This window comes from Ochotona curzoniae, unplaced genomic scaffold (genome assembly GCF_017591425.1).
Source record: "Ochotona curzoniae isolate NIBS_2020 unplaced genomic scaffold, NIBS_Ocur_1.0 contig_523, whole genome shotgun sequence".
Classification (NCBI taxonomy): domain Eukaryota; kingdom Metazoa; phylum Chordata; class Mammalia; order Lagomorpha; family Ochotonidae; genus Ochotona; species Ochotona curzoniae.
In genome coordinates, this window is record NW_024466459.1 from 4,629,476 (window position 1) to 4,732,702 (window position 103,227).

At 38.8% G+C, this 103,227-nt stretch overlaps 1 protein-coding gene and 1 non-coding gene across 2 annotated transcripts; one reads left to right on the forward strand and one right to left on the reverse strand.

The window, feature by feature from the left end:
* Nucleotides 1-1,914: 1,914 nt before the first annotated feature.
* ABCA5 (ATP binding cassette subfamily A member 5) lies at nucleotides 1,915-67,427 on the reverse strand. Its single transcript, XM_040989571.1, has 39 exons — nucleotides 67,333-67,427; nucleotides 60,926-61,041; nucleotides 59,591-59,795; nucleotides 57,049-57,210; nucleotides 56,185-56,273; nucleotides 55,209-55,438; nucleotides 53,920-54,061; nucleotides 52,525-52,713; nucleotides 50,893-51,040; nucleotides 50,137-50,305; nucleotides 49,097-49,155; nucleotides 45,938-46,048; nucleotides 44,596-44,771; nucleotides 43,933-44,052; nucleotides 42,610-42,748; nucleotides 41,589-41,679; nucleotides 41,263-41,402; nucleotides 38,906-39,025; nucleotides 36,527-36,728; nucleotides 34,140-34,309; nucleotides 31,346-31,473; nucleotides 30,786-30,923; nucleotides 26,122-26,235; nucleotides 23,371-23,541; nucleotides 21,326-21,439; nucleotides 19,252-19,386; nucleotides 18,476-18,550; nucleotides 18,019-18,110; nucleotides 16,219-16,345; nucleotides 15,871-15,988; nucleotides 15,679-15,770; nucleotides 14,768-14,940; nucleotides 13,587-13,662; nucleotides 13,368-13,462; nucleotides 8,941-9,060; nucleotides 7,724-7,873; nucleotides 7,230-7,309; nucleotides 5,856-5,911; nucleotides 1,915-5,257 (listed from the first exon to the last, which is right to left on the reverse strand). Exons 2-39 carry the CDS (start codon nucleotides 61,025-61,027, stop codon nucleotides 5,150-5,152), a joined length of 4,926 nt encoding a protein of 1,641 aa, XP_040845505.1. The 5' UTR covers nucleotides 61,028-61,041; nucleotides 67,333-67,427; the 3' UTR covers nucleotides 1,915-5,149.
* Nucleotides 19,605-19,729, forward strand: LOC121162694. The gene has a single exon (XR_005884831.1). It is a non-coding gene; the product is annotated as a small nucleolar RNA ACA64 (small nucleolar RNA).
* Nucleotides 67,428-103,227: the final 35,800 nt, after the last annotated feature.

A 103,227-nucleotide genomic window follows, 5' to 3' on the forward strand; every position in this document is an offset into this window, starting at 1 on the left:
CCTCCTCCTTTCTGCGTATCTGACTTTGCAATAAAAAAAAAAAAATCTTAAAAAAAAAGGTAAGGTGTTCCAAAACAATAATGATGTCATCTCATTAGTAAAATGAACACAGCACTGTGGTTCATGATACTTACAAAAATGACAAAGTAGAAAGGCAAATAAACTCATACAGGTGAGGGATTCAGTTACCTAGTCTTTCAGATGGTTACACTGTAGTTATAACACAGACTGTAAAGTTCTATAATCATGAGCTTAGACAAAATGCAACAGGACAGCTTACCTGATGTATTGATTTAGGGGAAAAATCGAGGGTGCAAAAACCTGAAACTTATATAATAAAGTCTCAGCTAAAAGCTGAATATAAAACAAGGCCAGCCTTAAGAGTTGCCAGCCTAGTCTTGGCAAGTGGAGAACAGCTCTATGCTCATTTTTAGTATTCTTAACAGGTTGCACTTCATTCGTCTCCATCATTAATCCTAATTATTGACAATCTACTTAGTCCTCTCTTGCTCTGAAGTTTTCAAAGGGGTAAACTTTTTTTTGGCTCCAGATAGCGCTTTACTAGCAATTGTGGAAAGTTTAGAAGGTGTTGTTTGTATGCATAATGAAAAAATTACTTCGAATTATTTTACTGGATTGCTTTTATAATAGGAATCTTGCATTCTTGGAAATATGGTAGCAAGTTTTGCATCTAGCTAGTTTTGTGTATGCTATTTTTTCAAAATCATTTATTACTGATTTTCATTTTATTTGAAAGACAGACAGCCAGACTAAGTGTTCCACCTGCTGATTTTCACTGCTCAGACGTCGGCAGCCACCAGGGCTGGGCTACTGCAAAGCCAAGAACCTGGAATTCAATCTGGCTGTCCTCCTTGGCAGGCAGGAACCCAAGTAAGATGATCCATCACCTTGCCACCTCCTGCGTGAGCAATGGGAACCTGCATTGAAAGAGGAGCTGCCAGAACCCCAAACACATGCCCCATACGGGCTAGGGGAATTCTAACAAGTTATTTAACTACCCCTGTTTGTTTACGTTTAAGACGCTTTAAATTTTTGATGATTAAAAAAAGATGTTCAATTTATATTTGAAAGTTAGAGTTACAGAGAGAGGGAAAGACAGAGGTTTTCTATCTGCTGGGTCATTCCTCAAATGGCTGCAACACCAGGAGATCTCCCACACGACTTCAGGGACCCAAGCCCTTGGGCACACCTTCCGCTACTTTCCTAGGCACATTCTCAGGGTGCTGGACCAAAAGTGGAGCAGCCGGGCCTTAAACACATACCCATAGGATGCCAGCCAGCATGGAGGCAGTGCCCAAACTCTCTGCTTCACAATGTGAACCTCTAACTTCTTGATAACTTGAATCACTTAATTTAAAAAAGAAATTTAAGGACCTGGCACTGTAGCCTAGTGGCTAAAATCCTTGCCCTGAACGTGCCAGGATCCCATATGGGCACTGATTCTAATCCTGGCAGACCTGCTTCCCATCCAGCTCCCTGTTTATGGCCTGGGAAAGCAGTCGAGGATGACCCAAAGCCTTGGGATCCTGCACCCACATGAGACCCGGAAGAAGCTCCTGGCTCCTGGCTTCAGATCAGGGCAGCTCCAGCCATCGTGGCCGCTTGGGGCGTGAATCATCAGACAGAAGATCTTCCTCTCTGCCTCTCCTCCACTCTTTATATATCTGACTTTGCAATAAAAATAAATAAATCTTAACTCAAGAGCAGACTTCTAACTGACTCACTTCTTGACAGCACAGAATGCTGGCGGTGGTGCTGGCTGAGCTCACTGGGCCCCTGCTCCCCATGCGGAAGCCCTGGCTGCACTGCAGGCCTGCCCTTGACCTGACCTGGATCCCAGCCATGACGAGCACTCGGACAGTCCATCAGCAGAGGGGAATTCTCTCTTCCTTTGTGCGTCAAATGAATGTATAAAATAACAAGAGAGAATTTATCTGGTTTGCAAGGGTTATTCAGGTGCTTGAAAAGAATATGTTTACTACATTTAAAATATGCTATAGGAGGAAAGGTCAATTTGTTTTTAAAAATTTAAAAGGAAATTAACAAATATGCAGAGTTAAATATCTGGAGATAATTTATTAAAATGTAATAAAGTATAAATAAAATGTTTCATATTTGCATGAAATACACTGGAGAGAGGATAAATAAACCTAGTTTAAAATGTGAACATGAATGAACACAGTAATTGCCAGTGTTCCTTCTACACTTGAAAACTCTGACACTGAAAAAATTATCAATCACTTCCAAGCTGTTTTTGTTTCAATATTAATATGAGACATTACTTAATTACCAACACTGAGTAACACAGAACCCAATTCAGCGTACAACATTGTTTTAAATTTTCAGCTCCCAAGGATCATCATTCATAACAATCACTTATTTTTCTTAAGCGCTCTCATTGCGAAGTACATATAACACATTAGGAATTAAAAGCGTAAACTTTTACTTGATAAGAACAGTAGATATAAAAAATTCTTAACCTGAGAATAAATTCTTTCTTTATAATGCACTATTTCAGGAAAGAGAAGGAAAAAAATCCATTTAAGCAACAGTAAATACACATTTGGAAAACATATGTATTTTAGAAATTAGTGCCTATCTATGTTACATGAAAAAAAGGCACAACAGTGTAACAAATTCAGACCACAATCAGAATGAAAAGTTTAGTGACCAAGAGAAAAGCAATAAGAAAAAAACCACCTACTGACAGAAGAACTCACTGTGCTATAAAAGTGTCAGCTGTACTAGCAAAGCAGCCGCCACACTGCAGCTAGTTCAACTATGACCAGTCCCTCACTGGCCTGCGGGCTGCTTACAGGGTCAGAGCTGACAGCCATCCTTCCAGCCAGGAACTCACCACTGCAAACAGCCACTAGCATGTCTGTTGAATTAAAGTATTCTAAAAATGTTAGTAAGAACCAAAACATTCACATTATATTTACAATTTATTTCATCCCCCAAATATACTCATTTTGTATATGTCAACAAAACTTTTCAAAAATGATTATAAAAGATATTCATATGTAACAATAGTAACACGAGTAGAATAAGTTAACACAATAAACAACATAGTTATGGTTGATCAGAATAATGGCAACTTCTGCTCTGAAGGAAAATAATTTGGTTTGCATTTATCACATATTTACAAGTTTAAACTGAAAGCGACCAAAATTCTACTCAAAAGCAGGTAATGCTCTATGCTAATAATGCTTTAAAATAATCTCTCTTAGGATGGCCAGATTCTTAAAAAATAAGTGAAAAGCGAGACTTTTTCAGTGACTGCCTTTGTGCATCAGATAGTTTGTTTGATATGCGGAATATAGTATGAAGGTCACACACAGTTACAAAGATGTATGAAAAGAAAGGCCTTGTGCATAAATATAGATATACATTAATACTAGATATTAAAAATATCTCTAAATTTATGGTATCACTTAGCAATGACTTGCTTAAAAATACAACACACTATTTATTAATCTATGTGCAAAGTCGAAGACTTTCCTCTAAGTATGCCTTGATTATGCACCTATCACTAGCTAGGGACATGCACGTGGAAAGGAATCCAAAGTTAATTTGGTGTTGTAAGAGGAGTTACTGCCAAGTTAACTCACAAAGGAGATATCTCCACCGTGGGCTGTAAAGTACAGACAGAAACTTGCAAGGTTGGATTTTTTCCATAAGGCATTTAAAGAGAGCTGTTCAAACAGATATGTTTGAAAATGTGCATAGTAGTTGCCATAGCAATGAGCAATGTGTCTGTCATTTTCCTGGAACTTAGAAAGGAACTATTTCAAGCTTATGCAGCTTAAAACCACAGTTGTTTTATTATGCAACAAAGCTACAATTCCATTGTTATATACACTAACAAATCTGTAATTTCATTAAAGTGCTTGGCCATTTCAGATGACTAATTATCCAGATCGTACTATTTTTATGTCTCGAATGCAATAAACACATTCTTGATACTTTTTTGTAATGCTAATACTTTCATGAATGTGGGTGAAATGTAATGTCAACTAGTAGTATATACACCATACATTATTGCTATGTTCCATACATGGGTGCTACAAAAAAGCGTTTGTAAGACAGTTTTAACGATGCCTTATTTTTGTTTTTGTTCAGAGTGAAATTTGGGTTCTCACTAAAGATAATTATATATGCTCCATTTAAAATCTTTAATTGAATCCTCAGGAAGGAGTTTACATATATTCCATCATCTTCCACAGTTAATATGCAATACGTTACAAAATAAATCTTCATATTGACTTACTTTAAAACTATACAGGACACAGGGATCAAATAATAAATTTTTCAACAAAAATATTATTCAATCAATTACTTTATCCAAGGAATACTAAATGAGCCATTTAAAAGAAAGACAACACAAAACTTGTATTTCCCAAGAAAAATGAGATTGAAGATAAAGCTAAATTTTTCCACTTATATAGATGTCTTTCATTCTAGCCATAAAAACTACTAAGTGCTAATATTCTAGGAAATCCATCCTACAACTGGAATTATCAGACACATCAATTTTTCCATAAGCAAAATAAATTAAATTTGAAATACCTAATTATCTGCATCTAACATTATCTACTAAACACAATCTCATTTGTGGTGACTGATGACTGCCACCTTGTGGACGGCACTTCTCAAACCTCTAAGACTAATGATTTAATTCTGGTTTTTTAAGGCTGGTGATTCCATTCAAAGTTTTCTCTAGGACACTGAAAAGAAGAAGCAAGATTCTTTTGCATTGCTTTATCTCCTTTATAGGTATCATTTGTGTATTCTTATTTAGATTAAGATATTACATTTATGTAAGAAGATAGTATAAACTTTTAAAAAATAACTATTCAAATTATTCAGCCACTCTTCCTTTAAATTCAGAAGCACTGCTTCTGTAATGCCACACGATGACATGAGCATGCACATTCAGTTAATTCTATGAAGTTTTTATTGAAAGAAAACAAAACACACAACCACAAAAGCTGAACTGAAGGAACGTAGAAATGTCCCGAGTGCTTTCATGGTTCTCTAGTTACCATGTATAAAACAAAGTTTTAAAATTACTTCGGAATAAAGTGAAGAATAAATAAATTTGATAAGCTGACTGAAGAGTACAAGTTCAAAATATTACTCTGTCTTCCTGTGTTCTTCCCCACCAGAGGGTGCTGTTCAAAGTCCCACAGCTATTATCTTCTTCCTCCTGTTCTTTACTGAGTTCTACAAAAACCTGCATGAAAAGAAATCAATTGATAAATTAATCTCTGGATTATCTCAAGGAACCTTCAACTTCATCAGAAATGGCCTAAGCCTATATTTAATTAAATTATTGACTATACAAATGATGTAGTATATTCACACTGATGGAAACAAATGAGTCACCTTTATGCATTACATGTAAAAATGAATGTTATTTTCATGGGACTCTTTAATTTTTTGCTTTAATGTATTATGTAGCATTATCATAATTTTAAAATGTTTAAATAACAGGATTTCAGATATTCCAATAAATACTCTCCTGACTTGCTTTCCTTATCAAAATTGAACTACTGAGCTACTCAAACTGGCAAACAGAAATGATCCTGACTTAGTTACTGCACATTGTGCATTCCATAAACATATATAAACATCATTTGTCAACTAAAAACAACAGATGATTAAGGAAAATTTCCAAAGAATTAAGCAATACATAACCTAAAGTAATACAAAGCTTATGGTTAATCTATAATAATTTGTCTCTGGTTCAAAATCTCTTTACAATATAAACATAACTCATGTTAGACACTTTCTTCTATAAAATCATTTTTAAAATTTCAACTTTTTAGTACCTGTTCAAGTGTTGCTTGAGAAAAGCTATATTCTTCAATGGCAAAAGTATGTTTAGCTATCAAAATACAAAACAAAATTACTTATTACTATTATTAGAGAACAAGACTGCTTAACTGCTGATGTAGCTAACAATTTCTATCTAAAACTCCCCAATGAAGTAATTCAGTGTGAAGCTTCTCCTTTCCTTCTGTCCTCTTCGCCATGCCCACATCTGCCAGCCTAGAACTCGTGCACACCCAAGTCTGCCCTTCGCCATGCCCACATCTGCCAGCCTAGAACTCGTGCACACCCAAGTCTGCCCTTCGCCATGCCCACATCTGCCAGTCTGAGAACTCATGCACACCTAAGTCTGCTTCCTTCTGTTCTTCCTGTATCGTCTTGTTTGTCACTGGTTTTCACTTTTCTTTTTGCTTTCCATCTCAATTTCCCCTCTTTGTTCCCCACAAATCTCCTCCCTGAATCCTCCTTCTTCCACTACCTGTGCTTTATCCCTCAACAACGCCATTGTGGTTTACTGTCATGTCTGCTTGGAGTATAATCTGATGATGAATTTCTATATTACATTCACCTCTTTAATTATCCTTAAAGAACTCATATGTTCCTTTAAATCACAATAAGCCATGAAACTTTGCCTAGGTGAACGCATTTAACAGGCACAAAAACAGAAAAAAATAAAGGAGAGATAGAAAAAAAATCAACATATAAACCCATTGCTGTGAGATGGCAATGTGTAGTATCAGGCACTTTTTTACATTCAGTGTTCACAGAATAAAAATATTTTAAAAATTAGTTACTTTGAAAAGTACTAATTTTGATACATCTTACATATTAACATAGACTCCCCATAATTTATAAATGTGAAAAAATTTTTATATGAACACTGGCCCCATCAAAGAACTTATCCCTTTCTGCTGCCACCATGTACTTATGTGACCCAGCACTTCTTTTTAAAATGCCAACACTCCGTAAGCTTCTTTAGAACTCCGAGGAGTGTCCATTCTAGTGAGGGTGAATGCTCTCGTATTGTTACCACCTCTTTGGCCTGACAGCAAGCAAGGATTCAGGAAGCTCCATGTTTCTCCTGCAGGACCGACTGCTAAGAGGTAACCAAGCTGACTTTTGCTGGCTGTGGCATCATCAGCTGCAATGCTGTCCACTGAAGATTAGGAGAGGTTTACACCTCTACACCGTAATTCCAGCGGTTTACAAAACACATTCAGAACTAGTATTTATCCACAGTTTTAGTAACATCAGTAAAAAGTATTTTATTTCCCATTGTTCCCACAAACTGAGCTCATAATTCTAAACTTCTAAAATGCATTTTCTTCATAATTTGAGGACTACCTCTGCAGTGTTTTCCAAATACCACGTACCTTCTTCCAGCTTGGAGAAAGACTGTGCGAGAGACTGAACATCTTCCTTAGGGATTTTAAAAGCCAAAATAGAAGAAAAACTGAAAACAAAGGTAAAACATAAAAAAATTTTAAAATTACTACACTTTGCTCTTTAGTTAAAAACTTCAGAATCCCTAATTAAATTCTAATCATGTAATTTTTTATTTATTTGGGTAACAATGTATTTAAAATGGTAAGCTCTATACGCAGTAAGATGATTCTATTATTGCCACTGGATGAGAAGAAAGTTTAAAATACAAACAAACATGGAGACATCTAATAGTATGGTAAACATACAACTCCGTGCATTAGGCTCATTGGTACAGCAGCAACACTGGCAATACTACAGCTTAATGGAAGGCGCATATACAGAAACGCTAGCACAGACCATGGATGTAAAAGAACTTTCTTGTCCTTAAAAGCCTGTTATGAATATTATTCTGGAAAGAATATAACTACTTTTTTTGGTTTACCTTTCCTGACGGCTTGCATTTGGGAAAATATACAGAATTTGTCTTTGAAGGCGGTCTATTTCTAGGTCTTCTATCCAGTCCTTTAATTTAATTTCCAAAAAGTATCCTCTTCCGAATTTACTCTTTAGATGTTGTACTGTCCCAATACATCTGAGTTAATTTTTAAAAGAAAGATCAAACACAAAATGGCATGACTATTCCAAAGACTGATGTCTTACTTCAATCTATAGCAAATATTAAGAAACATGTGAGGAATTTATAATATATTTACACTTAGCAAACGATGTAAAGGTAACCCAGCATCTGCATAGTTCCCTCATGCGTGTCACCTGACACGAAGGGATTACTCTGACACGTTAGCCAACACCGAGTGACCTGCCTGGTCTGCCACGATCCACTCAACTTCAGAACCAGGTGGATTTCCACAGGGTGCGCTTGTGCCCAGGGTCTGCCCCACTGGCACTTGGCTGCCAGGTCTCCTTGTTTTCCAGCAGCACGTGGCAGCTCCTCAGCCTCCTTCTCCTCTGTGACTTGCACAGTCTTGAGAAACACCTGTCAGCTGCTTCGGCACACCGCTCCTCAGTCAGGGTCCGTCTGATGCTTTGTGCATTATACTAGGGTTACAACTTTGAAGCAATGCTACATGACTAAACTACCCTTTGCAGAGCTGTACAGCAAAGGGACATAATATATCCACATAATTTTTATTCACTTAAGGTATTATTTTGTCAGGCTTCTCAACTGTAAAGGTGTTACTTACCCCTTCTCCTATTCTACGCTTTAGAACTAGTACAGGGAAGGTTACACTCAGGGTGCTAGAGAGAAAAGCTTCCCATCTTAGGACTGTTCTGCGAAGAATACTTGTCTCTTTTCTTACATTCAATCATTAATTTATCTAAATATGAATGCATATTTTATATTTTGTGCTATAACCTAATACAAGCCTAGCAAGTTTTAAAATAACAGTATTTTGCATGAAATAACATTTCAAGTTACTGAGTAATTAAGGTGAATCCAGATGCAAAGTAGCTTGTTGTATTTAAGAATAAAAAGGACAGTTCCAGGTGACTGTATAGAAAAGTAACTGACACAAAAGTACAAATAAGGAAACACTTCTTAACACTTGGATGAACACAGAGTAAGCTTCTCAAATGACAACATCCAAAATTTCCTTGCTGCTGTCATTTCTTCAACGCTCTTGTTCGGCTCTCTGGTACCTTAGCTGCCCTGACACCATGATAGCCACTCGGTCACAGACAGCTTCTGCCTCTTCCATGTAATGAGTGGTCAGAATAGCGGCTCGTTTTTTGTTTTTAAATGCAGTTCGAATTGCTCGCCTGAAACAAAACAAAACATGCAGAAATTTTAAAAAGGAATGCATCTGTTAATAATAATATTGTTTTAAAATATTTAATGACTTAATTTGGCTAATTAAAACTAACCAAATAGCAACTGTTCTATCATTTTTTGTAAATTTGTTTTCATTAGTTTTGCAAGCTTGTCCAATGACAAGAAACTGTTTGTAAGAGTTAAAAGGCTAACTAATGAATCATAAAAATTAATGTCTCTTTAAGTTGTCAGAAAAATAGAATCGAAAAGAAAGCAGGAGTAACCATGGTTAGAGGAAACACACTGTTAGTCAAAGACAGTAAAAAGAAACAACATTATTATACAGTGATAGAGTTTAATACAGCAAGAGGAAATAGCTCTTAACAGCTACCTCTACGCATGCAAATACATAAAGCAAATCTTAACAGACCTAAACAGATGGATTCCAATATCACAAAAGCAGGGAAAGTTCACATCCCTCTTCTAGAAATGAAAAGATCAGGTCGCCTGACAGAAAATCAACAAAGAGGGTGGAACTGTGGGACAGTAGTTTAAGCTGCCGCCTGCCATGCCATCATCTGAATACTAGTTACAGTCCCTGCAACTCCACTTCCAATGTGCCTGGGAAGGCAGCAAATGATGTAAGGAACTGGACCCCTGCCCACGATGTGGGAGATCTGCATGCAATCCTAGATCCATGGTTTGGATCTGCCCCGGCCCTAGTCACTGTGGGCAGTTTGGAAGTGAACCAGTGCATGAAAGGTCTGTTTTTCCCTCTCTCATAACTGTGCTGCTCAAATAAACAGATCTTAAAAACAACAACAACAAAAAGCCAGCCTGGCACAGTAGCCTAGTAGCTAAAGTCCTTGCCTTGCGCATGCTGGAATCCCATATGGGTGCCAGTTCTAGTCCCAGAGGCCCTGCATCCCATCTAACTTGCTGCTTGTGGCCTGGGAAAGCAGTCAAGGATGGCTCAAAGCCTTGGGACCCTGCACCCGTGTGGGAGACCCGGAAGAAGCTCCTGGCTCCTGATTTTGGATTGGCTCAACTCCGGCCACTGCATCCACTTGGGGAGTGAATCAGCAGACAGATTCCATCTGTATATCTGACTTTCCAATAAGAAAAAAAAAGTCTTCTATCAAAAAAAAAAAAAAACAAAAAACAACCTAGGACCCAATGAACCCACTGATAAATTTTATTAGAAACTTAAAAAAATCAACACCAGAATTTTTAAAAAGAAATAGAAAAAATACTACTAAATTTTGTATAAGTTCATAAAAGACTTCATACAGTCAAAGCTATGAACAAAACAGGAGGCATTACCCAGACTAACTTTAATATCTATTACAACACAATAGTAATTAAAGCAACATGCTACTGATATAAAAACAGATGCATAGCCCAATAGAACAGAGAGTCTGGAAGTAAATCCCTATACTTAAAACCAACTCATGTTTGACAAAGGTGCTTCGAACATGCACTGGAAGAAGGACAGTTTTTAAAATCAAGGATGCTGAGAACATAAGAGCACCTGCCTAGAGAAGAATGTGACTAGATGCCTATCCTCACCACGGACAAAAATGGACCAAAACTGAACTTGAAAATGACTTGAAACTTTGTAGCTACTAGAAGGAAACATAGGGCAAATACTTCAGGGCACTGAAAGAGGCAGGGATTGACTTGGGGCACATAGTAAACAAAGTAAAAATAGCAATCAAGGCAAAAACAGAGGGTTGACCAAACTAAAGAGATTCCACAAGGTAAAAGAAATAATAAGTACAGAAAAGAGACAACCTACAGGACAGGGAAAAGATGACATGACAAGCAGTCAGTGTCCAGAATATATACAAAACCCAAACAGCTCAACAGCAAAACACTCAAGCCATCCAACTAAAACTAGGCAACATGGGGTAAGTGCAGCAGCCCCTGTGGTGCTGGCATCCCAGTGGCGGCTGATTCTGGTCCCAGCTGCCCCACTTCAGATTCGGCTCCCCGCTAATGGTTGGGAGAGCCGCAGCAAAGGACTGCCCTGGCACCCATGTGGTAATCCTGCAGGAAGCCTCTGGCTCTCAGCTCTGGCCACTGCAGCCACTTGCAACCAGTGCATGAACGATCTCTATCTTCCCCTGCCTTGCTCTAGAACACTTTCAAGTAAAAATAAATAAACCTTTAGGAAATGGGCAATGTACCTAAACACATATTTTTCAAAGGAAAATATACTAATATCCAACAAGCACATGAAAAAACACTCAATATTGCTGTCAGGGAAATGCAAATCAAAATCAGGTTATATCACCTTACACTGGTACAGTAAGATCGATTGTTCTCAAAATGAGAAAAGATAAGCACATGTGTTAACATGATGTGGAGAAAAAGGAAACACTGCACATGTTGGTGGGAAAGTAAGCTAAGACAGCCACTGTGGAAAACTGTGAGCGTTCCTCAAGAAACTAGAACGGAATGACCGTATGCTCCAGAAAGCCTGCCTCTGGGTGTGTACTCAGCCGGTCGCAGAAACAGCTGCACTGCTTGATCATTTTAACACTATACAAAATAAACAGAAACTGCTCAAGCATCCATCCTCAGATAAATGGATAGAGAGAAGGTGGCATCCAACACAATAAAACACTACTCAGCCATAAAGAAGACTGAACTCTTGTCACATGCAACAACACAGGAACTGCAAGTCACCAAGAGCAACTGGCCAAGCACAGATAGACAAGACCCACTGAACCGCAGCCTAGAAAAGGGGGCCTCTTCTAAGCTAAGGGCATACAGTGCTTACCAGACACGAGGGAAAGTGGGAGAGACTGATGAAAGTCCATTAATGAGTATAAGTTATGGCTAGGTAAATAAGCAGTTCTAGGGATCTGATGTATAGTAGGATGACTGTGATCTTAATATGCTGTATATTAACTCTAAAAATGGAGTGGTAAACTTCTTCCCTGGGGCCATTTGGGTATTTATAATATCATTTGTGGGCCATACAAAATTGCCAACTTAAAAATTACCCTACGATAGATTTTCTTTTGACGATTCCCTAATTTTATCATTTTTCTTAATTTTTACTTATTTAGGTATTAGCAGTCAACATGGTTCACAGTCACAATGCTGAGGATATGATACTCCCTGCCTCCCTTTTGTTCTTTTTTCTTTTTCCTTTACTTCTTTCTGTCCTTTTGTCTGTCTGTCTTCCTGTTTGTAAAGTGACACATATTTAATTTTCAATACAGAAAAGGGCTAAATGCTCCACCAAGTAAAAACTTTAAAAAGTAAAAAGTAAAGGACTGTAGTTTGGCAGTGACATAGACAAGGGCTCTAAACCATAAACAGACGGGAGCATGACCATCTCACCCACACACAGTGAATCTTACTGTGAAAAAAATCACTAAGCTATAGCAATATAACATCCGCGGCCATAACTCTGACAAAACTATAGTGGCAGCAATACTGATACATACAAGCAATTTTTAATTTGACTTTTAAATTTTACATCCCGCGGTGTTTGTCTTTTTGTATTTGGCTTATTTTCCTTCATCTTGCCTGTGGTTACCTTAAATGCTTTCACAGGCCTGATATGGCCCATGGGCCAGATGTTCGCCATCTCTGCAAGATGAAAAACAGCTAGCAGATGGGATTTCAGATGCTTCCAACATAAACAATGCTACATGTTTGATTACAAAGATAGTTAACCTGACTGAAAGGCTACATGGTGTGTGTATGTGTGTCTTTTTCTCTCTTCTATACATGTATGAACATCCTATGATATCCCATAAATAAGTATAATCTTTACATGTCTGTAAAATAGTTCAGCTAGACTTTTAGAAATTAAAATGAAAAATAACCACAGAATCATAAGCAAACTTTAATATTCATATAAACTAAACTTTACACTTGTTAGACACAGAAATTGAAGCTCCAAGAATTGTTTGATTACGTGGTATCTTAAATTATAGAAAGAGTTCCAACATAAATTTAAGAAAACATTATGAGAAAAGCTTATAACTAGGCAAGTAACAGAACTCTTTAATACTATTCACATCTTCCTGCTATGAAATACACCTTATAAAATATTATAAACATTTCATGAAAATACAAAAGTTTGAAGAAATCTTTGGACACAAAATTATCTAAGAATTAATTATTAACATCATTTTGTTCAGATTCCAAATCAAGATTTGCATAACTAATATTCAGACCCTATGGAACTGCATCATAAAAAAAACACAAAGAAATAAAAAAACAACTCAATTTAAATAAACCTCCTTTATTGTAAAGCTATGCTTGCTGTAGGTATTTTCAGTCTCACACTCACCACATGTGCTGCTTGGCTTTCGGGTCCATTCCTGTAGACGGTTCGTCTAGCAAAGTAACCAGAGGGTTCCCCAGCATACTCAGGGCAAAACACAACTGGATGGAAAGGAAAAGAACGGACGTGGACAAAACTATTTCACTATAAGGAACTCCATCAAGAGAGTAAGTGGTATTGAACAATCAATAAACTATAGATGCATTTGTCATATAATGTAAATACCTTTCGTTTGATGCCTGCAGGTAGTTTCTTAATGGTTTTCTGAAGATGTTCTTTTAAATCAAGTGCATTTGTTATTCTGCAAAATGGGCAGCATAAAATGAGTGTAACCTGACATATGTATACATATAGATACAAACTGCGCCTAATCACTGTTATGGTTTATTCTAGAACAGTTACTCAGTTAAGCTTTAGTATAAATAGGTGAGAAAAATGGCAATCATTTTCTACACACTTATGTATTTTTATTTGGAATGCATATTTTTTACAGCGAGAAGGAGAGGCAGAGGTCTTTCCTTCTGGTTTACTCCCCAAAGGGCTACAACCATCAGAGCTGAGCTGACCCAAAGCTGGGGCCAGGAGCTTCTTCCCAGTCTCCCCCAGAGGCTGCAGGGTCCCAAGGCCATCTTCTGCAGCCTTCCCATACTACAAGCAGAGAGATGAAGCAGAAATGCAGCAACTAGGACATAACTGGCACCCACTTTGGATGCCAGACCTTGCAGGCAGAGATTTAGTTAGCCTCAACTTGCCGTTAAAACGATTTAAACAAATTAGTATCTTCATTAAATGATTTACTGCAACTTTTGTGTCATTTAATAATGTATGTTTTCTGTAAGTATAAATAGTAAAATGGCTTTTATTTTCACAGCTGTTGGAATTTTGGAAGTAACTATTTGTAGTTGCCCACACTGTGGCTCAGCAAGTAAAGGCATGCTGCCTGGGATGCTGGCATTCCATGTGGGTGCTGGGTCATGTCCTGGGTGCCCAGCTTCAGATCCAGTTCCCTGGGCATTCCATGTGGGTGCTGGGTCATGTCCCGGCTGCCCAGCTTTGGATTCAGCTCCCTGCTCGTGGCCTGGGCAAAACAGCAGAAGACGGCCTAAGTTCTTGGACCCTTGTACCCATGTGGCGGACCCAAAAGCAGCTCCAACTTGTCCCAATTTTGGTCATTATGGCCACCTGCGGAGTGAACCAGTGGATGGGAGATCTGTCTCCCCCTCTCTTACTCTTACTAGACATGCTAAAAATAAGTAAGTAAATCATTAAGAAAAATATTCAGAAAAATAATGGCCACTTTGTATGAAAATTATCATCTCAGAAATCTTTGTCATGAAAAATTTAATATGTCAGCTATAAAAATCTTCTTCCAAGTATTAAAATGAATCTAAACAAAATTGTATTACCGACTTATAACTTCCTTCATGTCACTTGAACTCATTCCCTTCACTGCTCCATAAATCTCAAAGTGTTCTTGCAAAGTAATATCTGTCCACAGTGGGTTTACCTGAGGACAGTAACCCATACACTTATTGGAATCATCCTCAGCTGCATCTGAAGTGTAATCTCCTAGAAATACCTACAAAGACAAAAGCCAATCGATTGACACTGTGAAGAGAAACCAGATTAACTCAAACCCTGCCCGGCAACCTCACTGGTATCAAGTGAAATTTTAATTCTGCATGATGGTGCAAGGACATGGCTGAGTCAGCGTTCAATGACAAAACTGGAAAGGTTCATTTTAACAGAGTGAATGGGTAGGAGAGAAAAACCCCAACTTAGGCTAGAAGAATTTCACTAGAAAACTGCCTCACTACACAGCAATCTGAAATGAGAGATACTTGAATTTCTGGGAGATAAGGCACAGTGCACACAGGAAACAGCCCAGGCAGTAACCCAATAAAGAGAGCCCCACAGAGCAGAGTCAGTGCGGCCGATGTGAAGGAAGCATGGAGAGAGGGAAGGAAACACAACCAGGGCAGTGCTGTGAAGTCTCCACCGCGTGAGGGGTGACACGCACATCGTAATCCCGACGGCGGGACAAGCCTCGCTCCCAGAGCCCGAGTGGGGAGACAAGCCACCGCCGCATGGAACAGTGATAAAAGCAGAAACACTACACACGTACACACGTCTGCACGGAAGCATGAGAATTTCACCATATTATTGCCACAAACAAAAAGATAATTTGATCAAGCTATATTAACAATATTTTTCAAATGTGGAAAATTCAACCATCAAAATCCTAAATTGTCATTAATTTACCTTCATTTAAAATATAAATCATAGTCAACATATTCCATACCCTTGTATGGCATACCTGGCCTGAAGTTGGCTCAGTATCACCAACCAAAATATTAATAACTGTGCTTTTGCCCGCGCCATTGGGCCCCAGCAGGCCAAGAATCTCTCCTAAAGGAAATAAAAGGAAAGAAATAATTACATTGAAATCAAACTAAACCTACAAATGACTTCTAGAAAATCTCTTAAGAAAAAAGTATAAAATTACAACCTTTTTTCACAGAGAAGGAGATGTATTTAGTTGCTACTTTCTTAATTTTCCTTGAATGAAGAAAATCTTTCTTATCTTCATATTCTTTATGTAAATTGCTGACCATAATTGCTGGTTTCTAATTAGGGTGATAAAATTTTGAGAGCGTTAACAGGTACCTGGGATTTCATGACATCATCCACATATTCACAGCATAAAAATATGTGTTTATTAATTAGATGATAAGTATACAAATAAATTTCCATGGTGACTGAAATCATGATTTACCAAGGATACAAAATTATCTTCCAGGACAGTTTTGTGTTCAGAGTGACTCGTGCAAAGGGACATGTTTTAAGTTGCATTTACCTCTTCACAACACTGACAACTCATCAGCTCTTTCACTTTGAGTCTTTCAGCTCTGACATCTTCATCTTCATCCTCATTGTTGGGTGGTTCTGGAAACTTCTTGCTCTTTGATTTGGTTGAAAGATTTCTAAATATTCAGAAATAGATTCTCTAATAATTAAAATTGTAAGGAATGTAGGCATTACATAGAAAAATAACTTGAAAAATATCCTAACATGATACCTGGAATTATCTTTGAAAGGTGGAATTTTCATTGACGGATATCATTTAAATGATATTATCTAACTCCATGTATTCAGCAAAATCATTCATGACCAGTATACGTCAAGCACTAATTCCATGGAAAGATAAAGGAGGACTTTATCTTCAAAGACAAAAATGGATTTCTATCAAAGAATTTACAGCCAGGGTACCAGTGAAACTGCCCAGAAAGAGCAGATGGAAAGGACAGAAGCGAGAGTTCACAGAAAAATCCTTTTTAGGGCAGGCAGAGGGAGAAGGGTCAATAAAGGACATTCTTAACAGGAGTAAAGAGGCAAGCAGAGATAACATTACAGAGAGTAAAGGGACACTAGAAAAAGGATGAGTTAATCGTGTTAAAGGCTACAATTTAATGAACACAGCCTACTAGGTAAAATAAAAAGCAGAAAGGTAATATCTACAATGTGTAAAAGATGTTTAGAGGCATTTCTCAAAAGATATAAAAACAATGAGCACGTGCTCAACATCATGAATTATTAGAGAAACATAAATCAAAATCACGCTGACACACCACTTTATACATACTAGAACTGCTAAAACCAAAAAATAGACATTGACAATGTTGTGAAATACAACTCCCATATGTTCCTAAGTGAGAGAGGAAACCTCATCATTTTGAAAATAGTATGGCAATTCTGTAAGAGGTTAAAAACTACAGAATTAAGACCTGGAAATCCTATTTAAGCATTCACTGAAGAAATATGAAAGCCATGTGTCAAAACAACTGCAGACAATGATCTAAGCAAACACACACACCAAAAGACAAACATAAACCCCCCACAGAACTCGCTGCTGGCAACATGTGATACGGATATGCACACACAGCACGACTACAAAACCCAGACGTAATGAAGTGCTACTAAACAGTGCAACAGGGTGAATCTTTTCAAAATTACACTAAGCGTAAAATCGCACGCTAGGTATTACACTTCCCAATCTTGGTATCTTTATAAGTGCTCTCTGATGAGTATATTGATTTTGTAAAACTGACGTAATTTCTTAACTCTGATGACAAGTAAGTAAGCATGTCTTTCCAAGCTACCCGAGAAAACAATTACTCTTTTTTCGGCTTAATTTTTTTCAAAACATATTTCTACATTTTCCCTTTCTTTAAATTATTTTAAAATGTATTGTGTGAATATTTAAGACAATTTCAGTAAGCACAATGGGAAGCACATAAATACATACACTGTATATATATTTATTCACTGTTAAAGGTAAATTTTGCAAAAGTTAATATTCAAAAAAGGGAAAAAAAAGTTACATGAAGTTAAAAAACTTCAGACAAAAAAAGGCTACATTTTTGTATAATTCCAGTTAGAGGAAATGTTGCAGAAGAGGCATATCTGACAAAGAAGGTACAGGAGAGGTTAGCTAGTACTGGAAGCATGGGAAGAAGACAGGAAAGTGATGGTTGGTGAAAACAAAGTTCTTTTTCTGGAGTGCTGGCATGAGCTAAAGCTTTTATGGTGATGGTTATATAATTGTTCAATAGATTGAAAATATTAAGGCTTTTTTTTTTAAAAAAAGTTAACTGACCTGAAAAACGGATCCTTTCTCATGGTTCTGCCTCCATATTTTTTCTCATAGTACTGCAGGAGGAAAATCCACAGAGCACACTGCAGGTAAGGCTGAAAAAGAACATGCAACAGCTCACGTCTAGTCCTTTGCTAGCAGAACCAAGAGATGTGTAGCAGGTGCCTTGCCACCTCCTGAGGCAGAAGCACAATGTTTCTATGCTTCTCATATGAATAATTCATGCGATTAACTTAAAACATTATTGTGAGGCTATTTTAAAATAAATCTTGATATGAATCTAGGTAGAATTATTTTAGTAGAATAACTTCTCCATAACATTCATGTTATCAATCCAAATATCTAGCATTAGCACACTTGACATTTTATGTTCCTTCTTTTTTATGTAACAGGATAAAGATTAAACAGTTGAAACCACTCCAAATGCTAAGACACAAAAGCATTTATCATCATGTCTCACCGATATAACAGCCACCAAAAGCTTATCCCATGGGTTGAAGGCATTCTCGCTCTTAGGCATATTCTTCCAAGAAACCTGAGGCAAAAATCTGTTTCAATGTATATGCTGTGACATACTGAAACACTCATATTAAAAATGAAAAAGTAAGTATTTTGTGCAGCAACCATACATTCTCTTTGAATAAACTAGCAATCCACATTAAACTATGTTTTTTATTTCAATTAAAAATACCTACTAAATTACTAAACATAAGCAAGAATTTAATAAAGCTAAGGGAGGAATAGTTAGGGAGCAAAATTATCCAGTAATCAATAATCTCAAATTTTAAAAATTCATGATTTATTTTTCCCTAATAATATGGAAAATTTTCAGTTACCTAGCCTTAATTAAAACTACTATATTTTTATTTCCTCAGAAAAAAATTCTATAGTTCATTTTCTCTCAGTTCTTTATAGTGTAATACATTATTTAATTCCAGAAAAACTCTAAAAACAAATGATTGAAACTATATTATCATTCTAATTGTTAATTCTGAACATCAAATAACATTTCGTACATATAATCTCACACAAAGAACACAGTAATACAGAATTTTTAGTTTAAAGATGCTAGAAAAAATATGATGAACATTTCAATTTCTGGATTAAGAGTATTTCTCTAAGTAACAGCAATTAATTTGGTGCATTTCAATTTTTTTCAGTGTAAGAACTAAGACATCAAATGTTAAACCATATTTGCATATGCTTTTAAAATATTAAAATGCTGAACAGATCTACCTTTATGAAAGACATCAGGCAACCGAGCAGTGGATAGATTGGAATGATTATGCTAAAGGCATAGTGAAAAACAGCTGTAGCTTTGGATCCCATGAAGAAAGTTATTTCAGTGATTGCAACACAAGCCAATGCTGTCTAGAGAAGAAGGAGAAAATGAGTGAGCACATGCTTATCAATTCCACATCATCTTATCAGTCTGTGTTTAAGAATTAACTACAGGAAGCAGAGAGAAGATGCTTAGGAACTGTCAGTGTGCTGAGGCCAGTTGTTTACAGCTGGTATTCTTGTTGTGCTAGCTCTGAGTACCACTCCTTCAAGGAAGAGACTATACAGAAGAAAGACATGTCTGTGGCGCTGGATGAAAATTGCCCTGGCTTTGGCCATAGCCATGGGTGAGATTCAGCGCCTAGAGCCACCAGGAGCCTCAGCTCATCTCCCACTGCCTGTGTGGAAAGGTGAGACCCAGGCCCCGACAGGAGCAAAACAGAAAACAGGAAATGACAAGCAGGTGCAAAAAGAAAACCAAAGAGTCTTCCAGCCCCCGCATGGGGGCAGGAAGGCCCGGGACAAGTAGCGTCTCAGGCCTGGATCGCACGTGGCCACAACCATGCGCGTGTCCGGAGCCGGTATCCGGTGACCAGTGCGCCATTTGGCAGTAGGCTCTGCCTGCTGGCTGCCTGGCCAGGGAGCTCTGGGATTTGGTTTCTGTGATTGCTGCTTAGAAAGCTTCATGATGAACCCTCAGGGCTTTGGGTACATGAATCAACCCTAAAGATTCCCAATGATGTAAATCTCCCCCGATGGACCTCTACCTAATTTGGTCTCAACCCATGTGTTTTTAAAATTGTATAACCAAATATACTTTCAAAACCTTTTACTACTCAGAAATTGGGCGGGAGAGCAAAGAAACCTTCCATCTCCTGTGAACGTGTGAGGAAGCCGTGTAGTGTAACCTCTCAGGCACATAACAGGTAACTTGTAGACAACAGATTCAAGACAACATTAGACAACGGTAAAACTACAAAGATACATAGGGGGAATCAAGAGCGACCCTGACAACCTATTAACAGCAGGTCATGTGCACAGAGCAGTGGGGGACCACAGAGTGGAGCAGGTGGACAGGAGGAGGCTTGTATCCCAAAGCTGGAGTCTCCCGGATCCCCACCAAGGGCTATCAGTACGGGCGCCAAGGACCACATCCCAACTGCCAAAGAGACCACGGGGGACTGGAATGCCTGCGGAGGCCGAGAACTCAGAGGACATCCCCCCCCCCGGCCCCCCGCCTTTGGACCTACCACACGGGATGGAAGAAGCTGAATCCTTCATCATAGGATCCAAGGCCACCCCCCCCAACACACACACACACACATACACACACACACTCACAAATTGGAAAGGATAAGCAGAGAACAAGGAAGGCTTGGTCAGCATGGACTCACACACACCTTACTAGGTAGGACACGGGGATTAAGTACTCCTCACCAAGGTATGGAAGATTTCTCTGCACACCCTTCCTAAAACTGTTTCACACCTCAATTGTTGAAATGTCATTGAAATAGTCACAGGAAGTTGTTAAGACCATGCATCCAATTTTGACAAATTGGTTGCTCAATACTTTGTCAATTTATCCCTTAACGTTATATATCGTTGCTGATGTTATGTTGGGGCTTTTAATTGACCGGGATTCTACTCGGTTGGCTCTGCCTTCGGACCGGGGAGGGTCTCCCCAAGAAGCCGCTGAACTTGACCAGACAATGAGATGCTGGACTCTATGCTTGGTGTATGCTTGCAATGAAGGAATCTCAACTAAACCTGAACTGTGGATGTGCAATAGGGGGGGAGGAACCCACCATGGGGGGAGGGTTAGGAGAGGGGTGGGGGGAATCCCAGTGCCTATATTGAACTGTGTCACATAATACAATTAAAAAAAAAGACATGTCTGTAAGAAAGATTGTACCACAGTTCTGAATCTGAGATCTACAAAAGACATTTAATGTTCTTGAATATAATTGAGACAGTTCATGACTTTAATAAGTCATTATGATAAGCTGCAATAATACAAAATTTGACTTACCACAGAATAGATAAATGACCAAAATTCTTTGGTATTTAAAATTTTCTTAAAGGTGAAAGAAGCAACATAAGTGAACAAAATGACTGATGGAACATACCCGATTAGGCAAAAAACCTGTAAATCAGAAATGTGTATTTCAATGCAAAATTAGGAGTAGATGGCAATATATGATGTAAAAACAGCACAGTCATAGGAATATGTTAAGGAACAATTAGTCTTAGAATTTATTCCTGCGATGAATTGTTCTAATAACTAAGCTGTAATTATTCGAGAAATTATTATCCACATATCTAATAATTAAAGAAGGTCAGACTTTTAATTTGCTGTTAGTACAGCCTTGCATAAGTCATTTAAGCTGAATGCCACTAAGAGTTTTCAGACCAAACCAAATGTTCTCTCATTATTTTGTTTTATTGTTATATATTTGTATATTTATATTTTATTATTTTATTGTTAAAAGCAAGTATATCTGGTTACAACTTTATATCTCTCAATCTACTTTAATAATATGGAATTACAATTATTTTGCAATGTTTAAAGATATTTCCCATTGCTAAAATATTTGTCTTCCTGTATCTGAAGGGCAGAATTTCAGAGAGGTGGGAGGAAGCATCAGACCAAGAGAGATATCCACTGGTTCACTCCGCAGATGCTCCAACAACCTGCACTAAAACCAGGCAGAAGCCAGTAGCCAGGAACTCTGTCTGGGTTTCCCATGTAAGCAGTGGGGTACCCCAGCAATTGGCCTTCCACCTTTCAGAGCAGGGAGCCAGATCAGGGCAGAGCAGAGGGGACTCTGATCAATACCCCAATATGGGATGTGGGCATCCCAAGGAGTGGCTTAACTCTGTGTCACAAGGTTACCCAAACATTCATTATTTTACATGGCAGAAGCTTACATACGGGCCTGGTGCAATAGCCTAGTGGTTAAAGTCTTCACCCTGAACACGCTGGGATCCCACATAGGTGCCAGTTCTAGTCCCGGTTGCCCCGCTTCCCATCCAGGTCCCTGCTTGTGGCCTGGGAAAGCAGTCAAGAACATCCCAACGCCTTGGGACACTGCACCCATGTTAAAGACCTGGAGGAAGCTCCTGGCTCCTAGCTTCAGATGGGCTCAGCTCCAGCCGTTGAGGCCGCTTGAGGAGTGAACCATCAGACAGAAGATCTTCCTCTCTGTCTCTCCCATTCTTTGTGTATCTGCCTTTCCAATAAAAATAAATAAATCTTTTTTAAAAAGAAGAAGCTTACATGCAAGGGTCTCTGGTAAAATTAAAAATATATACTGTTTTAACAATTTTCCTCATAAAAACCAATTAGTCTATTTTAAGTCATTTTTATGTAAGCAGCGTTATCAGATTCTTCTTTAATATTTTAAGCCATACTTTATAGAATAAAAGTATGTCTTTATGAAAACATGTGCAGCTACAAAAATAGAAAAGGAATACATTTCTATACTCTGTATCGCACACCACAGATCATCTATATGACGCATCACCTCACTATGAAATTATTATTAAATGGTGTCATTAACGATATTTTTAAAAATTGCTTGTAATAGGGGCTGCAGCTGTGGTACAAGCCAAACTTCTGCCTGCAGAGCTGACATTTCGTAAGGGTACTGGTTGTAGTGTCAACTGCTCCACTTATGATCCAGCTCCCTGCTAACACGCGTGGGAAAGCAGCAGGAGATGGTCCCAATACTTGGGCCCGGGGGCCCACCGAGCAGGCCTGGAAGAAGCCCTGGTTACTGCCTTCACCCTGGCCCAGCCCAGCCCAGTGGCTATTTAGGGAGTGAGCCAGCAAACTGATTCTCTTTCTCTCGCTCCACCTTTCAAGCAAATAAAACAAATTCAAAATTTAAAAGGGTACATAACAACAAATAATGAATTGATGGAGAGTCTTCTACACAATAATTAAGTCCATTTAAGTTCATTTTCTTTGAAAATTTTAACAGCCAAATTATTTAGTCAATTGTCAAGTTTATAGAGTTTTAAAAACCAGCATTTTATCTGTAAATAACAAAAGTACTAGCGATGTTAACTTACCACAACCAGGAACTTTGCAGCATAAAAATATAATCCATGGTGAAATGCAAATAAGCTTCCTAGCATCAAAGTAAGAACAATAAAAAATAAGGGTATATCAATAATAGCTTGTCCAATCCAATATGCAGATGGCAAGAGACCTGAAAGTTTAAGCTGAGTATAAGCTTTGATCTAAAAAAAGAAAGAAAAATACTTAGATAATAATTTTAGGCATTTAAAAAAATATATACTCACGTATAACCCTTATTTCCACAACAATGCAAAAAAGGTTATATTTCTAGGCCTATAGCTTAAAAAAGTCATCTTCACACTTGGACGCCTCTAGCCCTTAATTTGAGTATTTCTAAAAAATATAGCACTTTCAACCAAATTTTTAAAAAATCAGAAAACAGTAAGTGCTGGTAAGAAGCATAAAACTAGAGTAAAATTTAGGTGTCGTGGAGATTGCAGAAGCACAAATAGGAAAGAATCAAAACACTACAACTTCTCAAAGTCTGTGGAAATACTTGTACATAGCAAAATAATTTTCATTTTTTAAAAATAATTAACCTTTCATAAAATACTATAAATTGCCAAAATCCTTTTGCTTTATACAGAGCTTTCTGTTTTTGGTATTGCATATTCAGATACTACATTTCAAAGTACCTTAGGTATGTTGACACAATACACACATCTAAGATGCTATTTCTTCCAGGAGCAAATAGCATTTTCATGTATCGTAATGAGTAAGCAGTATTTTCACGTATCTTAGCATCAAACTTAAACAATTGTGTCTTCCCAGTCTTGTATTCTCCTCATTTAGTTTAAAAACTTAAAAATCTTTCAGAAATCTAAATATCTAACAATCTTATTCAGTTGATTTTTGTTATTTTTTAATAATTTTAGCATAATATGAAAGAGCTGGTCACACAGTAAGATGAGGTGAACATGAAATGCAGAATTTACGTAAGGAAAAAAAATAAAAGAAAAATGAGCAAATTTTATAAGAACATCAGACATGTAAATTCCACAAAAGCTATAAAAACACAAACCAACTCAAATACAATTATTTAAAATAATTCAAGCTTTTTTCACTTACGTAGTGCTGGTGGTAACATAAAATGGTCTCTTTGCACTGGATAATAACTAGCCAATTTCTAATAAGACTAAAAACCACCATCTTATGACCTGGTAACTGCATCCTTGGACATGTAGTCCAGAGGAATGAAAACTTATTTTGATACAAAAACTTACATGCAAATGTTCATATAAACTTTACTCATAGAGGTGAGAACTGCAAACAATACAGATGCTGTGTTCTTCACAGGCAAACAGCTTATGAATCTACTCATGTTACCACACACAAATTGGGTAAGTTTCCAGGGAATTATTCTGAGTAAAAACAGTGGCTAAATCTGCCTGTGATTTGTGTGTACGCGCACGCACATGCACACACACACACACACACACACACACACACACACACACACACACACACACATTCCTGAAATACCAAAATTACAAAAATATCAGAATTGATTAGTTACTGCTAGAAGTTAGGAATAGCAGCAGGATGGAGTGGCTGTTCAGAAAAAGACAACAGTGGAGGGTTTTGTGTAGGTGAAATTGTTCAATATCTTCACTGTTTCTGTGATATATTCTTATGAGATTCAACAGTTAAAGAGTATGTAGGAGCTCTATAAGAATCTCCAATTATCTCAAAATAAGTTTAATTTGAAAATATTTGACACAAAAAGAAAGCAAATTATTCTTTTAGCTTTGAGTAACAGCATTTTTAAATTTCCATACACTTTTTATAATGCTTTTTATTTTACTTATAATTTTCTATATTTTATAAACTGCTACAATAAATATCATGAAGGTACTTCAAAAAATGAAAAAGATAATGTTATGTTCCAAGAATTATCTGAAGATGATTCATATATTCATAAAACAATACTTAAACATAATTTAGAAGTATTTCCTGAGACTCGAACTGAACAAATTTAACAATAAGATTTTTATTAAAAAAATAAGTTTATTTTTAGTAATAATAAAATAAAACATTATGACCTTAAAGTCATGATTCACTGTGCTCTATAACTTAATTTAGATAAGCCTGATTCTAAGGAATACAGCTCATAGATAAAGTGAATAATTTTTTTATTAGAGGGTTAGGATAAAATTTTAGCAGAGTAGAAGGGATTTCAGTAGCCAAAACTTTTCCCAAGGACACTCCTCCTGAAGCACAGCAAAAGCAAAAGGTGCAGAAAAGGCTGTGGAGCCAGTGCCTTCCCTAGTGAAGGACACACACCCAAAGCACCTTCCTTGGCAACTTCTCTGTGCCCTAGCAATGACAACAACTTTTCACTCATGTTTTTTAATTGAACAAAATTAATGCCTTGAACATTCAACATGCTCCTTTAAAGATTAGAGGGGAGAGGCAGGTTAGAGTGTCAGATAACAACATAATGATAGTTTCCAATGCGCCGTTAAAGCAAGCTGAGTCTACTTGGGCAAATTTATATGAAAACTCTCTTCTTCAATTTTCTGATCCATAAAGTATGTGATAGAAACTTAACTCACAACACTGTAAGAACTACTGTATGTAATTTTTAAACAATGGAACAAGTATTTGGTATTGAATTTTAGCTATCAGTATTATTACAATCAACGCATAAATGTATTTTCATTTACTTCTGAAATAATAATTTTAAAATAGTATTTCAATAACAAACCATACTGAAATTTTAAAACATGATCATTCATTACCTTGTGATTCTCTGCGTTATCCATGGCAAAATACGGTGGCATTGCAGTAACAATGACTCCAAGCAAAGCTGCTTGAGAATACAGCTCAGCTTTAAAAACAATGTCAGTGATTTCCTGAAAGACAACCACAGACCCAGAAATGCAGCTGAGGATCAGGTGACACTGCCTTGGAGAATCCTAAAGAGTACTGTAATTCACTTAAGGATTACACTACGACAGCTATTCCAGGCCTGCAGGTGAGAATGGGAATCAGATAACACAGTGGTGGACTACAGTCCCAATCCTGCTCCTAATTACAGCTCTGTGAATCGGAGAAAAAAACTACGTTTCCACTTTCTTGTCCTATAACAGAAGACTCTGGCATACAAATTAAGCTTCAGCATTTTAAAAAAAAATATGTGTGAACAACAATTAGCATGACTACAAATAGCAAGGAATGATTCTGGGAGGCCGGCATTATGATACAGCAAGTAAGGCTGCCACCTGTAATGCCAGCATTCCATATGGGAATCGGTTCATGTTCCCACTGCTCTACTTCCAGTCCACTTCCCTGCTAATAGCCTGGATTAAGCAGCAGAGAATGATCCAAGTGTTTGAGCCCCTGCCACCCTTGTAGGAGACCTTAGGAACTAGGCTAGGCCATTGTAGATAGTCCTAACTGGATGCGTGGATTATAGGTTAGTTGGAATCTTGGGCCCTCTTTTTCTCCACTGAGAAAAACTGTATTCTAAGCTCAGATACCTATGGAACCAGAGACAACTTCTTCCAAACTAATACTTAATAGACTTAGTCCTACAGGCTCAATGTCCACAGCCAATTTAGGACCCATGTATCTTCAACTAATGCTTAAAAAAAATACACATATTTATTTATTTGGAAGGTAGGGTTAAAGAGAGAGAGGAAGCATCAGAGATCTTTCATCAGCTGGTTTGCGCCCCAAATGGCTGCAATGGTCAGGGCTGGGCGCAGCCAAGGCCACGAGCTTCATCTGGGTCTTCCACGTTGGGTACAGGTCCAAGTACTTGGCTTTCCTTTACTGTTCTGGTGCATTAGCAGGAGATGGATCAGAAGTGGAGCAGTCAGGACTTGAATCTACGTCTCTAAGGGAAGCTGGTGCTGCAGATGTTGTCTTTACCCACTGTAACACAGCGCTGGTCCAAGTCAATTAACTTAGCAAGACAGTGCAGTGAATGGCCGATACACCAAGCTAACTGACCATCCAGGAACAAGAACACAATCTTACGACCTACTGCAATAAGCCCACTTGCCTACCCTTGCTCTGTAAGAAGGCATGCAGCCCAGACAGCAATGATACCCTGCACTGCAGCAGAACTCTGACTAGCAGAAACCCTAGATGCAACACGCCCCACCATGAGGTGATGTGAGGCAGAATGCATCACTGCCAGGTGATTCTGGGCTTCTACATCTTTTTAAAACTTATTAAGTCATTTCCCTCAATCCTGTCCTAAAACATTGTAAATTGGTTCTAGTGTCTCTGGAAATGGTCTCATGACCGTATAAAGCATGTGATAAAAGTAGTACAGGTTAAATTATGGTTGCATTAACTCATAGAAATCGATGAAGAAAACAATACAAAGAGCTAAATATAAGACTATATTCATATCTATGAATGGCATGTTTTGAAAAGTCTCATTTCTTTCCTCTTAAAAAAACATCCATGGTTGGTAACAGAAAATGTAAGTTATAAGAACTTTTGTAACAGTTACAGTCACAGAAAGAGATACAGATTTCTAGTAACATCATCAAAATGTGTGAAAATCATGGCATTTCTACAGTATCTTTCAGGTTTTCTTAAAGATGAACAAGTCTGACAAGATATTAACCTTTGCAACACTTGCGTACTAGATGCGTGGTTATACTCTGTAGGCTTACACAATTTTAAACAATCATACGGGATAGCCTGCAACTTCAACGTTCTTAGTATTATCTATGTGGTGGAATCGCATAAGTATTTCCTGTCCAGAAATTTCTCCAGATTCATATATCTAAAATATTTAATAAATATCAAGCAAATGCCATCAGAACAATATTCAAAATGCCAAGTATTTCTATTGCCCCAGAAACCAACCAAAAACTTTTTCCCTGTATTGTCAGAACTTGTAAATGATATCACTTTGCACCTAAAAGTGCGAGATCCTCTGCCTCTCCTTACCTCTCAAATGCAGAGTAATCGAGCTACGCCACTTAGTTTAACCTCTCCCTATTTATGTCGTTACTTTGCTGCACTAACTCAGACACTCACCATCGACTGTCAGGAGGACTGTTTATGAAAACAGTCTTTAAGCCAGAAAAAAAGGAGTATCTGCTGTGATTTCTTTCTGTCCTCTCCTAGTCTTCAACTTTCCCTATAGGAATCCACGTCCAGCTTGCTGAGAGCAGTTTTTCAAAGTGCAGCCCTGTCTATACTGTGAGTCTTTCGTCCCCATGTGCACATACGACACGAGTTAACATGGTTTTCATTGTAAGCGTGACTTTACAGTACAGATCACAAAGCCATGCTCTGTCTATAAAAGACAACGAGAAGCTATTGCACTTACAGGCTTTTTTCCCCCTTTATTACTGCAAAAGATATTTTGCTTCTATTCACTAGAAACTTCACAGATCTAATTTTTTTCCTATTTTTAACCTCATTTTTTTAGGTCCCATCAGCATGTAAGTGAACACAGAAATGGAGGCACAATGGAAAAGAGAGGAAGGAAGCATCTTCAGCTGTCATTTTGCTCCCACTTCTTACAACTGACACAGATAAAACTGCTGCATGCTGATTCTGTTTTCTTATCTTACAATCATATCTCAACCTCCTATAATCTGGAAAATTCGAATCTCCCCACTCTGTAGCCAAAGCCACTAAATGCCTAAGTAACAATGCTTCCATCAAAACACTGAAGTATAGGGTTCAGAGAACTTCTGCGCTGACAAATGTTTTCAACGAGCCAGGAAAGTAGTGCAGCCACCTCCACAAGAGCAGGAGTTCACACGCTCAGGGTCCTTCCCTCTGCATGTAACTTCACCAAAGTCAAGACACGTAAAGTGCCTCCCCAAATTCTGTGATCTGTGCTAGCATTACACCTGGGGATGTGGTGTCAGGGGACCCTCAGATTTTTGGCTTGCTAGTGAGACACATCACTTACAACCTGGGCTTGCTGGTCACACCGCAGGCTGGAGCTCGCCATCCGCCCAGGGTTCCGTCTTAGGAGACTGAGCTGTGAGCTGTGCTACCTGACAGTATTTTCAGCATAGTATAAGAATTTACTTATGTCTGTTTCTTGTTTCTTACTGTCTTGCTCATTCCTATGCCCCAAGCGTTAATACAACTCGTGGTTATTTTACGTACTTTTAAAGTGTATACTAATGAGTAAGTAAATATGAAGAGAGTAGGTAAGAGGTTATGGGAGATGATCCGATGCATAATCATTGAATATGTAATAGTAAGGTCAGTGATAAAGCAGCTGATTAGAACAAGGACAACATTTTTCTTTTCCCCATTGCCAACCCCTGGACCTCGCTCTCAGGCACAGGCATCCAAACCCCCTTTAACCTCACCCAGCCCTGAGGAAAGTCATAGGGGCCTGGCAGTTCTGGCTGCACAGCCAGGTGCCTCTGACACTGCCTCATGGCAGTGCCAGAGATAGTGGCACAGGGCTGAGGCCAAGCCACCAAGCGGCTCTCCAAGGGTCATCAGCAGGTCCTTCTTGGTGTCCTCTAACGGTCCATATCTGCTAGGGTCAAGGCAGGGAGCGTCACTCTCCTGGTGGTGTCTATGTTGGGGGCTCTGCTTGGCTGCCCTCTTCACCTCCTCTGCATCCTCCCGCTGGGGTGCCCCTGGGGGCCGCTCTCCCTGCTGGGGCCTGGGATCTGGGCACAACACCAGTGCCGGCTCCCACCTGGGGAATCATCTTGGCTTGGAGGTGGGGTGCTTCACCCTCACTCACCCTAGAACTGGGCATGAGGTGCGCAGATGGGCCTGTGGCGGGCAGGGCACAGTGTAACAGTGAACGGGTAAACAGAACTGAGTGTTCCAGGTATACATTCTATACAATGGCACGCCCTTTGTTAGTAAAGGATGGGTGAGTTTCTAATAGAAGGCGAAATTCAATTCAGTGGTGTTTGAACTACATTTTAATAAAGCTGGTAGAAAGTATGACAATATAAAATAATACTTAGAGATATTTATTCCATGTGTTTTTAAGCACATGAAAAAGAAAGGATTGGAAAGAAATGCTGAATGTTCTTCTGGAGATGTAAGTTAATTTTGATTTATAATCCAACAATCCTATCACAAAGAAAACCTGTCTTAATGACTTTTTGAGCCTTTTGTAATATCCCAGTACACAGGCTTTATATAAACAACATTCATTTTCATATTATCTTTATTTTTCTTCAATGATTTACATGAAAAATATTCATGCTTTACAAAAATTAAACAGTAACAAAACAAGACGACCCTGATATTGATGCAAACTAGTACGGAGGATTCAGTACCAGAAATGATGAGTCTGAACATATCTCGCCATTATGTGGGTGAATTTCTATATTGCTGTTATTATTGCTTAGCTTTTAACTATCATTAGGTGTGTATATGTGTATATATGCACATATATGTATATTCGTGCTCATGAAAAACGTACAAAGCCTTGGCTTACCTGAAAGAAAGGGGTGCTCCAGATGTGGATGGTTTCAGTGACGTTTAAATGATACAGGTAGTAGTTACTGATGATATTCATCAACACAGGCAAAGAATAAACCATGGTACTATTGAAAACAGCTGTAAAAATATGGTCCTGCAATAAAACAGTGAATCATTATACATTGTATATAAATAACGGACACTTAAGTACTGTAGATAGAAAGATCATCTCACAGACTAAAATGCTCACTAACTGTACAGAAAACTCCCTTCAACTAAGTATAAAAATTATACTTAATTATAGATAGACAACTTGATTGTGACTATGTAGATAATCTGATACTTAAAAAATATATATATATAATATATATATATACACAATTAAATTCCTATAATGTTTCATACACTGGCTGATCATTCTTCAGGGCATGAAAAGTATCTTATGATATCTTTATCATAAACACAACTAGCTGTTTGCGAAAGTAGACGGTAGTTTCCACGACAGAGGTCAAGGCACTGCACGAGCGCCCTCTCGTGGTCTCGGAGGGAGTTCTCATTCACACCCGTTGTTCTTACCCTTTCTGAATGCGCCACGTTTAAAGCTGCACTGTGTGGAGCAGCAGACACATAGTCACTGTCATTAAACATTGTCACCACGATGTCCCGGTAAGTGAAAAAACTAATAAGATCACTGATATCTGAGTCTAGTAGAGGAAAATAATCAGACAACAAAGCATCAATTAAAATTGGAACAGATGTAGGTTTTTAAAAACACTAGAAAGGCCATTCAATTTTGAGAAAATTATTTTATCTTCACGAACCAATATATAATCAGAAATTCTAGCTGTGTTATTTATAAATACTAGTTAACTGGAGGCAGAGCTGAACTATTTAATAGCACTGTCAGCAAATTACCTAGATGTTCTCGGCCTTAGTTCCCTGCTTTGTCAAGAGGGCATAAAAGCATATTTAACAAATGATTAAATGCAAACAAAAACCTGACATGGTAATCATAAAAATTTCACCTGCTACTGCTACAGCTACTACTAACATTAAAAAATTACATACAGGGACCAGCGCAATAGCCTAGCGATTAAAGTCTTCGCCTTGAATGCACCAGGATCCCATAGGGACACCAGTTCTAATCCCTGTGGCTCCACTTCCCATCCAGCTCTCTGCCTGTGGCCTGGGAAAGCAGCTGAGGACGGCCCAAAGCTTTGAGATCCTGCACCCACATGGGAGACCTGGAAGAGGATCTAGGCTCCTGGCTTTGGATGGGCTCAGCTCCAGCTGTTGTGGCCACTTGGGGAGTGAACCATCAGATGGAACATCTTCCTCTCTGTCTCTCCTCCTCTGTATATCTGCCTTTCCAATAAAAATAAATAAATCTTTTTAAAAAATTACATATAATACTCAGGTAAAGTTTAGCTAAACAATGAAATTTGTAACTTCTCCAGTAATCTTAGATAATATATAATTTGCTTAATGCAGAAAAGATACAGATAGCTTAGAGTACGGTAATATCATTTTCTGGAGAAATTCTACATGCCTGCAAAGACATTTTTATAAACTGAAACTAGGTTAAGACATTCACACGCATAATCTAGACTATTCCATATTCTCGAAACTGCCTAAAGCCAAGGTAAACATTTCTGAATTCTGTCGGGGTTTTAAATCTATACCTACATGTCTGATGAACCGAGGTACTTCCCCTGATGTCATCATAAAATCAGGACTTAAAAACAAATGAAATTTTAAGAGAAACAAAAATCAAATAAAGCAAAATTATCAGTCACAGAGTAAGTATGGTATGGCAGGAGAGGTTCCAGATCAGACTTCAGCATTACAGAGAACGGTGGTCTTACACATGCAGCAACATGACGCGTACTCTCAGTCAAGGTAAGCTCTTACCTGATGTCCCGTCCCGGTATGTTCTGTGACTGAAGCATACACAACATTTCCCAAGAGATGGAAAAGATACACCTTATACATACACATACACACATATCCAACCATATGTACACATACATGCATATGCGTGTATCTACACATAGAATTCAGTTATTCATAAAGTAAAAGTTGTTTCATTTTGGACCAGTAATAGGGATTAGGAAAATATGGGATATACTCATAGAAGACAACTCTCAGAATACCTAAGGATAATGAACAAAATAACTGAAAATATTAGAATTTCCACATATCAGTGAGAATAAACTCAAAGTAGAATTTCTTAGATGCACATAGAAATACAAACATTATGACAAGGTAAGTCTCCATGCAGTAAATATATTTTAGCATCTTAAAACATGTATCAAAATCAAAAAACAAAAATTGTAAATGAAGGCAAAATTCAAAGCATAACGTTTTTTATCCTAGAGAATTTTCTATCATTCAGCACATATTCTTAGAATAAATAGAGGCTAATATACTAAACACCAGATTTGTGATAATTCTTTACCACCACTATGGTAACACTGGGGAAAAATAAAAAAAAAAAAAAAACCTCTTCAGTTCATTGTGATTCATGTAGGAAATTGTTAAACTTTAAGAATATTCTTTGATTATAAAAAAGAACATATAAATTTCAATTTAAAATGTAGATATATTTGTGCAAAACTGAACAAATAAAGTTTGGAAGCAATTCAAGCTTTGTTTTGCTCTAAACTTGCCAGTTAGTCCTGATACTCTCGTCACTGTCCCTATTAGCACTAAGGATCACCTCTGCAGATGGCAAACACCGTAGGAACAATTCATCATACATTAATAAAACTGTGCATTAGGTTTAATATTTTGCATTTCAAAATACTGTATCAGTTTCTGCTCTCAGTTTTATGCAATCTTTACATGTAAATAATGTTTTCATATTTAAAAATTTTGTAGTTAAGAATGTCAGTCAGTAGCAAATAGAAAAATACAATTTTACTATATTAAATAACAGACATTTAACTTAAAGCCTGTTTTTAATTTTAAGTTTTAACTAATACTTCAGGTAGTCCTTGAAGGATTCTTTTTAAAAATCTATATATTTGACTGTATAAATGCCACACACTGTAACTCTTTCTAAACAGGGTGTTTAAGCTCTTGAATTTATTTTGTGCACTATGAACTCTGAGATAGAATGTTCAGCTGAAGATGTTTTTAATTCTAATAAAGGAAGAGAATTTTACAATTCTAAGTTGCATAGAGTATTTTTTTAACCTCCATTTAAGTTAGAGCCGAAATTTTACTTCTATAATATATTATTTAGCATCAGAAAGGTAAATATTTCACTTTGTTTACATATATTTCTAAAATCCTGGTGTCCAGCCCCTGTCTAGCCTCAACACACGCCAGAAGCAACACACACTCACAAACTTTCACACGCGCTCACCAGTGGAATTTTGAAGCAGTAGACTTGTTTTGTACTTATGAGGTTTCTCTCCAGGTTTTAGAAAATATAACTCTGGAACAAGTTTGACGGGAACCACAGCATTTTTTAAAGAGTTATGCACCAAAAACATAAAAATCTGAATAGCAAAAAAAATTAAAAGCAGGAGTAACCTGGAATGGAAAAAAAACCTTGTCAAGGGACATTCATATACAAGCCTAATAAAAGCCTTGTTTCACACTGCTGTAACTTTAAGCCGAAGACAGCTGAGGGGTAATCACTGAAAAAACAGCCACTGACAAGTGATCATCTTTCACCAAAAATGATCTCACAACAATATTACAGAGAAAGCCAATAACAAATGACAAGATCAAGTCCCAAAAGCATGTTTCAGAGTAAAGTGATTCTTTACTTTTTTGGGGGGGTGTGTAAGCATGTAGTTCTAACTGTTAAGGAATCAGACATCATGTGCCACAAACTTGTTATCTCTACTACCAAAGGAGCTATTTCCCGCTATGCCTCTGTTTCAATAACATATTTCCATTAACTCATAAAAACACTTTAGGTACACGAAAGAAAACAAAATTTCAATTAAACTGAATGGCTGACGTCTTGCACTTCATCTGAATCGCAATTTAATCACACTGAGTGTTGTTAACTCTACGTGAGGTGAAGTAAGACACTGTACACTACAGTGAGTGTCTATCAAGACAGTCATTCTGCAAAATAAAAACCTTGGATGTGATGAGGAATGTCATAACAAATGGCTGGGCAGCTCAGAGCATTCTATTTCTATCTGACAATTTATAACTTTCAGTTACAAAATTTAAAACAAGTCATTCCTAGGATTCACCAGGTGGTGATGAATTCTTTTTTGCTTGCCCTAGGACCTTGCATTTCACTTTTGTTTACAAATGAGAGCTTGAGCATTCTGGGCTGGAAGATTGTTTTTTCTTTCAGAACCTGGATTCTCTCCCTTCATCCCCAGCTGGTCGCTAAGTCTTCTGTTGAGATACTTGCCGTCCATTTACGAGAGTTCCTTTCTAAGTAACTTGGTGTACTTTTCTTAAAATTTTGGATTTTTCTCTCTTTTGTGTTGCACTAGCAGCAGTTTGACTATAGTATGTTGTGCTGAGGTTCTTTTTTGATCACACCCATGCCTACAAGCTTCCTGCATTTCAATACCCACCTTTTTTCCAAACTGGAGTTTTCCGTTATTAGTTTGTTCAATAGATTTTCCATACTATTCTTTCCCCTATTTCTTCAGGAACACCCAAAATGTGAGTATTGGTTTATTTAATGGTATCCCATGGATTATAAACACTGCACTTGCCTTTTCGACTTTTTTTTCTTTTTTTTCTCATTTAATTACAGTGTTTTAAAAGACCTTTTTTCAAAGTCAGATGTTTCTTTCTGTTTCAAGAGCATGTTAAGGTTTTCTACCATGCTTTTTATCTGACATACTGACTTGTTTGGTTCATCTTCAATACCTATGGCTTTGCTGAATTTCCCATTCACATTATGCGCCGATTTCCTGGTTAAACTATTTTCTTCTTATAGCTCTTTGAGTAATTTTGCAATTATTCTTCTGAATTCTTTTTTAAATATTTCATCAATCTTCCTTTCTTCATGGTCAGAAATTAATGTATATGGCATTATTTTAAAGGCATAATATTATCTGTTCACTAATGTTTCTGGAGCCCCTACACTGATTTTTGCACATCTGGCAGATCACTATATCTCAATATTTGTCTATCAGTAATGCTGACAGGAATCAGTCAAGAATCAATTAGATACTTGGCTCTCATCTTTTTATACTGAATACTTTGGTTGAAAAAACAAGTCAGCATATTTCAAATGTTCATTTCTGATTATTAAGTTCTATTTCTTTACTCATTTGGATCTAACTAGTTGGCAGTACAGAATGAAGCTAGTTAATATTTACAAATAATTAAATTCTTGTATTTTAAGAGAACCTGAGAGAAGCTAAAACTAAATTGAGGAAATGCCACACCAATCCTGAATCTATCAGGCATACAGCCTACAGGATGTCACCATTTATTGATTTGATAAGTAGCGTTAAAAAGCATTTACACAACTTAGGATATAACAAATATTTAAAAGTTAAATAAAACAGAACACTTATGACCTTATTCAAAAGTGAAAGAATTTTGTTACATCCTAATTTTACAGGTAAGACAATAAATGCTAATTTTCAAAAAAGAGTAAGGTTCTGACAGTGTTTAATAATAGGTATACTACTATGATTATGCATATGCATATTTTGCTGATAATTCAAGACTAAAATTTTAATCTTTCAAAACTATGCAGATTAAGATAGTAAATCCATCTTCAACAGATAACTTCATGGGCAGCAGAGTCATACTTACACTGATCTCACCGATTTACTTTCACGTTTCAGAGTGAGTAAATGAAACTTTGCTATTGTATACACCTGCTGTTTCCAAAGGCTCATGGTGCTCACTAGAGAAGCCTTGGTTTCAGAAAGAATAAGTAAGCTCTCTTCCATTTCATCAAAAATTTTTGAATCCATTTCTTCATCTTGTTGCTGTTGAGTAAATACACTATAATCTATTTGTAAAAAAAAATAATAATAATAAAAATGTAATTTTGGTATATTCCTTTAAAAAATGAAGATCTTTATAAAGCATGCAAATTTAGAAAAAATTATTTTATTGCTCTAAAAAACAGAATTATAGAGAAAGTCAGAGAGTGAGGGAAGAGACAGAGAACTGTCTTCCATCTGTTGATTCACTCCCCAAATGGCTCTAAAAGCCAGTCCAGGGCCCGGCGCGGTGGCGCAAGTGGTTAAACGTCCTCGCCTTGCACGCCCGGGATCCCATATGGGCGCCGGTTCTAATCCCGGCAGCCCCGCTTCCCTTCCAGCTCCCTGCCTGTGGCCTGGGAAAGCAGCAGAGGACGGCCCAAAGCTTTGGGAACCTGCACCCGCGTGGGAGACCCGGAAGAGGCTCCTGGCTTCGGACCGGCATAGTATCGGCCCGTTGCGCTCACTTGGGGAGTGAATCATCGGACGGAAGATCTTCCTCTCTGTCTCTCCTCTCTGTATATCTGCCTTTCCAATGAAAAAATAATAAAAATAAAATCTTTAAAAAAAAAAAAAAAAAAAAGCCAGTCCAGGCTAGGCTGAGTTTCCTGTGCAGACAGCAAAGGTTCAAGCACTTGGGACACCTTTCAGTGTTCCCTAGTGCATTCACAAGGAACTGGATCAGAAACAGAGCAGTTAGGATTTGAACCAGTACCATATGGGATGCCAGAATCACAGGCAGTGATGTCTTAATCTGCTATGTCACGAACAATGACTCCACATGTGCCACATGTGTCAGCACATATCAGAACATGCTAGTGGTGACATGGAACAAATGGAACAAATGCTCATAGCTATTAAAGCTCATTGTATCCAATCTTCTGACCCACCAAACATCAGGCATAAGGGCACCACACACACACAACTTTACCAAAACATGTTTATAACATTTTTAGCAGACCCCCTATCCAGAATACTTATAAACTGCAAATAATTCAAATACTGACAAGCTAATGCATAAATGGTTGTAAAATTCACAATCATCATACACTGTGATAGATATACTGAATAGTATAAAATACTAAACATGAACAAACTACTATATAGCTAACTGTGTAACAACACAGTTGAACCTCACATAATCCTGCGTAAAGGAAGTTAAATGCAAGCGAGTCATGATTCCACAGGTTGAAAGGCAGTCTGAATAGATGCCTATATTTAAGACCTAGTTATCTCTACAACCACCCAGTATTTAAAGTGTTCATATGATTTCTTTCTGATTATAACCTAACAGTATGTCCTTATCAGACATCCGGCTTCACCATTTTTCAGAGTCTCTTCCTGGCTTGAGTTTTCTATTGAATTTAACTTTAGACTCATTTTTCAGCCAAAATTTGCTCTTCAACTTGATTTCCAGTCTTTAGAAGGATTTAAGAGCCAATTCCCTGTCAGTATCTTTTCCTAGCACTCCTGAAACTGCACATCGGCAACGATAATGTGAGCATTTGGAATTTTCCATTTAACAGAAGACACAATAAGCTTGTTCATGTAGGCCTATTCTTCATCATTTTGTATTTCTATACCTTTCACTTTTTTCTGAAAGGAACAGTTATAACTGCTTCTTCCCAGTCAGTCATCTTGCCTGCTTCTCCTTTTTTTACCCTAACAGCCTGCCCCTCTGCTGTTATCTGTGGTCTCTATATGTGATTCCATTCCATTCTATAACATCTATATTCTCAGCCCTGACTTAGCGCCACCTGCATTTCAAACAGTGCCCGTGTGTCTCAAGCTAAGTTTGTACTTTACCTTCTTCTTTCCATAAACCTATTCCTCTTTCCCTCTCAGGAAAAAGCCATCCCATTTCTAATTCTTAAGCCAAAACTTTAGGAAATACTGATTTTCCCTTTCCCAAGCCATTAGCAATCTATCAGCAATTACCATTACAACCAACGCAATTCAAAACTTGTTTTCACATATATTCACTACCATCCTACTTCAAGTGGAATTAACTTCTTTAATTTACCTAATTTACTTTGTAACTCCCATTACTCTTGTTGAATGTTTCAACCGTTTATTTACTTACCTGTTTATTCCTGCTCTTTCTTCCCTGAAATAATGTACATTTCACATGTTTATACAATTATTTGTCTAGCTTACCATCTAACTGATTTATTCTATAAAGCATTTTTAGTTTTGTTTTTACCTGCTTGGTCAATTTCTGCTTCGACTTCTAGCTTTAAGAATACATCTTCCAAAGTAGTCATGGACACACCATAAGAAATGACACCCAAATTTGAATGAGTGTCTAGTGCAGAAAACAAACCTAAAATTTAAAAAGAAGACGTATATATATAGGAATGGTATATACTCAAGTTCTGTATCATGCATTACTCTAAAATATGCTTTACAAATTAAATAGAAATGAATTCACTCTGCTATGGGGCAGGTGTTTTAGTGCAGTGAGTTAACCACTATCTGAAATCCAGGCATCCAAAATTGGTCTGATTTCAGTCCCAGCTATTCCACTTGCAATCCACTTCACTGCCAATGTGCTGGGCAATCAGCAGAGGACGTCCCATGTGCTTGTGCCCCTGCCACCAGCGTGGGCGACTCAGGAGAAGCTGCGGCTAGCTGGGCAGGGCACCAACAGGTGGGGGATGCCACCCTCCTACCATTTCTCCCCCACCCCTACATTCTCTCTCTCCCCCCACAACTCTGCTACTAATAAATAACTAGATCTTCACCAATAAATGTACTTTGTTACTAGGTTCTAAAGTTCTTTTGGTTAACACTTGAGATTTTCTGTTTTGTTTTTTGTTTTTTTTACTACCCAAATGGCCATAATGCCGAGTTGGGCCAGGCAAGTGCCAGGAGTCAGAGGCTTCTTCTAGGTCTCCCACTTGGATGGCAGGGTCCAGGTAGTACAGCCATTTTCCATGCTTTCCTGGTTGCATGAGCAGGCAGCTGGACTGAAAAAGAGCAGCCAGAACTCCAAATGATGCCCGTATGGCATCAAAGGCGGTGATTTAACCCACTGCATTGCAATGCTGGTGGCTTATTACTCTTTCCATTGCTCCAGACTCCAAGGAAAATTTTTATATGGATATACTGATTAGGTACTTATTACACTATAAGTTAAAATTTAAAACTATTTCATTGTACTTGAAATTAAATAGAGAATGTTAAAACTGAACAAATATAAATTCACCCAAATGGTTAGTTTCATTTCAAAATAACAAGAGTAAATATTTTACATGCTAATACGATTTCATTTTTAAAAATATTACTCAAAACAAAATCAATGAGAAGGGGATATTTTAAAAATCCCTCTTTCCTAACTGAGGATCAATGGATTCTCTAATAACTGTTTCTGTTGTAATAACACATGTCATGTACTATTAGGAAAACGATATGGAAAAGCTGAGAATCAGGAAGATAAATAATGAACTGGTAAATTAGTTCATTCTGACTTCATGAATTCTTTAAGGAAGCATTAGGGCCTATGCCCTTCAATTCCCTAAAACTCACTTTGAAATCCAGTGAAATAGTTTGACAACTTATGATAGAAAAGGGAGCAATAAAGTATCATGGTGAAGAACATGAAGTATGAGTCGGCCTATTTCTACCTGTGTTACTTGGGACAATTTCCTAAAACCTTTGGATATTTCAGTTTCTACACGAACAAATGTAAGCTGTTAAACCATTTATTTCATTCATAGATGTATTAAGAAAACTAATAATTGCAATGGTATAGCCCAGCATCACGCATAACATAAGCCTTATATCAATGCTATTCAAGCATAAGGACTAAATACATGCTGACAAAATGATAAGATGCACTAAGTTGTTACGTACCCACTAACACAGCTCATGAGTTTTTAATAAACAAAATCATTAGTCTACCATAGTACATTTTTTCCTGATTATGAGGTAAATGCTATGGGAATTTTGCACAACATACCTACATCAGTAATCCTTTTTTGGCTACAAACTCCCACGTGAAAGGAGACTGAGTTTGAGTTTCCCAGTAAAAACTGAGAAACAAAACATCAGTTAAGTCAAATGGTTGTCACATAGTTAATTATAAAATCATGAAACTAAAAAATTTGAGAACATACGTGAACAACACTATACGAACACATATAAAACAGAGTCTTTCTATAGTTCACGAAAATATGTATAATGAAAGAAACTACACAAATTTCAAATTTCTTTTGCAAAAAACAAAATCCTATATATTAACTACATTCTTTTACAAGCTTTTTGCAGCATTCTCATGGAAAAGCATTGCTCTCAGAAGGCCAAGAAGCAAATCTGGAACAAATCTCTTTTATTAATTGATTTTTGAAAGCATGGTACACCTTCTTTTTATGCATTTATATTTGTAACATATTAGTTTCTCACATGCTGTTCATAAGAAAAGTCAGCTGCCAATATTTCTGGTTTCTAAAACAAAATGAAGTGTAAATAAAATATCAACCCCGAATAACCAAAAAGGAAATCAAGAAAGCCTATTCCCAATGATGGGTCCCTATTCAACCAACCAACCGAAAGCAATACCTGAAAATTTGTCCATGTCCTTGAAAGGTAAGCTATACACAACTTGTTGGTCATTCTGTTGTAATAAAGTAGCTCCGGGTGTGTGCTGCTTAACCAGTGAGGAAAGGGATTCTGTGGCACAGAATCTATCTATACACATGCTAGAGAAAACCAAAGAATCGTAGTTTTTGTATTATTACTCAGCAAGCAACCAAAAGTAAATTCTGAATTCTTTAAAGTGAGTGTCATAAAATACAGTCAAAGAATTCTATGGCAAACCACAAAAAATAACAACAGTAATCAAGAATGTAAAAAAAAAAAATAGGTTAATGAAGAACGGATTATACCTCAGCCGGTAGCCAATTCCCCATTTGCTTTTGAGGAAAATGGAAGAACCAACACATTTCAACATTCCTTGTGATATAACAGCTTTCCGATCTGTAAACAGGGATTTACATTTCAATGTCTAGGTTAGTGACAGAATGAAGACTTGCCATTTGTTTTGTGGATTATGATATATAGGAGACACCTATGTGTTATCTCAATAATCTCCAGCACCACCTTTAGGAAGGTAACAGATTACCATCACACATTTTTCCAATGAGAATACTGAAGCAATAAGAAAAATCACTCACATATTTCATACACTATTAAATAACAAACCCAGAAACTGTACTCAAACAATATGACTTTAGTATTCACTTTCTTTATTTTACTTCAAACATTTCTTCACATAATGCTTGCTAAACTGAAAATGACTTAATTCATTTTATAACCAAAAGTGCAAAGATGCAACTAAAATAACAATAAAATTTGTTGTTTTTCAAATACAGTCTTAAAGGGATGAATAACTTGTTATTTATTAGACTGCAACTTTTTTAAAGACATCATTTGAATTTTAGACTTTTTAATTATTCTATTTATTCACAATCATGTATCAGTGTAAACTTCTATGCCTTTACTATGTATATGAGCATAAGAGTTCACAGAGCAGGTCTGAAAAAGTTATTCTGAGAAAGACTTGATTGCAAGTTTGGGTCCATTTTGACATTTTGGGAAAATTCCCAAAATCTTCAAAAAAGGTAACAATGGCTCATAATGTCTGTACAAAACTACAAACCAGTGTTTTATGCTAACCATCGGCTTTTTTGCAGGAGTCTGGATGGTGTACATGTGCATGGCAGAAGGTACCTATGTAACCAGCATCCAGTAAAAGCACTGGGCCTCTAACTCGCTTCAATGGCAAGCCACAGCTCGCTGCTGAAGAAATCAAGTGCGTGTTTTTTATTCCTCAAGATGCAGCATTTTTATGTCCATTGCTGTTTTGACTCATGACAAAAATTTTTGAGAATAAAGCAAAAATCTCACCAGCTAGAATGTCTGCTTCATCCATGAAATGAGTACTCAACACCGTCACCCGATTGGCTTTTCTGTATTTTAGAAGATTCCAAACAATGTGTCGAGAGCAGGGATCCATTCCTGCTGTGGGTTCATCTAGCAGCAGTATCTATGAGGACGGGTGAGGAAGGGCGCAGAAGCCTCAGAAAAACGGTAACCTTTAAATTTTATCTGTGAACACTCAAAACATTCAGTGGCTCTGTTTTTCATTTTTATTTGAACTCACATAAATTTTAAAACTAACGAGCTTGGGATAGGAATAGTTATCTTGGTTTAATGTTAAAAGACTAAAGTCTGTAACATATACGCCATAATTACATAAACAAAAAAAACTAAGCATATTGCCATTAAGAGTTAAATATGGAGCTACAATAACTGCTTTTTAGAGAGAAACATATCCCATATTAGTTTAAGGAAGCAATCTAATTTTAAACCATTTTTAATTAAAAACTCGTGCTGGTGGGTGTTGAGAGGAAGATTAATTAATATGAGGTTGGACTACAAAATCACCCCCAAGCTGTGGCAGGAACTGAGCTGCGGCAGGAGGTTCTGCAACGCAGGCACACACACTGTGCAGCCTTGTAGCTTACTGGAAGGCAGTGCATCAGCTGTTCTTCCTCATGCAGCACAGCCAGCAACACACAGCAACACACACAAAATCAAAGCACGACACTGACAGACTGAGGGATTCCTTTTACTTTCCAACTTTTATGAGGGGCTGTTCTAGATATACTTCTATTCTTCTATAGGGAATAGAAGAACACTGGTTTATTCAAGATGCCACAATTCAAATTTAACAAATATGAATTTGAGCCATATTTCCTTCAGATCTTTTCATAATTTTTTCAATTATTCTTTTTATTTGAGCGACAAAGGTGCCCTTCCACCTGTTGGCTCTCTCTCCCCTGTCCTGTATCAGGCAGGGAAGCAGCAGGCTGAGGGCAGGGAGGTGCTGTATTCCATCAGATCTCCTCTTGTGCCATCGGCCTGGGTACAAACGGGCAAGCGTGCAACCAGATTAGAAGCAGAGCAACTGTGACTCACACCAGGCTCTCGGATGCAGACAAGGGGTGAGTGCCGTGCTGACTTCCTGCCTTAGATCTTTAAAAAGATAAACCACTGCGGACACAATGTAAATCCATACCTTTAATTATCCAATAGTAAAAAGATGCTATGCTTTCCATAGACACATAACAGAATAGTTCATGTGGGTTTAAACTTTCTACACTGCGTCATATCTTTCTATAATATTTTGCATTCAACAATGAGCCCATTAGTGAATTATTTATTTACCTTTGGATTCCCAAGAACAGCAATTCCTAACGACAGCTTTCTTTTTTGACCACCACTTAATTTTTTAGCTTGGTTATCTTTTATAGCTTGCATGTCTAAATCTAGTAAAACTTTCTGCACCTGTAAAAATAAAATTTCAACAATGAAATAAAAAAAAAATCATACCATTTATGTAGGTATTGGTTTTTACTTTTTTTGAGTTTTAAAGTACTAGGTGTTCTAATATATGGCTTCAAGTAATCATAATGTAAAATGTTCCATTGGCATGAAACTATTTTGACATTTATTGAAAAACAGCTTAAAAATACATGTTAACACTCCTTTTAAGGTTCCATTTTACTCTGGTACTTTCTGGGGTAGAACTGGAAAAAGGACAGATCAGAGTGAAATACCTCGGTATGTGGGGGAGTGAGGGGTGGCAGCAGTGGACGAGGCAGTAAGGGAGAGGAGAAGGAGGGAGAAAGGGGGTGAGAATCCTGAAGACGAAACAAGGGCTATCTTACGTGGACCAACATCACATTCAATCCCAATTCTATTCCTTTGTAATAATCTTCTGTTTGTAGGATCAGAAAAGGTCTTAGAGTACATCTGTAATGTATACTTGCTACTAATGCTATTTAACTTATAGGGAATAAAAGTAAAGTTGCTATATGAATAACGTACTTCTTGTATTATGTTGTTGGCTGGTATGCCTTTGATTGAAGCCAAAATGGACAAATTTTCTTCTACAGTCAAAACGTCAAAATGTATATCTAACTGTGGACAAATGCCTATCATTTTTCTTGCTTCAAACATTTCATCTATTTCTGAAACTCTGTGTCCATATATGGATGCAATTCCTAAAAGAAAATACATATTTAAGTTTGTATTAAATATGGTAAGTATTAAAATGTGCATGCTTTAATGTATTCTATTATTTACTTATTGTAATATCAGATTATAAGTCAATAATGAATTTAAATGTGGAAGACACAGTATACTTTCATTTACCTATTACTGTTAAAGTGATTCCCACCTAAATTTCAACTTCATTTTCCTTCACTTCCAGGCCATAATATATTGTAAACATAAATGTCTATAGGCATATTACTTATATTCCAGTAGCAATTTCTCATTTTTTCTTTATATTACATTTTAATGAGAGATCAAATACTCAAGTTTTATCATAGCCAGCTGTGGCATCTCCGGAACATTACAGTACCTCTAAATTCCAGCTTTAAAAAATTTTTTTTTAATTCCAGCTTTTTATAAACTGAATACTACTGACTAGCTGACTTAAGAGTGATAATGGGGAATCCTATCAAAAACCATGATTTCTAATATAAACGTTAAGGAACTTACTAACATCAATGAGTGATACAACATAAGCGACAAAGCCAAGCTAGTCTTTAAAAATCAAACCGCATTTAAAAGGTTGAAATGCAGATTCAACGTAACGGCCTTTTCATAAATTAAACTATTTACTCTGACTCTATATTCAGCTGCTGTGGGGACATATGGCTGCTGCACTGAATTATCACCCAAGGAATAATTACAGATCAAAGTGCACATCTGAGGTACTGCTTTTAAAATTTTATTTTAGTCAATGGTATTCATGTTTACCAGTTTATTTTCAAAATATTGCTCTGTACTTAAAATTCTGATTTTCTCAACAGGAAATATTCTATATACAATTTAATTTCTACTTGGTAACCAGTTTGCTCTTAACTGAAAAAGAATAAGCAAACATCCATACATATACAACATATATGTATGTTGACACACATATACACGTACAAATATGTGATCAAAATAGGTACAAAAAAAGGACTAACTTATATTCTATTAAAAAATCCAAATATGTCAAAACAAAAACTTTCATAGACACTGAAAGTATTCCCAAGTCACTGAAAAAATCATTCAGCATACATTTAAGGAAAAACAATTATTATATATTGTGATACCTTAGTTAAAAGCATTAAAAAAAACAAAGTTGGAAATGCTACCTAAGTCAGCAAATTCTTACCTTCAGAAGGTGGGCACAGTCCACAAAGAATATTCATCAATGTACTTTTCCCTGTTCCACTGTGACCAAGTAATGCAGTAATCTGGCCCTCATATATGTCAAAGGACAAATCTAATTAAGGGAAAAAATAAACTTCAGGAGTAATTTTTTTTGGCATTTCTCTCAGTTACATAATTCATAATACTTACATAATCTTAAGGGAATACATGCAAAGATACAAAGTTGTCAGCACATTGTTTTGCTTCTTTGTCATAATCAATGCTAAAAACAGTGTAAAAGAGGACTGAAATTTTTTTTTGTTCATACTGTAAGATTTAAATATTGGGGGATTTTCTTTGTGCTGACTGTGACTTCCAAGAGATTTAAAACAAACAGAAGAGATGGTCTCTCTCAAGGACTGTTAGAGAAGGGTGAAGGTAGAGCAGAGATGCGTCTATTGCATGACAGGTGAGAGCGAGGACCAGGGAGGGAACAGGCCTCCACGGGGCTCCTTCGGAAGAAGAGCTTACAAGTGGTCTGCAAGACTGGGCCTCCTGACGCGTGCTGCACCCAGCAGCCGAAGGAATGTGAGGGCAAGAAGTTAGTGTCAGCCACCAAGGAGGGCTTGGAACTCAGCAAACGATGAGGAACAGAAAAAGGAAACAGGAAGGAGAAAAAGGTGTGTAAAGGTGATTATTTCAGACTAGCGCTTTCTCTGGGCTGCGCTGCCACAGCACACGTGGCTGAACAGCAAACATGGAAGGGGATCATGGGAACTCAGGATCATGGGAACTCAACAATGGACTACACCGCTACAAAGCAAAACAAAGCAGAAAGCACGCAGAGAGAAGCCCTGACTACTCGGTTAAGGAGGCCTTGATACAAAAGACAGAGCCTGACAACGACAGGTCTGTGAGAAATCTGGTCAGCTTACTTTAGGAGCTGCACTCCTTCATTCCAACATCAGTCTGGAAGGTTCTCAGGTACAGGCTGACAGAATCTACAAGATGATTAAAGGTGCTCTGGGAGTTGATGAGGTTGGCCCAGGGTTGACAGCACTGCTGCTGTCCCAACCCAGAGAGTGACGACACAGTATGCAGGGAACAGACTAAGCCATGCCCGAAAGATGACTTGGACCCATGCACAGTACTTCACCTTCAATCCTTCTGGAAATAAGTTTTTAAGGACTTTTTTTCCCATGATATTCATTAATGTTTAAAAAAAATCTGTACATCATGTCAACCATTTAATGGAAAGGTAAGATTTGTTTCTACTTCTAAGTGACACTGTGAAGTTAGGCAAAAGAAGAGCTAGTGATGCTTTTCTTGTTTCACTCTGGCTTATAGCAGATCAGCTTACACTTGTTCTAAGCAAAGAATGAAATATAAAATAAGAGAGAAGCATTACATGTCGAGGCCACTTAGGACAATGGCAAGCAAAACCACACAGCATGTGAAAAGACACGGAGTAAGGAGCTCAGAATATAAGAAACTCAAAGCAAGACTACAAACATGCTTGTGTTTATCTCAGGAGAGTAAAAATGCACATACACACACGTGACACACAGGCAAGTTTGTGGAAACATTTTAGAAAAGTAACATTTCAAGGTATAATCATCAACTCCCAGAAAATTAAGGAACAGAGACTGATTCCATTCACATAAAGTTCTATAATCCAGGCAAATATGACTCATTATCTGACATCTTCACTATGTAGGAAAAAAGGGAAAGTAATAAATCAACCAAAATATGATATACATGGTTGTCTTCAAAAAGCTCATAAATAACACATATTATGAAAAACGTACATATGTATTTCAAAACTGAACTTCTCAACTCCATTTTTCCCTGACCACTTTTAAGTATGCTCTTCTTACAAATCCTTGGATACGGTCACACATACTGAAGGAAAAGGGGACTTATGAGCCATTCAGAGACGTAACCATGATGTTTAAAAAACTAAATATATTTTCACAGCAATCCTGTCCTCACTTGCCTGGTCGGCACAGTGGTTTTTAAGTTTCTCCTGCAGCCCGAGTCACATCCACCTAAGCTTACAACCTGTCACTGTGAATACGCCAAACAGCACACCCATCCTGTCTCTCTCCCCTGTGACCCTTGCGCCTGTACCTCAGGAGAGAAGCGTACTGCGCCCTCTCCGGAGACTAGAGGATGATAACACACACGGCAGATTCTCCCTCTCGATATTGTTGGGTTCTGAACAACATTTACTCTCAACACCCAGTTAGCTCCAATTCTGCTCTGCCATGGATTATCCACCAAGAATGGCAATAGACGATCGAGAAATTCTCTAACTGCTTTAAGTCTAGCCCCTAGATTAGTCGATCCCTTTGCAATGAAATGAGAAAAAGGGCAATTCTATCATACGCTGGGTCATTCAAGTAAATGCCCAGTGGCTCTTTTGTGAGATACTGTTTTACTTCTATGCTGATCCGCACAGAAAGGTTGTTTGCAGTCAAGAAGACATCAAGAAAAAACTCAGCTCAACAGGAAGCCATCACCAGGTGGCCTTATTTTTCTTGTAGAGACTACATAGGTCAGAAGCAAGGCACGTTTTTCATGATGGAGCTCTGATACAAGGAAAACAGGTTAGTCAGGACTAACTTATTTATAGGACAAATGCTGTCTGTGATATTAAGATATATGATATTGTAATTCTTTGAATTACAAGAAATGTAATTAGTCATCAAGACAAATAAATTTACTTTCAAGAAATCAGTGAAGAAACCAGCTCATACGCTATGGAATACCACCTTTCACCCTTCCTGAACAAAGCAGACTGACAACACCAGTATGTGTACATACACTCGGCTGGCTCTACACTGACACACTAACACATAAGCATCCTGCAAACCCCAGGACAGTTCTCCATAACAAACAATTCTCTGACCCCAAATCCCAGTGTTAGGGAAAAAGAATTTTTCAAAAATAACTAAGATATATACATATATGTGATAGCAAAATGAAAAAGAACACACACTCATTAAAGTGGTTGAATATTTTTCATCTTAATCCAGTTACTTTTCCCTTTATGACTTTGTTCCCACTTCTCATAAATGATAATCACATATCTATAAGCTAGACAGAAAATTCCCCATTACTTATACAAACAACTTTCCCATTTGTATTTTACAGATCAAAGACAAGGAAAGCTACTTACTTCTCAAAGCTTCCACATTTTGACCTTTTTTCCTGTATGTCTTCTGAATACCACTAATTCTGAAAAACAGTGTTTTTAAGTGCTCAAAGCAGTTTATTACAAGTGTGTATTTCTTTATTCTAAGAATTTTAAGACAAATGATAAAGGCCCCTCCTATTAAAACAATGTCAATGAAAGTTGATATTGGTTGTAAAATTATGTTAAAGCTACAAGAGAAATGTGTAATAGTCATTTCCATTAAAAGTGCCATTCATTCTTTTTTATGTGAAGATTCTAAAAAGAGAGAATTTCAATTCAATGTATTAGTTTTTTTGCACCACTGATGAGTCAATTATTTCTTAGCTGAAATGCTAAAAATCAGATGTCATCATATTCCAACACAAATTTAAATCTACAAATTGTCTATAAGTATAAAGTGATTTTTTTCCCCTTCCATTTATTTTTTTTATAATCTTTAGAAGAAAATTAATTAAACCCTGCATTTTACCCCTGAGAAGATAGACCATTTACTGGTCTGCTGCTCACATCTAAGCAATTTTGAATGTCCCATGCTATAATGTGTTTTTCCTGAATTTATAAAATATATTTTACTTCATTTTAAATTGTTTTTACTTATTTTCTTCCACATTTTCAAAAGATTTTGTGTTGGCTGAACTAGCCAGGGTGTAACAAACTAAGCCTCTGTCTAAAGTGCCAACATTTTATACGGTTGCAGGTTCAAGTCCCAGCTACCCCACTTACAATCCAGCTCCCTGTCAATGGCCTGGGAAAGCACTGGAAAATGGCCAGAGTCCTTGGACCCTTGGACGCACATTAAGTGAGGCATTTCCTGACTCTAGCTTCAGACCAGCTCAGCTCCAGGCATTTTGGTCATTTGAGGAGTAAACCAGAGGATGCAAGATCTTTCTGTCTCTCTCCTCTCTCTCAAATTAAAAAAACAAAATCAATCTTAAAAAAAAAAATCACTTATGCATCTATTAAAACAAGGGGGGAGGCCTACGGCAGTTTTTAAAACTAAACTGTAAAAGACTGAATCATACCTTATGGCTTCTTTTCCTACAAATTCTGAAGAAACAGGCTCAACAATTTCACTGAAGCTAACACCTCCATTAATATTGCCCTCTGATAACTCTTTATAATTTCTTTTACTCTTTGACCAATATGATGGCTTCAGAAAATAGAAAGATGATCTCCGTAAGCCAAATTCTCCTGAAAAACAAAAATTTTAATTACAACAGATTGCTTCTAAAAATTGGTTTTAAAATCATAGGTGCAAGCAATTAGCTGCTAATTTAATTTCAATTAGAATTGAAAATCCACACAGAGCTAGTAGTTACCTTATAAGACAAGTTTACCACATAGACAAAAGTAATGAGGAACTCAAGAAGAAAGGGCAAGGAGAAGGTTGATATCTAGTATTACTATTCAGTCCCCAGGAGCTAGCCGGAGATAACATATGGGAGAGGCCAACAGGATTTATAAAACTGCATCATCGTTTTGATTCCTAAACTAATAAAATATTTCAATTTAAAAAGATTATCGCAGGAATGGACCAAATTAAGAAGTTCAGCTATAGACTTAAAGCTTTCAAAACAAATGACTCCATTTTCACACAACGTTCTTAGGTTTACTAGTTGTTAAGGCGTAAGGAACAAAATATATTTATTTAAAACCAAATTAAAAGATCTAGCAATGAGCACAACTTATCAGGGGGAAAAAAGATATGTTGACATATTCGCTAAAAAAAAAAAGCCTTAAATTTTTCATAAAGTAAAATCCAGCAACTGCTGACATACCTGGAATGACTTGATCAAGATACACAGCCAACAGGACATAGAATATACTATTAAGTGCTAGCATGATAATAGTAATAATTAGAGGATATGGGCCTTCTGTTAAATTATAAAATAGAGCACCTTCGCTGAAATCTTCTAAATGCATGACCTGAAAAATAGAAACACCAACATTTTTACGAAAAACAATAAAAGCAAAAGTTAGCACTACCTATTATTACTCATTATAAATCCAGATGTCAGTCACCAAAACTGGCTTTTTAACAGGTTATGGTCTGCAAAATAGTAGCATTAGTTTATAAGAACAATAAGGATTTCACCAAAACATAAACGAACAATGCCTTTGGATCACGTGCTTTAATAACACGCTTCTTAGATGAAGCAGCAATGTTCTGAACATTAAGACCTGATTTGTGTCCCAGTCTTGCAATTTAGGTGCATAACCTCTAATTATTCCACTGTGATTCCATTTTCCTCATTTGTGAAATAAAAAAGGTAAATTAAGTAACACTGAGAAGTCCTGCTACTCTCAGCAAAAACCTATGGATCCACAACGTGGCCTTCCTAAAATAAGAGGGACGCAGTGGATACTCAAATGTATAATAACTCTGAGCTGTCAACTTACTTAAAATCTGTTAAACTCAGAATTCATAAACCACCCTGCTTTAGTTATAAATCAGGCTATCCTAAAAAACACACTTATTCACTACATTTGATTTACACATAAGCTAAATTTATGTCCTATTATACAAAGCAGCATCTTAAAATATTTTTTAACTTAGAAATTTGTCTATAGTGTGTGGACTAATAAAAATTAAATTTATAAATGTAAGTGCTATGTAAATAAATGATAACCCCATGAAATCCAGACCAACAAAATCTTCTTGGCCTACCTATGTCACAACTATACTCACAGTAAATCTACTTTGCTCCATCCACAATTTCCTGGCGCTCTATAAAATGATAGCAATGTAACCAGGCAATAAAGCAATTTGGACCGACACTTAAAACCACTGGTTTCTAACAAAGTTATTGCCATTAAAAAAAGTATTGAGAAAAATTAGCAAATGGTGGAGAACATACAAGTGAAATATCTAATTGAAAAATTTACAATTGAAAACTTTAAGAAAAACAGCTCTAAAATTTTGACCAAACTCAAATACATTTCTTTCTCAATATAAAATTTTACAACAACATTTTTTTATAATTAAATAAAGTGCTCTTAGCAGTGTAAGAAGCTGCATGAGGGCCTGACATACTAGCCTAGTGGCTAAAGTCCTCGCCTTGCATGTGGCAAGATCCCATACGGGTGCCGGTTTGTATCCCAGCAGCCCCACTTCCCATCCAGCTCACTGCTTGGGGCCTGGGAAAGTAGTCTAGGACAGCCCAAAGCCTTGGGACCCTGCACCTGCGTGGGAGACCCAGAAGAAGCTCCTGGCTCCTGGCTTCGGATGGATGGGCTCAGCTCTGGTTACAGCGGCCACTTGGTGAATGAGCAAGTGGATGGAAGATCTTTCTCTCTGTCTCTTCTTCTCTTTATATCTGACTTTCCAATAAATAAATCTTTAAAAGAAAGCAGCTACATGCAACCAGAAAGAAAATATCTCATAAATGCAAGACTAGCGTGTTACCTACCTGTGCAATACCAATCAGAAAAGTGCACTGACAGAAGGGACTGAAAAGCCAGACCAGGGATTTGGGAAAACTTTCTACAAAGATGATACAAAGTCCAATAAATCCAAAAGCTACAGTGATGAAAAATTCAACTATTCCAACATGTTTTGACTTTTTAAAAAGAGGTGTCAGCATTAAAGCAAAAAACACCTATAAAATAAAAATATTAAAGTTAATGCATTATTCACAGGCACTTGCAAAGAAACAAATTTTCCTTACAAAGCAAATCATTTTCCTTGGTAAATACACTCATTAAAACATAATTGTCATTTCTTAACATTATATTTTCATACAAATAGTGATACTTAAACATCTAAAGCCTTAAAAACTTAAAGTGACAGCATTTTGTGTCAGATTAACCATACATTCCCATGTGTTTCTGCAGTTAGATGTGAAGATGTGTGAATAACAAATTTGTAAACATAATGTGGTGATAACAGACAACACAAGTTTTTTAAAAATCAGGTAATTATATATGATAATTATAAACAGAAGTCTTTCAGTTATTTTTTTAGAAGATTTATCCATTTTTATTTGAAAGGCAGATTTTTTCAGAGAAGGAAAGACAGCTGTTTCACTCCACAAACTCCCACAACCACTGGAATTGAGCCAATTGGAAGCCCAGAGCCTCCTTTAGGTCCGAGCCATCCTCCGCTGCTTTCCCAGGCCATAAGCCATTAGCCAGATGAACACTATGCTGCAGCAGCTTAAGCTGCTGCCTGTGATGCCAGCATCTCAGATACGGGGGCACACACTCAAGTCCCAGCTGCTCCTCCCCCCATCCAGTTCCCTGCTAATACACCTGGGAAAACAGCCGAGATGGCCAAGGACTTTGTCTCTGGGACCATTTGGGAATTTTAAGATCTCTTTCTCTAATTCTCTCTTTATATAACTTTGCCTTTCAAATAAAAATAAATCTTCAAAAAATCCAGCATTCAGCCAATATTCCAAATATTGAGAATGCTTAAAATATTCATGTGCAAATAAACACCTTTAAAAATAATCATCCTTTAGCATTAACTAATTTGGAACATTTAGAATTTCATGAGGATTAAGAAAAGGCTGGCAGTGAACAATCTACATTACGTACAATCACATAAACATTATTATATTATAAACAGATTCAAGGGGGTTGTATGCATCACAAGAAAACAAACCAGTGTAAGGCTGTTTTGTAACACTTCTAAAAAATCTGGAAGCATAATGCCACATCATTTACTGAGTCATTTATCAGGAACGTAGCCATCATCTGTCTTTCATGATAAACTGACCATAACTAAACCAAAGAAAAACACTTTGTTATCCTACCAGATATTCTGACAGTTACTTATGCCTATTTCAATGTAAAATACTTACAGATGCTAATCCATAGAGGAAAAAAAGGAGAAATATCACAATGCTGCTGCTCTGAGGAAATAACGAAGAAGCTGTTGCAATGACTGCCATAAGAAGGGACATAAGAAAAATCAAACTTGTATACAGAAGAACCCAGGAAAGCCTAAAATGCAAATGCAAATGCAAATAAATGTGTGGTCAAATACATATTTTTTAAAGATTTATTTATTTTTATTGCAAAGTCAGATATAGAGAGAGAAGGAAAGACAGAGAGGATGATCTTCCGTCCAATGATTCACTCCCCAAGTGACCACAATGGCCGGTACTGTGCCAATCCGAAGTCAGGAGCCAGGAGCTCTTCTGGGTCTCCCACATGGGTGCAGGGTCCCAAGGCTTTGGGCTGTCCTAGACTGCTTTCTCAGATCACAAGCAGAGAATTGGCTGGGAAGTGGAGTCGTTAGGATTAGAACCGGCGTGCATATGGGATCCTGGCGCGTTCAAGGCGAGCACTTTAGCTGCTAGGCCACCACGCCAGGCCAAATGCATATATTTTAATAAATTTAATAAAATTTCAGAAACTGAGACAGCTCAATTCATTGGGCTCCTGGTCTGAGTTCTTCCACCTAGCTTCAGCTGACCCAGTTCCACGTGCCCCAGGCACTCAGTGAGTGAACTGGCACATGGGGAACTTATACTCGCATATTCTTGTTCTCTATCTCTGGCTCTCTTTCTGTAGCTTCAATTTCAGCCCAGCTTTTTCTCAAAAAAAAAAAAAAAAAGCTTCTATAAAATTATCATTTGTAAAAATGTGCTGATATTTAAAGTTAACTAGTGCATACATGTCTTTTCTCATGCTTCTTTAAAAATAATTTGTGTACTGTGTCAATTGACCCAATTAACTACAACTTTTCAAGAAAAAACATTTCATATGCTATGTATACTACTTTAATCACTGTAACTACAATAGGAAACCACATATAATCCTGTGCTAGGATATCAGGGAGGACTGCTACAGGTAAGTGATTACCAACATCTCTTATTACCTTCTGTACACTGTAATATATAATGCAATGCAAGGACCATGCCTCATGAGTACAAAAATAACGTACAATAAAACTTAAACCTGCACTGGCAATACAAGCTTTCACCTTTCTATACCCTTACCTTACGACATAGCAAACACAGTTGAAGCTTAAAAAGTTTCAAATGTCAAAAAAGGCAATTATAAGAAAGCAGGCTCAGAACCTTAAAATTACAATTCTGAACAGCTGTATAATATAAATTATACCAAAAATAAACTTATAACATACCAAAAGGCGGTGTCATGAAGTCCCATTATCTTCAAAAATTCTTTGAGCTTTTTTTCTTTCTCTGCAACAATATGAATTGCCAAAAAGTACCCAAAAGGTGAAAATGCTATAACCAGGTATATTAAGATCACTCCTCGAGGAAAAGTATCTATTTCCACAACAGCACTTTCACCCATAATTACAGCTTTAGTTGACTCCAGCTCCCTCCAAAGAGAAACGTTGGTCTTCAACTGTGATTAGAAAATATAAACACATTAAATCAATTTAGTTATTATTTCATTCCTAATACATAACCCCAAATTTGGTCAATAATCCAGTAAAAATACAATCCTCAAGAAGTTACTGAGTGACCTCAAATAAAAATACGTACAAAAAGCTACATATGTAAAATAGAGTAGAATATTTCTTTTAATTCACTATGGAAGCATATCACAAAGTTTAAAGTCTGAAGTTGGTGAGTACACAAATTTTGATTATATAATTTCTCAAAGAAAATATAATTTCTCAATTACCTTTAGCAGACAATTGCATACATGTTAATAAAATATATATAACCTCAAAATTAAGGGATTTATGAATAATTATTTGTGTCATTATCCCATTGACTGTTTTTAAAATGTTCTTTTAAACAGCATGTGTTACTGCTTTACGATTTGTACACGCAGTAAAAACAGAACTACAAAACAATGTCACATGGTATTTCCAACATCCAACTGAATGTGAATTGAGATCATGTCTGCTGATCCATGATCCACTGTGGAGAGAATAAGAGAGACCAATCTTCCTTCCACTTATTAACTCCCCAAATGACTGCAATGGCCAGGGCTGGAACAGGACAAAGCCAGGAGCCTGGAACTTTTCAGGTCTCCCACGAGGATGGCAGGGACTCAAGTAGTTGGCTATCTTCTGCTTTTCCAGGCACATTAGCAGGGAGCTAGGAAGTATTAGAATAGGATTCCTTCTTTATCAAATGTACCTGAATAATAGCAGCATCTATGGATGCCTGTAGAACTGTGAATCCCGAGGACCAATACTGAGCTGCCTCACAGGACTTGGAACAGCCAGCTATTGGGGAGAAAACACGAAGTGTAAGATGTTACACTGCAAGCAAGTCCTTTCTGTAATAGCAAAAGATACAGAATCACCGGGTGTTCATTCAAAATGGTGAAACAGAGCAGTTATTTGTGTTAGGATACTGAATGGTATATGAACAAAAATGGAGAAGCAATTGTAAAAATTGCCAGTTAAAATATTGTTAAGGCAAGTTCTAAAATGATTTGGCTTCAAAGTGCCTGATAGTGCAAGAATCGGTCTAGTTAAAAAAACATAAACAAGAACTCCTATAAAAGCTTTCTGGAACCAAATTACAAACTCAGTGCTTGACACAATGATTCTAACATCTCTGAATAAATATTTGTGGCTGATAATATCTCAATAGTTTAAACACTGAAAGTTGTTTCCCATATTTCAAATACAAAACTAAGGATATACACTGGTAGAAAATATTAAAACCTTAACATTTCTATCATGTTGTAAAATAACAGGAAATAAAAGAGTTGTAAAGTCATAAAATATTAGATATAATTTTATTTTATGCTAATATAATTGATATGTTAAAATCAGCAACACACTATAATATGTTGGTGTGTAATATAGATAAATATTTATATATACATATTTTATGCCACACTTGACAATCTTCTTATCTGAACATATAATCACAGTTGAAAATGCCGATGCTGACTCTGATCAAGTTTTTTTGAGAGGCCAAGATATGCAAGATCTCTTCTGGAGAGGCCGAGGTATGTGTGGAGGCTGAGTTTTACCTAGGGCTACTCACCTCTCGAGTCCATATAAACAGAAGACACTGGGATCATGTCAGGGAAAAACCGGAGTTCGTAGGACATGAAGTCTTTGAAAACCACGCCTATGAAGTTGCTGGACTTAGAAATACTGGATTCCACCATTTCTTTTTCATTTGTATATTCTTCAATAGTAATGACTGTAAAATAATAAAATATAGTTAACTCACCAAGTAAAATAGCTTAATACAGCAAATCAATTTTATAATTACTCTTGATGAATGGACCATTTTATAAACATCTAGTTTACTGTCTAAGAAAATGTTAAAGAACAAACAAAAAAGAAAATGCTGAAGAACAAATGAAATAGTGCAATTATAGATTCTACACAGCTGTCACTGAATCACATAAATTACATGTCAGTGTGATATGTCTGTTATAAATATCATAAAGGATGGTTTAAAATAGTATGCAGGATGTTATTTCATTACATGACTGTCATTTTTCAAAACCTGAAGTAACTGTACTAAACTTCAATGAAGAGTGCGCTTCTGATGTCATCTTTACTCTTTCAATCCACTCACTACTGCTTTACTTTCAGAAAGATCCTTACATTTAAGATAACAGGCAGCAATGAACTTAAAAATTAAGTAGCAATTAATTTATATTTTTTAAATAGAATAACTCCTTAACAAATGGATACTCTATTTTACAATGTTTTTCCTTTTGAAGAGAATTACTTAATATTTTTCAGAAAATAAGTTATATCTAAATAACTATGATTAAATTCTTTGAACGTAAAGTGCCACTGAAATTCAGTATTGCTTATGCCTTTTCTAGAAAGTATATGGGGAAAGTACCCTAATTATTCTCATACATCACATCAAATTAATATTAAAATGTGTTCTTAAACTTACGTTAAACTTGTGATTATAAATTCAAAGTATGACAATTAATCTTTGACAGGAGAACTGAAAATAATTCAGGGGAAAAAAGGTTGGTCTATTTGACATATGCTGTTGGGACAACTGGATACCAGCTTGCAGAAGTAAGATGCAAAACCCTCACCTCTCCCCTTTTTCAAAAATCAGCTCTGAATGGATCAAAGACCTAAATCTGCACCCAGAAACCATCAAATTATTAGAAGAAAAACCAAAAATATAGGAAGCATTCTGCAAGATTAAGCATTGGTATAGATTTCTTAGAAAAGTCACCAAAAGCAGATACTCAAAGCCAAACAAAGAAATGGGACTACATCAAACTGAGAAGCTTCTATACAGCAAAATAGACTATCAATAAAGTTAAGAAACAACAGAATGGAAAAAAATCTTTGCGCACTAAATAACAGGTGACTAATATCCAGGATTTACAAAGAGCTTCAGAAACTCAACAACAGCAAAGCAGACTACCCTGTGAATAAATGGGTGAAGGAAATGAACAGGCATTTTTCAAAAGAAAAAATTCAAATGGCTAACAGACATATGAAAAAATCCTTAAGATCCCTAGCTTTCTGGGAAATAAATATCAAAACCACACTGAGGCTCTATCTAACTCCAGTGAGACTGAGACTGGCTTGCATTCAGAACTCTAATAATAACACCTGTTGGCAGGGATGTGTGGTAAAAGCAATCTTACTCCACTGGTGGGAGTGTAGGCTTATAGTAATCACTATGGAAGTCAGTAAGCTGAGTGTTCAACTGAAAACTCATCTACCATCTCACCCAGCTATTCCACTCCTGGGAATATATCTAAATGAAGCAAAATCTTCATATCAGAAAGTGACCTGCAACCCCATAGTTACAGCAGCACAATCTACAATAGCAAATACATGGAAACAACCCAGATGCCTGTCAAAAGAGGACTGGATAAAGAAACTGAGATAAATCAACTCTATAGAATACTATTCTGCCATTCTAATGAATGAAATTCTGCCATTGCAACAAAATGGCCCTAACTGGAGACCATTATGCTCAGGGAAATAAGCCAGTCATAAAACTACAAATATTATGTTTTCTCTGATGTAAGGCAGCATTCATACATGTTCATACATGCATATACTCTCTAAGTACATACATACATACATTCTCAAAGATGAACTGTATAATGGAAGTAAAAATATGTTGCAGTATACATCTCTAGTCTTGAATAAAAAGAGGACTCCAGATAAAGCTGTTAACTATACCTTGACAATATGATATACCACTGCCCATACCTACAATACCATGATGTGTTTAAATAGCAGAATGTTGAACTTGTGACTACTGCTGAAGGACTATACTGTTGCAACAATATGAGAGAAAATAGCTGGGGTAGGGTAATGCGAAGGGATGTAAAGGAGGTGTGTGTGTATGTTGGGGGGGAGGAAATCCCTAAACCTACAAACGTGTATCATGGAAAATAATAATAAAAAAGAAACATAAAGCTGCAGAATTCAATTAATTTTATATCAGTACAAAACCATACCTTCATGGAGGGACATATTTTTAAGAACTAGGAATGCTATTTACTTAGTAAAGCAAAGTGGTAAATAATGAAAAGGCTTCACATTATACAAAGAATACATATTCCAGTTCACAATACCATCAGGAAGATGATCAGTAGACACTTTCTGCATGATGCTGCTTGTGATATTGGTTACTGGAGTATATCCAAGAATTCTGTTAGAGAGGATAGACTTGTCCATGGGGTTAAGTTCTCTATCAGGCATCTCTTCATACTTCTTATTTGGATGCAATATGCTAATTAATATTAACCAAAATAAAAAAAACAGTGGAAAAAGAATCTCCTATAATAAAAGAAAGAAATTCATTACAAAGTATAACAATGGCACCAAAAATCACCAATATTTTTATACAAATTATGTATTTAATACTAAGAAAAAACATGAAGAATTTGATTGCTCTTTGTCTTGTACAAAAAGTAAAAGCAGTTTTATCTCAATTACTGTGTTGAATCTCTCATTAAACACAATAGGCAAATAGTAAATAGTAAGAGATTTTTCCTGTACATTTAGTTTTATTCATATAGTTTAAACTTGAGCCATAAAAAAATGAGTGACAGGAATACTTAAATATCATAGGTTACTCATGTAAAATACAATAAAGTTATTTGTAATTTTATTTAAAGTAACTAGCCAAACATCTTTGTAAGGGAACATCATGAAAATGTTTTGTTTAGATTCTGATTTATAAATTGCACTTTAACAACATCTAAATTTATACCAAACTATACTCAGCTATAGCAGAAGGAGAAAGTATTATTTTTTCCAGCTATTCAATTATTCCGCTGGTTTGAAAAGATGAAAAATGTATTTTCATCCTTTGAGATGATTAGTAGTTACTTAGCTACAGTTCTTAGTTTCACTTATATTTAAAAGTAATGTTTGATGTTGTGACATAATGACATGACTAACTATGACATAATTCTAGCATTCTTGGGCAACTCAATCCATAGACCACAGAATGAGAGATTTGGGCAAACAAAGTTATCTGTGGAATGTTAGTTCATGAAACCTGGGAAATGCATGCCTACATGTTCAAAATTAAGCACTGATGCTAGAAATTAACTAAACTGCGTCATCATTAATAAAACGTTTCAACATTTAGAGACATTACTATGTCATTGTAAAATACAGTAGACAACAGGCAAGGGAGAAGAGAGAAGGAGGAAAGGCAGAGAAAGGGGGAACCCTATACCTACAAAATTATATAGCAGAAAATAAGAGTTTAAAAGATGATGACATTAGGTAATTCAGTTATTTTTCTATGGTTGACAAAACACAAGTTCTTACTTTACAAATGAATTAAAGGGAGCAAAGGAAATACTACAAACACATTAATATTAATAGTTTCTTAAGGACAAAATATACCAACACAAAAGAGAGTGAAACCAAGCATAAGGAAAAGTGTAATTTACCTGAACACTACTTTTTTTAGTCCTGCATTTAACTAGGTAATTCTTCAGCAGCAGTGTTCTGGTCTGTCTCCAAACCCCCACCTCCCTAATTGCAGTGGCCATGCTTTTGGATCAACCTAAAAATGGGTGGAGGGAAAAACAAACCAACCTGAAATCAAACAATAAAGCAATAAACTGCATGTCAGTATGCAGAGATGCTTCAGTCCCACATAAATTAAGACATTAAAAAACACCTTCTAGCACATCTCTCCAATCTGGATAGAATGGATAAAGGAACACTTTAAGGATTCTAAACACACACACACACACATACACACACACACCCAGCCTGATAGCAAGGGTCAGGGAGTGGGAGGTAGGAAGGAGACCAGAATTTGAAATACCACCAAACCTGCAAGGAGGTTATCATTTTTTCTCTTTTGGTATCTGTGGCTTCAGCAATAGCAAACGCAAATCTTAATGCTCAAGGAGAATGGAGAAATGCCAAAACTGTTTTCTGTGCTTTTCAGTGTGCCCATCCCCAAACGATCCCGTGATGGCAGCACCAGCCTAAGAAGTCTACTGAGGGCAAGACTGAACTCTGGAACCTTCCTCTCCAATGGGAACTAGGGTTACAGGAGATATGGCCAACCCCAACTGTTTTTCCTCTCTGCTCCTTGCATTGGGCCCTGAATGTGGTGCTTGCACTTGTAAAAGTGCCCAAAATTTCTGGCTAGAGGATGGAAAAAACAGCCACAAGGAAAGAAAATGTAGCAGGAGCATAAATAAAGAGGAGGCCAGGAAAGCATCAAAGAGTTGGTTATCAATTCCTAGACTCTTATATGGATTCAACGCCATTTTTGCTAACACACGACTTAACTTACCAGCCTTAACCACCAACCTTATCAGACTTAACCTACCAGACTTGCTTAAACTATCAGCCAGGCCACTGCCAAGGTGCAGACTAGTCACTGCATGGAACACACAGGACAGATCAAAACACACTGAAATTACAAACCACAGTTCAAATAAAGTGGGTGGAAACTTGGGGTCTGACCGTGTAACCAGACCAATGCATCCTTCTTTACCCTTTTTATGTTCTGATTAACAAAAGCAAACTACTGAGCAAGCCTGTGACTATAGTGTCCGTGTAAAGAAATACTGTTTGCTTACAATAAATTCCAAAAACTGGCTTTGAAAGTCAAGTGTAGTTGCAAAGTAATGCGGTCCTTCCTGTTCAGCATGATGAGACATTTAAATCTGTTGTAACAAATTGCAAAGAGACACAAAGGGCAGGATGCCCACAGGCTCCAACATATGTGGGCTTCATCTTGATTAAGGAAGAAAAACCAATATCTCCTAACACAATACTTTGTCTCTTTCAGATCTCAGCCAAATATCTCCTGACTGCTCAGTGTCACCAACATCCATTAGTCCTTCCTCATGATAAAGCTGAGCCATGAAGCAAGTTTCCTGTCCAGGATACCCTGTTTAAGAGATCAGCTCCAGCACCTGGGTCATTGTCCCACCCTCCTTAAACACCCTCGCTGAGCTAGATGTCCCAGGGATGCTGATCTGTTCCTTCCTCATCCACTGCAAGAGTAACTTCCCTCTTCCTTTACCCTCATACCTTGCCCTCATCATTTTGATTCAACATTGGGTCCAGGAACATAAGTTTTCATGATAAATAATAAGACATTATTTGCAAGAAAATAATAAGTTAAAGGAGAGTGGATTTCACAAAAGAACACTAGAGAAACAGAAATACAAACTGCTGCGAAAAACAGTTTGACCATTCCTTGAAAATTAAAGAGAATTAGCATATTACCACACAATTTCATTCCTTGGTATATAACAAAATAAAACCAGAGACTCAAACAAGTACATGTTCAAACAGATTCACAAGAAAACTACTTATAGTAGCTAAGAGGCAGAAAAAGATCAAACGCCCATCAACAGGTGGATGCACAAACTGCACATGCCGTATGAGGCCACTTCAAACATTTACAGACAAAATGGAATTAAACACAGTGAGTTTCCCATAAACTTTCTGAATATTCCTTGTTTAAACACAATTGGTATTATTCAGCCATCAAAACAAAGGAGGCACTGATCAAAATGTGCATGGACCTCCAAAACATTATACTAAGTGTAAGAGATTAGACACAAAAGGTTAAACATAACTGATTCCATTTATATAACTCCTAAGATAAAGTAACTAATAGAGACAGATCGCAGATAGTTGGTTGCCAACAGCTAGGGGACACAGAGAACAAGGAGAAACTAATTGTTTAACATGTAACACTTGGGATGGAATACTGAAACTCATTCCATCTGAACAAACAGTTTAACAGGTAAAACTGTATGACCTATTTACTGCTAGTCACAGGTTGAATTAACCCCTTCTGGAGTATGTTTATCCTTTGAAGACCCTCAGAACCCTTCCCGCCTATAGACCACTGCTGGAGCTCTCTCAGTTCTTCAGAGAGGTCTCATTAGAGTACTGAAAGCAAACTGGCCAGCGACTCGTCCCAATTTCAGTGGTCTCTGGTCAAATATGTACAGCGTGGAGGCCGAGGAGCTCCGCACACCAAGAGGTAGGACACACTGCAAAAGTACTACAAATTTCCAAACTTGAGAAGTCAAGAGTAGAAAACATACTAAAAAACAAATACTCCAACAGTAAAGACTTGATAATCACCTTTATTTAGGCAAGCATGTGGGAAGTAAGCAGGAGGGAAGAGAGAGGGGTGAAAAAGGAAAAAAAAGAAAGCCACACCCATTTCAGGATTTGCTACAAAACAAACACAGAAACACCAATCAAAATAGCAAAAACATTCTCAAGTAAACTGCCAAAGTACATTGTTGTAATGGACACCACTAAATTATTCACTCAAATTGAATACTCAACGCTTAAACTCTTGGTTTTAAGAAAAATGACTCCTGGCAAAGACACTGAAGGGAGACTTGCCAATGGCCATTTCTGTAATATATCAATGTGCACACACACTCCATGCTTCTAAAGTAGAATTTTTATTCCTCATCCACCAACCTCACACACATACAAATCACTCCTCTACCACTAATCTTGAGCTAGGTGAGTTAAATTTTCTCCAAGCAGGAATTTACACATAGACACCAAAAGTCACGAGAAGTGAGTTATTTAAAAAACAGGTTCTTGCAGTCTTGCCCCCAAATTTCCTCCCTGTCCTTTGCTGAAGTGTGTTAAATTCCCTATTATCTCAATTTATTTTCATTTTGACTTAAGTCATCCAGAATACATTTCACTTATTTCATGACACGCCATGATAACCCTACATAATACAATAAAATAACCCCAATAAATTTAAATATATTTCTGCATGTAGAGACTCAATTTTGGAAACCTATGTTTATTTTTGTGAAAGTAGAATTAACATACAATCTTAGAAATCAAGTCATCGTGACATTTAGGATCATCCATGCAGGGATGCTGTGGGGTGCGAGAGAGGTCACACCATTCCTTAGGATGCACTTTACTTGCCAAGCTTGGCATTGGCAGCGCCCATTACGCTAGGAACCATCAACATGCTTGGAGTCCTGCCTTCCTAATTACTAGTTGTAGGTACTAGGTAAGCATTCATCTGATGACAACAGAAATTAGCAAATGAAAACTCACAGTGGTAATCCAGTCTGAATCCTGCGAGTAAGAAATGGTCATTACTGTGAAATCTGTCCATTAAACTGAAAACCTATGTTCCAGCTTCCCCAGCAATATAAAACATCTTAACATCTTACAAAGCTGCAGACATTCACCTTCTCCTGGCTTCTCTGTCCAATCCCATCACTGCTAGGCCTCACCTCTCCTGCAAGTCTTGAGAGTACACAAATTAGAAATACAAAGTATCTTCGCATTCACTTCTTCCACCGACTCGCCCAAGCAGTGAACAGAGGGTGAGGAATACAGACATACGTGAGCGGTGTTCAGCAGCTACCCGTCCTCGGAGTCTGCCTGTGGGAGCCAGGAGCAAGTGGGTACTCAATGTGGGACTCACGTGTGGGTGCCACACACAGAACCGCTTGGGCAACACTGCTGCATCTCGGGGCCTCGCTCGGTGGGCAGCAGGGGTTAGGAGTCGAAAGGCCAAGGTGAAAGCTGCACACCGAGCGGAGGTTCTCAAAGGAGGGGGGCGGGTCTCAGCAGCTATATATATATATATATACCCACTCCGAAGTTTAAAGCATTCACTACCTGGATCTTTACAGAAAAATGCTGCCAACTCCTGCTACCAGTTAAAAGGCAGTGAAGTAGAGGAACTGAGGAAGGCAGCATGGTCATTTCACATTCACTAAAGGATTTTATGAACCGGAAACACATTACACAGGAACCCCGCCACCCCAATTTCTGCACTCACATGCGGTGCCCTACATTTCCTTTACTGCAGTTTTCACACCCACCCAAGTGGAGCTGTTTAATTTCCTAGCAATCGTATATTTCACTAGTTCCCTTACTCCTCCGATCCACAAACACTGAAGCTTTCATTTGCAGCTTCAAGTCCTTCTTCAATGAGAAAACTGAAGCAAATACAAAATTCTTCAAACTTCTCACTATTCCTTACATAAACCTACCTACATCTGTGTCCAAAACAATGATTTACATTTCAGTAATGTGCCAGTTCAGCCTGAACTCAAGACTCTGGTTTTACAAGAACATTTAACTAGGACAATTTAACTGGAATCTGGTATTATCTGTACTTTATTTTTAAAGATTTATTTTGTTTTTATTGGACAGTCAGTTATACAGACAGGAAAATATTCTGCCCAATGATTTCACTCCCCAAACGGCCGCAATGGGCGAAGTGGGGCCACCGGGATTAGAACCAGTGCCCATATGGGATCCCGGTGCATGCAAGGCGAGGACTTTAGCCACTGGGCTTCTGCGCTGGGCTGGGCCTTATTATCTGTACTTTTCTTAAGGAATTTCTGTTTTGCTTTGTTTTTTGCAAGAAAAAGTTAAGTTGGCCTCATGACTTAAAATTCCTGCTCTGGCTATATTGTTGGCCTGGCAAATAATAAAAGCACTGTAAAATCAGCCTTTTACCAAGGGGTCCATTTTTCATTCTTTTCATCTCTATGCTGTAAGAGGGTTCAATTAAAAAAAAAAAAAGATTCATTGTCAACACAATGTAACCTATATTTTACAGCAGTGCTGTTTTTTGCTGCAAGAGAAAACAGATGCAAAGCAAGTGTCTGTTGTTATCTGGTTAACTTTCATTACATATCACAAGTTCTAGAAGCTGGTGCTTGCAACTATTTTTGATACAACTAATTCACAAAATAGCAAAGACTGTAATTTAGTAGAGTATTGGAAAACTTTCACACACAAGCCCCCTTTCAACCCCAACCAAGGGCAAGGCTTTTCCATAGCATTCATCATGGCACTGTGGGCACAGGTCATCTGGGCAGCAGTGAACATGGAACGCATTCATCAATTTCTGCTCTCTACAGGAGACGTCCCTACACTTAAGCCCGTAGAACGAGCATACACCGACACAGCGCATCTTCAAGGACTACAGCCTGTCCAGCTTGGTTTCAACACAAACATTCCAAAATGCCCAATAATGTCCTCTCCGCCAAAAAAAAAAAAACCTCAATATTAATAAACAGAAAATATAGTGGAGATGGCATTGGAATTAGAATCGGGCATCCTGGGCATCCCGGGCATGAAGGACCAGCTCATCTCAGAGATGCCCGAACTTCCCCCAAACCGCAGCTGGTGCCCAGGGCTGCTTTGCAGGGACAGTCCAGCAAACACTCCTTCACGTCCCCTCACCCGCTTCCAGAATGTCCTCGTGGACCCAAACGCGATTTCTACACCCTCCCCGCTACCTTCCACATAGGCATCCTAAAAGGTAAAGGACAAGCCTTGCAGCCAGCACCACCACACACACACACACACACACACACACACACACACACACACACACACTCCCAGCCCACTTCGGAGCCCGCAGCTTTTACCTCGTGTGAGGAATTGGGGCGCTATTAGCTCGCTGCAAAACCGTGTCATGAGATCTGCGGAACAGCCCTCGTACCTCAACTCCCTTCCACTCGCTGCAAAAGGATCTGCACCAAATCCCCCAGGGAAAGCGAGCGCTAACGAGCCCGTGGTTGGCAGGGAAATCCACCTCAACAACATTCTTCCTTCTGTCCCCAGAGATCTGCGGAGGACCCAAGGGCCCCCCCGCCTTCCCCCGGCCGGCACCCCACGGCACCCACACAGCGCCGGAGCCGGCCACCCACAACGCGCCTCCCAGGCTTCCCCTCGGCGCCGCTGGCCTCCTTTCGGGGTGCGCGGCACCTCACAAGCCGCGGACGCCTGCGGTTCCACGACCCTCCGCTTCCCGCTCTGAGGAGACGTCCCCTCAGGCTCCCCCTGCCCGCCTCACCTCAGGGCCCCGGCCGCAGCGCCGTCAGGTCTTGTCGACACCCGACAGGCTTCAGAGCTCCGTAACGTGTGTGTGTCTGTGTGTGTGTGTGTGTGTGTGTGTGTGTGTGTGTGTGTCTGTGTGTGAGGCGAGAGGCCGCACGCGTCTCCGCCGCGCCGCCACACACGCCCCTCGCGCCCCGGAACAGGCCGGGCCCGCAGCGCCACTGCCGGGCGCCGCCTCCCGCCTGCCGCACCTGAGGGGCGGGGCTCCTGAAGGCCGGGGCGGGGCGACGCGCGCGCGCCCGGGAAGGTGGGAAGGCGCCCTGGAGGCGGGGCGTCGCAGGGGGCGGGGCGGGGCGAGTGAGGGCCCCGGGAGAGAGGGAAGGCGCCCCTGGAGGCGGGGCGTCGCGGGGGCGGGGCGACGCAGGGGCCGGCCGGGGCGCCGGGAGGGCGGAGCGTCACGGGGGGCGGGGCGCCGGGAGGGCGGGGCGAGCGGGGGCGCGCCAAGCCAGGCCTGCAGGTCTGTCCTCCCTAGGGAAAAGCGCCTGGGAGCTGCCTCCTCTGTGGAAAGCTCACCAAGCTGACACAAACAAGTGTGTTGAAGTCATGGAGCTGAGTGGTTGCCCTGCCGCCTCCTCGGGGGTGGCCTGGTCCTCGGCCCGCTTAACCCGCCTTCTTGGTCACATCTGGGTTTAAGACACTCTGTCCCCAGGTTCTCCCTGCTGCCGTGACATCCGCGGTAGGTGCTGGGTCCTCCTGGCCAGCGCACCTGCTTGGTCGCCCCTTCGACACCGACTGAGGAGCTTGTGCTCCTGAAATTCTGCCGGTAGAGCAGATCCAGAGCTTTCCAGGCAGCTCGTGCCATCTGTGGGCGCTTGTGCATGTCACGCCTGTTTTTGCTAAACATATAAAGTTGCTGTGTTGAGTTGCATTTGCCCAAGTGAACTAAATGGTGATCAAAAGTCACTGGATTTCTTTGGGAAAGAAAAACTCGCACGAATAGTATCCCTGATCTGCCTTTCTGGGTTTCTGTATGGCCACATTTCCTGGCAGTTACAGATTTAAAAGCTTACTTTAAAAATTCTGTGATCCCATATACATTATTTTTTTCTTCGCTCTCTCTCTCTCTTTTTTTTTTCTTCTGCCTCTTATACATAAGCCAAATCTCCACAACATTGACTCTGCTAAATTTTGAGGAGGAAAAGAAAAAGTGGCCTATAATAAACATAGATTATAACGAAGTAGGTAAAATAAAAACTTGCTAACCTGTATTTTCCTGTCAATTCTCCAGCGATACTGCTTTCTGGAATCCTTAGTCTGTTGTGAGGTGACTCGCTTCTGAGTTTCCTTCTCCTTGTGGTGTTGGCATATTTTGTGCTGTCTGCAAGCCTTGAAATACTTTAAAGTGACATGACCAAACTGGTTCCTCTGTCAAGGCTCTCCTGGACCCAAGCAACAGCATCACCTTCTCTCCGCTGCGTAAGAGCTGCCCTCTTGTTCACGGCCTGGATTTCAGTACCTTCTCTTCGCTTAGGCTACGTGTGGGCTGAAAATAGGACATCGTCTTAGATCGATTGGACTTTCCAAGTCTTACGCAGTTAAGTGCGCGGAGAATGTTATTGATAACGCTATTGATGAGAAGGCACGCGTACAGGAAGGAATATGCGAACAGGAGTTTCCCAGCAATGATAACACAGCTGTGGGACTTCTAGAAAATACTGAGACCTTTCAATAACAAGCTGACGACTTGAAAGACACAGATACCTTTACCCTGACAGGACTTGAACAACGTAAAGATGTGACAAATCATCACGTGGGTACCCACGTGCCCCATTTAAAGTTATTTCAGTAAACAAATAGGTTGGCACACATCAACACAGGAATTCTGGCATATTTTATTGTCTTTTGGATAGCAGGCTTGTCTCTTAAAAGCAATTTAATCAAATAGTCTAACCAGCTGCCAAAATCCAGGACTAAGTAGTGGAAAGAAAGATGGTTCGGAGCTTTCGGATGCGGAAATGAAAACAAGTAGTACTGCTCGGTTGTCATGGCAGCAGCCCAACTCCCCACAACTAATTAATAGGGTTTTTCTTTTCTTTCTTTTTTTTTTTTTTTTTGGACGTATAAGTCACAAAGGGAATAGTAGATCATGAAGCTGTAGATTGAAAAATGTAACAAGTTCCCTAGCGGTACAAAATGAACAATGAAACAAAATTTTGACAGCACTTAGGTAGAAAAAGAGAACAAGCCGTGTTAGCCCAGACACCAACTTACACGCTAACCACCTGCTGGTGATTGACGAAGTGTAACTGTGTTATTTCTTAAACTGCAAGCCATCAAAGTCTTATCTAACGGGTGTACTATGAAACTGCGGCTAAGCTTAAGAGCCACATCACCAAATTGTTCCAACATCTTTTGCTAATGTCAACTGAACACATATTGCATGATTATCAATGCATGGAAAGCTATATACAATATTCTAAGTTGTATATTGAACATTATTTATTACTATTTGTTTTAAATTATTTGACCTGCATACAAGCTAAAACAGGTAGTGATGTAGTTTCCAAATTCAGAAGCTTTGAATTAGGTGGCGTTTCAAAGAATTTCAGAGTCGTACCTTTGTATATAATGAGGCATGATAAAACATGCGAGCTTTTTTGACAAGGTAAAAAGGGACCTGGACAGCTTTACCTAGAGTTCCTACCTGCCACAGCAAATGTGGCTCAATTTGTTATTAAATACCTCAATTAAATGACTTATTAAAAATTAGTGCTGGTTCAGAGGGAAGAGAGTTGGAAAAAAAGATAGTATAATTAGCTTGATTTTTACTTAAACATTAGTAAAAGGAATTAAAAGTTGTTATTCTTTGTGTCTTTACATACAGAAAATTTAGTCCAAGACTGATATTTGAAGAGGGCATTATCAAAATTGATAGTTAAAACTCAATTAAATATTTCCCAAACAGCTAATGTTCTTGTTTAGTAAGAACCCCAGCTTCCCAGGTGCACTAAACAAAGGTAAAGAAATCAAGTTATTCTAAAGCAATTAATAAAGCATCAAGCCAGGAGAGATCATGTTTGCCTCAGTGTTGCACTAGGTGGTGCAAATGATAAAATGCTATAGAGCCATCACTGAGAAACAGAGTTACTTGATAACATCAAGAAGAAAGATGGGAAGACTGGACATTTAGAATGGAGAACAAAGAGGCTAATGTTGTAGCACAGTGGAAACAGGCAGCATCTGGGACACTGGCTTTCATTCTAGCTCCCTGACAATGGCCTGGAAAAGCAGAGGATGGTCCAACAGTTTGGGCTTTCGTCCTCAACATGGGAGACCCAGAGGAAGCTCCTGACTTGGTTCTGGCAGAGCCCTAGCCACTATGGCCATCTGGGCAGCAGACTACTGGACCGATCTCCACCCTCCGCACCTCCCTTCTCTTTCTCTCTCTCTCTTCCTCTCTCTCTCTCTCTCTCTCTCTGGAATTCTTTCAAATAAAAAAAATAAGTCTTTAAGAAACAAACAAAAAAAGAATGAAGGATAAATCAGAGGGTACAGATAAGAAAGAAATAAGCCTGCATATGTTTTTGTAAACAGTTAGCAATTTACCTGGAAGAATAGATACAAGTTAAAGACTTACTCATGTTCTCTTTCCCTCTTCAGAATAGAAAATGCACTTTAAATTGGTAAAGGTGAAACAACACAAAAAGGGAGCTGGAACTCGATCCGGGTGAGGAGGCAGTAAGACAATCCCTATCCGTTTCAAATAAGTTCATGTTTCCAGGCACAAATTACATCCCACAGATGTTACAGGTAACCAAAGACCCATTTCTAGTAAATCCTTAATACTGTAAAGAATTTGAAAGATGATGGTTCCCCTGCTTTAGAAAGAATGACATACAAGTTGATAGCTAACGCTGGAAGCTTTAGAATGGAAAGATGCAATTTCAGAGCATATCACTAAACGTTCTGAAGAGTTTGGTAGCACTCTGAACTACAGTAACTAAAATAAATTGTGCCTAAGTTTTATAGTCATGGCACAAGTTACTTTCAGTAAAACACTCAATGCAATTTTCATCATATATTTGTGAATAATATAGTATTGCTATTATAATTAGGTAAATTGAATGTTATTTGGATAACTGCATCCAGATTTTTGTACATGTTTATCACAAATGATGTAGTTTAAAACATGAAAATCATTCTGGTTGAATTAGTGGATGAAGAAAAAAATATGATAAGGAAAACAATACTGAAGACAAAAACCCAAAATTGTTTAAATATATCTGACCTCTGAGGTGAAATCTAAAAGATAAAAATCAACAGAAATTTATGAAATTTTCTATATTCAAGTTGAGATGCAAAACAGAATAGATTTCAGGTCAGCCAGGTAAAAGGCATTCCAGAAGCTGTAGTGTCTGCCAGGATCAATATGAGTTATAAATAAGTCGCATTTGCAAACAGGGTCCTACCTTGCCTCTTTCTTTCCACAATTTTCTTAGAACCAATAGTTCTCCTAGGATGGACAGAATAATGACTGCTGAACGAAGTCCACATACCGATCCCTGGAACCTGTGACTACGTTGCCTTATTTAGATAAGTAGAATTAAAATTATAGATGCACCCATTGTAAAAATGGAGGGGAGAACTGAGGGGAAGGGAGGACACATGGGGAGGGGGAGGGGAGACCCCAGTGCTTATTAAACTGTGTCATAAAATAATAATTTAAAAAAGTATAATTGAGAAGGAAAAAGTTATTTAGGTTTTTTCAGATGCCATGTGGAATAAACAGGTGCCTTCTTGTAATTGATGAGTTTTATAATTATAGCCACAACTGCTTGGGATCAAACTGTTTGAAGATTTTCTCACAACCTACAACTTTTGTGCTTTATTCTACCTAATTTGTAAGCCATCTTGGGGGAAAAAAACATGGTAAGCTTATGTTGTTTGGAATAGCAAGTAATTCTAATCAATTGGTTTAAAAATTTTAATATCTAAACAATTTTAAACTGCTGTTAAAAATTCATTTATTTTATCCCACAGTAAAATCGCCAATTAACATGAATTTAATTTATGTAACTTAAATTACTAATAGACTGTCTTTAAAATGTTTAAGTCATTGATACATTTATTTTTGAGTTTACCAATCAAATTAACAGTGTAGTTTAATTGTCTACCTGTGCTTCTGTTTCAAATTTGTAGCATACTTCAGCCCTTTGGTAAAGGTTTTCTAGAGCTGTTATTTGATAGTCTTCACTTGATAACGTTATTGTTATATGTAATTTACCTGGTGTTTCCGACTCCTTTCTTCACTCCTTCTCTCTTTCTCTCTCTCTGGAGCTGAGGACTCAGGCTACACAGTTTGATCTCTAGACCTTATCGGGGTGGCTAACTTATTTAGCCTAACTATCTCCTCATGGGCATCACCTTAAAACTGTCAGTATGTGCTTGTGATTACAAATTTCTAACTTAGTCCACTAAGGAATTTAGGGATAAAACCGAGCATCCCCTTGGCTGACATCCCAAGGCTGTCTCTGTGGCCACCTTACTAGAGACCCACAAGAAGGGTAGTGAGCTGGGCAATGGGAGGCCTGTCAACATGGTTTTACAGTGACCTGTTCTCAAAAAGACCCAACAAGGCCATTCCACCCTCAGGTAGCACCTGCTTGCAATGTGGGATGCTAAAGGACTGGACATCAGCTGCCAATGACACAAGTGGCTTTCAATAAATCTGCCAAGAGCCAGGCCACAGAATTAGAACTGCCCTGGGTGTCAAAGAATTCCTGGGTCAAAACCATGGTGGGCCACAAGTCAGAAAGCCCTTCACTCGGCCCAGCTCCCAAAGCATCCATCGCTGTGGAGGGATGACCTAGGGTCAGCGACATCACAGGTAAAGCTGTAGATTCCATCCAGAGACACCATCTGTTCTGTACCAGCCTCCTTTTCAGGCCATCTCTCTTCTCTGTCCAGCCAGGTAATGGGAGTCAACAGGATGTCTCCCCATGGAGTGTCACACTTCCATTATGATGTCTCTTCCAGTACCCCACATAAGAGATAAATGATCCTGGGCTTCATATAACACTTGGACAGGCCTTAATGGCCCCCTGATGATCAAACTCTCCTATCAACTTCTGGATTTAGATAATAACAGAACTTTCCTGGTTGCATTTCAACTTGAAACTCCATATGTGTAAGGCCTTAGAAAGTTTTTGCTAGCTGGCACTGTAGCCTTGAAGACCACTGTCAACTGGAACCCTGTCCTTACCATAGGCCCTTACTTTGCTCCTGCTCAGCTCAGAAAGGCCATAATAGTTACCTTAGCTCCTGTTAACAGCTAGAATCCCCATGAGCAGAGGGAGGAAGGAGCACAGGATTAGAAGCAGGCCAGACTGTCTCTACTAGAACATGGACACTATGCACTCAGAAACCTTTCTCTTCCCTACAACCATACTTTATTTTGTTGCTTCTTTTTATATCCTGTCTGTTTTTCCAAGCTTCACTTGACAGTCTTAACCGATTTTTCATGCATGTTGCAGCCTAAACTTCCTCACGAATACCATGCAACAAAAGGTAGGAAATTGGGGGTGAGTAAAAGTGACCCTGGTCCCAGCCAAAGCCAAATGGACACTCCATCCAAGAGTGGCTGGAATGTGGAGTCTGCACAGAAGGTCAACATCTGCCATGTTGATTCATCCACCACCACATAGGCTTCTCAAGACCAACCCTTGGAGACTCCATATTCCGTACTGTCCCCAGTCTTCAGGAAAGCTTCTGCAAGAACACAAAATAAATGAGGACCGGCGCCTCGCGCATCCTGACCTGAACACATTGGTGGATCTGGATGCCCTTCCTCTCCAACCGGGAGACTTGGTTCTCACTTCAGCTGTGGTGGGCCAGACCTCACACGGTGATCCTCACCACACCCGCTGAGGCCAAACTTCTCAGCCACACCTCCTGGTACCATCTCTCCCACCTCAAACCTTTCCAAGCTTCTACCTCATTTCAGTGGGAGGTCCAAGTGGTGACCTACCACACTAACCTTTAAACAGCAAGATGCCTCCCCTTGCCTCCGAACCTACCAATAATTCTCCTCTACTTCCCATTAACTAAGCAGACTCACAATTCAGATAGCAACTCCGGTCTCGATATCAGGGAATACCCACTCATGTTATGACTTATTCCAATGCTCACTCCACTAGTAATTATAGGTGTCTCATTAACTATTGCCCCTTGTTTCCTAAGGTTCATTCAGGAGAAAATCCATAAAGCCTCACGGATCACCTTCAACCAAATGCTGCCCCACCCTACACCCCACTGCCCTTGGAACCTCTTCCGGACCTCGCTTAGGGACAAGGCTTTCTTTATCAGGAAGTAGCTGGATGGGCTTTGTTGCTCTCTTTTCCATTACCAAGAGGCCAGAATGATGGTTGCCCTGGTTACTCTAGGAGGGCAGAACTTGCTTCGAGCCCAGTATGAACCTCAGACTCCAGCCCGGAAGGGACTGCGGAATTCTGGCCCGAGCCTCAGGCAATGGGGTCACTGCTGCGTCAATGATGGACACAAACCAATATTCCCCACCAAATAATGGCCGAAGCGACACCTACTTCAGCTTCCATATCAAAAGGGGTTTGGAAATCCTTGGACGCTTCTTTCCTGGCCTTTCTTTCTGTTCCTTTTTAGTCCCTTCTCCACTTCTGAACTGGGATTTCTTTGAATAAAGGTCATCTATATTTTTCTATGCTTGGCTGATTTGTTCCTACACGGGTGGTCGGCGAATCTAACACCCATGATCACATATGTCTCACAGTGAGCCTCTGGAATCGTATGTTTGTGAATTCATGACATAGCACTGTGACATAGCTGACTTCTGCAGCACAGCGTATGATGCTGCACCCTGAAACGCCAGTCTTCTACGTCAGAGTGCCAGCGGCAGTCCTTACTGCTACACTTCCCATACGCCTTCACGGCATTGTGTGTCAATAGGTGTGAAAAGAAAAAAAAAGGGAAAAGAAGGCTGGTCTCCCCCTGTGTGTCCTTCTGCTTCTCCTCTCTCCTGTCACTCTCCTTCCAAATAAATAAAGAAATACATTCTTGAAAAAAAAAAGTTGATTTCTTTGACTATTTACATGGTTTAAAGGAGTTTATGAAACAGACATGTCACCATAAGAAAATCCAACTGTTCACCACAAAATTAGTGCTCCATCGTGTTTCATATCTCTTCTGTGTAGACTTTAATTCAATCTCTGTGACAACAACAACTATGTACTATTGTTTTTCCTTCCCTCAAATAAGCACCCTGAAAACCTTAAGGCACCAGAGACTACAAATAAATAAACAGCATATTGGGAACTGATATACAATGAAGAAAATCTATCTACATAAATAATACATAAATATATTAAAAATGATACATATTATAAACATGCAAAATTTTATATATAAATTATATAGATATAAATATATTAGATATTATTTATACATGGTATATTAGACATACATATACACATATGTATATAAAGTTCTTTTCTACTAATACATTCCTTGAGGATTTTTATTTTTTCATCTTAACTGCACCAAGGTTCAATTCCAATATTTGTACCTTCCACATTTCTCTTTACTGATCTTCCCATTCCTTATAAGAATTTGTGAAATGCCTATTAGAGGGAAGGTACTGTCCCGGCATTGTGGATGGAACAGTGAGGCGTGTAGCACGGTGTAGACTGGAATGAGGGCTAGACCATGAGGGAAGGGACGTTGAAGTGTGATTGCTCCTATCATGGCACTCGGTGATTGGTGATTCGCCTTCTGCAGATCTGGAGGCGCAGGGAATGTTGTCCAGAGAAAGTCACGTTTACGTGAGGATGTGAAGGGGAAGCAGGTGCTAGGCAGAGGGAGAGAGAACGTTCTAAAATATTTCTACTTTCAGTTATTTCAGCCTTCCACCCATTTACTAGTGGTATGCTCATACCCAACCATGGACAAATTCAGACAGACCTCACTTTAAGGTTCACACCCCCAATCATTTGATGGTAAGTTCTTGATGTAAAATTCTCAAGTGTTTCATATTTAATGAGGCTTTTATCCACAATCCACTTTCCGTTTGAGCCTATGTTCTCTCAGTTCAATAATGAGGCAGTTATTGTTTTACCCAACATCATTTTCCTATCCAATTAGAGCACAGTCCTTTGTTAATAGCTAGTAATAAAGGAAATTTCAACCGAAAGATAATAAGCAACTATGTATTTTTGCTATTGTTTCATTCTTGTGGTTACATTTTTTTGCCACTAGATGGTACTTGTATGCCTGAGGGACAAAAATGCTGAATCAGTTTACCCTCTGGGAAACACCTGGAACCAACCAATCAGGAATCAGGACACTAAGACAAAGAAACTTGCCCAACTTAAATGTTAGATGATCCTAACCCCTAAATCTATCCTTAAAAATAACGCCAAATCATCTTTTCTTTTTGAATAAATATGATAGGAAGAAACATAAAATTAAATTACCTTTGAATTCCTGCCATCTTGTATCTACTTCACCCCATCACGGCTTTATTTTAATTTGTTATTTTCACTTTATAGTGAAGATGTAATTTGAATATTCTAACCTGGAAAAACTGGACTCTTCTCTATTGGAGACCATTCTATCTGTCCAGTTCTTCATTGAAACTAATGCTTTCCCTGTTATTGGAATAGCCACCTTCTTCCTTCCCAAATACTCTCTTTTCCAGATTGTTTTTAGTAATTCTAATAATTCTTCAAAGCACCTTTCAACTAACAACTCCACCATTAAGCATTTCCTATTATCACTTCCAGAATGGCTTCTTACAATTCCACTTACATAATTTTTTTAGGATTTATTTATTTTTATTGGAAAGTCAGATGTACAGAGGAGGAGGTGAGACAGAGAGGAAGATCTTCCATCTGATGGTTCACTCCCCAAGAGGCTGCAATGGCTTGAGCTGAGGCAATCTGAAGCCAGGAACCAGAAGCTCTTCCTCCTCTCCCACGTGGGTGCAGGTCCCAAAGCTTTGGGCCATCCTCAGCTGCTTTCCCAGGCCACAATCAGGGAGCTGGATGGGAAGCAGGGCAACAGGGATTAGAACCGGTGACCATATGGGATCCCAGTGTGTGCAAGGCAAGGACTTTAACCACTACACTATTGTGCCAGGCCCAGAAACTTCTTTTTATTTGCTGCATTTATATAATGTTTGTCTCCGGAGTATATAGACTGAATCATCAGCATGTTGTAAAACATTTAGCACAAGTATTTATTGAGTTGATGTTAGTATTTGTAAGATGACTGAGATGGTCATTCTTGATGATATTCTCTGTGTAATTTGAATGCAAGCCATTAGAAGACCTGTGCTGCCCATTCTGAGTCATAACCACAGTCAATGTATGAGAATCTCACCTTCAAATATTCAGAAACAATGGCAAACGAAAAAGTTTAGAGGCAGCATATATGATACAGCAAGCTAAGCCAATGATTTTTCCCTCTCTCTTCCATTCTTTCCTTCCCTCTGTCTCTCTCGATCTCTTTCTTTAAGAATAAATAAACTTTCCAAATAGAAAGCTGATTTATAATTGCACAGAGCAAAGGTTTCGAGTACCACATAAGAAAATATTCAAAGACGCTGAAGTAAGTGCTGTGAGTTGAGCTTTTTAATGCCATTTAGGATCAAGAGCTGTGGTCCTAAAGCCAGTTAAATTTAGTAAAACAACCTGAACAAAACTACAAATGAAAATCCACAAAAGGAGCCAACATGTTAGCTCAACTGGTTAGCCCTCCCCCTGCAAGAGCCAGGATCCCACGTGGGCGCTGGCCCATGTCCTAGCTCCTTCACTTCTCATCCAGCTCCCTGCTTACAGCCTGGGGGAACAGTGGACAGTCCAAAACCCTGGGACTCTGCACCCACTTGGGAGACCTGGAGCAAGCTCCTTGCTCCTGACTTTGGATGGACTCTGCTCTGGTCATTTTAGGGAGTGCACCAGTGGATGGAAGATCTGTCTTTCTGTCTCTCTTTCTCTCTCCTTTCCAATAAAAATAAATAAATGTTTAAAAATTCCGCAAGATGGTTTTTTCAAAGGAAAATAAAAAGCAACTGAAAATATAAGATAAAATATTTTCTAAGGAACAGGACTTTATTTATTGGCTATTATCAACAAATATATGATTCTGACAAGTATGTGTTTCAAATTCATAAATTCTGGTATTGTTGTACATACTGAAGATAAAATGATAAATTAGACACGTAATCTCTCTCCTGGCAAAGAGTTTTTATGCTATTGGAAAATTTAAAAAGACAGACAAATTAAACGGATGGACTAGTACAGAATAGGAGATGATTAATACACTGGAAAATAAATCAGGGGAGTTATCAGTACACACAGAAGATAAAAGAATGGAGAGCAGAATAGTGAAGTCTTACAGTGTATTTACAGATACAATAATAAGATTTAACACAGATGAGTTCCAAAAAACAAGAAAAAGAATGGAAGAAAAGGCTCTATTACAAGAAAAAATATCAGAGTCTCCCTCAGAAATAAACGAAGGCCAAACATGGCACTACGGTAATAATTAAAGGTTAAACAATAAAATAACAAAGAAGAGCAAAGCAATAAGGAAACAAAAATAAAAATTACAGAAGGCTATGGAAACTCCTCTCATCTAAACTGTCATCTATGCATTAATACATAAATGATACTAATGACCAGTATAATTAAAACACTGTGATATGAAGGAAGAGGAAATCAGAATTACAGTATTCTTTGCTTCTACATTCTGTTTTTTGAGGGGAGGCTGCACTTATTCACCACATTTAGATATTATAAAACTACGTTCGCATATTCAACATTCCACGTGTAACCACCTTTCATGTGGACTTGCGGCATTGTTGAAGAATGTTAAACGCTGGGTGGATGGAAAAGATGAAGGAAGGAGAGAGAGAAGGAGGGAGGACAGAAGGAAGGAACAAATGAATGAAGGGTGGAAGGTTCGGAGGGAGGGAGAAGGAATAGAACATAAGATACACAGAAATATTACCTAAGGTGAGTTCGTGTATACCAAATACGTGGACAGGAAGAAATGAAAGAACCAGGGGAGCACTAGTTATGAAATTTCATATTCATGAGAACCCAGTTTGGCCCCTTGAGATCTCTGTACGAGATAGTTAGCTAACATCCGTGGATGTTCAGCAAAGTACCAGTGCTGTGTCGACACTCATAGGCAGACAAACGCATCCCGAGTCTTTCTGGCAGAGAAAACACGAATTGGCTGAAGGAACTTTCCTGAATTTTCAGCTCACTTTTCAACTCTGGCCCTCAAAACCACAATGCTAGTGGGAAAACTTGATGCGGAATAGTAAAGAGGACTCACAACCATTCTGTGTTTCAGAATTCAGGCAATTCGATCCTCCTGCACCAACTACGCCCATTGCTGGGTATGTCGTCATCCTCCAGTTCTTTCCTCCTGCCTCTTGCTGCATGATTTGATTCACTAAAGAGTATCACTTCAGTCTCACGTCTCTGGTAGTGGACCTGGAGGATACAATGGTACATGTCCAACTGACATGTCACCAAAAGGTACATATTAATCATCCCTAATCCAAAAATACGGAATCCAGAATGCTAAAAATCTGAAAATTCTTTTGATCACCGGCATGAGAACATCATTGGTCAATTCTACAACTGACCTATGTGGTAAGTTACAGTCAAAAATAGTGCATGAAATTATGTGTATGTACATGTACAATACGCATTTTCCAGTTGGATTCTTTCATATGTAATACTTTTACATGTCTAAGTGAAAACTTGCTTGGTATAATATTAGTTAAAATAAGATTAATGGCAATATCCTCAATTACATCAAAATCATATTTTATTCTTATTGCCATAGGAAAGTATAATCATGCTGTATAACTAGTTAAAAACTTCAGCTCTCATTTCATTTAATTCCACAGTTTTTGTGTCTTACCGTGATAGATGTACCAGCTATTCCATAAGAAAATATGAAGTTGAAAAACACAGTCAACACGTTCATAAACACTACTTCTAGCTGAGGTCACACTCACCCAGGAGGCTTTAAATCTAGATTTTGTTTTTTTGTGTGTTATTGACTGTCAGAAGCCAGCCAATATTTGAGAAAGAATCTTTAGCTTATGGAACCTGGAAATCTATACGTGCAAAAATGCTGCTGCACGATTGTAATTAGCAAACAGGGAATCACCGTGTTAAGTATCGTTACTGACACTTGGTAGAATGCGGCTTATGTCACTTGAGAGCAGTTGGATCATGAGTCATAATTCTGCGGGGAAGTGACACAGTGTGAGTAAATTCACTTAGGAAGATAAACTTACAAAACAGGTTTAAGAGTGCAGGTCTGCAGAATCTATGATTGATGCCAGGCCATGTATGCAATCCCGAGAGGGAGTACGGGTACAAAGGAACCAAGTTGTTGGGAAGAAAGGCTGCTTAGTAAATATAGATACGATCTATATGATATTTGTGCAGTGAATCCAGATCTGCCCCTTTTACTTTTTTTTAATACTCTCACATCAGATTGAGGGTTGACTCAGAAGGGCTTTTGCTAAGTTGGAAACCAATTTAAAAATAAAAGTAAGATTGCATTGGTGCTGCTCATTCTTAGTTGCTAAATATTTATAAGTCAGCCCACTATTATTTTGGTGTGTTTTTATGTCATTTTTCCAGAAAAACAGTCTATCTGTCAGATGGGTGGTTTTCTAAGTAGGACTGTCTTTTGCATATGGAGTTTTTTTTTTAATGTTTTTATCGAAGTTTTTATTTTCCAAACCAATTTTTACTTTTGTTGTTTGGTGGCCGTGCTGCTGTTAAAATGGCTTACATGGCATTCTCTTAAAAACCAGGGAAAAGGGGAAATGTATGAATAAAAGGAGCACTCTCAATCTGCTGTGATGGACATTATTCAGTGCAGAAGGTGACAGACCAACTGACCCAACATGGACACTATAAAACACAGCTGATATTTATTTCTTCCTCATATAACAATTCCAAAGGGATCCAGAGCTTGCAAAGGGTACAGAGGCACAACTGTCCCTCTTGGGACCTGCCCAGGCCCTGGAGCAACATTCTTCCCATACGCCTCTTCTTTGGTGAAAGAGCTGGGCAGCTCCTTCTGATCCCAGGAAAAAGTGCTTCTCAGTCACTTCTCAGCAAAAGCTTCCGATTATGGAAGGGAGACTGCAAACCGTCTACCCCCACCCCCAAATATCCACGCCTGGCATCTTACAGGGGTTGTTTTATTGACAATATTTATTTCACCTCATTGTTATCGCCTTCCCCCTAAATGTCAGAAATGTATATTCCACTCCCCCATGCATAGTTTTGCATTTTAACGCAGTTTTCTAATGTGTTAACATGGATGGGTGTAATATATTCCTGATAATTATTTTAAACTTTGTTTGAATTTCTGCTCAGCTCCAATTCTTCCTTTGATTCTGATTAAGTTGACAAGTTGTTTATATGTTTTGTTAATATGTTTAATGAAGACGATGGGATTTTATTTATGAATGCTATCATTTTTCCACATAGAAGTTTTGGATTGTAGTCGTGTGCCTCCAAACAACAACATTTTGCTGGATGATGAGCTAAGTGTACAATAGTGGCTCCGTAAGAATTCACTGTTTGGTGATGTCAGAACTATAATTTGCATAAGTGTATGATGTTTGCACAGTGACAAAAATCACCTTACAACACAGTTCTCAGAGTGCACCCTTGCTGCTAAATGATACACGGATGTATTAAACTTCTTGTTTGTGTTCAAATACAGTTTTATTTGCAATAGAATAGGAGTAATGCATGAGGATGCTCCAGTAGGTTCATGATAATTATGTAATATAAGAAAACTAGGCATGAATTGCAAAATGTTTTTGCTGCAAACTAAAATCTTTTCATTCAATTTCCCACTAATTTGTGCCCTCGAATTATCCAAGCTCTTGCATGTCTGAAAAAACATTCCTCTGTCCTGGTGTATGGATCATTATTCCTCAGGACACGGAATTCTTGGGTAACATTCGTCCACCTTCATGCACTGGTTTTCTTTTCTGGACTATTAAAGTTGCCTCTATCATAAATTTCTCTCTTAAGTATTTGTGCTTCATATTTTCTAGGAATAACCTCGTGCCTGAAGGCCTCCCCTTACATGTGTTGGGATCTCATATGGATGCCAGAATTCAAATCTGTAGCTGGAAAACAGGAGGTGAATGCATGAATATGAGAACTGCTTTTGGAAGCAATGAATGGAGCTGTGTGCAAATCAAACCTTATTTATGAACAATGATATTTGAACATTGCATAATGTTCATGTGCCATGAAGTAGTCCTTCTTTTTAAGCACTGAAAATGTCATTCTGAGGCAATGCTGGGCGGGATTTGGCCTCTAGGTTGTTGTTTGTCTACTCCTCTATTGCACGCTAAAAAAAAAAAAAAAAAAAAAAAAAAACCACAAAAAAAACCAAAAAAAAAAAAAACAAAGAAGGAATAAAGGAAATGCTGAAGGGATGTTTATAGAATGGCGAAATCTTGAGTCAAGTGCAAACTCCAAATGGCATATGCTAAAGATTTTAGCTGGCTCTTTAAATAATGAGGTTATCACTAGGATGTTACAGCTGGTTGAAAGATGGCAAAGCAGGCACACATCCTCCTGTAAATCAAAAATGCTGCAGGACTTGCAGGACTTGGCTGATGGTTGCACAACTGGGCAAGATTCACAGCACAACAATCGATTGTACTTGTTTGGACAACATTCATTAGCGGGCCCAGTGTGGTAGCATAGCAGCTTGCTTTGCATGCGCCAGGATCCCATATGGACACCGGTTCTAATTCTAGCAGCCCCGCTTCCCATCCCTCCCCCTGCCTGTGGCCTGGGAAAGCAGTTGTGGATGGCCCAAAGCCTTGGGACCCTGCACCTGCATGCACCTGCGTGCACCTATGGGAGTCCCAGACGAAGCTCCTGGCTCCTGGCTTCAGATTGGCTCAGCTCTAGTCGTTGCAGCTGCTTGGGGAGTGAACCATCAGATGGAAGATCTTCCTCTCTGCCTCACCCTTATATTTTTGCATTTCTAAGTACAAGAATCATGTGCCTCACCCTTATATTTTTTATAACTTGCAAAGTTGTAAAACAGCTTCGTGACAATGTGAGGCGCAGGATCCTCCACTAATAGCTCCATTATTGAAATTCACACAACTTTATGGGCTTCTCGGCTATATTTGGCATGACACTTTAAGCATATGTTTGTTTTAAAAATAGCAAATGCTTTTCTTACTGCTTTTTTCAAGAGAACACTGTGGAATCTTGTTGAAGTAAATAAATGTCTCAGAGTCCATCACTTCATCCATGATATGGTAATAACAGCAGTATCTATTTCATAGAACTATTGCTAAAATGAAATGAGATGATACACCAAGCGGCACAGCAAAGAGTAACAACAACACATTGCTATTGTTTCCTTTTAGATTAGGAGTTTGATAATCTTTACTTTGTCTAAGATGTGCCAAGGTACATATCCTTTTGGGACATTCAAGATAAAGATATGGGTAACTATTTTTATAATGCATTTGTGTTCCATTAGGCAAAGTTTCTTCTGGCAGGAAAATAAAACCTATTCAACTTTCTGGTTCCTGACTCAAGTTCACTGACATGCAATTGCCACAGGTTGCGCAGGGTATCTTTTGATACCATTTATCAGAGGGCAGACATTTGCAGCAGAAGAAGGAGGACAAGCACCATCCCATCTTTGTAAGATTCAGACTGCTCTTTGAATCATACACAAGCCCTCTCTGAAAGTCTCCTTGGAAACTGTGGAAGCAGCATTTTCTAGCGTGCATTCAATTTTAGTGAATCCTCATAGATACACAAGAAATATTTTTCCTGTAAAATCCTAATACATATAAACATAATTTTCCTATAACGCATTTCTCATACTACAATGCATACAGGAACTACTAGTTTCATTTTAAGTGAATTATACACGTAACTTACATCACTTTTGCTTCCATGTGCGTTAGACGTCTAAAAAATTAGACTTTGAGAAATTAATTTGTTATATCTGCCCTAAACTGAACAAAAAGGCATTGTGGAGGCAACTTTCTTTCAGAATCACAGGGTGTTTTTTCTTAAGTAACTTTTTTTTATTACTTGCAAGTTGGAATTTTTATTCCGTACACTACCCATTCATCACTGTATTCAAATTATCATTCCGATTTCTTCATTTAATGGTTTGGGGAGGCATTGTTGTATTTATGGTAGATGAATACCAACAAAGACGCTATAAAAATAACACTAAGAAGTACATTAAAAGTTCATATAGGAAACTTTCCTGGGCTGAAGACATTTCTGGGTGGATTTTCCACCAGACAAACGTCTGTTATGATTGACTTCTGAAATATTCTTTGCCATAGCTTTGTCCCATTGGTCAGCACAGCTGAGCTTGAGTCTCTGCTGTGTTCTATTATCTACTCTGTGGCACCTCGTCCGCAGAAGCCCTGTCTACTTTAAGAGGACCCAGTGAACTGCCCTTGAAATGATAAAATGGAGAAAACAGCTGGAGAATGTTATGAGGCAAGGCACGCTGACGTGAGAGATATTTTCATCTCGGAGCACTCGGTGCCAGCTCAGGACAGCATGAGGAAAACAGAGCATGATGTGCTGTAACGTAATACTGAATGGAACAGGTGAGTCAAGAATGAAGTAAGAATGGAAAAGTGAGTCAGACACAAAGTCACAACGTCATGAATTTGTCCTCAAGATAACTGTGTGTGACATTGGCATGAAAATTTCTTAGGCTAGTTAAACGGGAAAAGCAACTGATGCTACAAATATATGCATTTCATGGAAAGCACACTACATTGTCGTAGGTGTACAATTAGACTGAGACATGCAATTGGTTCTTAATCCTACTGTATTTCCTAAGACATTTATTACTACTTCAAGCCCTGCAGTTGTGGCATGAACTCCTAATGGTCTTATGCCCAGACACAGTCACATGGGAAGTTAGGTCTCAATATCTGAATTTTCGGTGCAACACATTCCAATTTACAGCAATGATCATACCCTTTACTCAGTTATCAACATCTACAGTCTGTCCTGTGAGCACGGCATAAGGTGGGAATAACTGGAATATAGCGCTCAATGGACGTTCATGTCTATTTATGCTGTTCTTTGCTTATAACACAAAGAAGAAAACAACATTCAGAATACGAATAATGGAGTGTACTGTGGTACAAAAGAAAAAAAATGGCAATTGAAGCTTTTGAAGTGCCTGTTGCTCATAGGGAATGGTTTATGTTATATTCTTGAATGTAGAATAAAACTTTACTGACATACGTGCTATGGCATCAAGTATGTAAATAAATAGATAATGCTATAGAGAAGCATTAAAGAATATAGCAAGATTAGCAGTGATCATGACTAATCGGATTATAAACAAACATTTTCTAGGTTTTCTATAATTAGCACACAGCATGTTAATAACAAAGATATTTTTCAAAAGGAATAAACGTATAAATGTCAGGTTTCACAGGGTGTGTGTCAGAGGCTTCAAAACTCAGATGCTTATAATTTTTCCAAAATATTTAATCTTTATGCAATCCTCATTTTCCATGAATATTTAATCAATGTACCCCAAATTTATGATTTCAGTAGTTATTAGATTCAAGGTTAGCATTCCCAGTTTAGTCTAGTTCATGTTTTTCCTTCCAAATAAAGATTTTAAGGTCCAGGTTACAGTCACGTGGCAATTTGGAGGTGTGATGATAATGTAGTATACAAACAAGTTTCTAAAGTTTGTGGAAAATGAAATGAAAAGATGCGTGGACTGTGGTGCAAAAATTTTGAAATTCTTGCATTTTTCACATTTATTTTCTATGTACTATTTGAATAATCTTTGAAGATTTCAGATCTGTCTTCCACTTTCACAGGCTGAGGTGTACGTTGTCACTTTTTGTCCTTAATTTTACGCCCTTGCACCCTCTCCTGAATCTTGCTCATCGAATGTGGGGTCTATTATTGATGGACTTCATGATTCATTCTGTGATGTTTTCATTCCTATAGGTCTGCTGACTCTGCTTCATTTGCCTTCATGATGTCTTTCCCTGAGTATAGGAAACTTCAGAATGCCCCTCCCCCATGTGTGTGCACGCCAGACACTGGCAGTGTCCTGGGGTTCTCTCAGTTCAGACACTCCATGACACTGGTGCTTTTTGATGTCCCTGAATTTTGTTGGGAAAGGCAGCTACTGTGAATGACTGGACCTGAATCGTCTTCCAAATAGTAGCCACCAACTGCCTGTTGGCCATGTCCCCCATTCCTTTGTCCTTCCAAACTCACTATGTCCCAAATGGCAATTGTCACCTTGCTGGGCATTATTTAACACTTAATGATTTTTAATCCTCTTTACAACATTGCCACCTGAATCATACAGGACCAAGTCACCTGAATTCACAATCACAGTGGAAACACTAAGTAAATGTGTCTTTAAAAACGTACAACATTAGATGACAATTCATTAGATCCATACTGGTTTTATATGTTAGATCTGTCATATGCATTTAGTAGAAATTTTAGTCAGATAATAGCATGAGTATAATATGCTAATATACATAAATATACTTAAAATTACATATGTCATGCATACAGAATAAAATATCTGAATTGTCATAGGATGAAGACTGGTTTACCCTTTTATGTATTAATTGTATATAACTTGGAAAACCTTGGGCCCAGCACAGTAGCTTAGTGGCTAAAGTTCTTCCCTTGCATGTACCAGGATCCCATATGGGTGCCAGCTCATGTCCTGGCCACTCCACATTCCTGCCTGCATGCTGCTTGCGGCCTGGGAAAGAAGTTGAGGACGACCCAAAGCTTTGGGATCCTGCACCCATGTGGGAGACCTGGAAGAAGCTCCTGGCTCCTGGCTTCGGATTGGCTCAGTCTGGCCATTGCAGCTGCTTGGGAAGTGAACCAACAGACAGAAGATCTTTCTCTCTTCTTTCCTTCTCTCTGTATATCTGCTTTTCCAATAAAAATAAATAAATCTTTAAAAAGCGAACAAAGAAGTAAAAAACAAATGGAAACGCTTTGGAGAAATCTATCGTCTGGTCTTTATCTGGCTTCCAGAAATAAGATGAGTTATGCATCAATAACGGTGCTTTAAATATGCTTATTTTTGCGTAAACTTGTGGTCTCTATTTCCTCCATAAGTATATAACTTTCCAGTTGACCTTTTTCTATAATGACAAGCTATCATTTTATATCAAAGAAAGAAAACAAGAATGTCTGAAATTATTATTAACACTGTGCCTAGAAAACACATTTTATATTTGGCGATGCCATCTCCATGTTGGAAAATATGTCAGTTATGCTGTGAAAATAAAAGGTCTGTTTAGTGAAAAACAGATTCCTAGCATATTTATGCTGAATATGTAAAGTGCACCCACAGCAGTAAGCATTGACTAGTTACTCAATGATCAGTTAAGGATGAGATCTTGGGCCCCGTACGGAAGCCTAGTGGCTAAAGTCCTCGCCTTGCACGTGCATGAGAGCCACTTTTTTGGACACAACCTAGAGTAGTAGAGCTCTCTGAGTGTAGTTAATAGAGGGCCTTTAGTAATGCACTGGAGTGAGAGACCACAGACTCTCAAAGGGGACAGCCCGGCCGACCTAACTGCTTAGGGCATGGAGTTGGAAGGCTGCAGAGGTTTGCCTGCATTTGCTTGTTAGTGTTGGTGGTGCTTTGTTCTTCTAAGGTACTCACTCAATGATGGTTTGAACTGAAAGGAACTAACGCTTCTGTCTGCGCCATGCCGGTGTTCCCTGAGAGACGATGGCAATGTTCTTGGCTTGGGAAATAAGTAATCCCCAAATAATCTGAAATAGTTAACCACATAAAACAGCCACTAATCGTGCCTTCAGAGTTCATGAATGGCTACACAGATCATCCTACCTGTGCCCAGGGAGTCTGCCAAGCATATGATTTCACAATCACCTTCTAGAAATAAGGCTAAAAAAATTTCAGAGTTATCAAGCCCAGGACTTGGAAAAGACTATTCTGTTTCAAATCAAGTCTATTCCTTCAGAGTTTCATAGCTTCAAACTGGAGTACATCGCTCCCTCTGCATTCTCCATCCTAGTATAAGCATGAAAAAGAAACATAAGGTTTGCTACAAGGATCATCATTTGATTCAATTCACTTCATTTATTCAACAAGTATTTATTATGTGCCAAGTGCTGAATTAATAGAGCAGTGAACAAAATACTTGCACACACACACCCACACACAATTCCAGAGAAGGAGACAGAAAACAAAAAGCAAAGCGTATGAAATGTGAAAGAGGAAAAAAATAATGAAAGAGAAGGATGCTGTGGGCTAAATATTCCTTAAAACTCATGTGTTCCAATTTAACCCCACTATGGTAGCACCGAGAGGTGAGATCTTTTAGGAAGCTGTTAAGTCATAAAGGCTCCACATTGTTGAATGGAATAGTATTTTAGAAAAAAGAGCAGGAACAAGCCAGCTGAGGCCTTCTTTGTCTTGTTCTTCACTCATGGGAGGGCACAGCATCCATGCTCCTTTGCTTTGTCCCCTTGACACGCAAACCTGACTCCAAGAGAAGGTGCCATTGAAGGAACTGACACTCATCAAACTAACAGTGCCTTGATCTCAGATTTCCAAGTTCCAGAATTTCGAGAAAAGCGTTTTCACTGCTTATACATGCTCTTGCCTATGGCATTTTGTCATAGCAGCACAGAGACTAAGAGGGGACACAGCATGTGGGGGAAGTGGGGTGTAAATATGAGATGGGGACCTGGTGCATAGCCTAGCAGCTAAAGTCTTCACCCTGCATGTGCTGGGATCCCATATGGGCACCGGTTTATGCCCCGGCTGCTCCATTTCCTATCCAGCTCCTTGCTTGTTTCCTGGGAAAGCAGTCAAGGATGGCGCGAAGCCCTGGGACCCTGCACCTGCGTGGGAGACCCAGAAGAAGCTCCTGGTTTCGGAGTGGTTGAGTTCCTACCATGGTGGCCATTTGAGGGGTATATCAGTGCATGGAAGAAGTTCCTCTCTGTATCTTTTCCTCTTTGTACATCTGATTTTCCAATAAAAATAAATCTTTTTTGAAAAATAAATTTTAGACAGAATAGCTAAAGAGGTGTCAACTAAAAGATGACTTTGGAGTTCAAACTTGAAGCAAGAGTGGAAGTGAGAGGTGAGGAGTGGTAATTTTTGACAGGCAGAATAGTAAATGCAAAGGTTCCAAGGATGGTGCATGCTCATTTTGGCCTAGGATTCGCATGGAGAGAGGAGTAACTGATAGAGGATGAGTTATGGGAAGAGTGAGAATGAGATCAGAGAGGTGATAAGATGTAAGATGGAGCTCTATATTAGATCCCATTTGAGTTGCATCGGAAAAGCTATTCACTTCAGCTCTACCGTGGCAATGGTGACACAGGTGTAGTCCCATATAATCATTTCTGTAGGCTTCTCTCTTGTTCCTCCCCATTGCCATGTGGAACATCTGTATGAAACCACTGAGCCTTATGGGTGGGGCTTGGGAAAGAGTGGATAAGTATGTCCTTCTCCCATCTCTTGGGAAATAATTCTGAGGTTATATACAGATCAGTTGTTGGGGTTTCCTAGAGGAATCCAGTTCCAATTTGTTTCCATCCGTGATTGGATTAGTAACACTCCCTTGGGATGGCTTTCCCTCTTCTTTTGTTTCATTTTCAGACAGTCCTAGTTGGGGGATTTGTTCCAACATCAAATTATCTGCTCAAAGGTCTTATCCCAGGTGCCAGTCTCAGGAGAACCAAGGCTAACTCAGCTTGCAGGCCACAGTTATGATTGTGACTTTTGCTCTGCGTGACCTGGAAGTCACAGGAGAATTTTTCAGTAAAGACTTGAGATGATTGATTTTCAGTTGAAGGCATCCAAGTCTACTGCACATAAGCTAAATGAGAGATGATGATGCGTTGGGCCAAGACAGTAGAAGTGAAGACAAAAACAGTTACCGTTCAAATGGTGAAGGTTTGCCACGAGTTGCAGGTTGGTTCTGAAGACTAAATGACTTGTAGCCTGCTCCTTGAATTTACATATTGAAATTCTAACCCTCTGTATGATAGGAGCAGGAGGTAGAGCCAGCAGGAAATGATTCCATCGTAACTGGGTGGCCCTCAAGAACGAGTGGGTTCCATGGCCTACTGAGGAGCTGAAGAGACCACAATTGTCCTCTGTCCAGAGGAGGATACACCAGGAGGGCTGTATACAAGACAGGAAACAGACCGCCACCTGACACAGCGGTTCTTGAAGTCTTCATCTTTTCCCTCTCAGTCATGAGCACCGTGAGAAGTAAATGCCTGTAATTTTAACTAGCCAGTCTATGAACTTTTGTTACTGAACCGACTAAAATGACTCTATAGTGTGTATGGTCAAAACCAGCTTTCCAATTTTAATGACACTCTTTCTTTTCCCACAAACCTAAAAGTTTCAATCTAATACTCAAATTGTGGTGTCTGAAGTTCAGTGCCAAAGGGAGTAAGACCAATCAGAGTCACACGGCCCGTGAAATTTTACATTCCTGCTTCCTACATGTCTGCTTTCCCCACATGCAAAACGTACCTGGAAAGAAAATCTAATTATGTTGAAAAAGCCATTGCCTTTGCCAGCACAAATAATCTTTAAGCCAAGTGTGTATTAGCACAAAGAAAGTCAAGCTTTAGTCCAAAGGGAAGTCGCAACACCCCTTCTCTCCTAGTTCATCAGGCATGGGCCAACCTTTCAGTCAAGTAATAGTTAAACAATCTCACCCTAGTACCCCTGATAACAGATCAACTGTTACACAGAAGATGAGCCTTCTCAAAATCAGAGTAGGATGGTTTCCAAACAATACAAGGGGCATAACTAAAGAATATAGAGCTATATGGCTCAGTCTGCCCAGGAGTCTTTCCGTCTTTTCCACTATATGAAGTTACAGCATGCATTTATTGTCCTGTTGGCAACGCCAGGGGAGTGAGTCTCCAGGGCTCGCACACTTGTTAAAGCCTTTAAATGCTAAGCAAAGCTATTTTAATGTCCTGTATTTAGAGCTCTGTAACCCAGGCAAGAGAAAAACAGCTCTTAACTCAAAGTTGTTTAATACATGAATAAAATCTGAACATGATTTAATTTTAATTTACATCTTATAGAAGTCAGGTTAACTAACATGTCAGGCACATCCTTAGTTTAGCAAATCAGTATTCATATCTCTTTGATAATCTGTCTTTAAGGCAAGGGAATACTGCTCTAGTTGAGAAAACATCAGGCAAATGAGCAGGTCTTCCCAGAAAACATCCCCTTGCATATATGTATAAGGAGAGAATCAAAGAAACAGTGACTAGCTCAGTAGCTGTTGGGTAGAGGGTGTATTGGCAATTTTTAAAATGGTGATAATTGTGTGAGTAACGTGAGCTCATCACATTCTCCCCAATGGGACAAAGACGAAGTTACAGAGAGCAACTCAGCTTCTGGTCTCACTTTGCACTGTAACTTTTGGAATTTCCTTAATTGTCTCAGAGGGGTAATCACTAAGTATAATATACTTAAAGATAATTTAAGCACAAAAATTACATTTTAAGTTTCTGTTTATTGTAGCAAGACTCTAGGAGAAAACCCCAATTTTTCTTTTCTAGTCCTGGACATGTCAATAGCCAGCTTTCTGATTTGAGGCGAATTAGATGACCTTGAGTTTTGTTCATATATAAAAGGTGAAGTTTCATTTGAAATATCTGGTCAAGCCCTAATAGCCTGTGATGATTTTCTTTATTTAAAGGTTATTTGTTTTCTAAAAGTTAAGACTCATACGCATTGAGTTTTTATTTTTATATATTGAAGGAAACGCTTTCAAAGGGACACAGTACTGAATGTTCTGTCCAGAACAACATTTTGGGTCATTCCTGCCTTCCATTGTCTTTGGTCATTTTAGGATCACATAAGACATAAAACACTGATGCTAAAGAAATGATTCTTGCAAATTTATGCAAATTGTTCCTACTGAATTGCAGTGGATCATTGCCTCTGGACAGCAACTTGCTCTGAATCAGTTATAAATACCTATTGGTTTCCTCATCAATTAATAAGTTACATAAGATCTTGAATGTACTGCTGATGCTTCAAAACCATGATATTCATCTTTTAAAAAATTATCCTTTAGGAGGGTGTGTTCAGGTTAGCTAGCCTATTGGCTAAATTTTCACCTTCCATACACCAGGATCCCATACTGGAGCCAGTTCATGTGCTGGCTGCTCCACTCCCATCCAGCTCCCTGCCTGTGGCCTGGGAAAGCAGTTGAAGATGACCCAAAGCCTTGGGACCCTGTACCCGTGTGGGAGACCTGGAAGAGGCTCCTGGCTTTGGATTGCCTCAGCTCCAGTCATGGCAGCTGCTTGGGGAGTGAACCAATGAATGAAAGATCTTTCTCTCTGTGTTTCCTTCTCTCTGTATTTCTACCTTTCCAATAAATAAAGTGTCCCGCTTGGAACATCCCATCCCATTTCAGCTGCTGAGTCCAGCTCTCTAATAATGAAGTGATCTCTCAGTAGTTGAGTTTCTGCCACCCATGGCAGAACTAGAATGAGTTCTGTCGGTGTGGTGCGATCCACCATGTTACAGGCATTTGGGAAGAGGATACTTACATAGCATATGGTTATAATTATGATCCATTTTGAGTCTACTAATCAAGTGAATTTTTCTTCTAGCTAATCACTATCTTATTCCCATTTAACTAGTAAAATATTAAGAAAACATACAGAGTTGAGCAGAGATAAAGATAGCTAAGATTACAACAGACATGAAAAAGGACTTACATATTGTTAAAATATTTCACAATATGTTTTTATCTCATATTAAGTGTTTTTGAAAACCATGAGGAAGCTCACAGATTTTGGTATCTCTCTGAAATGCCTGAGATGCAGAGTCAAAGGAATCAGAAAAAAAACAAGTACATATATGGCAGAGTTTGAAGGGAACCATCCTCTCACTGCTTATGGTTGTCAATTTACAGAAAGCAACCACTTGCTGAAGAGTATTAATGATACGGCTCTTGTCACCATGGGGTGGAATATAAGCGGAAATGGCAAGTAGATGAGATTTAAAAGTAAGTAAAATAGGACCCGGCATGGTCTAGTGGCTAAAGTTCTTGCCTTGAATGCGCCAGGATCCCATATGGGTGCTGATTCGTATCCTGGTGACTCTGCTTCCCATCCAGCTCCCTGCCTGTGGCCTGGGAAAGCAACTGAGGACAGCACAAGGCCTTCGGATCCTGCAGCCACGTGGGAGACCCGGAGGAAGCTCCTGGCTCCCTGCTTCAGATTGGCTCAGCGCTGGTTACTGCAGTTACTTGGGGAGCAAATCAGTGGGTGGAGGATCTTCCATCTATGTCTCTCCTCCTCTGTGTATATCTGACTTTGCAATAGAAATAAATAAATCTTTTTAAAAAAGTAAGTAAAATAAATGTTCAATTGTCCTTTTTTTTTAACTTTATATTCTATCTCACCATGAAAACAGGCTTTTTCAATTTAAAAAAAAAATAGGGATTTTGAATATATGTAAACATTTCTATTTCATCCTACTGAAACCTGAGCTCATTCAGATTAAGAGTCCAGGCTGAAGAAATAAGAACTACTTCTGATGATAATTTGTTATGCACTCAGGCAGGCTTCCAGGGAGCAAGGCCAGTCTTGCTTCAACTGCATTGAATCAGTTGCTATAGAAGATTAAGTAAGTAAGAAAGGTGAGTGTGGAACAGAAACATGCTTTAATTCTCTGAGAATTTCTTCCCTCAATGCCATGATGACCAAAATAATCAAAATCCAACCATCGTACATCAGGGACTGTTTGAAACAGAAAATTATTTAGTTTCATAATGCCCACTTTGCAAGACAGTAGGGACCAGAGCAGGAGAGGCAGAGAGGATGTAACACGAGCAAGCTAATGATATAACATATTAAAAAGTGACAGGTGTTTTAAGAAAAAGGAACGCAAGAGGGAAAAGGTTGGGAGCTGCATTGCTATGCAGCAGGGTCTCCCCAGTGTCTTACAAAAGATCACTCTGAAGTCATATTTAAGCAAAGACAAAAGAGAATTCTACACCGAGATCTTGGGGTGGAGTACTGGGGAAGGTAGGATGCTCCAGGAAGATGCACCTGAAGCAAAAAAACACCTGATCTTCGGGAATAACAGGAGGGTCACTAAGCTTCAGAAGAATTGTAAGGGCAAGAGCAGTGGACAACCACAGGGAGGTCACGGCGTATGGAGGGAGGGACATTCCTCTGGCTCCATGAGGTAGTAGAAGCTGGCTGAGCCACTGGAGGATTTTAAACAACAAAGTGCTATCATTTCGCTCAAATTTTTAAAATATCATACGCACACAAAAAAGCCGCCAACAACTTTAATCAATGAATGAAAAGACTAGCAAGCAAACAGAAAAACTTACAGAAAGAAATCTAAACCCCACTCCTGACTTTCCAGCCTTCATTTCTACTGTCAAAAGCTCTATTGAAAAAAAAAAAGCTCCAAATTTAGAAAGACATGTATTTTCTTTTTAAGTTTAGGATTACTACAAAGTGTTGTGTGATGCATTTGAGGGGATGAGACAGAGAAAAATGAACCATGGGCTTCACTCTGATGGGTAAAAGCATTCCAGGGCCAACTCTGAATTGAGAGGAATGGTATGCAGGGTGGAAAAACAGATTGTTTGTACTGTACAGAGGATTCAAGAAGTCTGTATGAAATCCAGACAGAAGCACTCCCGTGCTCACAGTAGCTTGGCAACTGTAAAAGTCCCCTGGATGGAAAAGGACAGAACAGCCACGAAAGAGCACATGGATCTGGAGCCGAATCCCAACGGACAGCATCCGGCTGAGAAAACCATCACAAGGGCCAAGATATGATCACACACCCACACACACACACACACACACTCACACACACACACTCACACACACACACACACACACACACACACCAGCACGTGACAGAATCACTATAGAGCAATCTCAGTGAACACATAGACATGACACAAAGAAAATGAAGCAATAAATAAAGCTAAGAGATCCAGGATATAGACCAAATCCATAAAAATAATTTCTTCCCCTGACACAAGAAACCCATCATACGGCATAGAAGATGTATTTTTAAATATAATGCAAGAGAATATGCTGTAAGTAAATAAGTATCTCTGAGTTTAAAAGAGCCTACTTTCTTCTCAGGAAAGTCTGATAGAAAATGCTCCAATCCTTATGATGGAGTAAATTGTCAGGCAGGCCAGCAAGAAAAGGCAACTGCTTTCAGGAGGGAAGACTTGAGCTGGCCTTTGGCTTCTCTGGAGCAGCGTTCAAGGTCCAACGATAATGAAACAAAGACTGCAAACACGCTATGCCATGGGGTCTGCAGGCTGGCAGCATGAGCATTGGCAGCAAGCAGACTCTTGGGCACAGTGACCAACCTAGAGACCTACATTTTCAACAAAGCTTCGGGTATTTTCAAAGCACAGTGAGATCTGAGATTTACTGATCGACAAGGCTCGTACAGAAAGAAGGCATCGCCAGGAGTATTTTATACGGCAATGACCATGTCCCTCTATTGACAGGTTGTATTCTCAAGAAACAAATTACTTAGAAATCAGTGCTTCTGAATTCTTGATCTTGATATTCAGATATCTCAACAATGGGTTTGGATGTCTCAAAACAAAACAAAACAAAACAAAACAAAACCCAAGGCTTGGGACCACAGAATCAATAGGTCAAAGTTCACTGCTAACTTTTCATCCAACTGAGCAAACAGCAAAACAGCCATGGAAAGCAGAGTCAAAGGGTATGCATGTAATAACCCGAATGATGTAACAATGATATAACTTAGGACAGAGAAAATGAGAGGAGGAATACTACAGACTTGCATGGAACATAGTCCACAAACATCACGTGAAGTTGAACGATGTGGTGCTATTCTAAAACGTTTGACTCAGCCTCTTCTTGTTTTTAGTGTTTACACTTGTGTCTTTAAAAAAAAAAAAAATCAACCACACAGACATAGTTCAGGAAACTAATTCTCCTGTGATGAAGACATGTGTTAACTTCAACAATTTCTTCACTTTCACCTCCTCCTATGCTCTACTAAATTCAAGAAATGTTTAGTGTACATTAATTTTACTACTTACAAGGGCATTTTATCACTCATCTTTATTCGTATGCACATCAGTGGTGTCGAGCTTTATTTCTAAACAATGTAATTGATTAAAAATAATTGTACGTATCTGTGGGATATGTGTGATGATTCAATGCATGCATATGATGTGCAGTGTGCAAACCAGGGTAGCTGGCATTTCCATCTCATATTTGTATCATTTCCTTGCACTGGAAATCTGAGTATCTTTCTTTTGGTTCTCTAGAAAGCGTATAATCAATGGCTGTATAGTCATCTAACCGTGCTGTGGAATAACAGAACTTTTTCTTTCTGGTTGGGCTTTGGTTAGATGGCAGGATATTTGGACAGCATGCGCATTTGCATATTCATGACCCAGGGTGGGCATCTGATTTAGCAGTTGAGAGCACCTGGTTTAAGTCTAAGCTATTCAGCTCCTGAGCCTAGCTTCCCGCTATTGCACATCCTGGGTGGTAGCAGGTGGCCCAAGTACCCTTGTACCAGGTGTATCCCTGCATCCCCATCGAATAGCCAGGCTCCTGTCTATTGCTTGACATTTGTGAACCAGGAGATAGAAGGTCTTTTCTTCTTCTTTCTCTCTGCTTTTCAAATAAGTTGAAAATAACTTAAATAATTTTTAAAAAGTGTTTATGTTTTTATACTTTTTCCTTGTCTAGGTTACTTTAAGAGGGAGTATATAATTATATATAAAAAAGCAGCAGAACAAACACAACAGAATGTAAATAGCAGTGAATCATAGATAGTGAAAATAAAGGCGGTTGTTTTATTCTTTGGATTTTTATGTGTTTTCCATTTCAAAAATTTTTCGTTAGAATTGGGGCTAGGGTTGTGGAACAGTGCTTAAGGCTCCTGCTGTCAAGCCCATAATCCCATTTGGCTGCCACTTTGTCCTCCTTCCTATACAGTACCCTACTGTGCACCTGGGAAAACAATAGAAGATGACCCAAGGACATGGGTCTCGCCAAGTAAGAGGGAGGCCTAGAAGGAGTTGCAGGCTCCTGGTTTTGGTCTGACCAGACCTCCATGTTGTTGCATTTGGTATTTGGGGAATGAAGTAGTGGGAGCTCTCTCTCTCCTCCTCACTGTAACTCTGTCTCTCAAACAAATAAGTAAATGAGTCATATTTAAAAATCTAGTTAGGATTTATGCCATGGAACGAGACCGTTTTTGGCACTGGTGCCAAATTGACTCATCTGAGGTAGGGAGCCCAGATGCTGCAGTGGTTCAAGGCCTTGGGCCATCCTCCTCTGCTTTCTCAGGCCACAAGCAGAGAGCTCGATGGACAGAGGGGACATGAGCCAGTGCCCACATGGCTACTGGTGTTACAGGTAAAGGGTTCATTTGTTATTCCACCACACCATGCCCTTGCCAATTCTTTATACTTGGGCTTTGGTTCCATGGACCAAAGTAGAGTCATGAAGGAAACCACTCTTAAGCTAAAGGGCTCTAAAAGGGACACTCCCTTGGAGTAGGTGCCATGGTGTAGTAAGTAGGCTGTTTCTGCCCATGGTGCTGGCATCCACATGAGTGATGACTCAAGTCCTTGCTGCTCCACTTCCCCATCAAGCTCCCTGCTTGTGGCCTGGGAAAGCAGTAGAGGATGACTCAAGTCCTTGGGCCCCTGTACCCATGTGGCAGGTTCAGAAGGAAACCCCTGGCTCCTGCCTAACTCAGCTCCAGTTGTTGTGGCCATTTGGGGGAATGAACCATTAGATACCGCTCTTTCTTTTTCCTTCTCTCTTTAACTGTTTTTCAAATAACAACAAATCTTTATTTTAAAAAAGAAACCCTTAGGCCCAGCTCAGCAGCCTACTGGATAATGTCCTCACCTTGCACGTGCTGGGATCCCACATGGGTACCAATTCTAATCCTGGCAACCTCACTTTCCATCCAGCTTCCTGCTTGTGGCCTGAGAAAGCAGTTGAGGATGACCCTGCACCCAAGTGGGAGACCTGGAAGAAGCTCCTTTCTCCTTGCTTTGGATCACCTCAGTTCTGATTGTTGTGACCACTTGGAGAGCGAGTTAGCAGGCAGAAAATTTCTCTGTCTCTCCTCTTCTCTGTATATCTGAATTTCCAATACAAAAAAAGAAAAAAAAAAAAGAAGAAGGAGAAGGAATCCTCCCATCCGTTATTTGGGCTTCCTAAGGGATATAATCTCTGGGTGAGGACAAGCTACAACTCCCCTGCCACACTTCTCCCCAGCCCTGGCACTTCAACTTCAGTTTCTTTAGCCTACAGCCTGCCTTGGTGTGGAAGAAAATGAAATGAGAATAAAGCATCTGTCCTTGACAAAAAACACAGGGTCACAGACCAGCTGATCGCTCCCTAGCTGCACAGCTGACATGGGCCAGGAAATCCCAAGGCTTTAACTTGGTGTGAGGTGGTCTCCAACTTGTGGTTAACCTTTTCCAAAGCCCAGAAAACTTCTCAAGTATTTCAAGGACTATGGTCAATGTCTGGTCCACAATAGCTGAGACATAGGACAAACAACATGAGTGAGAGCCAGAGGAAATAAGAGCCACCAACTACAGTGCCATAAATTACTAGCTACAAATCATCAAATAAATATTCAAAAGGACAAAAGCAATACACGACAAAGGGATCAATGACAAACATGTGGACAGTTTTGAAAGTAGCAGGAGTGACTAGGCAGATTTGAAAAATAAGCCAACAGAATGTCTCACAATGGAAAACATAAGAGCTGAAATGAAAAGCTTAATGGATGTGTTGGAAAACATAAAAGAACGCTAAAGAATTGTTCATGGGTAGATTCAAGTAATTAGAATTTCAGTACAGAGAGGGAAAACACAAAAGGAGCTAGAGAGATGTGCAGATACTTACACAAGCCTGGCCTGTCATAGGAAGAAAGGAGAAAAGAAACAGGGGAAGTAGTTCCTGGCTGAGAGAATTCCAGGAATAATGAAAAACTGACAGTGTTGAGGACACTTCTTGTTCCTATTAATCTACTTAGCAGGAAAGGCTCAATGGAGAACAAGCACAGCGGAAAAGTCTGGAAAAAATACCCTTTCCAATAGGCTTCACACAGGATGCTGAGTCTGAATTCCACATTGCAGGTGGAGGGGTACAGGACGAAGGGCCGCCGAACACGGCGTCCTGTTGCCACCTGCATTACATTTGCATTGCAGCCACTGTGCAGCTGATGGAGTGGCACCGCACAGGAAGAAGGTGTACTCTACATTGCTTTCCTCCACTACCCCCACTTGCTCAGTGCTGCGCAATCCTTGGGGTTTCACACATCTTTTCCATTCCACTACACTTCAACCGTGGTTTCTTCCTTCTCTCACCTAAGCATCTCTCTTGACTATGCTTATTTCTCCCCATGCTTGTGTCCTTGACTAAATCATAACCTCTGAGAAGGCAAGAACCATACCACACTCACTCCTGCACTGGCAGGCTCTACCTTAACACAGAGAAGAAATCAGTATTCAATAAACCCATCACTGTATTAACTCCGTAAGTAGTTACTGAGTCCCTACTTTGTACTTGCTAATCGCTGCTATCAGCACAGGGTGCATGACAGAAAGCACAAGAGAGCAGAACCCTGTGTTCAGAAAGTTTGTGTAATAATTCAGAGACGCACAATCAATAAACAAGAAAGCAATGGGCAAAATGTCAGATAGTGATAAGGCCATGAAAAAGAAAAAATAGAGGTTAGAACAGAAAACGCGACTATACACAGAGTGGTCAGAGACAGCTGCAGTGTGAAGTTGATTTTAACAAAGACTTCAGTACTGTATGACTGGCTGGGATCTGGGAGAGCATGTGGGAAGAAGGAACTCTTGCACTAGGAGTTTTCTGGGTTTTTGAGACATGGCAGAGAGGTCATTGAGGCTGAACAATGAATCCTACAAGGATATTCTGCCGACATTGTACTGACTTAGGCATTCTGCTTCTTCCTTTCTTCTTCCTTTCTTTCCTCCTTCCCTTCTTTCTCTTCCTTCCTTCCTTCTTTTCTTTCTTTTTCTCTTTTTCCTCCTTCTCTTCCTCCCTTCTTTCTTTCTTTCCTTTTTTTTTTTTAAGATTTAGTTATTTGTATTGGAAAAGCAGAATTACAGAGAGAAGGAGACAGAAAGATCTTCTATCCACTGGTTCACTCCTCAACTGGCCACAATGAGCAGAACTGAGCCAATCCAAAGCCAGGAGCTTCTTCAGGGTCTCCCACGCAGATGCAGGGTCCTAAGGTTTGGGGCCATCCTCCACTGCTTTCCCAGGCCACAGGCGGGGAGCTGGATGAGAAGTGGAGCAGCTGCGACATGAACTGGTGCCCATACTATATCCCTGTACATGCAAGGTGAGGACTTTAGCCCATAGGCCACCATGCCAGGCCATACTTGAATCATTTCTAAGTGTACAGCACACAGTGTTAACTCTACACACACTGTTGTGCCATAGATCTCTATGCAAAACCAAAAGTCTATGCTCACTAAACAACAACTTATTTTTTTCCCTACTTCCGGCCCCTAGGAATGACCAATCCACTGTATGTTTCTAAGAGTTTGATTACCTAGTGGGAGGGGAATCACACAGTATTTGCCATCTTGTGACTGACTTATTTCACTTAGTTAAATGTTCTCATGGTTCATCCATTGTGAACATTTGAGAATGCTTCCTTCTTCAAGGCTGAATAATATCCCATGGCTTGCACATTCTCCCGGTGCATTCAGTTAGATTGTTTGCAACTCTTGGCTGCCGTGAATAATGCAACAGTGGACATACGTCTGCAAATCTCTCCTGTATTTAACCCTTTTTTTAGCATATACACAGAGGCCAGGTGGCTGGCCCTTTGAAGCAGCCTCCATGGTATTTTCCAGGAAGATAAACCCTTTCATTTTCTCACCTACCGTAAACAAGAGATCTAGATGACTTACATCAGTGTTAATACTTCTCTCCTGTTCTTTTTCCCAATAGAGGTCACTTCGGTGAGCATGTGGTAACGCCTTGTTGTGGTGTTGTTCAGTTCAGCTATCACAACATTGATACTGGTGACCTCTTCCATTTCCAAAGTACCTCAAAGAGGAAACTAGAACGCAACTTTAAGGACAGTGATTGCCAGGACTACCCACCCATTTAAATGATGATCTGCCCATGGCAGATAGGTAAAGCTCCAAAGACGAATGAGATCATCAAGTAAGATGCCCAAGATTCCCTGTCATTCTTCTCCTCCATTTTCTCTGCAAAGATGAATGAATCAACTGACACAGACACATCGACACAAATAAATAGATAAGCCAAAGCATCATCACAATCGATGCGGGATTCAACAAGCTGGGGGTCAGATGTCTGCCTCCATTCTTTTTTCATCTTTCTTGGCCACCTTTGGAGTTAGAATTATCACTTCATAATAGCTGACCTCAAAGCATTCTTTCAGTCTCGGTATATGCCCTTAAATTTTCTTTTCCTCTTATTTCCTGCTGCAGCCAATCTTAGTCATTGCACAGGACAACTCCAACAGTTGAATATACCGGAAAGAGCTCGCTGGTCTCTTGGCGGCTGGAATCTGGCAGTGGCATGCAAACTATTAACTAATAAAGCAAATGATTAAAAACTTGAAAGCCAGCTCTAAGCTTTCTGCAGTCAGGATTAATAGACAAGGGTTTATAGAACACAGGTCTTTTTGTCTCTGTGTTCTTACAAGGCAGTGACGTGCTGTAGTCAAACGGGCAGCAGAAGCCATCTGCTTCTGTTGAAAGCGAGAAGATGCACGATTTTCTGTAAGAAATTCTGCCAAGGTGTAGTTTAATACGGTCCCTATCCTTGCTTTAGTTTCTATGCAGGCACAAGAGAGCACTAACATTCATTACATAACACGGCACGGGGCAAGGGAAGAGTGTTTCCACATGCAGCATTCTGCCCTGTGTGCGGAATGTGTTAGAAACAAGTTCATGCAAGACTGTGTCCCCAAAGCAGGGGGAACTTCAGGGAAAGTTCATGGAGAAAATCATCCAAAAAAAAAAAAAGCATGTTGATTCAAGTTCGATTTCATGAAAGGAAGCAAAGCCACAGAGCGCTGGTGCTCGTTGCAAGAATGCCCCATGTGATGATTTGTCAGAGGGCCGTGAAGCTTTTCAACACGGACACAGCTTCTACGGATGTGGAGAGGGAACTAGCTCGCCAGCCTGACAACTAAACAGCAAACAACACCATGGAAACAGGCCAGGGGAAAGCAGAAGCAACCAAGAGCCGGGGCCACTTCTGAACTCTGCAATCGGCATGGCTCCTGCGTGCCTGAGCAGCGTGGGATGGTCAGGGCAGAATGGCAGAAAGGGGTTCAAATGGAAGGCATTTCTGCTCTGCACTCCGTACATCTTCTCGAAGTGAAACAAAACAAGCAAAAAGGTTGCCAGAAGGGTTACTATATTGTCCCCAGGTGACCCTTTCCACACTTCCATTTGATGGAAACAGGTGGCGTATTTCAGTTACACGCAGATGCATGTTTTGAATCTAAAACCTAGACCAAAGATCATGAACAGATCCATCGGATACCAATTTCTTTTCTTCTCTTTTTTTCTTCAAGAATGAGAAGTATTGCTGTTCAGAAGAGGATGTCCAAACCCTTTCAGCCCTCCATCTTCCGCAACACTCAGGGCTGATTATTACTTGTCAGTGTCAGCAGAGAGCAGACACATCCACGTTCAGAAGCTCAAAATAAATTTAACAGACAC

Bases quoted from the DNA above. Each gene is read 5' to 3' on its own strand.
- ABCA5 (XM_040989571.1), bottom strand. From the start codon at position 61,027: ATGGCCACTGCAATTAGGGAGGTGGGGGTTTGGAGACAGACCAGAACA. The intron at 36,729-38,905 runs GTAAAAACAAAA...TTTTACAAATAG, and splicing joins AGCAGAAATTGACCAAGCAG to ATTATAGTGTATTTACTCAA. The intron at 30,924-31,345 runs GTAAGAACAACG...GTTTTATTGCAG, and splicing joins ACGTGGCGCATTCAGAAAGG to GACCATATTTTTACAGCTGT.